We start from the raw sequence: 144,179 nt of genomic DNA on the forward strand, positions 1-144,179 counted from the left end.
CATATCTGCTTTTTAGTGTCCACCATTGCCTTGTAGAAATGGAGGTGTACTCAGATGCACCCTTTAGGACCAGGATTTGTGGACCACTCTCAAGGCATGTACACTTTTTAGAGGGGAAAGCTCTCCAGCTGAGAGCTCACTTAGACTGTGTTTACTTTAACAGGTACAGTGAGACCTGCGTTTGCTGCCCTCATGCTTATCCCAGAGCCAGAAATGCAAAGGATAAAGTATAGGAATCGCTGACACAGCTGGACAGGAGCCAGCACAGGTCTAGCTTCAGCCTAGATGTGTTTGCCTAACATGGGCACAGTGACAATCTCACATAGGCCTCCAACAAAGAGGCTTAAATCTCTGTATTCATCTAAATTACTGTAGTCATATGCTGCCCTAAATTCACCATCTCATTAAAATTAATGCACCATAGTAACACATTTATCTAATACCGGTAGTCTCATGCTGCCAGTGCTGTCATGAGCAGAAGGAAGAAAGCCTGTGGTCAAAAGAAACCCTTTAGAAAGGCATACAAAGGGGATCTTATTTCTTGAACATTATCACCTTGCTTGTTCTAATGGTTGCACTCACATGCCCCTTAATGACAAGAAAAGCAGAACTGGGACAAAACTTCCCCAGAGATACATCTCCAAAGCACTGAGATATATTCTTTAGCACTCTGTGGTTGTGCAGTATACCTGGCTGATGCCTGCGGCGCTCGCAGCGATTCACATGAGCACACGCAAGAGGAGGCATCTCGGGCACTGTTGAGGCTGGTGTCCCCTGCTGCAAAGCCTTCCCAAACCACGTGGCTCTTTTCGGATCTGGCTGATGGGATCCAATTGCCGACCTGCTTTCGAGTTGCTAAAAAGGCTGCAATTCACCCCGAGTGTGTTCACAGGTACTCTCGTAACCTTCCATACTTAATAGACAAAGAGATCTCCTCTCTGGAAAATTCATTTTCGTTGTCTTCCATGCAGCCAGCCAGGTTGGAAGGGTAGTTTAGTTACAGCCTCTCTGGTTTTGGGAAGCTGCTTTAAACAAATTCTGAAATTTCCAGGGCTCTTAGTACCACCACGTGTTCCCTGGCAAAGCTGCCAGGAGCCTTTTGTGACTGCACTTGTCCTCTGTCGTGACCAGTCGAGTGTAAGACCCAGCTAGGTCTAAAGGAATAATGACTAATATTTAAGCAAAGGAGAACTGCACGCCAAGCTCAGCTCTGTCTCTGACTGAAGTAATGAAATTCCTATCCCAGTGTCCTCATCTATGTAACACAGATAGTATCTGCCTGCGTGGTGCTGGTGTGATAGTTACAGTAGCTAACAGAGCCAGTCCTGCCCTGTCAGACTCTGAACAGTTCCATTTGCTTTAGAACTGATGCACCAGATGTGAGTGAAAATGGAAATTGGTTAAGTATTTCCAAACTGTAATAAATACTGAGCAGTAGAATTAAAGAAAGGAGATGGTCATGCCAGACCTCAAAGAGATGATGCTAGAGACAAAGGCCTTTCAAGGGAATATGACTATAGTGGAAAGGAAAGACAAAAACTGAGAGGGGACAAGAAGAAAAGAAATGAAAAAATAACTGAGGAAGGGAAAAGCCAAGAGAAGGAAATCCTTTTGAGAAAGAAGATAATGAATTATACAAAAAAAATCTTGAGGAAAACAACATGCTCAAACAAAAAACGTTTTAACACAAAGGGAAAAGAAGAAATAAAAAAGCTTCCAAAATATTTACATCAGATCTTTCCCATAAAACTACTGTTGATTTTTCCTGTCAACCCTGTCTGTCATTTCCTAAGGTACTTTTAAAATAACAGGACCTAGTTAATCAAATATAGGCATCATCCTTACTAAGCAGCCCAGAAAAAATATCATATTAGGATAGGATTGGACTCCCTCATTACAGTCAGGGACTGGAGAACTAAATTAATATGATTTCAATACATAACAATTTTATTCCTTATTACCAACAACCATCCATTAGAATCCCTAGTTTTAATCTATTTTGTAAGACACCACTCTTAAGAGGTGGCAACACTTGATAAAAGAAGAGATGTATAATATTTAAATAATCACTATGGGATTAATCTCAATATTGAGGTTGTTCTCTGTTATGATTAACAAGGTTAACACTTCCATGGTTCCTCCTCTTTGCTCATATACTGATTGGACTAATGACTGTGACATGACATAGATTTCTTGTCCTACTTTTTACTTTAGATAGTAATTCACTTCTTCCTCTGACAATTAAGATATATCTTGGAAAATTACTACTTTATACAGTACATTGAACATAAGTCAAAACAATTTTCAGCTCAGTTTGCAGGCCCCAGAGGAAACTGCTGGCATGTGCATATTGCACCCTGTATAAATGAATGCATGAATTATACATCAATGTTATATGTCTCAATGCTTTTTAGCTCATGAGTTTTTTTATTAAGATTATACAGAATTTAACATGCAAAGTGACCGAAACTCTGTCTTGCAGAGTGCATAATCAAAGGTACTGAATGATATCTTCAGAGTGCATAGGCCATTCTGCTTACAAAAAGAGAAACAATGTAAAGCTTCAAAAAGCAAAATCCAATGGTGGTGCCTGCAGATCAGAAAGGCTCCTTAGATCTACTGATAATCCAGCAACAGTAAACAGTAAACATAACCATATCATCATAGGCCCTAGGTGCAAAAGTCAGAACTATATTCTTCTATTAAGACATCTAAAAATCTTATCTTTCCATGGAAATCCGTAAACGTTGGCATTAAATGGATGTTCTCCAACTCCATGTTTTGCTGGTCACCAGTCAGAGCTCCTGCAAAGCTTTGAGAAGCCTAAATTACATAGCCTACAATTTTAGGATCCTGAAGCCAAAGATTTTAGGCAGAGGAGAAGTGACCTTTCTGAAGAACTTATCCCAATTAAAGACACAGTGATCATATTTTCTTGGCATAACATGAAAAGATTATTTGCAGAACGTAAACTGCTATATTCCAAGAAGCAAATTTCAAGGACTTCAGAAAGAGCAAGAACATCAAAAAAAGAATCCATGTTAGTAATGTTGGCCAAAGGAGTAAGAGGATTATGAAGAGCTTTACCAAGTACATCTGCAAAAAAGTAGGTCTAGTATCGAGGCAGAAATTAACAATGACTCGAAAATGACTGTGTATTGAACATAGCCACGGTAAGAAAAGACAAGCTTCTAATGTAAGTAAATAAATACTAGTAAAGGCAAACATGAGACTGGTTGCTGTACTGTGAAAAGAGCATTAGATAGTTTTCAGCACTGTTCAATATTTGAGGAGAGCAAGCATTGAAAGAAGGAAACAAAATAAACTCAATAAATGAGAACAATTTTTAAAATTAAGATCTGATGGATGAAGATGCTTTAAAGCTATGATCCCCAAAAGTCTATTTTTAGTCTTAACAAAAAAGAAGGTCTCAGTGGCTGCCACCAACTTAAAAGCATAGTTAAAGTAAATGAATATACTGAACATTAGAAGTGGAAGGTATTTTCAGAGAACAGAAATTTGAGCTCAGTTTTGCTGAACAAAGGCAAAACTGGAAGGAATTACAATCAGGTTGAATTAAGTCAATAATTTTAATGCTCTTTAAATTAAAATACTTTTCATTCCAAAATTACATTTTCATTTCAAGTCAGAATGATACATTTAATGTGGAATCAATCCAAATAATTTTACATCAGATATCTGTGCTTGTCCCACAACAAAATCCATTACTCTTGCTGGCCAGGTAAGTACCTTTCATTAACACCAAAGAAAGGAGTAATTAAATATTTCCATCTATGATGACACCTGAAACACAAACTCCCGCCAAAGGTTAAAGCCAGTATGGTGAGCAGTTAAGCCAGTTAGGTCAATAAGCTTCTCTGATTTCATATTTGATTTGAAGGCAATGAATGGGCTGAGGCATAGATGTTTTTAGCTGTGTGTTATTAGAGGCTGAAACAAAATCAGACGGCTAAAAGAAAACCAGCAGCCAGTACAAGCTGTACTGGCAAGGAGCAAATATGAGGCTTGCCGTGGGACAAGACCAGTTGGAAAGTCAGGCTTGACTATCATAAACAAAGAAGCTGGTTGCGAAAATATAGTGTGTTAGAGTAAGTAAGCAGACAAAGCTGCAACAGATCAATACTCAAGGATGATCCAGTTCTACTACTGAAAGAAAGAAGCTCCAAATATTAGGACAAAGTCTTCAAAAAATACATATGAAAATACATATGCCTTCCAGGGCAATAGGCCCTCACAAGACTCCTCTCTCCTGATGTGTACACCGAAAGGGGAAAAGATGTATCTACATACATAAAAGATATTAATACATGTATATGCACATATAAAATCCTTAATTTTGACCAGGTCTTTGAAAAGAATAACAGGCATTAGCAGTAGCCCTAGCTATTCAGCACTGTTCAGGTTTCTATGCTGTTTTCAGCACCATGCAATCCATACTTTCAAATCATAACACAGCAAGAAAAAATACACCCTGCCTCTGAGACGTATGAAGCCCAACCCATTTTTTCTGAGAAAGGATAGAAGTTGCATATGCATTCATTCATCATCGAGTACATGAGCTTCTAGGTATGAAGGTAGACTTCAAGTTTCTCTTCTACCTGCCATAGAGCATAATGAGACCAGAAGTGTTCTGCAATCCGTCCCCAGGAAAGCTCTGCCTCACGCACTGACATTTCTCTTGTGATAGTGAGACTCATTGCACATGAGCTGACAGCTGCTGTCTTCGCCCCAGATGCATGAATTTCTGTATATTTCCATACGCCATAAAAAAGTCTTTAAGGCCTTATAGATGAGGAAGGTAATCTTGAACATAGTATTAAATTTATTTTGTGGCAAGAAGTAGGATTATAAAGGTAGGACAGGCCAGATATGCTCGTGGAAATTTCTGAACTTGAGATGTATTTGTAACAGCACGGAAAAAGCTGGGAGAGCAACCCAGCTTGCAGGATAAAAGGCCCCACTGTCTGGGGTCAGTCATCAGCAGGGATGGAAAGTACCTCAAGGGCACAAAACACCAAACAGCAGCTGCACTCTTCACTTTCTGCAAGCTCCAGCTCGCAGCCCTAGCAATGGATCTTTCATGACATTATCCTGGCTTTCTTGTTGTGTAACACATAAAGGGTTGGGAAAAGGAAGGCAGAAGAGCTGGAATGCTTCAAACAGAACTTAATATTGCTTCTACCTACATACAGCAGGAAGGAAAGCTTATGATATATTCATAAGTATCTGTTTTCTAGGGAAAAAAAAAAATCTCCTCAAAAGAAACAGGCAGTTCTCGACACTTTGTTCAGCTTTTCAAATGTTCTTTCAACTTTCTTGAAACATGATACTTTTCTAAAGTAAAGACTCTTAAAACCAGTCTTTTTCTTCCCACATTGGATATTTAATAAGAGATAATAATTATTTAGTAACCTCTTAGGTCTAGGAGCACAAGGTTTTACTTGTAATTATCAAATCTTTCAGGTATTTAGTCTCCTCCTACTTCAGAGCAAAACTGGATTATGTTATCAAACAATTTTAACATTTCATCAATTACTAACAATAACATTTTCTTGGTATTAGCCACACAGCTTCTACCTGCACATTAGAACAGCCTCAAAATGTACCTGATATCCTGTTGCTATCTGACATCCACGATGGTGCTATCTACAGAACATGAGCTGGAGCTGCAACAGCAGAAGATCAGACTAATCAAGTACCTATTTTTCCCGGATTAGTGGTAATACAGAGATTACAAAATTCATACACGTACTTGCTATAAAATAATTATGCTTTTGCTTTTTGGCTCATGTTATAATGAGAAATCCATCATTTTTATGCACTGGACTAAAAACACAGTAAAGGAGGAGCTATTGAAAACTTTGAAGCTGTTGGTAGCTACAGCTACTCAAGAGTAATTAGGTATCTCTTAGTTAGCTACCATACTGGTCCGTAATAGCCTACCAGTCTACTAAAACTTGTTTCTAGGCACAATTTTTTAGATAAATCACAAGTATTTTTGAAAGATACACTGATACTTCTATACATGTATGGAAAGAAATATTCTCCATTCACATTAGCTCAGAAGTAACTCAAATACAGTAAAATTCTGCAACGAAAGAATAAGTTGCATTTTTACGATATGATAGAGATTAGCTGATACAGGGGAGTCTGAGGTCTACCATTACCCTGTTTTTGAGGGATCTGATATTTCTTTTCTTTTCTATGAGGAAGGAAAGACCTCACGGTCCTGCACAAATACATTGGGCCATCCTAAAATAGGGCAAATCAACAAAAACTCAAAGCTTAAAAACAAAAGATTAAAATTAAATAGTACGGTAATTGGTTTGATTTCAGGACATTCCCTTTATTTTATACCACCTATTGTTTCACATGACAACCATACAAGGTTGAAGACTTGCTCATAGCCTCATATCTTTTTTTCTAGATTTAAATTCCTTCTTATCTCCATAAGATTGACCCTTGAAAACCTTGGCATTACTGTCACCTGTCTAGGATTCCATCAAATTTTCAGTATCTTTTTAAATCTGCACACATTATTCCCAAGTGCAAGCAAAGCTGCATGAAGCAGAATTATTCTCCTGTCCCTAAAAGTCATACCCTATTTATATATCCAGTACAGTACTCATTTTTTGCAGCTTCATCACATTGTGAACTCTTGTCTCATTTGCTGTCCATCACCCTCAGGTCCTTCTCTGAATCACTGCATTTTAAAACTTGTGATTAGGGAACTGGGCCTTAAGTAAAAATAACTGACTCAATCAGCCCTTACCAGGGTTTTGAGAATTCAGACAACCCAACAGAATATTCCCCTACTTTCCTAACTCCATCTTCCCCAGTCACACTACAAGTAAGCACATTTACTCCCACCACACACTAATCCTATCATAATTACTTCTCAAAAAAGCTTTTTTGTGGGTTGAGAGAAAATTGAGAAGAAAATAAAAACCTGTGCCAGAGACTGCAGTCCTATCACAGAAAGGTAAGTGTTCCTTCCAGCACCGGGTGCAAGTCTACACACTCCTTAAACCTGAGGGTGAGATCAAGTATTGCAGCTTTTTCATAATCACATCTGCTATCATCTTTTCTTTAGAAACACTTCTCTCAAATTATTTCTTTACCATCTCCAGTTTCCCCTCAAAGCTCTACACATTTTGAAAACCCCTGCAGGGTGGCAAGTGGGCATTTTCTGCTGCATGGCAAGGGTCTCTGAACTATTAAATTCAGAATATGTACATATATATATATTCAGAATATTCCTATATGCTGATGTTACATTTTAAATTGTATTTCTGCAACCAAGACCTCTAGAAACTTCTACATAAAGCAAAGCATGATAAAACCCTTAGTTCCCATCATTCTAAAAGTGGATGCTTCAGGAAAATCACAAAAATCATCCATCACGTTACAGCATTGTTTATTTTGCATCTGCAAGGTTAACTGCCACAAAATTAGTTTTGTGAATTTGAAGATAGATTATTCAGTCTCTCTTCTGCTGATGATACTCCCACTAAACAGCAAACTAGTGAAAAAGGAGTAACTCATGTTACACTTCACTTACTGTAAGAGGTTACAGTATCGCCATTCTTGGAGGTTTTCAAGACTTGGCTAGACAAGCCATGGCTGATCTGATTTAATTTTAGCAACAGCTCTGCTTTAAACAAGAGGTTAGGTAGATGATGTACAGAAGTTCCTTCCAGCCAACACTTGTGGGATTTTGCTATCTGTGAAATCAGCAGGAAAGTCAGTTGTATCTCACTGCTTTTTAGATGTCAAGTGCCAAATGAGGAAAAAAGGAGAAAATGTCAAAGCATGCCTTGTTCTTCCTGTCCCTTACAACAGTCACAAGAGCCAGAAGCAGGCAGAAAATACAAAAGATCTTTCTCTCTCCGGCAGCTTGTGTGAGTGCATTGCAGTAAGTAATGAACCCGCTGCATACTGCTGCTGTCAGTGCCTAGAGAAAGGAGAGCAGGTTGAAGAAATTCCAGCATCCTCCAACCTCACAGCTGCTCCGAACTGCAGTAAGCTGACTCTCTTCTTAGACTTTTCTTCCCAGAACTCAGTGTGCTTTTGCATCACATTAACCTTTACATCTACCTACTTCCAGCAAGCAAATTTACGATATATGTTTCTGAACTTCTCCTCTCAATCATCAGCTGAGTTCTGCACCAAAAATTGTGGTTTTACTTGTGACTTCTACTTTGCAAATCAAACTCAGAGGTTAAACAATGGCAGCTTTTTCATGTAGTGAACAGATAACAGAATCTGAAGATGATTTTGTAATTAACTTGTTTTTGTTAGTGACTATATTATATTTTCATGCAAGGTCTGAGGCACTGACGGCATATTTCATTCATTTTATAGAGCCCCATGCATATTCAGAGTGCCATATTAAAAAACAAAAAGCTGCTTATACTCTTTCAGACTCATAGGAAAACAAGTCTTGCAGGAAAAATTGGGTTTTTTGAAACTTCCACCTGTGTTTTGCAGAACCAATGGGTTTCTGTGTCAGCTAGTTGCATTTACATTTATTAAGCTTAAAAAGTTGAGTTCTATTTAATTTGACCTTTAGCTATGGAGACTGAAAGTGTAGATAGCTCAGACAGCACTATACTAGTCTTGCTTTTCCATGTAAATTGATTATTTTTCTCTAGATTTTACACCTACAGGCAATGAACATTATGGCTGTGACATCTGCTGCCACTACAGCTGTGACTCCAGCTGGTTTTCTTCCCTGGGGTAGCCATAACAGCATGATACTTAGATTTTGGGGGGGGGGGGTAAATGTATTGTAGAAAATATCATCTAAATCACCAATCACATCAGTTAGAGTTGAAATGAGTTCTGTTTTGCAAGAAATATGATTTAAGAAGCATTCATAAGATTTTAGCTTGATTAAAGAATGACATATCTGTTTTTTCTTGTCATTATTGCATGCACTGTGTTGTTGCTTACTCCTACGCAAGGCAGAATTATAGTATTTTATGTCTGCTTTATGCAGCTCAAGGCTAAAAAGAAGTATCTCCACTTTGCACATGCTTTATGACTGAAAGTTTTTCCAGCTGATTACAAAAGAAAAACAGGTGACTTTTAATTTAATACCAAATTCAGGGTTGGTGGAAACTATCAGGTTCATATCCTGAGAACAGATCCTTCTCAGCCATATTCTGGAAATGGCTCAGTCAGTGGCAGTGCACTTTCTCCCTTCTTAAGTCTTCTTCCTTCATTTTAAAGAACAAAGCTCTGTTATACTGCAAGACGTATTTGTATTCCATGTTGAAACAGTCCTTCCTAAGAAGTCTCCTCCTATCTTAAGTCTTCTGACCTTCTATTTCAAATCTAGTTGGTTTTTTTTTGGGGGGGGGGTTGTTTGTTTTTTTGTTTTTTTTTGTTTTGTTTTTTTTTTTTTTTGAGTGCAGTAAACTAACTTTTGCAATTGCATGTGAAGCAGGTGATTTGGGCAACCTCTGAAGGGGATATCCCATGTATCATACGATTTCCTGTGATTGTGGTGGACTGCAGCACACACAGTGGCTCCTTCCATTCCTAAAGAAACCTGAAGATGCCATTAGTGATCTAGCTGCCACACAGACATTTGTCCATTAGCAACCATTTCTGCCAGATAGAAGCTACTGAAGAACAGTCATGAGAAATTAATTACATTTAATTCTAATTAGGATAGATTTGAATCTCTGACTTCAGGGTGGAGGAGAATGAATTCTTTGAGTAAATCTCCTACTGCGCTATGTGCTGAGGATAGCTGTAGGAAGGCAACAGTTGTTCTTTTATGACAACCAGTGAATCTCTGTTCAAGGTCATGTAAGGGCAAAATAAGTAAACACAAAAATAATTGTTTAGAGAAAAGAGGAGCAACATTAACACGACTTGGGATTTCAACTGGTACGAAAGGAGGTTATGCTTATCTTGAAAATGTGAATGTTGCTTAGTAAACACGTTTGTCTTCATTTGAGGGTAGAGCCACTGATCTGTTTGTCCTTACTGTGCTGTTTAATTAATTGCTGTTTGATTAACTCAGCAAGTGTGGGTTAGACGAGTGGACAGTGAGGTGGACTGAGAACTGGCTGAAAGGCAGAGCTCGGAGGGTTGTCATCAGTGGTGTGGAGCCCAGTTGGAGGCCTATAGCTAGTGGTGTCCCCCAGGGCTCAGTACTGGGTCCCATCCAACTTATTCATCAACGACCTGGATGAGGGGACAGAGTGCCTCCTCAGCAAGTTTGCTGATGATAACAAGCTGGGAGGAGTGGCTGACACACCTGAGGGCTGTGCTGCCATTCAGAGGGACCTGGACAGGCTGGAGAGCTGGGCAGAGAGCAACCTCATGAGGTTCAACAAGGGCAAGTGCAGGGTCCTGCACCTGGGGAGGAATAACCCTAGGCACCAGTACAAGCTGGGGGCTGACCTGCTGGAGAGCAGCTCTGCAGAGAAGGACCTGCGATTGCTGGTGGATGACAAGTTGACCATGAGCCAGCAATGTGCCCTTGTGGCCAAGAAGGCCAATGGTCTCCTGGGGTGCATTAGGAAGAGTGTTGCCAGCAGGTGGAGGGAGGTGATCCTGCCCCTCTACTCAGCCCTGGGGAGGCCTCATCTCGAGTCCTGTGTCCAGTTTTGGGCTCCCCAGTACACAAGAGACATGGAGCTACTGGAGAGAGTCCAGCATAGGGCTACGAGGATGATCCGAGGGCTGGAGCACCTGCCCTGTGAGGAATGGCTGCGAGAGCTGGGCCTGTTTAGCCTGGGGAAGAGAAGACTGAGGGGGGATCTTCTCAATGTGTATAAGTACCTGAAGGGAGGGTGTCAAGGGGACGGGGCCAAACTGTTTTCAGTTGCCCCGTGTGACAGGACAAGAGGCAATGGGCAGAAACTGAAGCACAGGAAGTTCCACCTGACCGTGAGGGGGAATTTCTTCCCTGTGAGAGTGACGGAGCACTGGCACAGGTTGCTCAGAGAGGTTGTGGAGTCTCCTTCTCTGGAGATCTTCAAGGCCCATCTGGATGCAACCCTGTCTAACATGCTTTAGGTGACCCTGCTGAGCAGGAATGTTGGACTAGATGATCTCCAGAGGTCCCTTCCAACCTTACTGATACTGTAATTGTATGATTGACTGTTGGCTGATTGTACTACAACATGTTCCTAATACATGCCCCTCCTTCGCTTAATCTCTATCCCTTAAATTCTTAGACCATATTAAAAACCTCTCTTTTTCTCACTGCTGACCATATGTACCCTATCCCTTGTTATTTTAAACACATCGGGAATTTTAGAACGATGCTATACGCCTCTATTATGCTTTCTGACTGGTGCATTCACTTTGTCACTTTCTTTTTCCTGTTAATTGGTCCTGCAAGAAATCTACAGGTTTTACTTATTTGCAATTAATACAACTCAGCTTCACAATTATAAAACAAACAATCTTTGAATAACTGCGATTTCATAAATACTATCTTTACTTACTCCATGGAGTAAAAATCAAACTGGTAAAATCTAGGAAGACAGATAGTTAACATCAGTTTCAATTTTTGTTTTTCTTACGTGATTCATACAGTCACCTCTCATCATGTGTAACAAATCTTGTCATTTTTTTAAAAAAAAAATCAATACTTGACTAAATTTACAATTTCAAAGTATACATTCTTCATTTGGGAATGACTATTTTGCAATTAAAATATTGAACTGAGAGCCAGGAACCACTGTGCCATCAAGAACAAAAACCTGACTTACAACCCTGTTCTTCGTTACCTTGCTCCACCTTAAGGGTCTAACTGCAGGCAGTAACATTTTTTCTCATCTGTCCAAAGAAGAAAAGGGCTAGCTCAACACCTGCAGTGCAGGCCAGGCCCCTCTGTTAATTTTGCAGGGTCCCTGGTAATTACAGGACATCTATGATACTCTATTAGAGATCAAAATGGCTGAAAGACAGGAGTGCCTTGGCTTCATGTCCATGCTGAAACCAGCTGGCAAGAGCAACGTGAGAGCTACAACATTCAGGCTTCTGAGAAACTAGGTCTAACACCCTATATAACCCAATGAGTCATTTTATTTTTCTTACAGTGTAATTTGCCCACAAATGATTACTCACAGGGCATGACTTGACAAGACACAGACGTCTCAGTTTTCCTGAGTTAACAAAAGGTGATGTAGCCAGACCCTATTTGCTCTTTGATACCCTAGAAGAAATCACTTTTCTTAAAAGTGGTCTTCTGATCAGGAGTTGCTTGAGGTATAGACGCTACAGACCAACTTACAGTCACACTCACTCAGCTGGCTGTTTCCTCATATTTCCCTCCAACCTTCTCTAGATTTCATGAATCTGCAGCACGGCACTTCCTTTCTGTGCTGGTGACGTATATGCTAGACAGAGCTGAGCAGCCCTGTTTGCTGTGCTGGCACAAGGGCAGTGGAGGCACACAGTAGGATGAGGGAGTCTCCCTTCAAAAATCTCCTATGCAACAACCATCCCCCCCAACATATGATCCAGAATATGGAATCTTGCACGTGAGCTGAGATTTTGAGGTTTGGTAAATGTTTGCATGACAGTTGTCAGCAATGTGGAAAAAGTTCCATAAACGATAAAAAAAGAGTGTATTATGCTACTTTTAATTAATTTATCTGTAAGACTGAAAAATTGGTTCTTTAGCTTCTGGCTTCATTCAACTTACAAATCTCTTCTGATTTCAAACTATTGGGGCATTCTTCTACATAGGACTTTGACCTATGTGCAATTATAAAATTACACAACAACCAGTAAGACATACAACATCACACAACGACCTGAAGTAAGAAAATAATTCCTCTAAACACACTGACTACTATTCTTGCAGCCAGAACTATAGCCAGTTCCAAAATTACCCAGCTATTTTGCTCATTTATCAGTCAAGACTTCCTTGTCCATGTGCCAGATGCCAACATCTGATCTAATGACCAATAATGTTTCTATATAAGAGAAATCAATGGTCATGTTAGTCTGGAGCCAGCTGAGAATTTGTAAAAGCCATTGTAAAGAGAGTATATGTTGAGTAATAGTGATCACAAATCACTTACTAAGCAAGTTGACCCAAGTCTTGCCACAGAGTTTAAGAGATTCAAATTTAGACCTCATAAGCAATTGCTGCCAGAAAGGATACCGACTTATGCCAGTCACCTCTGAGACCCAGAAGGACATGTGAATTCAGTAATACCCAATAGCAAAAGAAATTTCAGATTATAGCAATTTGCCTGTCATCTCCATTTAAGTGCCAGGTTCTATAGGAAAAGAGTCTCAAAAATGCTCACAGATGACCTGGTAGCTTGAAACATCAGAACAGCAAGTATTGTAGTTACTGAGCACATAGCCTAGAGTGGAGAAAATATAGAAGCTAATTTATTTAAAATGAAATTCCCTGAAAGAGTGACTCAGTGAGGATTCAGTATCTCTTCTGGAAATTGCTTATGCCCTATCAATAACATGGGAGTTTTAGGAAGTCTGTCTGTACACAGTTTTAAAAACACAAACAAGTTGCTTAGATTGCAAATAAAAAAGAAACCCTAATCGTTCCAAAGAAGTCTCAGCAATGGAGAACTTTAAAAGCTCACCCTTGTGCTGGTATTTCTCTTATTCAGGATAAAAGGGGAAGTGATGCTGGAGTACAAGTCAAAAAATAACAAGATCAGCCTCTGAATTCTTTCTTGACAGCCCAAGGACTACTTGTCCCCATTACTTTGAGGGTAGAAAAGTCCCTTGTTGGCAATTTCCAGTTCAGCTTCTTCAGGAGGAAATCCAATTCCTGTCCTCCCACGTCAGGATGTGATGTGACTTAAAGAACATCAAGTGCAGGAGATTCCCAGGCAAGGGAGATTCACACTATAAAAATTTTTATGTAGCACTCTTAAATGCTCATGGAGACAGACTCATTTTATTCCCTATAGCAAAAGGTTCCTCCATCAAAACAAAATGGGCCAGGATCCTGTTCGTGTTCACCCACATGAAGAAGTAATTGCAGAACAAGCCAGATGTGAATTTCAAGCCCAATGGCCGTTTTGTCTTGTTTCTCATTGCAAGTGTTGATTCCTCTCTTGGGGCTCTGATCACGGCAGGTGAAACCATGAGGGCTGCAGCAGCAGCTGTTCGCAGCTGGACATGAGCTCCTTGTTCAGAGCTTCTTACCTCCATTATAAGGCTAGTTCAGTTGCTCATGAAGCAGCTCCAGGGCAAATTACACATTAAAATTAAGCAAAACCATCAGGCATAAGAAATGACCAAGAACGTTTCCTTGTCCTAGGTAAACCTAGGTATCCCAAGTCAGGGCCAAAGAGTAAAGGGTTTTGCAGGTAGCCTAAAATCAACCTGTCAACAAGGATACAACAGATGCCTTATATCAGACCTGGGAACAATCTGAATTCTTGTGTGCGCTTGGGAGCTCCTGGCTGAACAGGATTTGAGTGTAACCACAATCCTCACCAACAGGGAAGGGAAAGTTTGTACGCCACACCATTTAGTTTGGGCTGCTTCTCTCAGACACAAGCCTTCACAGATGTCAGAATTCTGGTTGTCTTATCCAACTGGACTTACAGGCAACTTCTTCTAAAATAATGTACTGTATAAAAATAGCTTCATGCATGGACTGCCCTCCAACCATTGTAAAGCCAACTAGATCTTTCTAGTTATCTGTTGGTCTTCAAATTTCAGCCTGAATGGTAAAAGAGTACAGGTAATCTTTTAGCAAAGGGAAGTACAAACTGAAATACTTTCAAACTAGAAACTTTTCCCTACCTTTTCATATAATTTTTAGTACTGTTCAGAACCAAGAGGAAAAAAGTTAATGAAGAGGAAAGCTTAAAAATTATTTTTAAAATACATTTTAGTCATGATTTTACTTCTGATTCAGAGGCCTTTAAGTAATGATGAATAAAATTCACCATTATGAGTATAAATAGGGATTAAAATGTCATGATATGTGTAATAAAATTGGCCATAACTACTTTTTTGGATGCTTCAGAAGTATTTCTGTGTCTTCTAAGAAGAGGCTGTTTCTATCTTTGTAGAAAAGCTTCCACAAGAGAATTCTAGCTTCTAAAAAGTCAAGGACAGGAATGCTTCAAGTACAGACAATTCAGGCCCTAGGACTAGGGTTATGTTGCATTTTGCTGAACATGTAGCAGAGAGAAGTCTTTGATTCTTATGCCCTCCTTATGTCATATTGTACTGGCAAGTAATTTTCCACGTTTTGTACTATGTCTTCATTATGACTTTGAAAAGTATGCCTTGTCCTTAGTGACCAGTGCAGAAAAGCTAGTAGCCTAAATACATATTTTTACTGTAAAACTACTCTTAGTATCACTTTTCTGTAATGAAGTTATCAACTTTTATATGGAATATCTGCACTGTTTTGAAATCTCTGCTTACAAAGAGTATCTACACATGATATGTTTCAAAAAATGTTATCAGTTGAAGTGGCAAATGTGAGCACTTTAACACCTCATTTCTAGCAAAACTGAGCTACTGACAAGCAGAACTGTATTTTCTGGAAGGACACAGATTCTACTTGACAACCATGACTTTGAAGAAATGAAGTATATTCAGTTAGGTCTGAATAGGCCCCTCCTCCTTTTCAAAAATTATTGAAAAAGAAACAGCACCTGTAGAGGTTGAAAAATATTTTGTGGTTGTAATCATTATGCAATTTCTATCACATAGCTGAGATGCTACTAAAGCTTGATGAAGCTGTTGATTGCTGCGTGGCTTGGAAGTGCTTCTTCCACCTCCTGTTAGGATACCAGTGAGATCATCGCCATGCTCTGAAATGTTCTGAAACTGCCCTGGGAGAAATCACAGCATTGCTCTACGTCTCAGACACAAACGTTTATACTAATATGCTGACTATCCTAACTTTAAGTGTGCGTGTGCGTGTGTGTGTGTGTGTTTATCTCCTGCACAGTTTGCTTTCCTGGACACATGAGCCATTCTTATTTTCAGCACTGCCAACTCTTACGACTACAGCAATTTTAACCTTGCCATGAGACAGATGGCAGCCTTTCCTCACATTACCTTACATGTTTTCTCTTCCAGCAAAATATCTGACATCTCCCACTTTGGATAAATGGGCTTACAGCGGTCGTTTCCCCACCAAGCATCTCTGCCCCGAGTGTGAGGCTGCACTTTGTACAAGTGCTGGAGAACTGGGGGCTGCAGGAAGCTGAGGGTGCAGATGTATGGAGAAGATGGAGGGCTGCTGCGATGATGTTCTGGGGAGGGGACCCACGTTAAGAAGACCCTGTTAGGGTCCGGAGCCACAGGGACTCATAAGGCTGCATTCAGCAGTGCAAATGCAATGTAGCCAACCTCTGCGGACAGACTGTGAGGTGTCCAACTGGGGTGCCTGCAGCAAGAAGTCCTTAGTTTCCACAATTAGTTCCACAAATGGCATAAAACTCTGCATATGAGTTCTCACGTGAGAAGCAAAAGGAGATACTGCTGAGGACCCAAGCAGATGAAAAGCCCGAATGGAAATGAAAGGAGGAGTGTTTAAAGATATTTCTATACGTACTTCTTTGTTATCTGGCAATTTTATTTTTAAGTTAATTTTACTGTGATGATTTGGTTTAGATGTAGTTCAGCCACAAATATTTATTTTTAAAATGTTTTGAGTATGTCAGAATTGATTATTTTAGAAAAACTAGAGTTTTCAACCATAATGATAGCACTCAGTAATAGAAGCTTAGCTTAGGCTACATTTTTTCTAGGAGTTAACAACATGATTAATGTCAAAGAATATTCTTACATGTAAAGAAAGGTTATAGAAATTTGTACTGGCAAGAAATCCGAAAGACTTCAAGTCTTAATTAAAATCCGAACATCAATATGAAAGTATGTTTCCATTAATTGCTACAATACCTTTTGGTTTTGATTTCCCCAGATTTTGAATATAATAGTTTATCAGTGTATCCTCAGTCAATTGAAATAGTTATTTAATTTTATCACAGCTCTAAATATCTTTAAATAAGCATTCCAGAACTGCTCTGTTCTTCTCCAGTAAACTAAGACTGTACAGACATTTGGACCTCAGGACAGCTGCTATCAGATCATTCTTAATAGAAGACTAAAAAAAAAAACAAAAAAAAAAAAAACAAAAAAAACAACAGCGTGGAGAATGCTCGCTTCATGCTATTTGTGTCACAGTTGTTTTATTATATGTTCTGGGGGAGAAATACGAAACTATTCTACTAACAGTATATATAGTCTTTGTCTATGGTGCAGGTATGGGAAAACTGTTGTGACCTTTCTGTATTTACTGCCAAAAATTCTCACACAGCATTAATATTTGCAGTTTCATTTAACCGGCGACCATTCCTTAAGTTCCTAAGTCTGGATCCTTCAAACCTATGGACACAGTACTGATCCTTTTAATTTTTTTGATAATATCTTAAACATTAGTGTCACTGAGGCCGGACTCATCCAAACCTAAAACACAAACCGTGTACAAGCCAAGCACAGTGTGTACAGGGTAAGTAGCAACTTTAGCATTCCTTATTCTTCCTGAAATATATTATACTGTCTGAAATATGTTGCCCCAAACAGAGCTCTGTTTGCTGTTGTATAAATAGGGTTTGTTCTTGTTCTCTCATCTTCTTAACCAAAAACTTGATTTGAGCTTGAGTAGAACCCCAAATAAATCACATGTTGGTATTCAAGAGACAGAAGAGATTAAAAGGAATTGGGCAGTCTTTGGGAAGACAAGTGTAGTTTATGGATACTAGAGGTGTATTTCCTTTATAGGTCATATCTAATGATACAGAATCACACACCCTTTCAGGACTTAGAAAGGGAAAGAAACATGGAAATGGAAAGATGCAGCATGCCCTGATCAACCCACAGCATCACAGTACATCATTCTTCAGATTTTTTCTCTAGAATTACTGGCATCTTGAAAACTGTCTCAAAAATTCAAACACAGTTTAGTTTTTCTCTGAGTGCTTTTTATCATCTGCAACTCCAATCAGACTGTGGAGTCACCTTAGTGTATAAGCCAGGCTATCATACCTGAAATACAAGATTACAGGGATACTGCTGTAATTCCCAAGTTGCAAATGAACTAATAATGTGCAGCTACACTGCTATTGAGCTGATGTGGAACTACACACATTTGACCCTTAAAGGAAGATCCTAATTTGAATCTCAAAAACTGACAAAATATCATTGCTCTCAGGTTTCCTAAATAGAGAAATAATCAAACATAAAAGTTTTCCTACTATCACTGAATTTGTCTTAAAGTTACTGTGTTTGAACTGATTACTCAGCACGTTTATGCATAACAGCTGACAGAAACATGAATCAGTGCTAAAACCACATACTATTTTGACTGACATCGAAAGAAAACCAGTTAGACCTGTTGGATGTTTTGACATCTCTTGCTAAATCAAAGTTGTTTGATGAGCTAATCTTACTTGGCAGCAAGAATTCAACTAACAAAAAACTCCATCTAGAAAGAATTGCTAGTTAAGAGTCTTTGTTAAAGCAATCGTTGTATTGACTCCCTTCGTTTAATAATTCATATACTCCAAATAATAGGAGAATGTGCTCAGACTAAAATCAATGAAAAAATGAGATTTTTAAATGAATTTGGGATTGCTTTTCAGTAAGTTATGTTTATATTGAATAGTATTTGTTCACACAGCATTAAGTACGTTTGCAATGTACATGTTGCAAACAAGTTCTACGAAGAAGTACAGTATTTATTCCAAAAAATGCGTTAACTGTTCTCAGTATTAAAGGATCATTTTACTTTTTACAAATACACATAACATTCAAAATATCTGAGGTCTGAAGTACTTTGCTGTATTTTCAGCATACATTTCATGGGTTCCACAGAATTTAATTACCACTGTACTGTTGAACAAGTGACAGACTGACACAATTAAAGAATTCTAAACTTCCTTCCCATCTCCCAGTAAACAGCTACTTTCCATGGATAGACACAGTTGGTCAATCTGTTGGCCACAACAGAGGCAATGAATATATTGTTTATCAGAAATGCTGGCTAGTGTTAAAAATATTCCTGCTTTTTTGCAACAGAAGCTAACAAGCAAAAGATATGACTTCAATAATTAACATTTCCAATGAATATTTAAATCTTGAGAATGCATATTAGACTCCATAGTAAGCCAGTCTCTGTATGCATAAAGGATTTTTCAGCCCTCTTTTCCAAGATTGGCGTCTCTGGGTAACTGAGAAGCAACTTTAATTGGTCTTTAATAGAGGAACCCTTGGTATGTTTTTCAGAAGCAAAATGTTTACTTTAGTAAATACTGAGGCTTTGGATCCAAACTGAAGTCATTATCAAGCCTATTTTTTCTATTTGAAATACACAGGGTACTGAATAATGGAACTGCTGATATAAATTTACTTTTAGAGGTGTCAACCTCCAGGAACAGAATTCAGGATCTACATTATAAAATTATTGTTATGGGGTAGCCGTTTAATCACTATGCAATTTTAATTACTAAATTACTAAAGTGTGCAGTCCAGAGAAATGTAATAATGGACCAGCTCCTAGTAATTGCCTCGGTGCAAATTCAGGGATGCGACTCCCACTTTTTAAATCAAATTAAGTTATTACCATGGCTTATAGGATACTACAATTAATGAATAAGAATCTTATATTCAAACTAAATATGCTGTTGCTGCCTGTTTGTCTTCCCCTTGGGTATACATAGCAGAAACAGTTCCACACCTAACAGAGGAATCTTTTCTCTCTTTTAAATAATAGTGGTATTTCAGTATTCCATTAAAATCATTACATCATTTTGGTAATATTTTTGCAGACTACATTACATTAGAGACATCTTATGATAATGTCATCACACTGGAGAAACAGTGAGGTTTCTTCTCTTTGATGCAATGCCATTTTTTGTTCATTTTCAAACAACGAGTATTGGTAAAATAGAAGGGATGAACACACTGATAAGACTTGATTGCCAAAGCACCACTGAAATAGAGACAGAAGCAGAGCATTACTGATTTGATTTTTATGTTATTTTTCTTCCATGGTTTCCTTAGGGAGAAAGACTGAAAATATGAACTGCTGTCACCCTTTCCTTAGGCAGGAAGGAAGAGCACTTCCACTTTGTGTAATCTTGCAGTAAGAGATGTGGGTTCAGATACCCTCAGGCAGAGCAGGGATGTGAACTAGTTTTCCCACATCCTCAGTGAACGCCCTACCCACTGGACAGAGCAGGGGTAATTTCTCCTCCAGTTCTGCAAATCTAGACATTTGTTTCTAAAGCTATTCGTAAAAAGTGACTGGACCTGAAATATTTCAGAAATGTCAAAAGCAACTGTTCTAGTCTGCTCTATTTTTTTAGAAAGAGGATCATTTTGCCATTTCCTGCATTTGAGCTAGTAAGTCCAGCTTTTCAAAATTACTCCTTCCCAGATGGTGATACTCCATTATCTCTATTGGATCACATGTACCTTGTTGTCTCATTCCCTCCTTATCGCTAGCTCTCCTGTCATGCCTCAGAGGCAGTCATGAGCCTTGTATTCATCTTCATTTATTCTTTGACTCTCCCTGTATTGTGTTCAAGAAATGTACTGAGCCCACGTGTTTTTCTGCACATTGATAGCATACTGGGTCATCAGTTCTAGGCCTGACAGAACCAGTCCTGCTTTAATTACTCATTGGCCACTGTTCTCTGGTATCTTAACCAGAGAAAGCTGGTTTTATGAATGCTTCTCCTTGATGGTTTTGCATTAAGATTCCATTTCTGGAGTCTGATTCTCACCACATATTCTATAGGGAATTTACAGCATGTCTCCACTGTGATTGATAAACTGAGGAGAGTATCGATGCATCTTGAAAGTATAAAACCTCTTTTCCTAATGTTCTTTCTTTTTTGCTGTTCCTGGAAAAAACTTGACATTTCATAAACACAGTTCACTTGCTTATTGAAAACAAACTTTCAATTTACATTTTTTAAGAATTAAGAATATATTTTCTATCTTGATCTATTTTAATCTAGACAATACTACATTAAAGATTTTATACTTCTCTATTCCCTGTTTTCTAATATGAGCTCATGCACCTAGTTCTAGATATGAAACTAGTCTGTATAATAAGAGTTGTATTTTTTGCTTGTTGCCATACTTCTGAAATACCAGATAATAATTAAAATCTTAAAAATAGAAAGCAACATCATTAACTTTTACATTGTACAGCACAAACTCAGTATTAAAGCACAGCTAACATTAATACTGAATGTTTTGAAATAATTTTGGTCAATTAAAGCCATTCTGTTAACTGTAGAAAGAACCCATAAAAAGCAATAGTAATTAAAATAGTAATGTTGTTTATTCTGAGAAAGTATGTTTCACGTAAGTGCTCTGCACTTTTTCCCTGATTTTTTTTCCCAAATTCTACAAGTGTATTTCCAGCTCTCCAGTTCACAGATACATTCACATTTTGACTATGTATCCCAAACTTATGAGTCCAGAAGCACTGGAAGTTTTTCTTAGGTGCCACAGCAGTGCATGTCAGCCATGCTTCCAATGTCTCCATCTCTTCTGTATGTCACTCCCATATTCCTAGTTTTCTGAGAAGGCTTCATCAGAGGTCTTCAAGTACCATGTAACAAACAGAAGACTGGCTGATGCTTTCCCTCTTTATTCTCGGCTTCCCAAAATCCTGCACAACAAAAAAATGGATGGGATATTAACTACCACATGAACCACTTTTGCTAAAGGCTCCCCCTTTAGCAAAAAGTTCCCTAGTACCTATCAACTTAACACCCTCTTTTTACACTGTCTTAATTCTTCTCATGCAGACCTAGTTCCATAAGAAACCAGAAGGATTTCAGAAAGAGATCATAAAGCCCCAGGACTAAGCCTTTTTCCCAATTCAGATGTAGCTTCCTGGATTAGATCTGCAAATCTGAAATATACTAAACAATATGAAAAGATGATTTCTGGCTGTTTCCCAAGTTAAAGTGAAATTACTAACATTGGTATTTGGTGATTTTCTAATTAATATCTGCATTTGTTTTCACAGTTTCAAAATTTAAAGAAATACATAACTAAAATAATAACTAAATCACTACACTTTCCTTTCTTAATGCTGATGTCAGTAGCAAAATTAATTTTCCTTTCATAATGTTCCCATTTTGAGAGAAACAGAATTGAAAAATTCTGACGATACATCATGACAGGCAGATACGGTGATGGAAGGCCCAAACTAGACCGAAGTTTTCTAGGCATTTACTGGAAAGTAACCGAAAAAGCTGGACCTTTACTCATAACGTGCAACCCACATTTAGGGAGAAGGCTACAGTGCGGTATTTGCCTACGCAGCTCAGCGTGAGGTAAAAGAGGGATGCCACTACAGAGAATAATAAAGAGAAGCTTTTATTTGGATGTTTGCTTGGTCTTGATAATTTCACCTTTAAAGACAAGTTTACCGGAGCAGCAGAGCGCTGCCACCAGCGGCGAATAGCGCTGCAGCCCACAGGAAGTGATGTAGGGGGTTGTGACGCTGCCTCGTGACGCATCCGGCTCGCGGAGGCCTCCAGGACTACACTTCCCGGCATACCGAGCGCGGCAGGCCGCGACCGCGCATGCGCGCGGCGGCCACCGCCCGCCGCCGCCGCCCGGGCGCCGGGCGCTCGCGCCTCCCTGCGAGCCGGGCTGCGCGCGGCGCAGCAGCGGTGCCGCCATGGAGGCTGCGCCCCGGCCCGGGCCCGGCGGGGCCGCCGCTCCGCCGCAGCCGCCGGAGCAGGAGCGGAAGCTGGAGCAGGAGAAGCTCTCGGGGGTGGTGAAGAGCGTCCACCGGCGGCTGCGCAGGAAGTACCGGGAAGGTAACCGCGGGCAGCGGCCGCCCCCAGCGGCCGGGGCGGCGGAGCAGCGGCGGGGCCCGGGCCGCCGCCGCCGCCGCCGAGGGGGCGTGACGAGGCGCCGAGCCGCCGGCGGGGCGCCTCCCGCGGCTCCCCCGGCCCGGCCCGGCGGCTTGCGGGGGGCGGAGGAGCGCCGCTCCGCTCCGAGCGGGACCCGCGGCCGCCCCGGGGCCTCCCGGCGGCGGCGGCGCGGTGGGGGCAGCGCCCTGGCCGGCCCTGTGCTCCTGCTGCCTTTCCGGGGATCTTAGTCCAGCCGGGAGCGCTCAGCTGAAGAGCTGGGGGGAAAAGCGGTTATAAAGTAAATTATGCTGCGTTTGCGGCCCTGAAACGCGATCCGGTTTGTCACCAGCGCTAGCGCTGTCCTGAGCGGTCCTCGCAGGTGGTTACTGGAACGCTTGAAACACCCCAGAAATGCCATGAGGTGAATGTTGGAGTTGAGGGTTTTCTTGATGAAATTTGCAGCCTTCGCAGGTGGGTTGTAACGACCTGTCCAACCTGTCGCAGGTGGCAAAAAGTTCACCCCTCAGCCTTTGAGCAAGGCTACAGCTCTCTGCTGAGCCGGTGCGTGGCTCCAGAAGGACATTTGCAGAAGGGAAACTATTCCTGCGCTAGGTGCCCGTTCTTGCCTCTCCTCCGTAGCTGTAAATGGCACTTGTGTAAAATATCCAACATCTTGCCATTTTCTGGGCTTCTGGGGAGTCTGCACAGGTCTTAGGTAGACATTGATCGGGAGACACTGTTTATTTTGGCCTCAATGAACATATAAAACAGAAAGGAGGATCTCCCTTGCTTTTCCTGACATTTGGGTGAAGGAACACGTAATACATTTAAACTTTAAAATACTTGCAAAGCAGCCCAACTTTTAGCAGCTCATATTTCTGTTATTTCAGCCTGTCTGTATATTCAAAATGGCAACATTGCACTGTTGACTTTAAAAATGTTAGAAATTTTTATAACAACTAAATTTTTTTAATCGTCTTTTAGATGAAAGCCTAAGTTATATGGGAGTCTGCGTAAATGTTTTCAGCAAGGAGCAAGTTAGTATGCAAAAGTAATTTGTGTTTTATCTTTAGTTCAGTATGATCAATTAAAAGAAAGAACAAACAGTTCTCTGTTTTACTTTATATGTCCTATGAATTCTGTTAGTGAAAACTTCAGAGCGATTTCTTTTCTAGTCACTTCAAGCTAGCAACATTCTACTGTATTTTATTGGAGAAGGTTAAATATATGTAGATATCACATCTATATAGCTGGGAGAGTTCTGCCCATTACCTACAATCCAGTGGTAGGCAATCTTCAGAAGTTACCAGCAGTATTTTATGTCAGTATTTTAGATTATTTCAGCTTCAGAATTTTATTTTTGGAATGAAGTTCTAGATCTTTCCCCCTATGTTTCTATATGCTTCCAAAAGCAGACTCGAGTCTCCTTCCTAAGTTCCTTAGTGTTATTCTGAAATTGTAATGCTGAGAAATGCTTGACCTCAGAAGAGCTGGAGAGGTTGAATTGTTTTTTATGGGTTTTCTTTTTAATACTCAGTTGCACTGACTGGAAAGTATTTTACCCTGACAAAATCAAAGTTGACAATTTGCTAAAGAGTTTAAGAGAGGAAAAAAAAAGGCAGCAGATTGTACGTAATTTCTCAGTACGATTTTAATTATCACTTGGGTATGAAAAAAACAAAAAAGATAAAGAAAAACCAACAACTTGTCCTTAGTTATACACTTACAGCTAATTACACAAGGGAAGCTTCTTAACTCAGTGCAGTGCACCTAGTCTTAAATGAAAGAGTAACAGGGCTATTTCTATTCTCTCAAAATCTTGTATTGTCTTTCCAGCTGTTTTTAACTCCGTCTCTTTTTGCATTTGACTCTTGTTCTATGAAGCTAGTTTCCATTTAATCTAAATAACTAAAAAAGTGCTAGAATTGCTGTTGCGTAGACTTCAACAGTGCTTTGTCTGTAGATACTGAGAGTTGTTAGTTTTTTCAGTAGAGGAAAAACATGTTGAATATCATTCTGAAAACTCTACAACGATGTTCCTGAGGGTGGATCAAACTAAGAATTCACTTGATACTGTAGTATCTTAAGTTACTGTGCTTTGTTAAAAGTGTTGAAAGGAAAAGGATGAATCCTTAAGACATTGAGATGTTTGTCACGGAAGTCATACAGGCTTGATTTTAATAAACTGATTTCTTTGAGAATTCACTTATTTTGATTATGTTAGCAATGCCTATACTTTAACAGGCAAAAGTAGAAGGCAAGTATTGCCTGATTTCTTTATAACTGGCATTGTTGAGCTCTTTATTTTATATCCACATGATTCCCCTTTTATGAAAATGAGTGAGTGGAAAGGTGACAACTATGTGCTTCAAAACTGCAAGCTAACACATCTCTGAAAAAGTCAGAAGTATTTGACAAAGTGCAAGAGCAATAGTTTTTTTTAACTAGGGATGTATCAAAACATTTTTTTCTAGTTTCTAAGAGATTACTAGGCAAAATTTAGTCAGAATTGTATCATTGAAATATTTGGGCAGGCTTCTTATATAATGAAAACCACTGGGCTCTTAAAATTCCTCAAAGTAGAATCTTGACTTCTTTTTTAATTATTGCATTGCCTGAACCATTTTTACTCTTTTCAGTGTAATGGATGGGTTTTGTATGTACTTCTGTACTTTGTCCTGTGGCTAATGTAATATAGTCCCACAACATACCAGTATACTTAATGACGAGCTTTTGCCATGTTCAAAATGGTTCCACATAAAGTCTTACTAAGTTTGCATAGAAGATCATTTTGTTTCTGTTTTCTTTAATGATTTTAACTTTTGTACTGTATGACCAGTACTTATCTTTTACTGTTTTCAGGATAGCACCAATCTCGTATGATTTCTAGTGTGAATATTGATTTTTCTTTTTCCATTTTCTTTTCTTTTTTCCTTTTCCACTTCTCTCCCCTTCTCTTCATCCTTCCAATGTTATGAGTAAATAAAGAAGGGAAACTTTTAATCATGAATGTTATGGCAGATATAGCATTTTGTGATTGGAGAATAATCAAGCTTATTCATTGTGAATCCTAAGGTGGGGTTAAATGTTGTGTATTTTTATATGCCCTAATGTAGCTTAACCAATGAGTGTCCTAGATGATTGGGCCTTGTCCACAGCGAGTGAATGCATCCACTAAATTAGCTAATCAGTAACAAGTTGTTTCAGGCTACTTTAAGCCAGTGAGTGATAGAGATGGACAAGACTGTCTAGTGGTTCCTAAAAATACGTGGCATTTTACAGGATAGCCTGTAAATATTATCTCAATACTGAGGTGTAAATTTTTCACTTAGGAGTATATCTCATTAGCTTAAAACTAATAATTTTCTCAAGTTTTACTTCTGTTTCCTATCTAAATGGATTAATCTTAATTACATTAGACAGCAGGGTAAAATCCAAATGTTGAAACAACAGTTCTTACATGTGTAGTTAGTTATTCACTTAAACACAGCTTCAGGGTTTTGAATACCTGACACAAGCATTTACAAATTACAAAAACTGGGGGGAGGAGGGGTTCATAAAAATCTGAATTTAGCTGCCTCATACTAGCATCTTATAGCATGGTAATGGGGAAAAAGCAATTTTTTTGATTAGTCTCTTGATTTTGTCACCTGGCATAGTAGGTGACTCAAATTAACAGGATTTTCTGCTTTGCTCCTTTTAGACCTCAGCATCCACTGGCTGGAGTGTGTTGTATTGGTTACAGTGTAAGGATGTTGCATTCAGCCTGGCTTACAGGCAGGCTTGGTGATAAAGCAGATTTGGTGGGTTTAGGGTACTAAACAATATCTACTGAGCTTGTGCAAGGTGAGATTTGTTTGTTTCTATTGCTTATGTTAGCCAGGTAGGGTTATTTTTACTGTGCTATAAGCAATACTTCCTTAATACTGGGGCAGCCTTTTTTTTTTTCTCTCTGAGTAGTTTATTACCTTTCTGATCATGCAGACATATATCAATCAAGTAAATGTTTTCTATGCAATGTGACCCTCAATTATACAGGGTTTATATGTATATATATATAGAGAGAGAGAGAGAGAGGGAGAAAGATAATTTGCAAGAGCCTCTATTTCCCACTGAATACTTCGAGTACAAGTGGAAAATATTCCCTTAGGTATCTGTGAAGGTATTTTATGAAGTATTTTACTGTGTTTTTGCTAAAGTGTTTTGTTTCTCCTTCCTTATGGCTGCTAAGGCTTACAATCACACAGAACTGATATTAGTGCTATTTAATAAATACTATTTACTGCATCATAGAAGCTGATAGAAACATTTTAGGCGTTTAGTTTGATTCCTTAAAGGAAAGAAAGTTTGTTGAAACTTCAAAGGAATGGTTTGTAACTTTATCAATAAGTTTTTCAAATCCAGAAGATCTGAAGAATCCTCTCCCACAGAAGTGGCCTGAACGAGTAAACAGTGGAGACATTTGTGTGAGAAATATTGTGCTGAAGTCAATTGCTCTGTGGTATCTTCCTCTCTCATGTTTTTCATGAAAAACCTTGAAAGGGCTTAAGCTCTTCCTGATGTGAAACAGGAAACATTTTGAAATACTGACAGTTTTCACAGGACAGGAAAACTTTTTACTGAACTCTACATATATTTTTTAACAGTTGTTACTCCTTTTCTTTTTACTGAAAACTTAATTTGTTTCTTTATATAAAGGTATGTTACATGTGTTTTATATACAACATATAAAATCATTCCCATTTGTCTTTTCCCACCTGTATTTATTTCTGGAAAGAGGGGAGTGTTTGCCAATACTAATAGCTACATTTTCAAAAAAAAAAAAAAAAAAAGGTAATTTAAAAAATAAAACTGTTACTATCTTATAATGTAGGCATTAAAATATGGCAGTCCTTATGGCTAAACTGTCCCTGTTTTGCAGTGAAACATTGCAGTTTCATTAAAAAGCCCATAATATGTTACAGTTCGATAGGGAATTCGACTAATGAAATCGTTGGTCTCGTTTTGCTCGCTCTTAGGCTGAAAGAACGTACACAGCTCATGTCCGCTGGCTGGGGCACAGGCCTGCATCCGCTGAACAAACAGCTATATGTAACCTCCTTCCCAGCCCCTTTATCGTGCTGGTGGGAGAACACTGTTCCTCTTTCAGGGTCAGTGGAATGAAATCCATGCCTGTGCCTCAGCTGCTTCAGTTCTTATTACTGTGAACAGATCTACCAAAATCAGTGGGTTTGGGGTAATATTTTTTATCTCTGCATTGGAGAGATTAAGGTGCAGCACATAGTCCCTTACACAAAGTCAGGTTTGGAGAAGAGAAGAGGGATAGTGGTTTCTTAGAGAGTAGATTCAACACCTGGGGGCAGTAATTACTTAAACTATTACAACAAGGCTCCCCAAGTTTGTCTAACAGCCCTCAGACTATTAAAGAGAGGAGAAAAATGGCTCCTTCTTCAGGGCACTGTAAGCAGACTCCTAATAGATGCTTTAAATAGCAGGTGAGTTATACTCTGGAAGCTTCTATTTGGTATAAACAAATAGGACAAAATAAATGGCAAGGTCAAATGTAGAAATCTGCTTTTGGCTAAATGGATCCTTTCCATTAGAGTGGAAGGAATGAACGTTGATATATGAGAGGTTCTTAAACTTTTATTTTTCTCCACATTTAGTCATCCTTTTCAGATTTAATTGTGAAATATTTCAGGTAAATCTTAAGAAATATAAAGCAAAATGCTAAATAGAGAGGAACTAAAAATACTAGCTTTGATTACTCGACCTTTGTATTCAAATGTTTTGTATCTCAACATGTAAAATTAGATTACAGCAAAGCCAAAAATATCTTAACATCTTTCACAAGAAATATTGCATATACTGTATTAGTGAGACAGATGTCCAGTAAGTTTCTGGTTTATCTTGTGTATACTGAAGGTTGCAAATAGCATAATATTAGCTAATATTCCTCATTTAATTAATTCTGTTGATCACTGCTGCAACATCCAGACATCTAGTAGCACAGCTTAGTTTGAACTGAGGAGTTGCTGTTAGATGATGAAACTCTGTCACATGCAGTATTTATAAGAATTTGATTTCAGCTTTACCCTGGTGGACACTGTAGTGTTTCTTTTCCTATTTACTGCAGTTCAGCAAATTGTGCAAACTAATACCCAGTTTCCAGTGAATAAGACAAGAGCCAATCTGAAAAGGCTAAAACCAAGGGGTTTTTTTCATTATTATTTTTCCACAATGCCTTGCTATCAACAATAAAAAAGAAAGCCCAAAGATTTTAGCAGGTGTTGCTACGGCTAGCTGCCTGTCATCAGAAATTATTTGGCATTGTCATGGACACTTGCTAATTGGGAGGATACATTTTCTTTTTACACTAAGCAATTTGAAGAGTTCATTTTATTAGTGCTGTTGTACAAATATGCACGTGTCACTTCTGTTTCTGTTTCTTATTGTTTGTCAATATATTAAGCCCATTTTTTTTCCCATAGCAGCCAGCAAAGGTGTACGCAGGAATGATATATGCTGTTAAATAGCAGTAGTTGAGAAGGGGATATGATCTGATTTTTGCAGTGCCAGTTCCAGCAATTTATACTAACAAGTAGATAGCAATGACTTCAAACCCTCATTTAGACTTTAAAAATTGTATTTTCCCAAAAGAAATAATGCTGCTTGCCCTATTGACTGTTCTAATTCCAGTTTTCCTCAAGTCTTAGAAAAGTTAATGGTTGTTTTTGTTTTGATTGTTTGAAGTCAAAAAACATGCTACATCTCCTGGTGTGTTTTAAAACTTGGATTTTTTTTTTTTTTTAATGCAGTGCTAACTGCCTGAAAGCTAAATGTACAGAGTCAGTTAAATTTTGGGTTGCAAGATCTCCTTTGGTGATGTACAAAGGATCTTGCACTTGTTTTTGAGGTTGTCAGAGATGGCTGCACTGTTTTCCTGTAGAGTGCAGAAGGAATTAAGGAAAATAGCAACTAAAACTTGTTTCTTGGGTACAGATAGTACATTAACTCCATGTGACTTAACTGCATTTTATTAAATGATAAAATAGTTATTCAAATCAATGGTTTGGACTTTTATCCCATTCAAAGATGAGAAATACTCTCTTTGGCAAAACTGGGCTCTGCTCCTCTTATACGTAGAGGGTTGTGCTTTGTTTAAAAGTTGAGCTTGGTAGGATTTGTCCTTTCAGAAATCTTAGTTGAAAAGGGATAATTAAGTTGGACTATTTTTCTGTTTAATTAATAAACACACCTTAAACAAATATCTCATTTAACACTACATAAAGAGATGTCTTTTAAAAATAAACAAATGATGTGGGATTGTCCCACCAGGAATGATAAACCTGGTCATCTTCGAGTGTGGCTGCAGACCTTCTGTGAGATCTTCCAATTAAATATGGAATGGGAGGAGTTCTCTTGGGTCTGTATGATTCTTCCTTATTAACAAATATTTTCAGTTTTTGAAACTTACACTAATGTTAGTTCTCTATTGCTATTGCCCACAATTAAAACTATGTTGTAATTAGTCGTTTAAAAATAACTTATACATGACTGACCTGTTCTTTCAATGAGAGTTCTATAACTGCTGATTACTTTGTGGCTGAGTTTGGCTGAGTTTGGAGGTGTGAATGGCTATTCTCTCTGCCATATTCAAGTGGAAGGAAATTATTTTGGAGGTTTAATCTGTTCTAGGTAAAAAGTATTGAATTTTTTTTAAAATCGTATTAGGAAAAGTTATGCTATGAAGAATCTACCACTTTTTCACTGACTGACAGAATTGCTAGAAAGAGGTGGGGGGGTTGTTTTTAAAGGAATGATTAATTTCAAGTTGAAGAGTAAGTGAATTGTTGGGATTTTTTTTTAGCAGCTATGCATAGAGAGGAGAGCAAACAGTTTTAAAATAGTGTCATTGTAGTGACTCAGTAGGTGTGTGAAAACCCTGTTACGAGCAGTTCCTGCAAAACAGATTTTTCAGCTGGATGTTGGCATAACTGGTTTCTTTATGGAAATTTGAGGTATATAATGATCCCTTCTGAAGAATGAATGCTCAAACAGGTTTTAAATCACAGAGAAGATCTCCCAAGTTCATAGAAAGGGTGTCAGGTAGCCTTAAGCTTTATATTGTGGTATGGTCATGAGTGCTTGAGATGAAAAGTTTAATGCACAAAAGCAAATATTAACTCAGGGGATCTTTGAGATATGATCCAAAGTGTGGGACACCTTTTGATCCTTTAGCCTACCACAATCTTTGATTTAATTTACCACCTTATTGATTGCTTAACAGAGAATGTTATTTATTTTAGTTCTTTAGTAACCATTATTTTTTTCTGCAAAAGCTTCCTGCATATTTTACTACATTGTTTGTCACACAAGCTATGGTTCAGAATACCTCTTTAACTGAGCTAGACCTGATGCTGTGTTTGTATGTGGACTATAACATATTGTATGAAAATTAAATACTTAGTTCCACTGTATTCTGGGTTGCTCTCAGTACCATTTTGAAATCAAATGCTGCAATACCTGTTGTAGCCACTACTTCAAAATCCATCAACTGGCATTATTTGAATTTTCAACCCTGATAGTATTGGAGTGTGCTTCTTCCTTTAAAATTGTAGCTTGGTTGTAACCAATAAAAATAGTCCTACACACTGTGTCACAAATGCATAAGACTTGCACACTTGTCTGCAATTAAAGTTTCTGTAAATCTGAGTAATATGCCTCTGCATGTCTTTCCAAAACTCACATTGAAGAATACAGAACTTACAGGAACAAAAATCCCCACTGCACTGGTGGGGAATCCTCCCTTCACTTAAAGGAAAGTAAGTGGACCTTTTGCTTTTTTAAAAAGTTACTACATGGTGGTAGGCCTTTGTCTGGTGCTATTCTGAAGCTTGCGTAAATAAAATGACGGACAAGAGGGCATCATGTTGAAATCCACTATTGACAATGGGTCAATAGCAGATGCCGAGACAAGAATATAAGTAAAGTGCTGTGGAGTTATCACCCTCTGCTTGCTTATTATTCCATTTTTCAGTGATTTTTGTCATCTGGGAACTCCTGAGTTAGTCACATCTCTGTATTCAAAGTTCTTTGTGACTTTTTTCTTTAGTTTGTCCAGGTGCATGAACTTAAGCTTAATTGTGCGTTTTATGAAAAAACAACCTTACTTTGCTTTGAAGCTGCCCTTTTCTGCTTTCCCTAAATGTTCTCTAGTTCTTTGGGAACAGTGAAAAATTGTTGCATATTTCTGTGTCATTTATGATCTTGTGGGCATCTGTCCTTTTCCTCATTTCACCATCCTTTTCCAGCAGCTATGTATGTATTCATTACACAGAAGCTGTGCTGTATCTACCCTATGTTGCTGTTTTCTGTATCATTCTAATTCTACTGTATTGAAAGGGAAAACAGAACAGAACTGCCCACAGAATTGATTTGATATAGGATGTATGATAGATTTACTTTGTGATGAAGTTTTCTGGGTTTTTTTCTGCGTTTCTTTTTTAATAGCTCTTATCACTCAGTTTTATTTTCCTACTAGCTCGGTGCTGAAAAGCTGTTAGTGCCCTAGACAGTTCTGGTGTAGCCCAGGGTTCGCATCCTGGAGTGCTGGTAGTCAGCTCCAGGCCTGTTGCCATATATTTGAATTTAAGATTCCTTTTCTATGGGCTTCTTCACGCCTCCTTTGGCTTCCAGAATAAGGTGAATATCCTTGTGTTCTTCAGACAGAAATAAAATAATTTCTATGAGAGGAGGATTCAGAGTCAGGATTTGAAGGAGGCATTGCTACTGTGCTGTAAGAAATAACTAACCAGTTAAGTTAAAAACATCTAACCTGTGCATATTTTTCCTTTGCTATCCATTTTATTGGCTAAGCTTTTAGGAAAGTGGTATTTGGAAATGGAATAATATGACTAGTTCTCTAGGAATAGACCGGTCAAAGCAATGAACTAAAGGAAGAGCAATAAACTTGTTATTTTGTATTTGTAAACTTTCTCCTCAGCAAGTGTTCACTTGTTATTTACTTCTTGCCTTTCAATTAGCCCGTATATTCTTCAAACAAAACTTTGGCAACTAATGCTATTCAAGCATTTCCCAGTTTGTCTAGAGCTTGCGGTAAGATTCAGAGTACTGTGGTAGAAAAATCATGAAATATCTAAATTGCATCAGAAAAATCAGCTATGGAATTCCAACAGAAATCTTTGTGGGGATCTGCCTGTGGCTTGCACATTTCTCAAATATGTTCTGCTTTAGTGGTTAGTTGGTGACTATGCTGGCACCTTTTCTTGTAAGGCATACATCTCTGAACTTAGGCCATGTGGGAAATAATGAGGGATACTACTCAAATATAGCATTTATTTTCTTCCAGCTAATAATCATGAGCTTTCTTGCACTTGTGGTGCAGCGAGCAAAAGAGATGATTCTTTGCTTTTCCTCTTGCTTGGTGTCTCTGGTTTGTGTAAAAACTAAATAGTGTCATGGCTACTCCATGATTTTTCCATGTTGAATTTTCTCTTACACAAGGCGATGTAAACACCTAACTTCAAACATGACTCATTTTGTTGATGTTTGTACAAGTGTGCTGACTGTTTTTTGAAGAAATAATTGTCATAATACCCCTAAATCAAACTTGAATAGACATTAACCTGGCTAGTTGACTTAAATTTCAAGTGTGCAAGCATCTGTACTTGTCCATTGTACTCAGTTTGCTCTAATTGCAGGACAAGGGGAAGGGGTTTGCTTGCATACAGAACAAAAGTTGCAAATGTAAGAAAACTATTTTAATTACCAGTAAATAACTAAGCCCATCAAAGGAATTACCATGAGTTTAAAATACTGTCCTATTTATTTTATATAGGACAGGTCATGCTACCATACTTGCTTTAAACTACTTTCAGGTTTTAGCAGGCATTATTGTCAGCTTATGCTTGATATACTTTTTGAATATTTCTTTGTAATAGTTCTAGAATTAATTTTAATATGTTGTGAAAAGTATGTTGTCTGAGCTAAATCTTTACTGGTAGCTGGGCTCTGGAAACTTGCTGTTGGCTATTATCAGCTCTTAGGGTGTAAGAGCAGTAGACACTTTTTCTTCATTTTTTTGTATATTTGTACTAGATGTGTGCACACACTTATAATTAAGAGGCATTAAAGGAATTACTGAAAATCATACCACTTAGCATGTATTTTTCTTTTTGCGGGTAGATAATAAGTCCTTTATTAAGGTGTAGTAAGGGGTTTTGTACTGTGGGAACCATAATGGGAATTGTGGCTAGCCACAACTAGCATTTGTCTGGGTTTTGTTTAGTAGTACGTTGTGTAAAGCAAGCTAGAAGCGATATGTAGCAGCAAAAGAGAGAAAATCATCATCTTTAAGTTTGAAGTGCCAGAACTTAATCTGTAAGACTTCTTTTTTTTTTTTTTTTTTAAAGCAAGATGAGAAACGTGAAAATTAACCAGTCCCTGGAGATCTGCAAGACCTTTCAATCTTTCGTTTCTAAAATGTTTGTTCTGTTTAATGCTCATGCATTAAGCAGAAACCTGAAAGGAAAAGATCTCGATAATTTTAACTTCATAGAACCAGTGAACAAAACCAGTATGATGGGAATATTACTAACTCCCCACATACCCAAGAGTCCCTTTCTCCAAAACCCAGAATTTCCTTTGACTAGAGAAAGGAAACCTTGTTTTGTTTTGTTACATGTAGGTAAAGGATTACTGCATTATGAAACTTCTTTTAATTAAAAGGTGACGATTTTGCCATAGAGATAATTAGAGACTTTGTACTTACTGTGAATTTTTTTTGTTATTGTTTTGTTTAGTGGGAGACTTTGATAAGATCTGGCGTGAGCACTGCGAGGATGAAGAAACTCTGTGTGAATATGCTGTGGCAATGAAAAACCTTGCAGATAATCACTGGGCAAAAACTTGTGAAGGGGAAGGCCGAATTGAATGGTGCTGCAGGTAATTCTTGATGTATTTGAAAGATGCAATTACATATTTTTACTAGCAGTCATTTATAATACAAGGCTTAAGTGTTTTCCTGCCTTTTTGGCCATTTTAAAAAATCTGTTATATAAAATGTCAATGTCTTATTGCTTCCTAAAACATGGCACTTCCTAAAATAAAAGCCTTCCTACTGTTCCAACTGAAAAAGGAAATACAGCATGCATATATATATATATATATATATATATATATATATATGTGTTTGCTTATAGACTGAGACTTTTTTAAAGTATTTTCAACAAATGTCATTTTTTTCCTCAAGTACTGAGACTGTTTGCAAGTAAAATTATGAAGTAATTTCGTATTTTCTTGCCTGAATCTAAACTGAACAAATACAGTGAATGTACCTCAAGTTTAATTTATGGGGTTCTGATTTGGTTTATGTATATAAATATAATAATGTTTGATCTCTAAATACAAATCCCTGTCATTCAATTTTCAAGGCCTAATCACCTGCAATGGACTTTAAACACTGTGAAATTTGTTTAAAATGGAAATTTTTGCATGTCATTTTCACTAGGAAAACCCAGTAAAAATTAGATATTTAAGTCATGAGTTGGGTTCAGTTAAACTATTTTAATCCCTGAGGAAATTAATCTCTAAAACAAGAGAGATGTTGGTCACTCAGAATTCCTACATAGAAGTGGCATCTAAGGCATACCATGGAATCTGTGCAGCAGAATAAAACAAAAGATTGTTAAAATCTAACCTGGAAGAGAACTTACCCCTGAACTGAGCTTTTGAGGTGACTTTAGACCTATGAAGAAGATACTGTAGCCAAGAGTGTGAGAGAAGTAAGAACTTGACAGGTGTAGATGTTTGAAAACTGTTTCATTTTTCCATCATGATCTTATATTCTCAAATAGATTAGATATTAAGAAAGTGATGTTCTCTTCAAGCCTGTTGATCCCTGCAGGTGTCTATAGCAAAATAATGAGCAATGAGGCACTAAGAAAACCAGGCATCTGATCACAAAATTTAAATTTGTTACATTGTGCTAGTGGGCATTATTTCAGTGGCTACTCGAGCTGCTCTGTCCTTCTAGGATTGGAGAAGGTAATAACAAGCTTATTTCCTTTCTCTCTATGATAGAGACCTAAATATTTGAAAACCATTCCCTTTCATATATTTTTTTTAGCTTAAATATAATTATTTCAGTGTTTCCTTTCTAGACCTTATTTTCCTGGTTACAGTTTGTGTATCCCTGTCCCAGATGCAAGAACGGTGAATCAGTTGAAAAGAAATGCAGCCAAAATTGAACACAGTTCCACTGGCCTTGTCAGGGGTATGTGAAATGGAGAAATACTACTGAGGTTGCAGTAAACTTGTGTTTGTGTAGATTTATGCTCACTTGTGATCCACAAGTGTTAATTTCTTTTTTTACAGGCTCCCTCAGTTGCAAGTTGTTTTCTTGCATTTGTGCCATTCGTTACTTCCAATGAAGTCTTGATTTTTGCACTCTTTAATTATATTCTCTTGAATCATTTTGAATTCTAATACAGCAATTTCTTGTAGCATCATTCTCTTCTCTCTGGCTTGGCATCATTCAGAGATCAATTAAGAGGAGACACTGTTCCCAACATTCAAGTTATCTGTGAAAATACTCGTTGTACTAGACCCAGGAACAGATTCCCATGGCACATTGCTTGATATTTTCTTAAAATTTGACTATCAACTAATATGTGTAACTTCTTCAATAGAGTTGTGTGAACTTACTTTAAAGTAATTTCAGCTAACTAGTATTCCTTTATTTTCTGCAGAGACTTGTGTCCTGCTAGGACAGGATAAATATTCCTTCTGTACAGGGGAGTAACTGCTGATGATCAGTATCTTGAAGATTTTTGGTTCTGTGCATCATTTGCTTGTAGTTTGTAGCTTCTACAAGATTTACAAAGTAAATGATTAAATAAGTGTCCAATTTGAACCTTGCAGCATGAACTCATATTAAAAAGAATCTACATGATGAAAGACATTAAAACACCCTATTTTAGCAGAAAGCTTCAGTTAAAGCATGTACCTTTTTAGTTAGCAAAGTCATGGGATCTAAATCTGTAGGAGGAGGCTACTTTTCACTTGTGTGTTTTTTGGATTAAACTGAGGCCTGGATAGTTAGATACCAGGATGCTGTGGATTCATATTATGCAATTTTTCGTTCCTCCTCAGAGGATCAGGAGGTGTGCCAGAGGCATGCCAGGTCCCACTGTCATTACTCCTCCTTGTGTCTGGTTGCTTAGTTGCATGTAAGAGAACTTGCATGAGTCTTCACTGAGAGCTTTTGCCCAGTGCCTCAGCCTTGCATTACCATGAAGGCAGGAACGTAGCTGATGTGTTAAAGTTTGGTTGGAAACTGAAAATACTAGAAAACCACTAGTGTAACCCTGCTGAAGTAAGAATAATTAGTTTGTTTTCCTTCTAAGGAAGATCTTGGACATCCAAAACAGAGAAATGCTTCTTCTAGTAGTTAAAAAAAAGTATGTATTTGTCATTCTTTCCTTTGTTTTTCTTGTATTTCCAGGCATTCTTATAACCAAGCACCTGATAAAGTAAATCAGGTACACCTAGAGAATGCAACGTAACAATTAGAGAAGACATGCGTACTTGTTTTTAGCATCGAGAATGACAGTTTTCCTGCGGAGTCCTTCTTTTTAAAATCTTTCTAGCTATGTAGTTAATGAATCTGGAAAAATCAATACTCTGAAGTTAATTATATGTCATCTGGTTTAAAAACTATCTTTTTACTTCATTAATTACTGATTTTAGAATAGCACATATCCAGCTTTTAGAAACTGTAAAAGGCAGAAAGCAGTGCATGAGAGACTCTGCTGAAGACCATATACTGCTTTGTATAGGGCCATTTTGCTTTTATCTATTGCTTCAGGACAGCTCATTTAATCTTCAGCTGGTGGGGAGGAGTGCTTTAAGCTTTGTCCCATTCCAGATGCAGGTTAGTGATCCCTTGGGCGATGGTGTAAAAAGCTTGAACAACATTCAGCAGTCTTTCGCTTGCTTTCTTTTCTTATCTTTAGAAAATTTAGTACTGAGTAGCAAACTATATATGGAAATTAACACTTCTGTTGCTGTTTCATTTGTTTTATATATTACAGTGCAAAATTTAAACCAATATGGGATAAGATGATGTTTAGCCTGAATAATTACTCTAACTCTTAATTTTTGCTGGCATAGGTAGGCTAGTGAACCTTTGTTTGGACAATGAAAGATGCCCTATTCTGGTTCTAGTTAGAACAAAATAAGCTAGACCAGCAGGTTTGCTTCTTCCTGTTGCTTTTGTGTAAGCGTTAAGACTTCTGGTGACTTAGCTGTTTTTTAAATAACAAAAAACAATCCTGCACTTCTAACTGAAAATAGCTATCATGATAGACAAAATGTTCTCTAGATCTGCAGACTTTAAAAAGTCCTTTGACAGTTCCATGAATGAACTGAAGAAACAAAGTCTTGATGAAGTTCCTGTAGGATGAGTACAGAATTGCATCGAAAAATGTACAGAAAACATGTCAAAAGCTTATCTTAAACGTGATATACTGAGTAGGATTATATAAGTATTTGTTTGCATCTATTACAAATCAATATTTTTCATTAGCAATCTGCTAAAATACAGTCTGTTTATTAAATTTGCAAATGAGACAAAACAGTGAAGAACTGTCACTATGTCTGAGAACAGGATTAGAATTAAGAATGATGTTATGAACCATAACATCAGCTAGTCTAATACAAGGCAGGGAATAAATTGGTTATGTGTCAGTGCCTGTAGAAAAGTGTTTGGATTTTATAGCATATCACAAGCTGAATATGAAACAGTCATGGGATACTTTTGCAATAAAGTCAGACACCATACTGGAGTATACAAATATGAAAATGGTCTGCAAGATATATGAAGTATTCCTTTGACTTTATTTCACATTGGTAAGCTCTTAGCCTTCTCTTCTTTTTAAATGATGCAGTTTGCCTAACAATCTACTTTCTCTTGGGTAAAGAGGAAGAGAGAAATTATTTAAGTTGGAAGTGGACTTAACGCTCTTTGTTCATTTTTGTGTAAGTCTTCATTTTTTTTCTTAAAATTGGCATAACTGTAAATCGCTGAATGCTAGATTAGAATTAGAATAATGATCATATAACTGCTGGCTGTTTCCAAGTTCTTGGAATCTTCCATCGGTGAAGGATACTTTATCCAGAGCTGGTCTGGGGGTGGAAACAACGTCAGAAGAGCATCTGACAGACTTAGTTATACTTCTTAAAAAGAAAATATTAAATATATAATTTTTCCCCATTTTATTTTTTATATATGATACATAGATTTCTAAGTTGAAATTTAACAAAATATAATTAAGATGGTAAACAATTACAGTACTTCAGACTGAGAAACCTGGTATTGTCACATATTGTGAATACAGAATTTCCTCAACCTAAAGCTGCATGTTCATGAGAATAACAAAATGATTTCTGATGCAGGCATGAACTTTTCTGCTCTCCTAGGTATGGTAAATATATACAAGGAAAGTTAAGAATTATACCTACCTTGATATTTATTTTCCTTTAAGGGTAGAAGGGTGAGATGATGGCATCATTAAGGTTTTGTCACTTGAAACCCTTAAGGTAAACCTTTATAGGTAAAATCCACCATAAATTTGATTTTGCCAAAATAGAAGTTAACTAGACTAGTGTTAATTTGGATTTTATTACCTTGTCAAAAAGAACTACCTACTAATTCTTTTTCAGCTTTCAACTTTTTGGATTAACTAGTTGTTACGATGTTACTTTCTCAGTGAAGGATTTGAAACATCAAAAAAAATGTTTTTAATATATATGATCTACAGAAACCCAGGGTTTGGAATTCAATAATAGCTCAGGAGTTTTAAAAAAATGATTTCTCTAATGAATATGTATTCATATCAACTCTTACTGAAACTTTTTAGGAGTATGCAGCCCAAGTATTGGGCAGAAATTGAACCACGGGAAGTTCCGCTTGACGTGAGGGGGAATTTCTTCACTGTGAGAGTGACAGAGCACTGGCACAGGTTGCCCCAAGAGGTTGTGGAGTCTCCTTCTCTGGAGATCTTCAAGGCATGCCTGGATGCAACCCTGTCTACCATGCTCTAGGTGACCCTGCTGAGCAGGGATGTTGGACTAGATGATCTCTAGAGGTCCCTTCCAACCTCAACCATTCTATGATTCTATGATTCTTTTCAACTTGAAGTTGTTTACCATTTGGGATTTTAGGTATGGAAAATAAGTTTCACTGTGCAAATGACAAGAAAAAAGAAAGATATATCTCTGCTTAAAAGAAAAAAAGGACATGATTTGGGCAGTTCACCTGCCTTTCTGCCAACAGGCTTAAATAATTTAGAACTGAAAGGTTTATTTGCCAGGTCATGTAAACAGCAGTAAGTTTTAGCTCAGGTAGCATTTAAATTGTACAACTCTTCAAAAACAAGTATGTTAATTGTAAAACTAATGTTGCATCATCAAAGACTGAAAGTTTAACTGTTTAGTTAAAATATATTCATGTCAGTTCCCAGAATTATAAAATAGATTCCTTAATTTTGTTTCTCTTTGTAAATAATTAAGGGATGTTCTGCTCATTACTTGAGACAACTGTTAAATGTAGAATCTCATAAAACTGCATACTCCAAACCATGTGTGATAAATGACAGGTTTTAGTAGCTGAAAAGCTAAACTTGTTGCCTACATCAACAAGTTAGCCTGAGATAAGGTACTGGGTGGGTTAAGTTTGATTAGCTTCTGTGCAGTAGCTGTCAATGTGCTCACTCTTACCCTGTGGTAAATGCAGAGTAACTTCCACGTGGTGAGTACACAGACATCTCCTGTGAGGCCACAGGAGCCACCAGGGCAACAAACAGTAAATCTGTCACTGTGACTTCAGGAAGACCTACAACAGAGGGAATGCTCAGTGGCTGTGAAGTGCCATGTTGCCAGACTGTTGGGGGTTGAGGGGTGGTTTATTGGGAGTAGGGGGGTGAGTTTGGATGTGGGGATTTGGTATTTTTGGCTTTCTTGTGATAATACTTTGAAATAGAGTGGGGTCTGAACATGAATTTTACCCAGTCTTGAGCCTTCTTCTAACTCTGAAGGCTCAGTGTCTTCCAGTGAAAACTCAGGAGTTAGATGTCTGTCTTCATAGTTGCCTTTGTTAGTATTTTATGTGCAGAGAAGTAGGGTTCTGGTTAGGTTAGTTAAGAAGAATATAGATTTATGAGAACTCAGTTGGCAAGACAGGGAACGAGGACAGAGAAACTACAGATTTGTTGTAGTAACAACAGACAAGGAAGAAATGGTTTCTTCACAGTGGCAGGAGAGCAGATGCCATGTTTCAAAAGTATGTGGTTCTCCTCCTATACAGCAGCATGTTTGGAGTTAAGCTGGACAACATACCAGCTTCTAGTGAGTTCTCAGTTGTTGAGAAGAGAAAACAATACATTTCCCCAAGGCTGTGAACTTTCTAGTATGTTCTGACCTGTATGTCAGTATTGATGGCTGTGTGACGTTATTTAAACTGCCACTGATTCAAAATTCTTTACGAGATATAATGAGAGAAAAGACTTCTAGAATAAAAATTGAGATACTATAAGATGCTAAAGAGGTAATAAGGTGCTGATACACAGTGAGGAAAAGGATTTTTCTTCATTGTTCGTTTTCTTTCAGACTAAATGACACAGAGCTAAATAGCTGTGAAAGACATAATCCCTAAATTGATTATATGCTCATGAACAAATAAGTACCATATACTATAAAATACAACTGCTATACCAGCAATAATTCAGATACTGTTCTGGGATTGAGTTTTGTTTTCTTCTATTTTTTTCTCCTTCTACTGAGCTAAATGTTAGACTCCTACTTCAACTGATTGTTAAATTGTTGTCTTTCACAGACTCTGAGAATGATTGAGGTTGGAAGGGACCTCTAGGGATCATCTAGTCCAACCCTCTGCTCAAGCACCTAGAGCACATTGCCCAGGACCATGTCCAGACATCCTTTGAATGTCTCCAGGGATGGAGACTCCACAGTCTCAGGACAGCCTGTTCCAGTGCTCAATCACCCTCATGGTAAAGAAGTTTTTCCATATGTTCACATGGACCTCCCTGTGTTTCAGTTTGTACCTGTTGCCTCCTGCCCTATCACTAGGCAACACTGAAAAGAGTCTGGCCCCATCCTCTTGACACTCTCCCTTCAGATGTTTATACGCATTGGTAAGATCTCCCCTAAGTCTTCTCTTCCCAGACTGAACAGTCTCAGCTCTCCCAGCCTTTCCTCATATGAGAGATGCTCCAGTCCCTTAATCCAGCCCCTTAGCCAAGTAGCTCCATGTCTCTCTTACCCTGAAAAGACCAGAAATGGACATAGTACTCCAGATGTGGCGTAACTAGGGCTGAGTAATTGTGCTGCCATTCAGAGGGACCTGGACAGGCTGGAGAGCTGGGCAGAGAGGAACCTCATGAGGTTCAACAAGGGCAAGTGCAGGGTCCTGCACCTGGGGAGGAATAACCCTAGGCACCAGTACAGGCTGGGGGCTGACCTTCTGGAGAGCAGCTCTGCAGAGAAGGACCTGGGAGTGCTGGTGGATGACAAGTTGACCGTGAGCCAGCAATGTGCCCTTGTGGCCAGGAAGGCCAATGGTCTCCTGGGGTGCATTAGGAAGAGTGTTGCCAGCAGGTGGAGGGAGATGATCCTGCCCCTCTACTCAGCCCTGGTGAAGCCTCATCTTGAGTCCTGTGTCCAGTTCTGGACTCCCCAGTACAAGAGAGACCTGGAGCTACTGGAGAGAGTCCAGCGTAGGGCTACAAAGATGATCAGAGGGCTGGAGCACCTGCCCTGTGAGGAATGGCTGCAAGAGCTGGGCCTGTTTAGCCTGGGGAAGAGAAGACGGAGGGGGGATCTTCTCGATGTGTATAAGTACCTGAAGGGAGGGTGTCAAGGGGACAGGGACAAACTTTTCAGTTGCCCCGTGTGACAGGACAAGAGGCAATGGGCAGAAATTGAAGCACAGGAAGTCCCGCCTGACTGTGAGGGGGAATTTCTTCCCTGTGAGAGTGGCAGAGCACTGGCACAGGTTTCCCCGAGAGGTTGTGGAGTCTCCTTCTCTGGAAATCTTCAAGGCCCTCCTGGATGCGATCCTGTGTACCATGCTCTAGGTGACCCTACTTGAGCAGGGAGGTTGGACTAGATGATCTCCAGGGGTCCCTTCCAACCTTACTCATTCTGTGAGTAGAAGGGGAGGATCACTTCCCTCAATGTGCTGGCAATACTCTTTCTAATGCAGCCCAGGATACCACTGGCCTTGGCCACAGGGGAACATAGCTGGCTCATGGTCAACTAGTCCACCAGGACTCCCAGATCCTCTGCAGAGCTACTCTTCCCATTTGAGCAATCTCTAGTGGAGTTAGTGTAGTTTCCCAGTGTATACATTTTGGGGTGTTATAGCCTGGGCTAGTATTCAGGCCTCTATATGTGATCTTACTCCACCCTTCAGATGCAGATCTCATATTTTCTCCATTTCACCTAACTTTTCTTTGATCTGAAAATAGCTTTTGTCACTGTAGAATTGTAATATAAAGTTTGTTGATTATGAATATAATCTTGACTGAGTTTTTCTCATATGGCTATGTCTTCTACTCTAAGGTTACTATCTGCATTTAAACTTTTATATTAAGTGTGAGGATGCCTAGGGCCTGCTCGAACGAGTAAAACTTGTTCATGCTTTGAGATTGTTAGACACAGGTCAATTTTTATCTTGAGGCCATATAACTATGTTGTCACAGAAATGTGTCCAAGGTAATTTATTTTTTTTTCCCTCACAGCAAGACTTAATAACCTGAACATAATGTGCTACTGTAGTTATGTTTAATGGTTGAAAGCTGGTCATTTCCTGCCAGCTTGGAATAAAATGGTCTCTATTTGTACCTGTTTGGTTGTATGTTTCTCCATAAGAAGCTTAACTCTGACTCTTTCTTCCCCCCCACCCCCTCCATCTTATATGGAGGAGAAATTGGATATATTTGGTGCCTAGAATATCACCATCCTTTAGATAAGGATTATATATTTCAAGTTGTCATTTCCATTGGTGATTTAAATGCAGTGTTATACCAATGTGCTTTTTTGAATTTAAGTGATGTGAAATACTATTATCTTGATCCTGTTTCATATAAGCCCTTATTAAATTAAACTTAAATTCATATTTTCTGGAACGTAACCTTCAAACCTCTGCAACTTTGTCAGAGGAAAATTGAATGAGTTTTCAAGATGGTATCATAAAATTTGCTGTAATGAAAACAGCATTCAAACAAGTACTGTTTTTGTCAAACTTTTCATGTAAATACTTGCCTGGCACATCTGATTTAAAATGCTGCTCTATACAAGGCTTTTTAATTCCACAGCAACAAAGTATTTCCAGTTCTAGATGTATTTTGTGAACACAATAATTCAGTTATTCTCTGGAACGTAATGATTGGTTCTCATACACTAGTACTGACTGCTGGTTAAAGTATGCATATGCAATTTAACTTTTTTTTTGATAATATTTGTTCTTTTAAACTGGTTAGCCTTTCTGTTAAAATATAACCAAATTATTTTGCTCTGGTTTTATGAACAAAATGAGGAAGAAAAGTTTAATCTTGTACAGTAGTACAGGTACTGCAGAAACTTGTTTAAAAATAAAATAAAAAAGCAAACAATGAAAATTGGAAACCAATACATGTAAACTACACCATGAACCCAGGTTCTATTTCCTTTCTCCAACTCTACATGCTTCCTAAGACATAGATGCTTCATAATCACCTGTGTTTGTAGGGAACTAGTTAATAACTCTCTGCACACATGCAAGTGTGCCTTCAGTAGAGAACTGAGGTGTACACGTGACAGTTCAAGTTTCCTTCTGGTGATGCTATGACAAGACTTCTATTAGAAGTCTATCTGGATAAGCAAACAGATTCAAGTTATTTTTAACTGTGACTTATGGCCAAATTCTTGGCACTAAAGTAACGCTCTTGATTTCAAGTATGTCTTTGGTTGCATCATATCTTTCTTAAACCTGATTTATCAAAGTAAAATTTGGAATAAAATGCAGTAAACTTTTGTTTAAAAGCCGACGGCACTTCATCTTAAATCTGGCTTGTGTCATTATGTCGATGATAATGACAAAAATTGTGTTCTGCTTTTTGGGGAAACTTTCTTTTTCTCTTTTTAGTGTATGCCGTGAATACTTTCAGAATGGTGGAAAAAGAAAAGCACTTGAGAAAGATGAAAAAAGAGCACTTCTTGCTTCTAAGACCACTCCAGCCTTAGATGTTTCCCAGACTCCCAAGACTGAAGAACCCTTACCAACACTGGGCCTGACAAATCATGAAGCTGTAACAGAGGAGTAAGTTATACCTGTTTTTGAGACTTCTTTTTTCTTTTTGCATGATAAAGGTTTTTTTCCACTGATACTAGGACAGCCTGATGCATTTTGAATAGTTAAGAAAGGGTATTTTTGGGGGGATATATATGTGTTTCAAGAAATACTTATGTGGTATTGTATTTTGATGGATGCCATAAAGCTTAGCCTGGGAAGGAAAATTTAGTCATCTTCATTTAACTATTAAAGCAATTTCACTTTTGTATGGCATTGGCATGCAATACAATTTACATAAAAGTTTGAGGTGGAATAAGGGAGATGTTAATTAAGTTAAAATCTAATGATAGTTCAGCATTGTTGAGAAGTTAGTTGCTTATATAAGTACTAAGTACCCAAATGTAAATATCAGAGTACTTATAAGTTTCTTTTCATGAACAATTGCGGAGGAACTCTTGATTCCAATTCTGTACTTCAAAGAGAATCTTGAATTATAACCATTAATTTTTAGATGTGATGATTGACTTTGGTATCCTTGAGGTATTTCATTAACAAAGGTTTTAATTTTGTCTCAAACCTTAGCTCAAATATGAATTTTATTTTTGGTACTCAGGAGTAGCTGCTCTCTCGCTGCCTCTCTCTCTGCCTCTCTCTCGTTTGTCTTTTTTTTTTTTGTTGTTGTTGTTATGGTACCCAACCCTCTTTTTCCTAAATGTCATAGATCACATTTGTAGCATGCTTATGTATGGTGGGAAGAATTTCATACGTTACACGTACAATGGAATAATGAATGCATAAGTGTGTGGTCCTTAAATGCTGCATTTCTGACTTGATTTATACTCTTACAACTGTCTGAATAGTATTTCATTTCTGTGCTGTGAAGAGATTTTCTCGTTACTGTGGCTTGTTTTCTGTGAACAGCACTTACTTCAAGTTAGATGTAGCATTGATTAGGAAAGTGATAAGCATTTGCTAATGCTTATCAGCAAATGCCCTTATAGCCATATCAGGTAGAATAAATTGCAAATGCCATAAAAATCTCAAATGCTTACATAGTTGAATAGTTACAAGTAAAATGAAAACACCCCCCCACCCCCTGTGTGTCGTCCTATTATGGCAAGGCAACAGATGCTTCCAGGATGAAGGTAATAGCTTCTCATAATAAACCTAGCTTTTATTTTTCCTCTTCCCTTTTTTTTCCTTCTTCCTTTCTCTCTCCTCTGTTAGCACTCATATTGCTAATTCAACCCAAGAATGAATATCTGTTTTTTAATGAGGAATTGTCAGGCGCTTTCTCACAGAATGCTGATTATATGTTAATACGTTAGAACATTTAAGTAATGTTAGCATTTATTAACATATAATTCTAACAATAATATAAATAGCAGTTCATTGGTACACATTTGTTTAAATAGGTTTGATCATACGCTACTTCAGATTGATTTATTTTCCAGTTTGAGGCCTTGTCATGATATAACATTAGCTCTCTGTCTGTCTGCATGTGGTTCATCTTCATCCATTGTGCAGAGTTTATAATGGCTACTGCAGAGCCAACTATGCAAGTTTCTGCTTGTTACCTGTAGTCTGTAGCCTTAGCTTTTGATCTAATTAGTGTGTATAGGAAGTCGTTAATACTAAGGGTTTTTTTTTTTTCATAACTTTAGAAGCATTGGATAATTTAGCCAGTGATGGTCTTTATATTCTTTCTCAAACCTGAAAAATACGTATACATCCATAAACACATACCAGATAAATGCAAGTTTCCGGAGACTCACTGAGTAAACAAGAGATAATCGTGTTTTTAGTAGTTGTACAGACATAATAAAAAGGTATAGCTGTTAAATTACTGCCCAGTGAAGCCAAATTTCACACTCTATATTTCATAGAGGAAATCGGAGTTTATCAGTGAAAATGATTTGTGGATTGCACGATGCATACTTACCTTTTGAAATGCTTTCCTTTGGCTAGTGGCATCCCCCAGGGCTCAGTACTACTCCCATCCTGTTCAACTTTTTCATCAGTGGGCTGGATGAGGGGGACAGAGTGCCTCCTCAGAAGGTTTGTGGATGATACCAAGCTGGGAGGAGTGGCTGATACACCAGAGGGCTGTGCTGCCATTCAGAGGGACCTGGACAGGCTGGAGAGCTGGGCAGAGAGGAACCTCATGAGGTTCAACAAGGGCAAGTGCAGGGTCCTGCACCTGGGGAGGAATAACCCTAGGCACCAGTACAAGCTGGGGGCTGACCTTCTGGAGAGCAGCTCTGCAGAGAAGGACCTGGGAGTGCTGGTGGATGACAAGTTGACCGTGAGCCAGCAATGTGCCCTTGTGGCCAGGAAGGCCAATGGTCTCCTGGGGTGCATTAGGAAGAGTGTTGTCAGCAGGTCGAGGGAGATGATCCTGCCCCTCTACTCAGCCCTGGTGAAGCCTCATCTCGAGTCCTGTGTCCAGTTCTGGGCTCCCCAGTACAAGAGAGACCTGGAGCTACTGGAGAGAGTCCAGCGTAGGGCTACAAAGATGATCAGAGGGCTGGAGCACCTGCCCTGTGAGGAATGGCTGCAAGAGCTGGGCCTGTTTAGCCTGGGGAAGAGAAGACGGAGGGGGGATCTTCTCGATGTGTATAAGTACCTGAAGGGAGGGTGTCAAGGGGACGGGGCCAGACTGTTTTCAGTTGTCTTCAAGGCCCGCCTGGTCTACCATGCTGTAGATGACCCTGTTGAGCAGGGAGGTTGAACTAGATGATTTTCCAACCTTACTGATTCTATGATTGTTTTGCACTATGTCTAGTCTGGTGAATGAGTGAAGTATTTGAATCTTGGTGAGATCTTGCAGGGGGAGAAAGGGGCTCCCCTCCATCCTGATTCAAATACTGTCATTCTGTTCTGTTCACGTAATACTGTATGAGAGGAGGTGGGAGGGTTTAGTTTGCGGAATTTTTTTTTTCTGGATGTAGGTATGACCAAGCCTATGACTTTGTGTTTTACCAAGTAAGTGTGAAGATAATGATTTTGTTCTTCCCACATATAAGCCCCTCTCAAATAGCATCAAAAACAGGGCACTTTAACGTAGGAGCTCTTTCTCTGCTTACCTTTACCAGCAAGTCATTGTAGGAGACCATACTTTGCCTGGTAAGCAGCTGAGCTGGCTCAGGAATAAAAGGTTCAAGAAGTGGTGGTGAAGAATCCAGGAAATGCTGAGAGGTGTTCTCAGAGGTGATGAAAGGAAATGTCATGGGAACCAGAGGTACAAAGCTAACTGCAACACAGAAAGTCTAAAACCAGGCCTGTGAGCAAGGAGTCATCTGTAATGGCATTGTATGGAGCGCTTCCTGTGCACTGCTGGGCCTTTTATATTTCTCATCTTTCTGACCTAGTTGCTTTGACTTTTTTCCCTAAAAAAAAAACAAAACAAAAAAAAAAAAACCCCAAAAAAACAAAAATAACCCTTCAGTTTATATTCTAGTAATACTTGTTCTTTATTTAAAAATTTTCTGGTTTTGGAGAGTTTACAGTAAAGAAAAGACTGAGCCATGTACCTGTCAAAACCCTCCACAGCTCAGGTTCCAATTGCACTATTTTAATAGACGTGATAGTTGTACGAGAGAAGGCTGGCGTATCTTGGAATAGTTTTTATTGATATACAGGAGAAGCAGAACATACTAGCATTTTTTAATCCACTGTGTTACTCTTTATATTAAAGCATTTGTGAGATCTTAGGGAGTATGTATGAATACTCTAGAAAAAAAAATCCTTTTTTAGGGCAGAAAAACAAAATAATGTTTCTTATATTTTTAACTTTAGAAATTATGCAGCCTCCCCCAGATGATAATGCCTATATGAATATCTTAATACTAGAATTCTAGACGAGGTGATGAAGCTTTCAGAATGAAAATAGGAAGCCTCTCTTTGCCCTATATCAAATGCCTAAGATCTGTTGCCTCTTGGTATACAAGAGCTGATTTGGGGCTTCTGTTCAGCTTGGAATCCAGAGCTGCAGTTTTCCAGAAGTCTGCTGTAATGCCATCGCAAGTAGTCTGAAGGATGCTTTCACTCAGGAAAAAGCAACGCTGCAGCCAAGAATACAAGTTTAGTAGCAGGAGAACAGTACATTTCCCTGAGTTTGGCTCTGTTTTGTAAGTGAAGTGAATTCTCCTGAAGATGAGAGGTTTCTGGTTTGCATATTTTAATCTGTTCAGGTATTTTATCTAACCCTTTAAACTGAATTTTTAATATTCTCTAGACGCTGCCTCTTTTCTCTGTGAGAAGTTTTCTCTGCAGTAGGCTGTGGAGTCCAGTTCCTGCATGTTTTGTTTTTTTTCTCTGGCCCTATGAATTTTTCATTCTTTTGCTCTAGCTATTGGACTCCTATATAGAAGGCAAGCATATATACAGACATAGATGTTTCTGTTTGAATGAAAAAGAATAAAGTGAGCAGTAACTTTTGCTTTTAGTTTCTGCATCATCTTTTCAGTGACTCAATTCATGTGTTGACTCCATTTATCTGGCATTAGTGTCTGCAATTGCTGGACAAGGAGTACTGTTCTGAGAAAGTCCTGTACCAACTGTGTGTGGAAAGAGATATGACCATATTTGTAATTTATCGTCATTAGCATCTGTATGATCCTTCTATATAATTCAAATTCCTGTTGTACAGGATGCATTGAGATTGGCATCCAAGTTGGGAAAAAAAATCGCTATCACCTTCATTCTGAAATCTCAGTTCTGACTGACTTACTGAACTGTCAAACTTCATGCAGTTTTAACTGAAAATTAGAGGTAATTGCTGAACAGCCTTGGTGTTGCTGGCAGTTTGACAGAAATATCCCGTGGATATCTTATATTCCATGTGGAAGCAAAATCTTTAAAGTTAGTATTGTTATTTTGCTGAATACAAGGGTGGTACTTGCGCTTCTGCAACATCCTTTCCATGGTAGGTCATTGGGAGCTAAGTTGGAGTTTTGCAGAGAAGGCTAGAGAACTAAGATCTCCTTATTGCTTCTTAAAGAAATTGTCTGCTGTATTCTGTGTTTTTACTGCTTTATTGTTGCTATCAGTACAGCCACTGTTCTGTTGGACTCCACTGGCTAGTCGATATATTTCTGAAAGTTTTTTCAGTCATCGTGTCTCTAAGGCTGAATGTTTCCCAGAAAGATGCCAATTCCTGTTTTAGAAGAGCCGGCTGGGTTTTGAGACAGACATTTGAAGCAAAAAGGAACAGCATTTTCTTGATAGAAAGTTATCATTTTCCTCCCTGACAGAGCTGTGAATTTACCTTCAGTGGCCTCCATTAATGGATTTTAGGTATTCCAGGATTTTACCAAATGTGTTTTTCATCTTCCATGATGTTTTTGGACGATATATGAGCATCTCTGCATGATTATGGAACTGACATACAAAAATGTCATAAGCATCTCAACCTTTTTCTATTGGTCTGAACAATAAGTCATGATTTTCCCAAGTTAACCCTTCCCCCCCCCTTTTTTTATTATCATTACCCTTCATTGTTTTTAACATAATTAAGTATTTAGTATTACAGCCATTGGCCTTTTTATCTGTAATTTTCCCCTTGAATAGTATATTTGTCACAATTTGCAGCTAGGGAAATAGATTTTTGATTTTTGATTTCCCAAAATGCTCTCCAGAATTCTTACAGGATGAATCTACATTTTTGAATCAGTTTAGAAGAACTTTGATTAGCTGTTCATAAATCATGTGAAATAGCTATTTTTACTGTTTCTTATTTTAAGTTTCCGATATCTCAAAAGCAAAACTGATTAGATGGCATTGAGCAGATACTTCCAAGTAGTTTTGAGGAAATCCTTCAATTCATCAAGATATTTAGAATAACTTAGCTACAATTTGAACAGCCAGTTCTGAGGCTTTTGAGTTTCTGTGGATCAATCATTATCATTGATTATGGATCAATCATTTTTTGCAGTTTCTATTGAAAATAGAAATGGAGAGAACATCAAGCAGTCATCTATTTTCAGAAAAAGTTAGTTAAACATGGATCTTATGATTAAATGTTGAGCTGTTTACATAATAAAAATATTTTACAGGGAATAATTAAATATTTTCATTTTTAGAGACTTTTGGGGGAGGGTTACTTCAGAATATCATTGTGTGTCCCCTGTCTTTGTTAAATCTGATTGTAACTCTTGACTTCAGATGCCCTTTAAAATGGAACTGACAGATTGGTAGTGTTTTCAATTTATTTTTTTGAACTCCTGAAATTGTAATAGAAGTAGCTTTTATGACTTAAGACATGCTGGTAAATATCACAAAGAGATTAAATGGAGAAAGACAAGATAAACTCTGATCAGCCTGAGTAGCAGACACCTAAATTGCCTTTTAATTTGTTAGTATAGGTTGCACAAGTTGTTATGCTACGGTATTAATAACTCAGGTTTTTCAACCTGAGCACCATCTGCTTTATGAATGGGGCTTGGTTTTGATTTTTGTAGGCAAGTCAGCAATTCAAGCAATACGTTTCTGTTAGTCACTATTGTAGAACACTACAAGATGTTTTGTGTGTTAGTTATCTGAAATTGTAGTTCAGAATATAGTTTCACAAATAACACTTGATAGAATTGAATTCTTTTTGCTTCTTAGATTGCTCCACTCCTTGGGGAAGATCAGATTACTTGATGTTGGTAGCTGTTTTAATCCATTTCTGAAGTTTGAAGAATTTCTGACAGTTGGCATAGATATTGTTCCAGCTGTTGAGGTATGTAATATTTGCTGAATTAATATTTTACTTGATTCTCACATATTTTAGAATACTTTTAAAAAAAATTTAATTTATGTTTAATACTTAAATATATATCCTAAATATCTTTGCTTTGAGTGAACGGTGGTCCTCATACTTTGTCCATTCCCATGAACAAGATTCAAGATTTATTAATAGAGACCTCTAATTGTTCAACAAAAAATGTTTTAAAACAAAATCTATATTTTTTAATGAGTTAAACCTTTATAATGTTATTGTGGATCATAAAGTGTTTGTAGCCATCTTTTAAATGGCATTGCACTAAGTCCTTGTGTCCTAAAAGGCCTATATATAATTTAGGTAGGATTATGCTTAGGCATGAGGGGTTTCTATCTAAGGCTACATTTGCTGACAGAAGGAAATGATCGGTGACTGTACTTGGGGATGGTTTGGGGGGGGGGCAGGATGTTAAGTGTGCTGTTGTGGGGCCTTTCAGTTTATTGCTATATAATAACATATATATATAATTCAATAACAAATCTTACTGAATTTTCTGAGCCCTGAGGGCAAATGTATCAGCTTAGGATGCTCTTTATTTTAAGTACTATGTTTGGCGTAAATTGTTGCATATGCTGTATGTAATAAAGTTCTGAAATGCAGTAATCTTGCTGTAATAATGTTTTCCTTTTGTCTTTCCCTCTTAACATGACTTTTGTGAGACAAAATAGTATTTATTAACAAAGTAAAATGGCAAAGTGGGATGAAGATAAAAATGTGCAGGAAGTGACATATATCTTTCAAAAAAACCAAAAATCTTTGACAATATGCATCTTGACCACTTCTGCTTGATTGAATTTTTATGACAGTCAGATATTAAAATCAGTGGTTTACTGTAACCCTTCTTAGAAAGTAGAGAAATTAGAAGAATTGGATGAGTACAATAACACAGTTAATTTGAAAGTAATTCTGCCCTATAACAAGATACGCTGTTCATCTGCTGTTTCCATTATTTGGTGCACAGCGTGATTTACATGCAAATATGCTTTGTATTTTTTTTGTGGTCACCTGGTTTAGTTTGCTCACGGCTAACTGATATCTTTGTATGCTTGAAGCTAATGAGGGATTCCAGAAAAATCTTTTTTTAATGTAATTCAATGCTAGTTTCAACTAAAACATAAAGAAACTTTGAATGGACTTCATATGCCTAGTTTGAGTACTAGGCATCAGTTGCCCAAACACAATTTCTTGCTACTGCTTAAGATGCCCCAGGACGTCCGAGAAATCTGCATAGATTTGATAGGCATGACACAGGATGCAAAGGAACCCCCTGGTACTGTGGTGCGGCAGCCTAAGGCATCTAAAATGGTAATGTGTGGCAATTAAATTTCCAGCTGAGATGCATATAGATGTCTACATTTGATGAAGGTATCTAGGATACCACTGCAGTCAATGGAAATCTAGTCAAAGTAATCAGTGAAACCTAAACGTCTGAATATCTTCATAAGATGATTACTTCTTGTTCTTATTTATGAAAATAAGCTCAAACTTAGAGCGATCAAAATCATTGTCAGAAAAGTCCCAGCTAGGTTATTTTATGGATGTAATGGAGGATGTGAGTAATCTAGGCTAGATAATAGGAGAGAGAGTAGTCATGTAGCTGCAATTTCTACGTACGAACCAGTTCTTCAGGATCCGTCACGCTAACATGGGACGATAAGGTAATTGGATTCTTGTCGTCTGAAACAGCAGCATAACTTGATGACAGGGATTTACTGGGAGTGCTACTACACAGATCAACACACCATGAAACTTGTCAGGTTCACCAGCTTCTCTTAACTGCTTATCTCTTGGATGCTTTGGTGTGTTCGGGAACTCTTACAACTTAGGTAGCAAGCAGTGGCATGGAGTACAGTGTCTGCACTCAGATCTGCTGGCGCAAGCTTAGGACCAGCTCCAGACCAGCCCTGATGGGTTCATGATAACTATGTTTTCAGGTTTCTCAGCACCATAACGTCCTGAATAAATGTATATCTAGGCCATTAATTGTCTATGCCGATTTCAGAATAGCAGCCAGAGGGGTTCTCATGCTAGTAAATGTCATCTTCTGACCTGAAAATTTGATTCAATAGCTTAGGAGTAGAAGTTGAAAATAATAGAGCATGTAAAATCTTCTAGCTTAGTAGATCATCAAAATACTTTTTGAAGCAAATTGAAGCATGGAGGCTTTTTAGGAAGTCAGTGTGTGGAACAATGCTGAATGGAGGGTTAACTACTTCCTTCTCTACTCACAAATGTAGATTCATCCACTTTGTTCATATAGACATGCTTTAGATACAGAATGAGTAGTTGAGTAAAATACTTGAGCTGACTTGAGGAATTGGAAAGATGTAAAACTGGTGAGGGGGGAACTATAAGAGGAACTGGAGCCTGTTATTAGTGTAAGAGGATACATGTCTTAAGTGTTTAGAATTTATGTGTTTCATATAGAAGAAACTTAAACTGTCAATATATGAATATGGAAATAAGTTTTGGTTTTCTATTTAGAGGAATGAAGAGCTGCACCAAGGAAGGATTGGTGTTCCATTTAGCTAGGTGTTGTTCAATGGCAATTTTCAGTGTCTTGTAAAGTACACAGAACTACAGATTAGGAGGAAGGGAGAGTGAGTGGTGAAAGCAAAACTTCTTCTTGGCCTTGCATTTTTGTTGGCCATTCCTTCAGACATTCTGCTTGTAACGCAGATCTTTCAGAATATAATTAGTAGTGGTTACTGTTTTAACGTAGCTTGATTTGTCTACATTTAAACAAAAAGCAAAATTGGAAGTAAGGGAGAATCTCCACTTTGAGAAGAAGAGTAAGTCCAAATATAATTTCATACTGCTGGGAAAGATGCTGGATATGCACATGTTTTACTGGTATAAATATAGTAGGAGGCAGAAAGGGGCTGAAAGGATATTGAAATTAAAAATGAAGAAAATACAAGTAGGATTGAGGTCTTTAGTTCAGTGCATCCACTGACATTATGACTGCTTGCTGTTTCAGTTTCTACAAGAATTCTGTCTGCTGAAGACTAGTATGTCTAGAGTAGAATTTAGCAGTATGGCAGTGTTCTTGTCATAAAACTGCCTTGCACTATTCAAATTCCACTTGAACATCCTTTAGTCATGAAATTGTTTTAAAATTATTTCTGCATAACTTTTATGAGTATTTTCCATTATTGAGAGATTTGCAGTCTAAACAGCTATTTTTCAAGTGTGTGTGCAACATCTAACTTAAGTTGTTGCTTCTAAGTGAAGTTATCATGTTACCCTGAAAAACTGTATTTCAAAGCACTTCTTTCTTCAAAACTTCTTAGTAAACATCATGAAGCAACAACTGCTAATTTCCTATACTAAGTGTCACAAGGAAGCAGAATGTAGCCCTACAGGTATAGTGGTTGCAATTAAAATTTCTTCATGGGCACATAATGCAACTTTTGATTTTTTTTTTTTTTTTTTTTTTTTTTTTTTGCATACTACTGGCCAAGATAAAGCTAATGAAAAATAAATCACAGATTTTTGGGACACTGATTAATTTTACTAATTTACTGCATATTCTCTGAAGATAAAATGATTTTATATGAATAAAAATAATATTTTCTTCTACTTCCAAGTAGTTGTGTATATAAATTGGTTTATGAATATCTTTACAGTGGTATTACTTTTTTGATTGTTGTTTTGTAAAATAAGCTATAAATATTTTTGTGGTATGAAAGTGCGCCAGATTTAACTTTACCTTTCAGATACACTCCACAGAATATTTTGTTTCTGCTTTCATTTTCACTTAATTTTTTAAAGTCTATCATTCACTGCACATTCTCTAGTCATTTATATCAGTTTGCTGCTAGTGTGTTGAAACTCTGTATCTTAAATACCTTTTTTCATGAGAGAAATCAGTCCCAGGTGTTGGTGAATAGGAAGTGTCAAAGTGAATAGCATAATGTTACTCCTAAATTATATTTTTGAGAATGTTCTATGATTGAGGATGTTGTGAACTAAGTCTTTCGTATGTTATATTGTTGTATCATTTCCTGTCTTTGATGCCTTGGGCACACAGATGAACAGCTGATGAATTTTAAAGCTTTTAATCTTTCTGTGGTAACTGCCAAAAGTGCATATTTTAGCCTTGCTGTAAATATAAAGTATAACAGTGAATGTTCTTACTGCAAAGTAGCTACTGTACTGTAACATCTAATATAGCTTGTCTTGCCATAGTTTCATCGTGTTTCTGCACCACTAAGTAATGACACTTTTTTCCAAGTGACCAAAGTATTAGATTTGATAACAGTGATTAGAAAATAAATTTGATACCTAAATATTTCCACACTTTTTTGAAGAGTCAGGGAAATTTATGAAAAACATAATCTAGACTTTTTTTTTTTTAAGAATTACATTGTTTCATGTTGTTGCCACATTTTAATATGCAACTGTATTAACAAGGATTGGAAAGATAGGGAAATTTAGTAGTTAATATGGGGTGGTTTTAGCTTCCAGCTTCTGGAGAAACAAAAGCAGTGTGGGCCTGTCGTGTGTGTGTGTGTGTTTTTTTTTTTTTTTTTTTTTAATCAGTTGTGAAATAGTTGATTTAACACTAGAAACATTTTGTTAGGGCGAAACTGTTATTTTCTTTTTAAAAAATGAGCAGTTCTTATAGTTATCAAGTCTCTAATAAATTGTTCCTCATCTAAAATTTTTTGTTGCAACTGTGAAAGCTAGCATTGCACACTATTTTTAAGTCAGGATTTAAAGATTGTTTGATCTAAAATTGATTGACTAGAAGGACTTGAAATATCCTCAAGGGAATGATGGGGTCTGTTGATGATAATCCTGTGGGTTTGAATTGTGAATTTTTATTTAAACTAATCTTGATTATTTGTTTGGCTTTTTCTGTTTTCTTTCTCCACTAGACTGTATACAAATGTGACTTCTTAAATCTTCAAATTCAGCAACCTCTCCAACTGGCACAAGATGCTATAGATGCCTTTCTTAAGCAACTGAAAAATCCCATTGATTCTCTACCTGGAGAACTGTTCCATGTCGTTGTTTTTTCACTCCTCCTTTCTTACTTCCCATCACCCTATCAACGATGGATATGTTGCAAGAAGGCACATGAACTTCTCGTATTAAACGGCTTATTGCTCGTAATCACTCCTGACTCATCCCATCAGAATCGCCGTGCAATGATGATGAAAAGCTGGAAAATTGCCATAGAATCCTTGGGTTTTAAACGCTTCAAGTATTCCAAGTTTTCTCACATGCATCTGATGGCATTTAGGAAAACTTCCTTGCAAACAACAAGTGACTTAGTTAGCAGGAACTACCCAGGAATGTTGTATATTCCACAGGATTTCAACAGCATAGAAGATGAGGAGTATTCCAACACTTCTGGCTATGTTCGATCAGATACAGAAGATGAACAGCTAGCTTACGGTTTTATGGAGCTACCTGATGCTCCATATGACTCGGACTCTGGAGAAAGCCAATCTAGTTCAATTCCTTTTTATGAGCTAGAAGATCCTATATTGCTTCTAAGTTAATGTAGTAGTTGAAATGCCCTTTAAGTCAAACCTCTTACTTAACTAATTCTGCTATACTAACACGGGCTCAACACGCAAAAATGGTTTGCATAAAGAAGATGCAAAGGTTTACAGAGTTTGCTATTTTTTTCTACTTTTGAATTTTAAAATTTATTCTTCTATGAAAGTGAAAAATACAAGTTTTATGCAAATGACTCATGTCATAGCATAAATTGCTGTTACTTTCTTTACAATTTGTATCACTATTTTTTTTCCAGAAAGGTACCATTCTTTCCTTTAGTGCTGTGAAGTGTGAATTCTATTTAATTTGCTAAGTGTTGTTTCAATATTTTAACCGTTAATGTTGTTGAGCTTAAGGCACTGGAGTTGGTGGGCTTCTGAGAAGTTTATGTAGGAAGAAATAATTTGCACTTTAATTAAATGTGCAGATAGTTTAAGACACTTGGTTACACATGTCTCTTAATTATGGAACAAAACTTTTTCCCGATACTTGTTTTACTCTGGTTAAGTCTGGGCTGGAGAAACTGTAATACTTGCACATTTGATTTTACTTTCACTGCAGGCCTCCTGAGTTAACAACAAATTGGTATAACACCAAAACATTGGAGTATATTTATCCATAGTTACTCCCACTGTGTAACTTCATTTACATAAATTGCAGGTAGACAGGAGAATGGAGAATGGTGAAGAGGTTATGGAGTGTGGTACATCTACCACAATTATGTCTCACTTCAAGGATGAAAGGTGTTTTTGCAATTTTGTGAGTGTACTAGCACTAACATACATCAGTATTTCCCCAGTGATGGTGTTCTGTATTCTTTCCAGACTGTGGATTTTGAGGGAGGTTGGGAGGGTTTTGTCAAGTTTTAAAGTAAACTATGCATTTTTAAAAAACAAAACTGTTTTCTTTAATTCTCCTTTATTGTAGACCTCCCAAATTATAACTACAGACCAACTTTGTAAAAGCAACCTAATCTTGTAAGTTTTTCAAGGATACATGTTACCTGCTCAAGGAAGTATATTCTGACCACTTATATGAGTGAAGTGAACATACACAATTTTGCTTATTTGGACCCCATTTTCTGTCCGGTTAAATAAAAATTACCTGTCTGAAAATGGCTGCAATGTAACAAGCTGGAGCAGAAGTATTTTACATTTATGATTTTTTTTTTTTTTTTTTACTTGTGAGATAAATATGGGGGGATTGTGTGGGGGAGAGGGAAATTCTGTTCAGAGGTATAAATAGAGGATTCAGTATTTAGCTTAGATTGCTCTCCATTTAGACAGAATGGTGAGAGTTGTCAGGTTGAATGTTTGGATTTTAAATCTGTATGTAAATGCCTAATCATACATGGTTCAAATGAGGTGCCACGTCATGGATTTCAGACCGACTTCGGGAACATGATAGAAAATACTAATAGTTTCACAGATGGTTGTGATGAAATATACCTTAAACCACATTAACCTGCCATCCAGAAGTTACCATGTAAACTGCAGTTTTACTGTGGCTTTTACAGTGGCTACTATAAAAATGAAACTAATGTCTTCCATTGAAGTTTTGCACTGAAGTGTCACAGTTTGACCTGCCTGTTTTCTTACGTACCTTATTTGCTATAAAAAATCCTCCTATATTGGTCGTATTTACGCTAAAACATGAACTGTACTGCAATACTTTATTTTTTACATAAGCGCTTTGTGTCTCTATGTGTATCCCCTAACATCTGATTCAAATTTGTTATTGAATGTGAATGGTATAGTTGTATGCAAGATAAACAATTATATTTTCCTATATTAAAATTAAGATTAGACTCAAAAACAAAGATCATAATTGATCATTTTAATTTTCTACAGAGAATATTCATCTAACGAATTATACTATGGATTTAAAATGAACTATAACTCAGTGTTTGCATCTAATGCTTAAAGTTCCCTTTCACTAAAGTGCTTGTCAGTCAAAACCTTTTCCCCCAGTTAACTACTGACTCCAGCAATGCTCATGTTGAAGCTAAAATATTGATGTTATTAATTCAGTTGTTTACAGAAATTTAATTTGTGCATACTTCTAAATGTGCCTAATATTTTAATTGATACTCCTTTTGAAGTTATTTACCAACTAGCATAAATGTAAGCATTGGTCAATATAATTTGGTTTGTAATTCATACGGAGAAGCAGTGCAGTCCAAGATTTATCATAAAGAACTTAAAATAGATTAACATTTAAAGATATTTGGCAATTTGGTGATACCATTTTATTTGTGCTTTAGGGGCCAGAGATTCATAAAAGCTTGATTCTCTTTCTGCTTATTCTAAATACCTGAAGTGTGTTCTTTGGGGAGTTTTTTGGTATGTTTGTTTTCCCTATTGGGCAGTGGATTGTGGTGGAGGAGGAGAGTGGAATTTGCAAAAAATACTTAAACCTCCCACAACATCAAAGTGCAGTTTTTGAATTTTTGGCTTTGGTGCAAGAAAAAGTAGGCTATGAAGTGTTTCAAAATCATGACTGCTCAGGAGATGAGGAAGATCTCTCATTCTTAAGGTGTTAGAGGAGAAAAGGAAAAATGTATATTTGCATTTCTGTTGTCTTTATATCACTACTTTTTGTGAACAAAGCACATTTATTATAAAAAGGTTTTCATTTTTTTTAACTGTTTGTTTGGGGTGGGAGTATTCTTTTCTTCCCCTTGCAATCAGTTTACACTGAAGTCCAGTAAAATCAATGCACAGCTATTTCCCCTATTTTCAAAAAAAAAAAAAATCGTCGAGTGTATTTCGTAAAGAATAGAATTATAGTATAGATGTTTAATTTGGTATTTCAGTTTCTCTGTTTCAGTATTGGTCTCTGCTTTATGGAAGGGCTTTTGATACAGGATCAACTGGAGGAATTCCACATTTCTTTGCCTATCTACTTAGATTGCCACCATTGACAATGCAGTTCCTCTCTTCTCACTCTTGATGCATCTGCATGCACTCTGAATTTCCCCTCTGCCTTCCTGAAATCTATCTTTGCAGCGCCTGTAGAAAAATACAGCAGTGATTTCAAAGAGCAAACTTTCTATGTGATGATTTTAGGACTGGAGGTGTCAGAAAAGGAAGGCAGTGAGAAAAGCAACTAAGAACTGCAAACACAGGGCTCGTAGTCACATTAAGATTATGAGGACATTAAATTTCAGCAGAACTGAAGTGTGTCTCCAGTGACTCACTTGATACTAAAGATCAGAAAACATGATTTCACAGCTGTTCTTAATATTGCTTCCCTCCTTTCCTGCTTCAGAGGGACTTGCTGACTTGCCTTAAACTGTGATCATTCTCAGTCCTTTTAATCATACCTCCATGTATCAGCCTAGTACCTTTGATTCCTAGTACTTGGGCTATATACATATTCAGATCCTCTCTTTCCTCATTTAAAACTTGTAGTTTTAAACCTGTGTAGTAGTGGGAAGATTTTTAGAAATGCTGTGTTTAGCAAGCTTGCATAAACCTTAGCTGTTTTACAAGTCTTTACTTTATAAAAAGTGCTCTCCAAGAAGATTAAGAAATATTTGCTTCAGGAATATTCTTAAATTATAGTTGAAAAGATACACTATCAACTATATGTGTCCATGATGCTGTTAAGGCAGCTGAAGTAGGTGGTTTTTGCTAAGCAATTCAGATTTTTTCGTTTGTTTGTTCAAGGATAACCTCTTAACTTTTTCTTATCGTGTAACTTTTGAGCCTGTTAGCCAGTTCTGTTTAGATTTGGAAGAGGTAAAGATCTCACAGATAACTGTGGTTCTTGTAAACAATCTGTCTGAGGAATTCAGGCAGGAAAGAAAGACTAGCCAGTTTTAGATGCCTGAGTAGCCAGCTGCTGCTGGTCAGCACTACCGCTTTCTGCCTAGGTAGCAGAGGGGGGTTAGAGCTGGGGTTACTGTGATGAAGGGATTACAGGAACAAAGGAGAAATCCACAGAAAAACAGGCTTCTACTTTTGCAGTTTAGAGACCCACGGTAGCTGTCTAAAATTCAAAGTGAAAGTGTATTGAAGCAATGAAGCTATTAAGATCCAGAAATCAGGCAATTTTGCCCACTTGCCTTCTGTGGCCAAGCCTAAGATTGTTGTCCACTTTTTTTTTTTTTTTTTTTTTTTTAATTCTTCTGGCCTATTTGCCTTGCATGTTTTGTGTGATGGCGCAGCTTCAGCAATGGCAGTGGAGCATCACTCCTGCTTATAATCTATATGTTACTAACTTGGAACGGGCCAGGAGTGGGTTTGAAGTGTCTGCGTGGGAACACGGGGTCCGTGTAGACCCTTCTGCAGGCAGCTGTTCTCATTGCTCTGCCTTGCTCCTTTGCTTCAAATGAGATGTAGGTGGCTTTTCCTCACGAAGTTACTGCAGATCCTGAAAGGAGTAAGTACTCATCGTCTGTCATCTAATTCTGGCTGAGTCTATCTTGCTCTGTGCGTCCCCCACCCCCCTTCACAAGGCTGAGACCGCAGCCTTCTCCCATGCACTGCGCGGGGCCTCTAGGCACCACAGCCCTGAAATGTGGGGGCAGCAGCCGGGGCCCCCGCAGCGCTTCCCTGCCGACCCCGACGCCTGCACCGCTTGAGCGTGGCAGGAGCCAGCCTAAAACCTCCAAAAGCGGAAACTCCTCTGAAGATACACTGAAGATACAAAAAAAAGTTTAGGAAAAAAGTGTGCTCGTGTGTGTGTGTGTGTGTGTGTGTATATATATATATATATATATATATATATATATATATATATATTTACACACACGTGTGCACACACGCGTGCACTCCACTAAGGAGCAGCGCCTCCGCCCGTGGCAGCAGCGGCCACCTCGCGGCCTAGCCCCCGCAGCCCGCCCGCGGGCGCCCTCCCACCGCGGCGGAGCCGGCCCGGCGGCCGCCGAGCAGCCCCGGCGCGGCCCCGAGGCCGCGGCGCTGTTTGAGCCCTCGCGCTGCCCGTAGCCGGGACGGCTTCAGCCTCAACATGGCGGCGGCGGCGCTGCGAGGGGGGTTGGGAAGTTTCCGCGGCGCCTGTTGAGGGTGAGTCTGAGCCGGGGCTGGGGCCGGGGCGGCGGCGGGGCCGGGCCGTCCCCCGCCGGCTGCGGGGCGGCCCGTTGCGGGCAGCGGCCGGAGGGCCCCGGGCGGGGGACGCGCCGCGCTTACCCCGGGCGGCTCTTCCGGCCCCGGCGTGTGAGCGGCGCTGCGCGGGGCCGCGCGGCCTGCGGCGCCCCCGGGGGGCTCCCCGCTCCCCCCCTCCCCGGCTTTCCCAGGCGGCGGCCAAGGCTGCTTTGGGAACGTCACTGGTTTTGCATAGAGAAAAGTTTTAGCGTGCTTTAGCTTCAAAATCTGTATTTAGGCTCCAGTACAGGTTTTGCTTAAAACTATGAATATTTGCAAACTTGATGAGTATTTAAAAATAAACGCACGCGTTCTCTTTATTTTGGATTTAAACGCGGTCTGGTTAGATACGTAACTCAGGCATTGCAGCCTGAAATGTTAAGGACATCGATTTAAGAAAGAAAAAAGAAACGAGTAGTCTTTGTTCAGAGCCTGAACAGAAACAAGCAACAAATTGCACATTCCAAAGAATAAATCAGATATTGAAAGTTCTCATTTAAATTTTCTGTATTAGTGCATTGCACAAATTTGGTAATATTTGTGTGGTATATTAATTGTGAAAATGCAACATTTTCCTATTTTACCAAAAAAGTAGTCATGTGTTTTAGATACAGAAATACATTAGCAGTTATTAGCGTGGCTTACTAATGCATCTTTTTGCCAGTTCAATAGAAAATCAGGAAGAGGAAACTGAATTTTTAGTCCGAGTTGTCATTTTGCATATTTTTAGCCCTTGAGTAGACTTTCTCTTTTGCCGCTATAAACGCACAGGCCCTTGCGTGGACACGTGGGATGTCAGCTGGAGGAGGATTTCTCATGATCTGCCGTAACAAAACTCTGCTTGACCCAAGGTGAAGCAGTCAGAGTCGTTTTCTGTCAGAGCGACTGCTTCCAGGCAGGGGAGTTTGCTAGCATAGTGAGCCTACCAAAAATCTGAGTAATACTGTCAAAACTTCAAGCCAGGCACTAGAGGGAAGCTTCACTTTTTGCATATGAGCCAGTCTGGTGATTTCAGTGAGGCTTTTGTCTAAATAAACATTAGTGTTAGTCCCTTAACTTGGAGGAATTCCAAAAAGGCTCAGTAATTGGGGTTACCGGCCAGTACGGCAGATGTAGTTCAGCGTAGCAGTACTGAGGCATCAGGCGTCAGTACTTTGGATTAGAAAGAAAAGTGAAATCATTGCTGTATATTTGTTTTTAGTTAGTGGTAACTTTGTGGGGAAGCACGGTAAAGATGTAGGAGTTAAATAGCTCAAGCTGTCTCAAAAGTGTTTGTTAATTGTATTAAAAGAAAAATTGAGAAGAGTGTGGACAGCTCTATAATACTGTAAATCATTGATGCATGGTCACCTGGAATATGATAGCTAACTTTTGGTTGTGCTCTCTATACGAAGTAGAAAATTAATGAGATTGCAGTTTGTCACTGGACCAGTTACTTAAGATGGTTTCTCACTGGATGTCAGTCTTCAGAGTAGCGAAAGTTTATAAGGAAATCAATCCTTCACTTTTTTTTTTCCTTCATTGGTTTAAGAACTAAAATTTAAAAATCAAGAATAAGTTCTAAGTTTTGAGTTCCAATTTAGTGTACCATAATGCTTCCCCCCACACTATAAATGAAAGCAGTGAGCCATAATGTAGCTTTTAAATGTTCTTGACACATTGGCTACTCTGTTATGCTGTTACTTCTTTAGAAAGACAGGTGAGCAGGTAATTACTTCAAAAAGCTAGAGGCCTCATGTGCATCTTACTTGCTGGGGACTCTGCCCATACCCTGAATAATCATACTCTTTAGATAAATGTTTTGTTAAAAATTTTATGTATAATTTATGTTTTAAAATGTAAATACTACAGAGGAGTTCAGTAAGTTTTAACTAAGGGGATTTGGAAGCGTGATTTTGGGCCTCTTTTAATTTGTGAAACTTCTTAAGAAAATTTGAGGTGGAAGGGTAATGATATTGATTTTATTCTTTCATTATTTTCTTTTGATCTACCTATTATTTCCCATCTTATTTTCTTTGGGAGTATAGGTTTTGTATTATTTGTTCAGTGATTCCTGGTTTAGAGTTTCAAGGCACAAAAGTAGTAAAAATGAGAAATACATGTGGTTCTCTGGACGTGGAGTGAGGTTCTAAAAAAGTGTGTTCTCTGAATAATTGTTATGAAGGTGGTACTTTAACACGTTTTGCATGCAGAGTGGGGATTTGACTTCAAAATACAAACTTTGTGTGCCTTTAACTAGAGAGCTTTGTACTGTGCCTCCAACAGCTTTAAGAAGATGACTATCAGTAAATACAGTGAAATGTAGATTTTAATGGAAATAGAATTTTCTCGTTAACTTTTTAACTCTAATTGTAGCAATTAATAATACTGGTTAAGCGTAAGCTCGGTAAGATTAAATATTAATAGGGTTACAGCAGTTCTCACATTTCAAGATGCAGTTCAGAGCAGGAAGATACTTATCCAATAAAATAATAACGGTCTCCAGTGAGACCTCGGTATCCACCTTTTCTTTCAAAATTCCTTCTGAAAATATTATTGTCTGTTCCTGTGTTATATTACAAAAAATAACCATGTCAGTTAACTGGGTCTGGTTAGGAGGATCTTATGTTATAAATGTTTATCCTGATGACTTTGTTTTAGTGAAAAATAGTGGCTTGGAGGGTGAACATGTAATACAAAGGCTTTAATTTTACCTTAAGGTCTAGATTTTGTCTCTGAATGTGATGATGGCCAAATCAGTTGATATTCTGTGTGTCCATTCCCATTCTGAGAAATGGAGGTAATGGTAATTTCCTTTTTCATGATTTTTTGTGGGTTTTAAGCTCATGAAGTTCTGATCAGTTTACTCGTCATAAAGTTCTTTTTCTAAACTTTGTAGCTATTTGACTACTGAAAAGAAATCTTGCAAAGCATACTGAAAAGTTTTAATGTAAAGTAAGAATGCAAGGAATTTAACAGTGAGGTTAAACAATGCTTTGAAACAATGTTTAAGTATTTTAGAAGGTGGTAGAAATCATAGTAATGTTTTCAATTCTTATAGATAAATAAATAAATGTTTTTCATGGAGAAACTGCTTTGGCCATCTTTGGTTACATTTTCTTCTTATTCAAACTATGAAATAAGATTTATGAGCAAATCATTTTATAATATTTTTAATAATGGTCTCCAGTTTGCCTGACCTTTAAGAAAATGCTTATTTAATCTTTATTCTATATGTTTTTTAGATTTAAGTGTTAAACTATTTAGGAAAAAAGGATCGCTATGTTGTGTAAGATTAGAAGGAATAATCTGCCACTAACACTTCTTCTAATTCTTCTTCTAGGACCTCAGTGATTCTGGACCATTGTTGTTGAAATGATATTACAGAAACTCACTATTGTATTGTGTTTGTTGGATGAAACCGAGATATCTACTTTCAGTCAAGTGGGTAGAAACCCCTAACTGCAGTTTACATGTGTAGGTCACTGCGTTACTGTGTTAGTCACTGTCTCTATGCAGCAATGACAAGGTTAGAAGAAGCGAACAGAGAAGTGAACATGCATTCATCTGTCAGATATCTTGGCTATCTTGCCAGAATCAACTTATTAGTTGCCATCTGCATGGGCCTTTATGTCAGATGGGAGAAAACTGCAGATGCACTGATTTTGGTAATATTTATCCTGGGGCTTTTTGTTCTTGGAATTGCCAGCATACTCTACTACTATTTTTCAATGGAAGCAGCAAGTTTGAGTCTCTCCAATCTTTGGTTTGGTTTTTTGCTTGGCCTTCTCTGTTTTCTTAATAATTCTGCCTTCAAAAATGATGTGAAAGAAGAAGCTACTAAGTATTTACTCCTTTCCGCCATTGTTTTAAGGATATTATGTGCTTTGGTTGAGAGGATTTGTGGCTGTATCCATCATCGACCGACTCTGCTGACAACAGTTGAATTTTTGGAACTGGTTGGATTTGCAATTGCCAGCACAACTATGCTGGTGGAAAAATCTATGAGTATTATTTTGCTGGTCATGGCTTTGGCCGTGTTGATTATTGACTTGCGTATGAAGTCTTTTTTGGCAATTCCAAATTTGGCAATTTTTGGAGCCATTGCATCCTTGTTGTTTTTTCCTTCACTAAAAATTCCCACAAACCCATTTGCCTTGGCGTGTTTCTTCAGTTGCCTAATTTCAGATCCTCTTCTCGATGTTTACTTCAGTGGACTTTCAGTTACTGAACGGTGGAAGCCCTACTTGTACCGTGGTAAAATTTGCAGAAGGCTTTCTGTCATCTCAGTTGGAGTCATTGAACTTATCTTTTTCATTCTTGCAGCCTTTAAACTAGGTGACTTGGATCTCTGGTATTTTGTGATACCTGGTTTTTCTATTTTTGGAATTTTTTGGATTATCTGTCATATTATTTTTTTTATAACTCTCTGGGGATTTCACACAAAATTAAACGACTGTCACAAAGTATATTATACTCACAGAGCAGAAAACAATAGCCTCGATAGAGTTATGGCATCTAAAGGAATGCGTCACTTCTGCTTGATTTCAGAGCAACTGGTATTTTTCAGCCTTGTTGCAACTGCTGTTTTGGGGGCAGTATGTTGGCAGGTAAATAATAATCTCTTTATCTTGATATCCCTCTTGAAAATGTTCCTGAGAATTGTTGGCTTTTCAAAATTCTTATGATATTTGACAGTGTACTGTGGCTCAGTACTTCAAAGTTTATATTGGAACCTTTGGCTTCAAAAAACATAGTTTAACACTTTGTTCTTTCTTGACTGTGGCCTAGTAAGGCAACTGGAACTTACCAGCTTCCTTATGTGGTCAGAACAAGAACAGTTTATGCTTTCAGTGCAAAAGAAGCATGCAAATTATTTTAAGTTACAAATTTAAGTTATCAATTTATGAAATTATTTTCCTTTTTGAATTAATTGCACCATTATTTTTTTTTTCAAACTAAATCATGGTGTTGCATCGTCATAATGCACGCTATATTGAGGACATTTCTTATGGACTGTTGTGATGGAGTCAAGGCAAACTCATGTTTTTAAGAATACGTTTTCCGAGAACTTCTCTTTGTATTTAACTGTTAATGTTAAGTCAGAGAGAGCTGATAAACTGGAAAACTGTTGCTATAATATTCTCGATGTTCCTGTAATGTTCTTGATGCCTTGCTTTCAAATCTATTTATGCATCACATGATATATTCTCTGAAAGACAAGTTCTTAAAACCATCTGGTCTGCTTATCTTTGAATTTTCTTTCCATTTCTGAATGAAGGCCTATGTCCTTTCTTTAGCAGAAAATACACATTTCCCTCAAAATACTTGTTCAGGCCCCAGACTAAAAGTGCATTGACAATGTTGCAGCAGGGTGGAAGAGACTTTGGTTTTATTTTTTACAAAATTGATCAAAAACTACAAAGTCACTAAAAAAAGAAAAGAAAAGAAATCTAGCAGATCCAGATTTACAGAAATGCCTCTACAGTGGTAAACCATTTGCTGCCAATTCTTGCAGATTTTCTCAATTTAAATAGCCTCGTGGATGAAATGTGTTACAGAACTTGGAGAAGGAAATTGACAGCTATTGAGAGCAGTAAGGTTTAGGGGTTGGGTTTTGGGTGAGAGGGGGGATTATTTGGGGTTTTTGTTTGTTTTCTGCCTTAGGAGCATTCAAGGCTAACATAAGCCTGGCAGGAAGGCTAGGTAGTTTGTACTCATGCTTTGAAAAAAATGTCAGCATGCATTGCTATAGCTTCTAGACTTGCAGAGCGGACAAAAGGAAGAAGGTGAACTGAAAAAAAAAGTAGAAAAGAAAATTCCCCCAAATGTATTTACAGAAAAGAGAAGGTGCTAATACACTGAAAGAAATGAGAAAGTAGTTTGGGGGACAGAAATAGTTAAGCTATAAAATCAGCATATTAATATTGGTAACTTCCATATTTCTGAGATTTATGTGATTTTATCAAACAAAATGCAAATCATTGTTATAAGATGGGTGGCTACTTTTTTTGTAAATGCAAATCTCTTACCATCTCTAGTCTTGCTATTTTTTTCTGTTTTGCCCTACTCCTTTAACATCCTGAAAAGCATTAATTAATATTACACTGTTCAGAAACACTCCACCTGCTTATACCTAGCAAAGCAGTCAGAACAAAGCCAGCATGTGAATTGCCCAGATGGTCCCTGGAGAGAGGCAGGCGCCTTTGCTGGTGCACGGAGCAAGAGTCTGTCTGCTGGGGTTAAACGCCTGGCTTGGGCAGAACCTCCTGGTGTACTCCTCGGAGGAACCAGCCCCTCCTCACTGATTTGTGTAGACAGTACACAGGCACTTTCTTGAGCAGGACTGCTTCATTAGTGCAGTTTAGGTGCCTAAACAAGGTGGATTCATACGCATCTTGTTACTTTTTCCTTTTTACTCGGTAATTCTTTGTATCTTTGTAATTTTCTTTTGTCTCTGCCATATGCCTAAAAATCATTGCAACTGTTATATGTTTGATTATTTTCAGGCATCTCTAATTCTGAAGAAGTGCTGTTGCACTGGCACTGGACAGAGTTTACAAGAAACAAGTAGGCAGCTCACTTGAAATCCTAATACTTGCTGTTGGTTAATTTCAATTTCTAGCGTCTTGTTGTGTAAATAAGATAAGCCGTTCATCATCTCTCTTTGACACATCATGAATTTATTCAGTGGGAAAAGGAATAATTGCAGTGGCAAAAATGAAAGTCATCAAACAAACTACTTTTCCTCCTCAGGAAGTCCATTTTTTGTTATATTCATTTATGGTTTTAGTAGAAAATTATAGTTACATTTCTTTTAACTACACTTTTTTATCATTTGTTTATAATAAAGCAACTAATGAATTAGTTTAAAATTATGAATGCATTTGTCTCCAGCTGGAACCATTTCTACCTCTGAAGTATGATGTTTGCCTTGCAAATCACTCTGTTGCCTATTTCATCTCCTGCCAGAAAATATTTTGTCAAATGTGACTAGAACACAATTTTGTAAATGGATTTACTATATAGTGTAGTGATTGTAAGATGCTGTTTCCTTTTCTGTAGTTTTTCAGATAGTACCAGTTTTCAAAATAATTGTAAATAAAAAAGCAATGGTATATAAGCACACAATTTACACCATTGCATGTCATTTGTTTTTTTCTAAAATAAGGGACATAGTCATTTTGCTTCTTTATAGGGCTAATTCTGGACTTTAAGACAATACTTTAGAATTCTGTGCTGGATTTTTTTACTCTACTGTTTACAGGGGTTTTAAGTAAGCTCAACAGTAATGCAGCAAACAAATTTCTGCAGTGAATAAGTATTTTCATTATGATAATTTATATATTTGTAACATATTTTAACAGTTAAAGAGAGAAATCAAACTGTCAGACACTACAGTCTGCATTTCATTTCAGAAAAGCAGTATTATTACTATACACTTAGTGGAACTGTTGTTTGTCTGAGGTTTTTCTTAGAAATCCTTGCTGCGCAAAAAAGCTAGTGACATCAGTATGTAGTAGAAAATGATCTTAGGGCTATGCTGTGTGCCTTTCTGTGAAAACATCAACTTGATGTTATTAGTGATTTTTAAGAAAAAAAGGCAAATTAAATATTGGGAATTATTAGGAAAGACTAAATACAGCATTTTGTCACTGTATCAATCCATAGTTTCAGTATTTTGAATAATTGCACAATTCTTAATTCCCATCTTACAGATAAGACAGCAGGAGAAGGTTCAGAGAAGGGCAGCATGTAGACATGAAACAGTTTCCATGTAAGGAATAACTAAGCTAGGGCCCTTCAGTCTGGAAAAGGCAATTCGGGGAATATGATGAACGTATAAAATATTCCATGTGATGTGAGAAAAGGTAAACAGTAAGAAATAAATGATCAGATCCAATTCAAAAACTAGGAGGAATCAAGTTGACAGGAAGCAGGTTTGAGACAAACAAATGGCAATAGTTCTTCATACAGTGTCTAGTTAATGCTGGTAATATATGTCACAGGGTGCTGTGGATGCTGAGGGGCTCAAGAGAGAACTGGACAAGTTCATGGAAACAAATTACTGGGAGTTATTTACTCTATAGAAACCATGTCTGGCCCAGGAAGCCCTTGAGCAACCAGTGGGTAGATGTTGGAGTGCTTGGGAAACATCATATGTGCTTGGTGGTTGCCTTTAAAAATTGAGTAATGGCTTTTCAGTGGGATATGTTTCAGCTGTGGCATGGTCTGTGCTGAGAATAATCCCTGCTTTAGCTAAAAAGGAAAGAGACCTTGACTTGTCATTAGAAACTTGGTGACATTTTTCTCACAAAATCCCTAGAAAATATTCGGCACCTGCCTTCACGTTTGTGTGAGTGATTTTAGTGAGATCAGTAGACTCTTTAAGTCCAGTGCACATGTTCATTCCAGCGATTGCCCATGTGGCTTCTGTAGTCAAGCTCCTGCTTGGGACTCGAGCCAGCAGAAATCACGCAAAGGCATTCTTTCTATCAGAGACTAATAAAATGATGAGAAGCCATCTCTGGAAAGTTGTCTTAACCTTGGCAGGACGAGCAGATTCCTAGCTACCAATGTGTACCTCTTTTGCCTAAAAAAAGAGTGTATGAAAGTAGAGTCCATATTAGATGGGTATTTTTGGTAACCTGATTAAGCTCAGGGCGTTCTCCATTACCATAATGTAGTAGGGAATGATTGGTTACATTCCTTCTGTCTGTTTTGGATGTATGTCAGACGGAAATTCAAAAGCAAATAAATGTTCCTTCTCCTCACGTGCTTTGCAAAATGCTGGGAACTCAGCACCACTGTTACTTCGTGATAAAAGAAAAAATATATTGTTACTTTAAAGAAGGTGATTTCTGTGTTAAACTTTGCTGTCAAAGTCTCATTATTTCAGAATTTAAATTTTTGTATTCAAAACTCAAAATTAAATTTAGTGCATTTTTTAATTTGCAACCATTTCCATTTTTGCTCTGTCAGATTCACAAAGGCTGATGGAAGGGCTGTGATTAGAGCAGAAGTCAGAGATTGGCAACATAACAAAGAAAAATCGGTCTGCTAGTGAATGTGAAGACTACTTTCTGCAAAACTTTTTAGATTTTCTCAGTGATGTTCTAGTAGTCAGAATAGAGTTATTTATTGTTCTCCGGAGCGTATTCTTTCATTATTTATTTATAAGGATGTTTCAACTGGTAGTTGATCTACATTGCAACTTTCCTAATTTTACCTCCTTCTTTTTCCCTTGTAATGTGTATTTCTTGTTTTCTTTTGGAATGAGATGCTAGATGCTCACATTTGCTAGATTAGTCATCACATTACCTTTTTTCTCCTTAACTTATTCCTTCATGGAGTGTCTCCTCTTTTATTAGTTTTGTGGAGTTAAACTGCAGATAAGCTAAGCAGAATTGTTTGTGTGTGTGTGTGTGTATAGTGTGTGTGTGTGTGTATATGTATTGTATGTTTTATATAAAAATATGTGTATATAGATATACTATAAAAATAAGGAAATATAATTCAACATGAATAATGGAACGCAAGGCAGAATTGTTCCTTATAAATACCCAAATACATTTTCGTAAGTCTTCGTAAGTTGTGTTGGTCAGTTACTAATCTTAGTTCACATCTGTTTATAAATATATTTCTATTTTAATTAGAAGGGCTTTTCTAAATGTCTTTGTAACTGAATTTCAATTTAAATGAATGCTTTTTAATTCTTTTCTTCCTCCTCATACTTTTCATCTGTCACGTGTTACTTATGCTCTATTATTAAATACTTTTCCACAATCATTTCACTTTCAGCAGTGCTTTTTTTCCTTGGGATTGGAGTTGTCCTCTCCATGAATAATCAACCTTAGATATAAAATACCTGTAAATTCTTCTGTTAACAAAATTACATTTAACAATAAAGTATTGCCTGAAAAACTAAAGAATGTGGAAAGGCAATACTGCTAATAGATCTCACTCATCTTTTATTGTCTGTCATTTTAGTAGCCCAAAGCAATCATTTTTTACCTTTTCCGCCTTGAAAAGAGGACGCAGGAGGTATTACCTAAACATTCATTTAGAAGAAGACAGACAAAGGCAAAACAAACAAACAAAGATGAAGGGAGAAGATGGCTACTCCTGTGTTGAGGAGTATTGCAGAGATGGACCCTGTCTTCTGTGTTTGCTTTCTGAGCAAGGTGCCTGGAATCAGGAGGCACTGAGAGTACAGAGACGTGCTGCAGGCTGAGACTGCCAGTGCAGTCAAAAACAGAATGAAAAATGGGTTGAACAGATGAAAGAACATAAACTCTTCCTAGCTCCACCTATGCATGCATTGCCATCTGTTCCATTAAGAAGCAGTCATCAAATCTTTTGGATTTACTAAAGTACTGACAGTCTCCACCTGGCATATTAGCTGTTATCTTAGAGAGAGACCTGTCTTAAGATTTACAGGAGTTACTAGCTTAATTAGTTACTATTTTGTGCTTTTTCAAATTCTTACAGTTTAGACATAGTAAAATGTCACCGGTCATTATATTTGCAGTGCTGAATTAAAATATTTTGTATTATCTCATTATAGAGTTGTTTTAAACATCATTAATCAATCAGTATTTGTTAGTGAAATATTTCTTCTAAATCAGAACTATTCAAAAAATGTTGACAGTAAATGCCAGCATCTCTTTGCTTGCTTTCCAAATCACTGCCAATTTTGCTAGTTATTAATGTTTGTTTGTTTGTTTTGTTTAACATCAATTCGCTAGTTTTATTAAAATTACATTTTAAGTACAGAGAGTCAGAATCTTTCCTCAGCGTCTGTTTGGCCACTTCTGAAAATCCTTAGAAGACAGAATATTGGGCTGGAGAACTGTATGTGTGTCCATCTGTACCTTGCGAGTTGCTCCTGCTAAAACCAGCACTGTAATTAATACTAGTGAACATTTTTGGAAAACGTAACAGTTGCTTTAACAACTTATTAGTTAAGATACATTTTCAAAGCATTCCCTAATCCTTAATGTGGTTTGGAAAAGGGACCTAGTTTCCAAAGTATTTTAGGCCCAAATCCTTAAAATATTTAGGTGGGTAAATCTAGATAAATGTTAGGGAGATAAATGTTACTCAGGTGTCTCTGAAAAAAGTAACTCTACTGTGCCATTTTAAGGCTTGTGATAAGAGAATTAACTTGTAGTTATGACTATGTTCAACTAAAAAACTATTCAGAGAGCGGCAAAATGGAATAAACTGTTCCTATGTTATTTTCTTATATTAAATACTAAATTTCCAAAAAAAAGTATTGGAAATGCTAAAAAGAATGGTTTAGGGTTTTTTTTTTTTTTTGTTGTTGTTGTTCTAATGTGATAGTGTCTTAATGATATTCTGATTGCTGTAGGTTTTATGGGCAAGTGTTTCAACAAAATACTTAATACATTTACTTTGCTATTTTGGGATATGTTCACTATGATCAAAAGACTATTGCAATATTAAGAGCAGTTTATTACAGTTAGATTCAAGAAACGTGTATATGTGATGGGAAAGCTGAATTTTATAGTTCTGAAAATGTGTTATAATACTTTCCAGTATTGGAAATTATTATAATATAAAAATAATGAAGACATGTCTTCAGTCTTTCCAAGGTTTAGATCATGAATAGGAAGCTTTTCAAGATGAGCTCTTCAGTTTCTGCACAATCAAAGTCATCTTTTTTCTTAATTTAAAGCAACTTTTCTTTCTGGCATCTACAGTTGCAGAAGTCTCCAAATCTTGGAACTAATATAGCCATTAAGCTGCAGTGTTTTGTCAACTTCTCATTTACCAAGCTTCAAGAATGAATACTGAGTTCTAGGTATTCTAAGGAGTAATTTTTCTAAGTTTTTAAATTTCTAAGTTTTTATTTCTGCTACTCTGAGTCTTTTTCGGTTTCAGAGAGTATTTGGAAAACTGAATAACCAAAATGGGTGCTTCCTGCTGATGTATTTTGAGAAAGATATATAAGTGTGTGTGTGTGTGTGTGTGTGTGTGTGTGTGTGTGTGTGTATATCCTTAATGATAGGATTTTTCTACTTATTGACAACAAAACAGTTTGATAATTGTTATATTGTTTTGAGCTTTCCTGTCTTCTTCTGGTGATTTCAGGTAACTGTATATCTTTTTAAGAAATTTGTCTGAAAATCATTATTCTTTGACACAAAACCCAAGAACTAGTATGTGTGTGCTTCTGTGCACTTGTCTTAAACATGTTGCTTCTGCTTCTACTAACTCCTCACCCTCTGAGTATAGACAGACTGGAAAGAGGAAAGAAATATATCTGGAACCATGCAAGATATCTGCTGGGATAGCTAAGAAAGTGATGTACCTAAAAGTGGACTGTGACTCTCCTATAATGTGTGTGTACCTTAACAGATACACCATATTCCTTGTAAATTCAAATTATTAGGCCTAAAGCATCGAACTACATTATACCATGTGAGATCTTATTGCAGTATTTTACACTGGCATTATCACCTGTCATGGACCTGTTACATCGGAACCAGTTCTGTGAGCTTTAATGTTAGCAAAGCAGTTGCCATATTAATTGGACTTTTCCTGATAAGGTGTGCAGAGAAGCTCTCCATCTGCTCAGTGTCATTTCTTCTACTTTATTGTTCAGAACTAGAAACTAAATGAACTCTTTGTAATGCATTTTATAAAGCATAGTGGGATCTGGATATAATTTTATAGTGGTTTCAGATGTTGGAATTTGTGAAGATTGCTCAGTTAACAGATTCTGTTGCTTATTTGCGGTAAAAGTATTGCTCTCAGCATTTCAAGGACATACAGGGGAAGTCCTTCTATTGAAAATATAATGGGACACTTTTCAAGACTGGGACAGTTGGCAGACACAGTATTTCTTCTTACAGCGGGAAGCATATAAAATGGGTAAAGCTGTTCTTTCAGAATAAGTCATCTAATACTATTTCTCTGTTTAAAAACTGAACATAGTTGAGATAGGCTGCCATGTGCCAAGCAGAACTGGTTTTGGTGTAATTTTGCAGTGTGATTTACTTTCCAAATTATAAATAGCTTTGCCTCTATGTTAAGGTGAATTGACAATCCGCACCAGATTACCAAGGGTTTTAAACAGTAAGGCAATGTACAGATTAAAAAAAAAATCATTGACATTGTAGAGTTATTCAAAGAGGGCGTAACATGTAGTTGTAGTGAGAGGTTGCAAGAATCTTCTGATGACAAAAAGCTGTAGCTATCATAGAATCATAGAATGGGTAAAGTTGGAAGGGACCTCTGGAGATCATCTAGTCCAACATCCCTGTCAGCAGGGTCACCTAGAGCATGGTACACAGGGTTGCATCCAGGCAGGCCTTGAAGATCTCCAGAGAAGGAGACTCCACAACCTCTCGGGGCAACCTGGTCCAGTGCTCCGTCACTCTCACAGGGAAGAAATTCCCCCTCACAGTCAGGTGGAACTTCCTGTGCTTCAGTTTCTGCCCATTGCCTCTTGTCCTGTCACACGGGGCAACTGAAAAGAGTTTGTCTCTGTCCCCCTGACATTCTCCCTTCAGGTACTTGTACACATTGATAAGATCCCCCCTCAGTCTTCTCTTCCCCAGGCTAAACAGGCCCAGCTCTCGCAGCCGTTCCTCACAGGGCAGATGCTCCAGCCCTCGGATCATCTTTGTAGCCCTACACTGGACTCTCTCCAGTAGCTCCAGGTCTCTCTTGTACTGGGGAGTCCAGAACTGGACGCAGTACTCGAGATGAGGCCTCCCCAGGGCTGAGCAGAGGGGCAGGATCACCTCCCTCCACCTGCTGGCAACACTCTTCCCAATGCACCCCAGGAGACCATTGGCCTTCCTGGCCACAAGGGCACATTGCTGGCTCATGGTCAACTTGTCATCCACCAGCACTCCCAGGTCCTTCTCCAGCAGGTCAGCCCCCAGCTTGTCCTGGTGCCTAGGGTTATTCCTCCCCAGGTGCAGGACCCTGCACTTGCCCTTGTTGAGCCTCAGGAGGTTCCTCTCCGCCCAACTCTCCAGCCTGTCCAGGTCTCTCTGAATGGCAGCACAGTCCTCAGGTGTGTCAGCCACCCCTCCCAGCTTGGTATCATCAGCAAACTAGCTTGCTTCCTTTACTACGAAACAGAAATGAATATTTAATAACAGTACCATGTATATTAAAGTTCTGGATTAATTATGTATTATAATATTGTTTCTCCCATCCTAAAGCAATTAATGTCTCATTAAACTCAGTCACAAAATATTAAAATAAAATTCATTCTGCCTGAAACCTGGCATTTCAGGATTCCATTTCTATTTTATTGCTACTGGCAGTTGCATCTTAATTTTTAAAATGACCATGCACAACTTTTTTTTCCACAGTTGTTCTTTACTGATTAAGGCTTGATCCTGCAGATATTTACAGATGTGCTTACTTTATGTACGTAAGTAATTCTGTGGAATGTGATTGCTCCGCTCCAATGGTAAAACTAAGTTATGATTGGGGCTTTAAAGCTAAATCCTGTATCAGTGAGAATGTTTTCAAATTCATTCCATTCAGAAGAGTGATGATCCCTGCTTTCAACAGCTACCTTGTGCCCCCCCTCCCAAACTGGCCTTTAATTTGTTTTCAGAGTTCTTCACTGTGTAGTAGGTGTGGAAGAACAGGTACACATTAGGTATAACACGGTAGCTTGCATTTCATGTTTCAGGACCCAATTATATTTGATCAAACACGGAGAATTGTTAGTAAAACCACAGCCAGCAGATAGGAAGGATTCTTCATGCAGTAGATAAGCCTGTATGTTTTCCTTTTAGCCAACCAACGGGATCTTCATGAGCGCGTTTCTCATTGTTTTACCCCTGGAGTCCATGGCTCACGGCCTTTTCCATGAGCTGGGAAACTGCCTGGGAGGAACGTGTGTTGGGTATGCGGTTGTGATTCCCACCAACTTTTGCAGGTATAGTTACCGTGTATTTCGACTTCACAGTAGGGTAAGTGAACTGATACCCAGTAGAGGTAATGCAGTGCTGTTGCCTGCATTTTCCAATAATTAAATGCAAATTAAAATAATGGGCTAATTTTGAATAACCTTTTTCCTTTCCCTTGCCTTTCAAAAATAGTGTTCTGAGTAGCTAACTCTACCATATTATATACATTTGATTTGCTTTTAAAAAGCCAATAAATACTTTAGGCATCAAACATGCATAAGCAATTTCCGTAGTCCTTCCTTATCTTATGCAAAGCAGAATTAGTGCACTTGATTTAATGCAGATATTTTGTAGGAGGAGATTTAAAGAACTAACAGATCAATCCCTGTTCAAAACAACTTTGACCTGTACTAACTGGGATGGGGTCTGCATTTAAAGTACGTTGAAGTTGTATTTGCTATTGGATTGCATACCGAATATTTGTACTGTGATACAGCAGATTTTTTTCCAATATAAATGTTGCCATATGAAAAAATGTTTAGGGGGATTCTGTGCTATTATTACTTGCTCATTTATGTGGTTTTCTTATAAGCTTTAAACTTGAAAAATGCAATTTTAACCATATAATTTGAATGGTACAAATGAGCCTTTTTTTTTTTTTTGTAAAAGGCATGCAAAAGCTATGAAAGTTATCTGAGTTAGTAGAGGGATGGAGTGACATGTTGCAATGAGAGGCTTAAAAATAGAACTACCCAATTTATGAAATCTTTTCAGCTTACTGTATATGTAATGGATTCAATGGATAAGGAGAAAGTTTAAGGGGCAAAAGAAACTGAAGATGCTCATCTTAGATTTTTGTATGCAAGTAGCGTAAAATACACTAAAAACAATTTTCTAAGCTTTCTGAAACTAAAGGCCTTAGCTGTCCACTCTCTTTAAAAAACAAAAAACCCACCCAAAACAGTCAATTCTTGTTAGGGATTAGAAAAATTTACATTACAATAGAGATAATATTTGTATTTTATTTCTCTGGCAGTAATTTAACTCTTGCCTTGTATTATATTATTCTGACTGTGGCAGTTTTCTTTGATTTCTCAGTGGAGGAGACACTCTGGAGAAACTGTTTAGAGCCTGGCAGAGCTACACTTTCTTAGTAGCAAAGCTTGATTGTTTTAATAACAGGCCCAATCTTTACTTGCTTAGATAAATGCTGATGATAATGTATTAAATAAAATTGTTGTAGTGGAACATAAGCCTTTGTGAAGGCACTAAACAGCTAAGGAGATGCAAAATTTAATTAACTAAGCAAAAAAAAAAAAAAAAAAAAAGATTAAACTTTACATACTGACTTGCAGACAAAACACACAAAAATATATATAAGAAATTATATTTTGTATTAGTAGAGTGAGATCTTTCCCTGTTTTCATCCACAAAATCTGTGCATCTCTGTAATCAAGCATGAATCAAGTGGATTTGATACAGCTGTTAGGCCCCTTAGCATTAGCATTACGGCATTGATTGAAAAGTGATGAATGTTTTTCTGAGAATACATCCTGAAGGGGACATCATGATTAATGAATAGTTATGAAGACTTCAGGAAAAAAAAATAGACAGACATGCATTTGGGAATCTAGTGGCTCTTTATGTATGTGTATTTGTGTATATATAGTGTGTGTATCTGTGTATACACATATGTATGTAGTTTGTTCTAAATCCAGTTCATAATTTTCTTAGCACTTTTATTTTCTGAGCTGTGAATACCATTATCTGAAACCTACTTGTTACGCTGAAAGATCAGCATCTGAACAGCACACACAGTCAGAATTACTGTATTTGCATAAGTAACTACCATATTGAATAAAGAGTATTTTGAAACTGAAATATGTGAATTTAAAATATCTAAGTAAAATATTTACTTGGTTTTCTCTTGGTCTGTCATTGAAAACTAGTGTGCATGATCTTTAGTGCAGACCAGTTCTCATTCCGCCGGTACTGCTTCCCAGCTGCGTGTGAACGAGCGCCTCTCGGAAGGCAGTGCTCTCAGTGGGACTTAATGAAATGGCTGAAGCCCAGCGAGTTCACATCACAGCTTGTCTGCACTCAGCAGGCTTAGAGCGCAGGCAGAGCAAGTTTAAGTCTACAGACGTACACACAAATTGAAAGCTGCATGGACAGCACAGGCTTGAGTAAAGACCATGCTTTTGATTTTAAAAGTGTGAAGGAAGGAAGGGGGTGATAATTGGCCCTTGCTCAAATACAGTATTTTTAATTGTTTATAAACTATGTATTTCAAGTGAATTTGAATTTAGCACAGTGCTACTTCATAGTGGAGAAAACATGCCACAGAAAGTTCACCCATTACTATCAGTCCACTAAACGTGAAATCACAAAAATAAATCATGATAATAACTGTTTTTCTTCTTTTTAGTCCTGATGGGCAACCAACTCTTCTTCCACCTGAGCATGTACAAGAGTTAAATCTGAGGTCTACAGGCATGCTTAATGCCATCCAAAGATTTTTTGCTTATCACATGATTGAGACATATGGTTGTGACTACTCTACAAGTGGCCTATCCTTTGATACTCTTCACTCCAAGATCAAATCTTTTCTTGAACTTCGGACTGCAGACGGACCTAGACATGATACCTATATTTTATATTACAGTGGTCACTCACATGGCACTGGAGAATGGGCACTAGCAGGTAATTGCTATTGGACATTTTTATTGATAGTTTTGGTGCTGATAAACTTTCCAAGTCAGTGAATTCTTTCTTATAAAAATTGTACAGTATTGTGAAATTTCAAAGTTTTGGTCACGTTTATTACCTGTCCATAATGGCACAGAAACACAGGCCTCCAGAGAACAGGTTCATACAGGCTGCTGGCAGGGGAGGAAAAGAGGAATGGGTAACATACAGAGCCCAACTGTTAAGATATTCAGGGGCTGGAAGGAGTCACCAAATTTGGCAGTGTTGCAGGCTGAATACCAGTAGAACTAGTGAGACAGTGAGCAAATGCAGTAGATCCCTTTTGTATGCAGTTAACTTGATGTGAAGAAGCTCATTCCTTTGCCTTCCTCTGTATGGCAATCAGATTTGTTACTGTGTGAACTATATGTCGATTTAAAAGATGATTTCTTATTCTCCTTACAATTCAACAAGTTAACTTAAAAGCATACTTTTTTTGGAAAAGTTAAGTGGAGATGATACCTTCCTGTTCTAAAACCAGCTTTCCCCTGTATTTTGAGAAATATTTGTTGATTGTAAGGACTAACTATAATATCTTCTTGTTCCTTACATTACATGGTAGAGCACGAGCACACTTACCTTTGAGCAATTTGTATAGCATTCTGTGTCAATGTGTCAACTAAGTTATCTATGAAGGGCTGCATGGGTGTCTTTAAGATGTGCTGTGTATTTTGTGGAAGATGGAGGTAATAGAAGAAACAGGAAGCAGATATACAATCCACTCTAGGAAAGCAGGCCTTCAAGCACAGAGCAAAGCTTGTATCGTGAAAATAACTATGGTTTTCTGACATCCTGGAGTTCAGGAGTTATTGTAGGTACAGTGTAGCTTCAAGACTGCAGACCCCTATAGTAAAGGGCTGGTTTAATGCTGTGTTGTGTGATTGGGATAGACTTCACTGTTTCTCCCACTCCTGTTCCACCTTTTATTTCTATAATGTGTGGTTCTACTCAAATGTATAAAAATCTTTCTTTGATAAATCTACTCAACCTTTTGAATCCTTGGTAGATTTAGCCTTATTCTCTTGCTGATATGGAACTGGGCTTCTGAGGTTGCTGTGTGCACAAAAATGAATGTTTTAGTAAGTACATTGATAATTTGCGACTTTTTCTCTCTTCCTGGGACAGAATTGCACTTCATGGTTTGCACTCTGCCTGTGAGTTTCTGGTGTTGTCAGTAGTTTCTCTCTGGGCTTGTGTTCTTGAACAGTACACTGAGCTGTTCAGATGCAGGTCAGTTTGATCTGGAGGCTATATACCTGTTTTAGGGCAATTCCATGACTGAACTATAGCATCTGCTGAAGAGCAATGCATATTGTTTCTCACAGACTTCATCTGTACTAATAAAAAAAAAAAAGCCACAGCCATTCTCTGAGCTTAGCGCAAGCAGTGAAACAAAGCATATGCCAGGATGGCTGAATAACCTCTCTGAGAACAGGATGGTCCAGTTCACAGGAGCAGCCCCGTGCCGTTGCTGAGCGTGCCCATGCATTGCATGGAGCAGGCTAACAGTGAAGCCTGCAGCAGAGATGTGGTTAGTTTACCAGGATATATGTAGGCAAATGTTGCTGCACAAATGTGATTAGACAGCCTCTGGACCAGACCTGGCTTATATCTGGCAAGCCTGGAGCATGACAGAGAAGTTCATGTCTCTGCATAACTGTTCAGGTGAATATTTACAAAATTAAACTCTGTCTTCACTTTAGGTTAAGGCCAAGGTAACAATTACCCCCCCCCCCCCCCCCAAAAAAAAAAGAAAAGAAAAAAAGAAAAGAAAAGAAAACTACTATGATAAAAGATACAATGTGTAAATGCTGTGGTTTTCAACTTTCTCACAAAGTTCCTTTTCAGTTCTTCATCCAAGTGCATCTTCACCTCTACTTGGAGATGATGTACAGTCACATAAAGGAAAGGAACAAGCAGTTGGTACTTGCCATGAATCCTGTTTTATGATTAGTTTCCTGTTGGGAGAGTTAGATAAATCACACAGTGTAACTTGATACTCCAGATAACGCTGCTCCTGAATGTAACTGGAATAATAAACTGAAAAGCTGAAGAATATTAGGTTATATAATTGTACCCTGTGAATTGGACAGTGGTGTTTTGTGACAGATGGAACATTTGGCCATTAGCTCCTGTAATCTGTACCATCCTCTGACCTCTGGAGAGGATTATGAGAGATGCCAACAATGAAATGTAACATTCAGATATAAAAGAAAAAAGCAGCATCTTACTGAGGGTTTATGCCAGGATACAGCACAGCAGTAGCTGTGCAGTCTCTGCATGGTAATGACATCTTTTAAAGGAGCTTACTGTATTTATTAGCTCACTAATAATGTTTCTTTATTGTTGGAAGCTGGGTGTAACATGGTGGTGTATAAAATAAACTTTTAACTAGTCATTCATAAAGTATGAGCAGTCAAGCAACCTGGGAGGTCGTGTTCTCCAAGAAAATGCAGAGGCAAGAGCTGGGCTAATGAAGCTTTGTCTCTGTTGCTGAAACTGTCAGCTTAAGTGCCTGTGACCCTGCCAAAGAGTCTGAGGTGGCCAGAGATGCATAGATCTCTTACACAGCCTGGTGCCTAAATCATGTGTTGGCTGATTATTCCATGTGTTTGAGGTTAGTAGGGTTAGAAGTTACTCAATTTGTGTGTGCGTGTATGAAGAATGAAATGGTTTTGTTTGGACAGTTCTATTAATACTATTTTAAATCACCTGCACCCCTGCGTAGTTATGCTAAAATGAAGTTTATTTATAAGCCTTTAAAATGGAAAAAAAAAGAGGGATTTTTTTACAGCTCATTTACACGGAAGGTTTACCTAGAGAAGGGAAATTAGCTTCTATACAAGTCCCTGGTGTAGAGGCATGAACTGCAATAATGTACCAAGATAAGGGGATAATGCACCAAGAAAAATTGTTATGTAGTTTTGTATTTTTTATGATTTCCTTTGATACTAAATTTTACGTGTCTGTACTTGTTTTGGAGATGCTTGTAGCCCTGTAATTTTGCTTTTACTTTAATTGTGGTAGTATGCTCAGAGCTTTAACTCCATATTATTAATTTGCTGCACTTTCTTGTCCACCTTGTAGATAGAAATTTGAGTTCTGAAATGTGCAGCTATTCTATTTTATTTACAGCCACTTGAATGTCACTTGTGCAACATACGTTTCTACTAGCAAGATTTAAAACGCTGATAAATGCTATATTCCACAAATAAAATTGTTATGGAATTAAAATGCAGTTATATTAAATCACATTTTTCTACCTCTGTTGCTAAAGTCTCCTTAAATTATTTTAAAAGTCAACACTTTCAAGCTAGAGGGTCTTTTTGTTTGTTTGGGTTTTTCTTTGGGGGTGGGGGCAGAAATCTGTATCATAGCTCCAACCTGCCAACACTTAGACATATCAGTTCTTCACATTAATAATCAGTCTGGAGAAAATGACGTTTTTCACACGTGTATGAAAGATGCTTTCCTTAGGCAATCAAATTAGTAGTCTGCATTTAAGAGCTACTTAGATCCTGCAGTATACTTTATACTTAGGGGGCAGAAGAAATCACAGCTGTGGGCAACTTGTTTAATTACAATCTGTTCTTTTCAGACATAGCTGGATCATGAGTTGAGGTGGAACATTAAAACTTGTAACTGCTATTTAAAAGTATTGTCTGACCTGATACGAAACAAATATTGTGGAAAATTTCCTGTTAACTCTTCTGTTTTTATGAGTTGTAGATCTGTATAAATTTTAATTTTCTTGAGGCTCTGAAGACAAACATCTGTGGCTATAGAGTGAATCTCAATTTCTGGTCAGATGAATTTTTCAAGCCAAAGAGGTGCTTGTGCCAGTAGGTGCCTTTCTCATTTTGCTTCAGAGCTGTTTGCATGTGTTACATAGGTTCAAAAATCCTCTCTTTCCTTAGAGTTACTAAGAATTGAATACAGAATAAACTCTAGTTCAGGCTTTTTTCCATGTTTAGCTATTTCCATTTTTCTTCATTAGATTTGAATTTCTTTCACTGTAGGAGGAAATTTCTATCTCCTTTTTATCCAGGATGGGTTAATGGTCTTAACTGACACAGCAAGTCAGGTGAAATTATTTCTTATCTCTCTGGAGGTTTCCAGCACCTACTAGCAGGGAAAATCAGTTGAAAATTTATGTCATCTCTAAAATGAAGTTGTTAAAGCAAGGGATTCTTGGAAATGGCAATCAGAATCCTAGAGATTTCTGTTCCTTCACGTTAATCCTAAATATTTTCTTTTTTGGTAGGAGGCGATGCATTACGACTTGACACGCTTCTGGAGTGGTGGCGAGAAAAGAATGGCACTTTCTGTTCGCGACTCATCATCGTTTTAGACTGTGAGAACTCTCAGCCTTGGGTTAAAGAAGTAAGAAAAGTAAATGACCAGTACGTCGCTGTGCAAGGAGCAGAAATGGCTCGAGTTGTAGACATCGAGGAAGCAGATCCTCCACAGCTCGGTGACTTCACCAGGCAGTGGGTTGAATACAACTGTAACCCCGACAATAATATCAGCTGGTCTGAAAAAGGACGTACAGTGAAAGCAGTGTACGGTGTGTCAAAACACTGGAGTGACTACACTTTACATTTGCCAACAGGAAGCGATGTTGCCAAACACTGGATGATATACTTCCCCCGTATTACCTACCCATTAGTACATTTGGCAAACTGGTTTTGTGGTCTCAATCTGTTCTGGGTCTGTAAAGCATGCTTTAGGTGCTTGAAAAGATTAAAAATGAGTTGGTTTCTTCCCACGGTGCTGGACACAGGACAAGGTTTCAAACTTGTTAAATCCTAAGTAGGAACCAAAGAGGAACATAAGTGGGAATTCTGGGAACTTTCTCATTTACAGAACAACTTACAACTTTTTATATGACTATTTTCTTTGAATAAATGTGTTATATCAGGAGCTATGCTCACTTTGTTCAGCTATTTGAGCAGCTACAATATGCAACAGTTAGAAACTGCGATCTTAAACAGAAGAGGGTAGGACTATAATAGTCAAGTTTTATTACTGAACTGTATCTAAATATGTAAAAGACTTATTTGATATGACCTGCATTTTGGAGACAGTTTGCATGTTCATATGTGTTACCTAGAAAGCAGCCTTTCAGAATCACCAGTTTGATGGACAGCAGCTCCTATGAATGTTATGGCATGCATATTTGTCATTTATATCCAGTATAAGGTTCAAATACAGGAAAGGAAGCAAGCTAATATTCAATTCAATTTATATGTCCTTGAAATTGTATGGTGGGGTCAAGGGTATTATGAAATAGCTTTGAGCCAAAATTGTAATAGAAAAATGAAGAGCCATTGTAGGTAAGTACCTACCAAGAATGTTTAGTTTTATTTGCTTTTGCATCTTCAGTCTGTCTCTAAATTAATTCATTCTTCTGCCTGAATGCTATACTGCCATCAGTGGGAACTGGCTGGTAAAAGGAGCTTTTCTCACAACCCTGTAATGTTCTGTTGCTGCCTGCCAGATGAGGGTTTTTCAAATGCAATTTTTAAAACGTGTTACTTTGCAAGATACCTTGCAGTGATCTTTTCTTTGTAAATATTCCCAGTAGTTAATTTATATTTGAAATTAAGAGTGTTGAGAGCTTTTTTTTCCTCAGTTGTCAGGGTAGTGCTTTTTCAGACTTTTGTTAGTTTGTATTTTGAAAAGCTACCCTGAAGAAGGAACTTAACAAAGAAAATGATCCATAAATAAAAAACAGGAGGAATTACACGGGTTGCCTTGCTTCTACATTCACCTGAAGTCTTTACCCAAGAGCTTGATCTTGTACAATGTTGAGTTCATTATCTATTTAAACTAAGCAAAACAGTCTAAATGAAAGAACAGATTATTCCTTTAGGACAGAGTTGAATCCTGAGTATTCCTAAGCTTAATTCTTTCAGTTACAGAATGTTGGAAGAGACTCTGGAAATCCTATCCCACATTTTCTTTTTATCAGAGAAGCTGCATAGCTTTCTAGTCTGTTTGCTGAAGTACCAAAAATCAGGAGTTAAACTGCTAACTGCTAAGTCAGTACACTTTGTGGCATTTTTTGCATACATGTGTGCAATCTAGAAGATCTAGAGTTTGCTTTTTTTCCTGTTTTCATCAGTATTTTAATTAAAATGTTAAGCATTAGTGATATTTGTCTACAATGTAATTTATTGATTTTTTTTTTAATACCTGAAAACATGTTAGGAGCTTTTTAATGCTTTGCCTTCAGTAACTTTTCTAATTTCATTTTAACTTTTTAGACTACTAAATTAGAGAATCTGCTAACACAGCTGTCAATAATTCATGAAAATAAAATGTGCAATTAAATTAAATTAAAAGGTCTGCACAAAGCCAGAATAATTTGCACCCAGCTTCAAAATGGTGGTTTCAGTGGATTTACAAGGAACAGCCACTAAGTTTCTTCATTACTATGTATTACCCATTTTTTTCTTAGTAAGTAATCCCACACACATACCTTTTGCCTTTCTTCATTCCCTTCCATAAAGGGATAAGGAAATGACAGGTCAAATTGTATGTACTACCACAAATCAGTTCCACTGAGCTGCCTCAAAGTAAATGCCTTAGCTGCAACTATGTCACAAATTCCTAAGAGGCAGCTGTTCTCAAGTACAGTGGAGGGTAATCAGACCATCCAACATCAGTTGTCCAACTAAAGTTCTTAATCTAGGAGCCTGAGGTAGGAGTCATCTTACTTAAATTTAGATGGCTGAAAGCTAGACATCTAAATCTGAGCTAGTGACCTGAGGCGCTCCATTTCTCATCAACAAAGAGCAATGGATATCTCCAGAGGATGACTCATGTGATCTATTTTAGGATGAAGTAAATTGTCCTGTGGTTGGGCCCATTAGTTTTGTTTTGTTTTGTTTTTGCTAGGCAGAAATGGAGTCTTGGGTTCAGATGTGGCTATCTAACTTTCAGATGCCAAAGTTCAAGTAGACAAATTCCTTGCTTCCATTTAATGACTTTAGAGCACTTATGTTCTGAGTCATCCTCCCGAGCCTTCCCTGGGTGCATAAGCTCCTCATTCAAGCTCAATACACCGAAACTGTATACTTAAAGTTAGGCTGAACAAGCACCTACTGAGCTCCGTAAAAGAAGCAGGCCCTCCTCAGTAGAAGTCATTTTCAACCATTTCTGAACAGCAAACCTTGAACAGAGAAGAAAGATTGCATGAAGGCAATTGGTTGGTTGGTAAAAGTATTTTGATTGCTCTTTCAGCAAAAATTCATGATTTCAGCACAGACTGTTTCAACTAGAGCAAAAAGACAATTTTTACAACACGAAGTTCCTTTAAAGCAAGTGTATTACTGAATAGTCATGACAAACGTTTGACAGTAAAAAGTTAATTCTTTTTTATTTCAAAATTTTTATTTTCAACCATCACACTTCCCACTAATTATAATGGGTAAATCTTATTCTGTATGTGCTACTGCTACATTTTTATGAACATCATGTGTACATTTTTCTTTGTGTACAACAACAGGAGCAGTAAGTGTGGGATTCCTGACGTGTCCTGGGACAGTGAGTAGACTAATGTGGAATGTCCATACTGTGATTTAGTAATGGTCATGGTTGGGGCAAAACAAATCCAATGGTGCTGATTTTTTGCCTCTGTTTATTAAATAGTTTCCATCTTACCAGACCATTGGATTTTCTCTAGGCTAGACTGGGTGATCTTTAGCAGTTTGTTGAATGAAGAGTCAGCTAAATGTAGGGAAAAGGTTATTGGCAAAACTAATCATGGGTTTGCAGGTTTTTCTCCTGTTTTCTCATTAAAGAATTCTAGTTTTCCAAATTTCAAATAGTTTTAATATAGAGTATTCATAGTTAGATTTTGTTCTTTTCTAAAAAACAGCAAAGGCATGATGAAAATGCTATTTTAAACAAGAAGATGTGTTTACAGCCATACAAACTGAGGCCTTTTTTTTTTTTTTTTTTTTTTTTTTTTTTTTTTTTTGACGGAGACTATCCTTTGCATTTCAAATCCAAACAAAAACTAGGGTGTAGGATGATGAGTCTCAGGAATTCAGTATTAATTCCCTACTTCTGCAGCAACTAGCATCAGAGCATCCTACCATGACGGCCATTCCCCGACGAGGAGCGGGGTGAGGGCAGCGCTCTCTCAGGTCTCGGGCACTCAGGCACTTCCGTGGGTCACTGCTTAGCCCCAGCTCTCACCCATGCACATACCTTTTAGAGGGAACCCACCAGAAGGACCCAACGGCAGCGAGCAGTTGTCCTGCCACTCTTCCCTGTATGAAGATAGGACAAACTTTGAAAGCGTAATATAAATCATCTTCCAAAGAATGCTACATATGCTATCGTTTATGCACAAGTTATTTTTCTTGAGCTGCAACATGCTTAAGAATGAATTGGGTGGATTGAATTAACTTGTGGTCTAAACTTTTTTTAAAAAAAGTTTGTCTCTACTGTATGTTCTAAATTTTGTTATAAAGTTTGTTAAAATTTATGCCACAGCAGTAATTTTTGGCTTGGTTTCATTTACATGTATAGTATCAATCTTGCTGAAACATCCAAATGCACTAAGTTCTACAAATGTAAGTCTTCGAAAGGAAATCAAAGTGCAAATTTATAGTAGTGTTTTTCTCTGAATAAGTGTGTGGGGGGAGGAAAAGCCATTCATCTTCATTTTTGCACTACCAGAGTTACATATTTGCAGTTCATTATTTTTTGTATGTATGTCTTGTGATTGTTGTTGTCTGGCCTTCAGTTAAAGTTTTTCTTAGAAATAATTTCTTCAGCTTTATTAGTTTTCCCTTTATTTTGCAAAGGCAATTAACATTATGGTAGATGTAACCATCTATGTTGCCAGCACCACCAGTGTAACTTGGTTAAAGTTCTTGTTTATAAATACCTTGCATGGGAGGATTTTTACTGGACATACCGATTTTAGATTTGTAAATAGATTTTTGTGTATTTGTGTACTGCTTAAATATATTTTGCTGTTTTGGATGCTCATTGCCATTTCATGTTTTTCTTTATGCCTCAATCATTTCCAAAATTTCTGTATTCACTCTTGATTTACATGGGGAGTTTTTTAGTACAGCTTGTTTCAGAGTATTTTTTAAACAGAAATTGCAACAGAGTTCACTGAAAATATATTAAGGATGATCTGTGGTTTAACACGTTAGTAAAATGAGAAATAATAGCTGAAATGATTAACACAGGAGCCTGTTCACCTTGTCATTTTTATTGCCTTGTCAACGAGCAAATATAAATGTTCCGTTTTGCTTTGCAACATTTTTTATAAACTTAATTGAAGACATTTATCCAAATTTGTTGTCTTCTCCAGTAAGATCCAACTCTGAAGTTAATGGAGGGTTTCTGTCTGAGTTGGATCAAGCCACAGGGAATGAATTGGAAGAAAATTTTGACACCGTAGAAGGCTGAAGAAGTCAAGTCTGCACATTTCTTCCTCTCAAAAACTACTGAGGAGATTCCTGCAGCAGCTGCTTACGGAACAGTCCTAATGTTGCTCTTCACAGGTTGGGACTGAGCAGTGAACCTGGCAGCGCGTAACCGGAATGGAGCCTTCGGCAGAGGATGGATGAGCAGCAGAGCCCTGCGGCGGGAGGAGCGGGAGAAAGGCAGGTCGGGAGCAACCTGGTAGCCAGAACTGCGCAGTGTGCAGCGCTCACTTCTACAGCTCTTAAAAGTAAGATAGTGACTAGCTGTGTACAGTAAAGATGACTGTAAGACAGCTTACGCCTAACCATCTGCTGGAGGTAGGGACTGGCATATAAATTATACAACCAGCTTGCTATTAAACAAGGTAATAGTGGACTGAAATATCACAAGAACTTGCGATATTGTAGATAGTAGAAAATACTACAAAACACTTTAGCCAGATCTGTGTTGTTGTGGCATTGCTAATCACTGGCACTGCTGGACCTGTGTTTTCTCAATTTTGGCGGTAACTCTAGAGCAGCAGAGGTGCACCCTGCGTGCTGTCGCATGGCTACTGTATGCCTCTTGGAAAGGAGCTAGCCAGGTATGTCCGCATGCGCCCATCCATGGCACAGGGCTGGCCTTTTTTATTTCATCCTTCCTTTTTCTTTGCTACACCACCAAAATATTAAAACTGACAAATTTAACCAGTGTAATAAAAACCTTATGAATGTTCAATTAATATTTCTTCTTTGGTGCTGTTACATATTACAGTTGGAAACCAAGTGTAATCTAAGCATAGCATGTATAGAGTATATTCAGGCCCTTATTCTGGTATAAGCAGAAGTTATTTTAAGCAGCTTTTCAAATTCAAATCTCTCTGCAACGATCTTGGTTCTGTTTCCAGAAAAAGCTTCTGTTAGTTGAAATAATGCAGTTGTTGGTTAGGAAAGACAACAAAATATAATAGAATCATAAACGTTTCACTACACTTGACTAGAACACAGGATGAAAAATACATGGAAGGAAACCAAAGATGCCAGTAATTTTGTTGATGTCGTTGCTTTTTTTGTTTTGTTTTGTTTGGTTGGTTTTTTTACTATTAATTAAACCTATCCCACATGCAACACTTTGTATCAGAAAAATTCCAGCATGCTGTTCTGGAATAAGTAGTACATAAAGGCTCGCTGATAAAGCTACTGCTCTATCTATCATCTGCTGCGCTCAGTTGGGTTAACATCAGGTCTTGAATGAGTTGCCCACCACCACTGTCAGGTAAAACATACTATTACCCCCAGATTAAACTGAAAACTTAGAAGTTGGAGCGAATAAAAGATTTCCACATTACTGAGGTCACCTTTAGGTACTCAAGCCTCAGGATGAGGCACCAGCTTACTTTCACAACTAGATACACACCTTACGCATTTGTGAAGGGTCAGCCTTGACAAGGGGAGTCAAACTGTTCAGGACACTGAGGAGGAAGCTATACCAAATAACAAGCAGCTGCTGCTGCTTGCAGCTGATGACACGGAAATTGAAATTTCGCTCCATGACCAAATTGAATTGTTAGTGCACCTTAAAGCTGTATAGAGCAACAAGACATTTTGGGTTCGTACCTCAGATACCTTTCTGGACTGAGCTGGGGAAACGCGAGAGCTGACTCACAACAGTGCTGGAGCTGACAGAGACACAGATCAAGCTCTCTCGATTACAGAAAGTTCTGTAGTTAATAGCTGTTAAAATAAATCAGTGTGAACCTGACTTTTGCCATCCCACAAATAAAAAGCCAGGATACTGTAAAAGATAGTTTGTGTCATGAGTGTAAAACAGGCAACCTGGCAGCCTTTGCAAATCAAAGAGAACAGCCCGATTCAGAGATTGGCAATAGCCAGAGGACAAGAAGAAACTTTGCAGAAAAGGTTTGCTTTATAAATTGTGTATAGGATCCCTAGATACTATGGTGCTGAATTCATTATAAATGTATAAAAGAACCATTAAGAGGAATGGGGGGGGAACACTGACAAATTACATTTATATAGCTGAAAGCCCTAAAGATTTACTCTGCCTTGCAGAAGAGTATAAAGATTTTTATCCTTAGAGAAAGGTTACTTCTTTTCCTAGGAAGAAAAATGCAGAAGAAAAGAAGAAAAAAAAAGTCAAGAGAAAGAAATACTAGCAGATGGGTCAAACTCAGAGCTGCGGCTAGAAGAACAGGATTCACAAACTTAGGTTATTTCTATAATAATAAAAGAAAAAGAAATAAAACAGTTGCAAAGCCTCTCCCTAACGCTATTACACTGTCCTACCCTCCAGAACAGGGTGGCTGCAGACAAACCACCCACGGCCCTGTCCTCTGCTGCCACCAGCTCCCGAGCGTTGCCCCCGAGAGATGCCCATCCCAGGCCAGGGCCGCTGGGGCAAACGCACGGGGCAGATGGCCGGGCTTCCATTCTGGGTTCGTGTCCTAGCACTGTTACATTTACTGTTGTAAAGTAAAAGCTGTACAGGAGCAGCGGGGTTTTTTTGTTGTGTTTTTTATAGTACGATGCTGGCAGTGGCTGTTACGTGCCCTCAGGCATGGTCGCACAGGAGTGGTTGTGCGTGAAACACCTGCAGCGGCACCAAGCAACGTTCGCTGCCTCCTGCCCTCGCTGACGAGGAAGATGCCTCAGACTATTTAAGCCAGGTATTGGCCCCTGTTTCTTTTTTACTCTGTGCCGAGGCCCCGGAGACCTGATGAGCAAAGGCAGTACTTTCTCAGTGAATTTGAAGTAGGTCTCCACTGTATAAAATTACCCAGAGGAATAGGCTGTTTAAAGATCTATCATGTTCTGATAAAAGAGATTTTATGAATGCACAAGATACAAGCCACAGCATACTCTAATGAGGTAGGTAAATTACGGAGTAATTGAAAGCAGACTGGAAGTGCAGCAGGACATACTATTCCTGGCTGCACCCAAGCATACCACAAGAATGGAAGGGTAGAAAGTGAAATATTTTGTAAGATATGCTTGTTTGGCATAATTATATAAAAATAGTAAAACTAGGATACCAGGAAGGAATCAGCTGACTGACACCTCATCTGCAAATGCAATAAACGTGTAACACAGCAGCACTCAGGAGGTGCCACCTATGCGAACGAGCCAGAACAGACTGATCCTGCCTGACGAGAAGCAGCAAGCCTTCACACTAGGCTGGTCTCGATTCACAAGAAAAGTGTATACAAACACCAGAATTAGCTCTTGGAGGCTTGCAAGACACTCACAAAGTCTTCAAGCACCTTCAGTTCCAGGTAAGCAATTCGTCCTACTGGGGACACCAAACTTAAGCCTAGCATGTGCAGTACTCCTGCAAATCTACTCTGAAGTTTGTAATACATATTCCAAAACTGAATTATTCAGAATTATTCAGAGAAGATTTATGTGGGGGCAGGATGGAGGGGGGACAGGAAACATCTGTATAGTCAGTTCCTTCCTAGAATTTGTTGCTGGGCATCAGCTGCCCTGTGGCAACTCTGAGACAACAACAAGAAGAAATTAATGGCAATCTGAAACAGGTATGCACAAGCGCACAGTACACTCTTGCTGCTGAAAAGTTACTACTTGCACTTACCCCAGAGAGGGAAGTTTGCTGGTTGCTGTGTGATGCTAGATATTAAGCTGCAGCTGGAGCGCTCTTACTCTAGTTTATTTTCTAATTCTTTCCTCAGTTCTTCACTGAATAACCTTCATAGGCAGCTAAGCTGTGAGTCCTGCCAGGTGGCGTTGCAGATGCCAAAAGCTTACATAGATTAAAGAAATATAGGACAAACTCAGGAAGGAGAGCTGCACGGAAGGCTCTGAAATACAAAGCTAGTAACCCCAAGGCCAAGACACCTCTCTGCTACAAACCATTTGGCCTGTTCTTACTGCTCTTCCCATTTTAGGCCACTGGCCAAAACACAGCACTGGACCAGATGGGCATCTGAACAGACCTGGTACAGCTGTTCCCATATTAGAGTCTCCTCTCCCTTGAAAAAGCTGCAGCGCACTAGTCCGCATGCTCCTCATACTACTGATAAGTATGAAATGGCCCCAGAGAGCAGAATGCTAATTTGTAGTTGCTGAGTGATGCCTACAGTTTTTGACTCCGTGGCTGAGAGGGCGTTGAAAAGGTTATTAGCTATCTATTTGACAATCCCAGATTCCTTAAGATCCATCAGTAAAATATCTCAGAATCCTAAACTGTGAAATTATTTTCATTTTTAGGCTCATACTAGATTTCTGAACAGTCACTGTGTGACCCTGAGTGCTCACAATTGTACCACTAGGCTGATCCAACCTATAATGTCAGAACTGAAATAAATATCCTCAAAATACCACTTCCATGAAAGAACTGATTCTGTGTTTGCTCCCTCTTCTCCTCCAAGTACAGTTGTTGCTCTTAATATTTTCAGAGATCTTAGGGTGTTTTCAGTTATGTTAGTTACAGTTTTGATGTCTTTAGAATTTAGGAGGCACTCAGCTTTAGACTGTAAAAAGGAAATAAGTCAAAACTGGTCACAAAGCTGTCAGTTCACAGCTCATTCCAGCTCATCCATCTTTCACTTTTTATTTATTTATTTGGTTGCCTTTTCTGCAGCAGAAATCCTGCTTTGCGTGCCTTAGCTCAGATGCAGCTCCTGCTTCAAGCCATTAGGCTTACCCAAAACAACTACTTGGCTGAAGAAGCAACAGAAGGGTAAGAGCCACGGCAGAGCTCGCAGGCAGTGGAGTGGGAGCACTGCGGTGTTCATGCCAGAGAACGTATTCGCTCTGCATCGGCACACCTCAGGACAGCCACACTGGCGCTCCTGCCAAGCCACCTACCCCGTAGTCCCAGTCAGCGGTTTCTTTTCACAAAAGTCAAGCCAAAGGGTAGCCATAACAGACTTTAAAAACTCGGGATTTTCAGCCATAAATAGTAGGATTCAGCCAGCAGCTTTCCACCAAAATCATTCTGTTATATATGCAAAAGCAACAGTTTTAAGCCCTCTATTAAGGTTTCTCAGTGTATAAAAATTGCACCTTCCATTACCTGAGCTCAAACGCATTGCACAAGCCTGTGCCTTCAGGGGTGCTGCAACCGTGGCAAAGTGATTCCCTGTGAGAAACTGGGCTCATGTTCCCCTCTTTTCAACTGGGGGAGGGCAAGCCCAGAGCTGTTACCTGCTTCAGGTGGTCAAGCCCCCACTGCATCACTACAGGCATGCAGTATGAAGTTGAGGCAGTGTCTCGCATCAGAATTTTAAGCCCCAGATATGCGAAGAAAGCAAGCATCCAAGGAGGCCTCCTGAGCCACCACTGAACAAGGAAGATGTTCATACCGAGTCAGGCAGGGAGGACAAAAGCCCAGCCACAAGTGGATGAGCAGCTTGGGACTGCAAAGTCTGTCCTGGAGTTAAATTCTGGAGTCTTGTTCCTCCACAAAAATGTTATTTTAAAAATATATTGAGGGAAATAGAAGAAGGAAAGAAGTTAGCACAACTGGTAGTAAGGCTGTTGACTAGCCCTAAGCCAGCAGTCAGAGCAGTTTGCTGTGAACTGGCCCATGCATGGTTCACATCTCTGAGGGGACTTCTGTGCTTACACCCCGTGTCCAGAGCAGCAGGACCTGAACCCTGCTGGTGCCTGCTGTCAGCATTCTCCCTTCTGCTCGTGTCTGGCCAGAAGCCCTCAGTTCTCAGCTCGCCATGCAGCGAGCCACCTAGCCCAGCCTTATGAGTGCCTTAAAGCCCTTAAATTAGCTTTTCCCCAGATCATCTCCTTGCAGAGTTAGTGATGAGAACAGACCTCCAAACACATGCTCCAACAAAAAACTAGTAAGAGGGGAAAGAGATGTTCCCATTTAGCTAGACGACTGGTTCAAGTTCTCAAAAAGGATGCTGGAGCGTGACAATCCTGAGTCCTGCACACTGCCTTTCGCTGAGCCGGCCCATCACGCCGTGCAGTGTGAAATACTTCTGACATGAAACCTGGAGCAGACGCTCCGCTAAAGACTATATTAACAGCAGGGGGAGGTGCACATCTTACGAAGCCACAGCAGGAAGTAAATTGTGACCACTCACATCATGGGTGAACAGCTCTAAATACCAAGTTATGCGTAAATAAGAAAATTCCTGTCTCCTTGCCAAACACCTGTTGATTTGTGAGGGTGGGGGGGGGGGAGAGGGTTAAGGTGCCAGAAACAGCTTGTCTTTGTGTACAGCAAATTCCATCCTGTACATCCTCGCACTGTAAGCAGGAAAAACAGCACTGAGTATTTACTTACTGTCCTTCATCTCAGGAAACCATGCGTGAATACAAACGCAGGAAGCTGCACTTTAAATGTCAAAATACATTTTAAAAGCTTTGTCTCAATTAAGCTTTTTCAAGCTATAAAAATACAAGAATAATATAAGAAAAAACTAAATTATTTCTGATTTTTTGTTCTCCCTTTCATAAACCACATTCTTCTGAAGTCAGGCACCAATATACTAAAACATTTCCCACTAGTGCTATTCTACACATCAGGAAGAGCTCATAATTTTATTTTGAATTAGCATTTGCACATTCAGTTAGCCAAATTCACTTCATAGTGTGACACAGCTTGTGCCTCACAACTTGGCTTCCTAAGGATATTCATGAATGTTAAAGCACAGCATGCATACAGGAAAGCATATTGCATTCCTGTATGCTCAGACTGGAATAAAATAGCTGTTGTGCTCCATCTTTCTCCATATCTTTCTTCAGAGGACTGGATGATGTCTTTCATCTCAGAGAGAAATATTTGCAAGGAAATATCAAGGAAACTCTTTCCGCTTGTACAGTTTCCAGTTTGGGGCTCATGGAGGGAAATGAGCTGGCCATACCAAGAACGTATCCATTTTCTATTCTACAGAAAAAGAGACACGAACACTGGAGACTGTTTTAGGCTTTTTGTTGTTTTCTTATGTATAGAATTTACTTTAGGAAACAAGCCAAACCTACACTTCGTGAATTGCTCCACAAATTGTGTTGCACAGGTTGTGCAAATATGCACAACTATCTCTGTGGTTTTTTGCCCCATGCAGAGTGTGGGTAGTCAGCCCAATGCTTCATCAAACATTTAGGGAGGCATCACAAGCACACCCACAATCTTCCCATATTTAAAACTTTCTTCCACCTAATCTAGACTTTTCAGACATGTCCTAATTGAAAAGTAAGCCCCTGGCAAGTATGAAATTTTAATGCTAAGCCATCTGAGATGCCCAAGTGAAGAAGCAAAGTTTTTAAAGAAATTGAACCTGAGAAAAAGACAACTGCTGAAATAACCACTGGAGTAACTGAAAAACTTGCCCAAAAAGGACCTAACTGTTGAACACAGGTTTAGAAATTAAGCATTGCTTTAGCATCATTACAATGCATTCTCTACCTGTACATATGTAACATTCTCCGAACATCAGCTGTACACATTTCTCCACTTCTTCTTAATAAGTTTTCTTTTCTTATCCAGATCAACGTTTAAAATTCTAAAATGTTTCGTAATACAAGATAATGTAATTACATTACAAGACAGTTTAATTTGCAAGTTCATTTCTTGCCAGGAGTAGGGCAGCAGAACCCCTAATTCTAAATAAAGCCTATTTTATGCCAAATACCCTTGCCAAAGCCCTCTAATGAGCTGGCACAGAATGGCTTCACAGGAACATCCTACTGTCAGTAGTGCTTTCCAGGCATTGCTGGTATCTCATGACAACTCCTTCCTTTCCATGTGGCTGTCATTTTGTTCTGCTCTATTCCAAACAATAAGCACGAGAATTTCCTCTGTGCACCATGCACATTAAAAAAGCAGGTCACTTCAGTATATTTTACTTCAGCTCTGTCATGTCTGGAAATATTAAACAGCGCTATTAAATATTTATAGCGAAGCAGTTCTGTCGCTGATAGAGAAAGCTGAGCGGTCAGTATTAGTGTCTGCAGCACAAATGGCAATAGTAGATCCTAATTCATACACGGAAAGGAGAAAAGCCATAACAAAGTGTGATTCAATTGCTTTAAGTACTCACATGAATAAGTGAAATACTCCATATCCTGAAGACTTGCTCAGCTGAAACTTGTCCAAATGGTCTCTGCCTGTAGAAAAGCTGAAGGTTTCACTCATTGGCCTATTGGGAGCTGAGGATATTCAACTATTTGAAAGCCTCTCTTGACAAATAAGCATGTTCCTCTCAGGAGGAAAAAAAAAATAGATCACATAGATCCTTCTCTCTATTGATTTCATCATCATGAATCAAATTATAAACTAGCTTCTCATGAGCTCCCATTAAAGGAAACTTCCCTGAAGAAATAACTGAATAAAGCATAGAAGAAATCCCAGTATTTCCTACCACTGTCCAGCAGGTGTAAAACTTTCCTTCAGTGGCAAACCTTATTCTCTGAATACCTTAACATTATGGGTAGAATAATTGGTACTCAGGAGTAGTTACACATAGTAATTGACATACTTTGTTATATACTGCCATCTATAAGCAATGTGGCCAAAGAGCTGAGTAGTGCAAAATATTAAAAAAAAAAAAAAAAAAAAAAAAAAAGAGAGAGAGAGAGAGAGAGAGAAGGAGAAAGAAATCGAGGAGATAATGTTTACCTGAGAGCTTGCTTATACAAGGGTCTAGTGAATACACCTAGCTGTGGAACAAAACGAGGCACAGACTGCTTGTAGGTCACAAAAGCTACTAATAAATCTCCACGATCTCTCTCCTCTTGAGGTAGCCTGTCATCTCCAGAGGTCCCTTCCAACCTCACTGATTGTATGATTCTATGATTATCAGCCTGTGCATCAAACATAGTGAACAATACTGTGAGGGGATAATACCAACATGACCGCATGTATTTGCCAGCCTTAGAGCCCCATCTTTGCTAGTCCACAAAAAGCAGCTTTGTCAACAGCTCCAGAGGATCATAGACAAGGAACCATTTACTAGCTCCCTGTTAATACTTACCCTGGATGCCCTTGATTCAGTGCAAAAATGCTTTGGGCTCGAGGAAGGGAGAAATCTGTTTCTCAGACACAGGGTGACTTGTCCTGACTAAAGAACTTTAGCATGAGAAAGACTGTGTCTCTGGAGATAAGATAAACAACCTGCAAAGCTGTGAGAGCAGCAATGCCTATACCAGACTCTCTAATCTCTTCAAAAGCAAGTCAGCAGCACTATCCTGGAACCTGCTGTCTCCACTCAGGAGTAATCAATTATGTCTAAGTAGGTTATTTACTGCATGGCGGCAAGAGCCTGTGCTCTTCTGATGTAAAGAAAGTACAGCTGGTGTGGGTTGGGAGTGGGGTTGAACAGGGTGGGAGCAATTAAAGAAACTCAGCTATTCCTCTTTGGTATGTGCCTTTCTTTGTTAACACAGTCACTTACTCCAAAGTGCGGTTTATCACAGTGGTACCTTTGCTAGTATTAATGCACTGTGCTGTAAAACATACATTTGTTCCCACAGATTCTGTTATTGGTAGCGTTGACAGTCTCCCCCTGGAGACCAACCTCATCCTGTGCTTCTCTGATCAACAAAGCCTTTTTCTGAAATGACTGTTGAAATACTGTCTAATTAGCTGCGAGGTAAGAAGGAAGTACAAATTTGGGAAACTGAAAGGAATGTTACTATGCTAGAGACTTCTGTGTAATAGCATTCTAGTGTTAAGATTATATATTGCAAGACACAGAGGTAGAAATTATGAGCAACTAGAAAGACCCCTCTCCAGAAGAACATTGGCCCTTGGTCAAGGCTGTCATAGCAATGTTCCTGCTGCTATGAGGGGGCAAATTTATTATTAATTTAAACCAAATTCCAGGGAAGCTGTGGCTGTGCTGCCTTTATGCTTTGTGTAATTTTGATAGGTTTTTTTTTTTTTTTTTTTTTTTTTTTTTTGGTAGCTAACTTATGAATGGCTGGGGAGACTTACTTTGTGAATCTACCAGACATTGCTTGTCTTTCTATAATGACATGCACAAAAAAATGAAGCAAAATGACTTCTCTCTTACATTTAGGAAGGAAATTTACATTCTCATGATTTATTAAGCTTGTGCCCACGATCTTTTTCTTTAATCCTTTAATATTGTATGAACACTGCTATTACACACCATGAATACTGTCATGAAACTTACTGAATATTGTAAAATATGAGGACTGAACAATTCAAGAAATGCAACATGCAATTTTGTGAAAACTGGGCATGTGTTATATTGTCTTTCCAATTTATAACACATTGAACAGAAATTTTGATTATTTTCTTTATACATTATCATTTATAATTCATGAAAACATCAGGGAGTCTTCTCTAAATACCTTAGATGTTTCATGAAAATTACTGAATATGAGAGCAGAACTTCTTTGGCTAGAAGTTGCTCTGTTATAGAACTTTTTTTCCAATTTTTTTCTTCAATTACACAGATGTAAAATACTTATTCTTTTCACAAAATATAAATAGAAGTCACTTTACTGCAATGAACTACCGCAAAGGGGAAAGCTTGTGAACTTAACAATAATAAGTTATGAAATTTTGATGTTGATAGTAAGTACTGTGTGAATTTATCAAAGCCTAAGAGACCTCAAGTTTCCAATTGCTTGCCCTTTTCGTTTGGCTCCATAACTTAAAGGGACAGATGCTGCATCATTTCTTTTAACTCAGTTGCTAATATCATGACAACCACAAGGCTATGTGGGAGAGAGCCCTCACCGGGGTATGTAAGCCTTCAAATCAAACCTTCAGTTGTTAATACCCAGCACTATGGTCTAGGTAGAAAAGAAGCTATTGGCTGTGCTCAAAGAAAAGCCCTTATTTCAGTCTGCTTTTCAGTAAAGTTACGTGCTGCTTTAGCAATCCTCACTTGTCTCTGCTTTCCTACAGTCTTACTGCTTACAGTGAGATTTATAACACGGCCTTTTACTGTTAACTCCTCAACTTTCTGTTTTGAACCCTGAGAAATCGTCTCCAGCCCTGAAACTTGACTTGCGGTCAGCCTTCTTAAACTGCTACACTTTTTTTGACTATTTCCTCCTGTGATTTTTCTCTCCTTCAGCTTTGCAGGAAAGAAGGAAACTGTCCTTGATACCTGCAGTGGCTCCAGTTCCAGCACTGTGTGAAGGAAGACGAGCATGATCATCTTGTTCTTTTTTCAATTGTCATAGCTTAAAAGATGCATTCCCTCACCCTTTTCAGTTCTGAGATGTTTGCCTTTTCCCTAGACTGGAGGCAGGAAATTGTTTTCACCTTGGTTTGCCTGTGTATGACACTGTGTGATTAAGAGTATCCTTTGAATATTCCTGTGATGTTTGAACACTGGATAGGTAGGCAACTGCTTGCTATTGATCAAGAAAAGCTGACAGTGGTTCCCATTACCAAGGTAGGAAAGGGAAGAAGAGCTTTAAATGGTGCCTAGCACCTAGACTACTCCAGCAATTCCTTTCATTGTAAGGTTTTATTACCCAAATCTAGCATGTGCTGCATTAAAAACAGCTCCAAGATAAGCAGGTTGGCTGCTGATGCCAGACTTCTCTTGTGTAGCCTCAGCATCCGAGAAGCCTGGCTTGCACATGACACCTTTCTCTTGTCATGGTCCTAGGAACCCAAATGTGTCCACAGCTTTGGGGGCTTTGCTTTGTTTGCAATGAAGTGAGGCTTGGTGGCGGTGCTCTCTGACAAGATCCTATCTAGGAATATGATTAAAATGCTGCTGGAGGTCTGTATTCTTGCCTAGTTTGCTAAGAAAATGAGGCTAATAATACAATAACTCTGAGTGTGCAATGCTTTTGTTCCTGTTAACTTTCAAACACTGTGGTTAATTTAAATCTAATTTTATACCAAGCTAGAGATTTTAATGTTAGGTTTCTACAAGTTTCATGAAAGTTAGCAGGGGAGATGGAGAGGGACCTTCCATAAGTATCCCTCTTGAAGGAGAGGCTAAACAGTGAACTCACTTCAGCTGCTAGATACTGTACACAGAATCACAGAGCTGTTGAGGTTGGAAGGGACCTCCGGAGATCATCTAGCCCAACCACCCTGCTCAACCAGGGTCATGTTAACACATTAAACAGGATCACGTCCAGGTGGGATTTGAATATCTTCAGAAAAGGACACTCCACAACCTCTCTGGGCAACCTGTTCCAGTGCTCTGTCACCCTCATAGGAAAGAAGTTTTTCCTTATATTCAGATGGTGTTTCCTGTGTTTTGGTTTGTGCCTGTTGCCTCTTGTCCTGTTGCATGGGACAACTGAAAAAAGTCTGGCCCCATCCTCCCTTCAGATACTTACACACATTGATAAGATCCCCTCCCAGTCTTCTTTTCTTCAGGTTAAAGAGATTCAGCTCTCCCAGCATTTCCTCACAGGAGAGATGTTCCAGTCACCTAATCATCTTCATAGCCCTGTGCTAGACTCTCTCCAGTAATGCCATGTCTCTTTTGTACTGGGAAGCCCAGCACTGGACACAGTACCCCAGAGGTGGCCTCAATGGGACCCAGTACTGAGCCCTGGGGGACACTGCTAGCTACAGGCCTCCAACTAAACTGCGCAGCTGATCACAACCCTCTGAACTCTGCCTTTCAGCCAGTTCTCAAACCACCTCACTGTCTACTCATCTAACCCACACTTCCTGAGTTTGTCTAGGAGGGTGTTATTGGAGTGCCAAAAGCCTTGCTTAAGTCACGGTAGACAACATCCACTGCTCTCCCCTCATCAACTCAGCCAGTCATCCCATCATAGAAGGCTATTAGATTGGTTAAACAGGATTTCCTCTTGGTAAATCCATGCTGACTACTCCTGATCACCTTTTTTTTCTTCTACCTGCTTAGAGATGACATCCACCAAGAGCAGTTTCATCAGCTTTGCAAAGATGGAGGTGAGGCTGACTGGCCTGTAGTTTCCTCTGTCCTCCTACTTGCCCTTTTTGAAGACTGGAGTAACATTGGCTTGCTTCCAGTTCTCAGGCACCTCTCCAGTTCTCCATGTCCTTTCAAAGATGATGGAGAGCAGCCTAGCAATAACATCTACCAGCTCCCTCTGCACTCATGAGTGCATTCCATCATGGCCCAGCTGGATTTGTTCATGTCAGACTTGCCTAAATAATCTCTAACCTAACCTTCCTCAACCAAGGGAAAGTCTTCCTTTCTCCAGACTTTAAATATATTCACAGGAGTGTAAATCACAACTACCATCATTAAACACCAGAGAATTCAACTAGCAGATTCAAATCCATAGGTAACTCATTTCCCTTGGTTTGCTGTTCATGCAACTTGCTATTTGTTTTTCTGTTTGTTTGTTTGTTTGTTTTTGGTTGTTTTGTAATTTGCCTTTACTTCCTTGTGGTAATAAAACATTGCATACCAGCCCAAATACATCTTGGTTCATTCCCTCTTTAGTAGATGCTTCAGCCTGCTTTACACCCTTCCTTCTTCCCCAAGGTTGAGAAGATCTAGTGCTGACCTACCACTAGAGTACTAAAGCCATGTTGTGCTGATGCAGAAATGCGCAAGTGTGCCTAACCACAACTTTCTTCACTGCAAGATAAGGCTTAGGGTGACAGGATTACTCAGTCCTTGCATGAAACAAAGCTGAAGGACTGCAGTATATTACAAGCACATCTGAATCTGCACTACTTCCACAAGCATTGAACTTACAGCACCTTCAAAAGAGAGTGAGGAACAAACACTATCTTGGCAGTCAGTACATCCTAATTATTGCACTGCTAATTGCAGCTGCTTCCATAAGCATTAGCTAAGCTTAATGTGAAATAAATACCCTTGTGAAGATATATCTTTGGTTTTAGCGTTGTCATCTCATCCATTCCTGCCATGTCACAGGAAATTAGCTACTTTAAAATTATAATTTAAATGGCTCTTCTGAACATTTCTTCGCTATGCTGCATTCTTGAAGTGTTTTGTAAAGTAATCTTCATGACACTTTTGTGAGGCAGTTAATGGCATCCAGTGAAATGATTCAACCAAAACAAAATGGATATCCTCAGACAGGGAACTTTTCCAGAATGGATAACAGTGCATTAGTTCAAATGTAGGTTAGCGCAGAAGAACCTCCTTAACTTAGCAGCGGATCCCTGCCCTCTGCCCTCCAGCTGGCTGTGCACTGCTGTGCTGAACACCTGCAAAGGAAGCTGGAGCCTGCCAGCATTATTATCATTATAATTATTATGACTGACAAAACAAAAAGTGCCCGGCAAAAGTTGAAACTTACCTTGTGGCATCTAATGCCCTGATTAGCCTGCTCAAGAGGACATCTAGGACAAGAAGATAATTAAAGAGTAAGTGGTTCTCCTAGCCCCTAACTAGCCCCCTATGAGGTACTGCAGAAGGATGGGAATTCTCAAGTCCAGCCTGAGGGATCAGTTCCTCCAAGATCCTAGTACACACAGAGTTGTCTCACCCCTTTCCCCTATAAACCAGTTCCTGCCACTTCTCCACTCTTTTCCCCTCTCCTAAACTATCCTCTCCTGAGTTGCCCCAACACTTCACCTCTTCCCTTCATTTCCCTTTCTCTTTATTTCAGCCTCAAGCTTTTTCCTCCCCAACTCTTCATCCTGTAGTCTCTTCCCCAATAAACATTCATAGATTTTGTCTTTTCTGAAATAGCTGGATTGTAACCCATGTAAAGGACCCTTCTGAATGAAATTATCTATTTTAAGTAAAAAAACAGAAACGTAGAAATGAGTTTCCCACAACAGTAATTTCTGATTTTAACACTGATTTCTGCCAATGATCAGCATGGAATTTACATGACCTGGATGACATTCCAGTGCCTTGGTCACAGCATGTTCCCACCAGGCATTCGCAACAGGTACCTTCATAAGGCCATGCATCTTACTGGCCCAGGAGAACCCCCTCCAGTCTTTTTATAGAGGGCATTAAACTCTCCATACTGGTGTCTCAAAGGTGCTTTGCTCTGGCTGGGATAACTGTTGAGTAACTAAGACTACTTGGGGGATAAACAGATTCATAAGTGGAATTTACTAGCACTAAAAAAGTGCTGTTTTGCAAAATGGAAAAATATTTCCCAGACAGCTTTCTGAATTTGGGTTGTAAGTAAGTACTATTCCATATCACCACAGGACATGCCAGGTATCAAGGTAATCTTGAGCAAATATGTGTAATTTAGACCTCCCAAAGAGCCAATCTTTGGATTTGAAGGGTGTATCAACTTCACTCTAGCAATGTCAGCACCATAATATGATCCCCATAAGAAACAAAGGCTCTAATTTATGAATACAGAAGCTGTTTATTCCCCTCTCTCTTGGAGAATCCTACCCCCACTTCAAGCATCACTTGCTTTTCATGTTACAGCTGCTAAAATGACAAAGATTTACTCTAGTCTTGGACTACTCCTGAACTGCAGTGGTTCAGTTGCAGCAGTAAATGCACTAACACATTCATCTGAGGCTGTGCAAAAATTGGCAGAAGTAGGGTGGAAAACTAGGTGCTGGAATTTCTATTGTCTTAAGTAATTTCATGAACCAAAGATCTCAGATACTCACAGGAGTAAAACAAATAACGGGACATAAAAGTCCCTCAGCTTCCAGGCCTGTTCCTAATTCATTAAAATATATTGCACTATATTTGACAATATTTTAAACTTACAAAGGCTGGCATCTGACACAAAATACAGCCTTGCTGTTACAGCAGAGTACAAAACAATGTCTTTCATAGCTAACTAAAAACAGAGGTATGACAGCTCCTCTGCATTACAAAGGAAAAAGGATGATACTGACCAAAGGAACACACGCATTTCAAAAGCATCTTCTTGTAAGGCTAGCATGGTACACTGAGAGTGATTCTGCTTGACCTTAAAATAGTCTGCAGTTTCTTTTTGTTTCAAGGTACAATTCACTACAGTGAAGTAAATAACACTCAGTTACAAACTCTTCTGGAGTATGCACCACTATCTGGTAAAGCTGATAAGGTAAACTGCACTGCTATTAAGTCTTCAATACCTTGGATTAAAATGAGCTTTTAGTAATTGTACTGAGTCAAAGCTACTCCTGAAGCCATTAGTCACAAGTAGTCTCTTACGCTGTCCTTGCTATGTCAGACTAAATGGGCTTTTGCTGTTCTCTTCTGTCTATACAGTCCTTACAGGAAAGCTCTTTGTTTAAATGGCTGTGAGTAGCTACCAGTAACATCCACTCACAGCCATTTAAACAAGGAACTTTCCTGTAAGGACTCAGTCGTATGTGCATGAGAGCAGGACAAGTCTCCTGTTATGGCTATATAGAGCACCTGTTCAAAAACTTCTTCCCTTTATCGAAGAGGGAAGAAATACTAACGTTATTAGTATTCTTTTAAATTCTCTTCTACATCACAAATGTAATCAGGACTTTCTTAATCAAAAACCAATTGGAGCTGCAGAATCTCTGAAAACTAGGCCCCATGTTTTAGTGTCTAAATTAAAAGATACAGGTACTATTACTTTAATTTAAATTGGCTTATTTAACTTTCTTATACTAAACAAGTCTAATACAGACCTACTGACTTAGGATCACTTTCTCTGTCTTTTTGAAAATGGGCTGATTCAAGGTTCTGTCCAAAAATAGCTCTTATAACTTGAAATAGACCCAGTCCTAACTTCAAGCCCACCTCTAGCACAGCTGAAGCAGAGTAGGACACACGCGTGCACCAGCAGAATACATCCTGGCAGGATACTTTTAGGTGTAAACTGATACTTTTGAAAAGACAGACTACTTGATACTGTAATGCCCTAGACTTCTAAAAGACTTGGGCCTTCCTCCTTCTGAGCTCATCAAATCAGTCTATGATGCATAAAAAGGAAAAAAGACTACCCGTCCATCTCCTTGTTTTATAGATTGAAATAAAAATTAGTCTGCTGTTTTGGTTTTATCCATCCAGTACTGCAGTTGTGTTACCTACAGTGCAATTCAGACAAGCATATATTAAAAGCTATAAAATGTTTATTATGAATTCTTTGAATGCTTGTGATTCTAACATTGTCTTTTTTCTTTTTCTTACTGGTATGCTGCAGATAGGAAATTGGAAAACAGATCTCCTGATGAGACAGTTAGTAATTGAATCAGTTGTGCAGGTAGGTGGGTTTAGAAAAATTGGTTCTCCAGTTGCCTACTGACCATTGCCCAAAGAGATACAGAGGAGGAAAGTGAAGGAGTTGAGGGAAAGAAAACAAGCATCAGAGTTGGATTCTAAACCTCCAGATGAGAAGCTTAAAGGACATATTTCTGAAGTAGAAGGAGCATCTTGACTGTCAAGAGTCCAGGTCTGGATCAAATCCCCCCAAAATGTTCAGAAGGAAACTAGGTACATAAAATCTATTTTTTCGCGTAACACTGGTTGTTCTTTGGGATGTATGTAAGAGCACAGACTAATTCCACAGAAATCTCTCTGCTCATCTTTCTTATTTCTGTTGCCAGAAAGACTTTCTGCACCACAGTGCAGGTACCTAATTAGTTACCAGGTACCTAATTATCATCAGAGAGAAACACACTCAAAATCCCAAGTGAATGGGATGAGAACCTCAACTGAAGGGTGGAAATTCTTCAGACCCATGCGAATTCCCTGCTCTTGCTGGCTAGGCCTGGATAACATATGTGAGCATGAGATTGTTTCAGAAACCAATGCTGAGAACTACAACATTCTAGATTAAGTTTGGGGGGACAAAACGACAAACTCAACCAGTTTGTTGGCACAGAAATCCGTTCTTGGACCTGGGGAAAGTCAAGGCTTCAGACTGCGTATTTTCTGACATGATGCCACAAAATTAAGTACTATAAGGTCCCCTTTATCTTTTGCCTTCTTTTCTTGGGAACATTCAGATGCTGATCATTTTATCAACATTGTCTGGAACATATTTTATACCATGAGATGTATTTGATTCTGGCAGAGTACCTCTTTGTGTTGTCCCCAGTCTTATAACTGGGAAAGAGACCATTTCTAGATCCATGGTCTTCTCTAGTCTGTGAGTTACAAAAACCTTACCCAAGCAGTAGAGACCCACTCTTTCTTACTATATTACTACTATTTTTAGGAACATCCTCAGTGCAAAAGGGCTTTCTATATATTCAGGGAACAGAGGGCAATCCTTAGCACAAAAATCTCATTATCTGAGTAAATTAACAGGACTGTACACAAGTTAAACAAGACATGCTGCAGGGGACATGACTGAAAAGGCTTAAAGGGGCCTCAGAAACTGGAAGATGCAGACGTCTTGTAACTAAACTCAGAGATGTGGAATGTCTGTCAGGCCAATTTAGGTAGAATATCATATTAGCTGTACAAGAAGCTAGCAATCTGGTAAAGCAGGGCAGCAAAGATGGCAGCAAAGAGGCACAGTGGAGAGCCATGAAATCAAATGCAGGGACTAAGATCAGCAGAGTCAGCACAATGCTTCTGTCTCAAGCAATTAGCTTTACTGAGAAGGTTCAGTAATGCAGTGTTACACAATTGCACAAATTGCACAAAACTATGCAGCTGGTCAAATGTTTCTTGCTACTTTTATTCTATTCATCTACTTTCAGACTGATAGTTGGCATGATACTAGTTGGCCTGAGACTTCCATGTGCTTTGTTTGTATAAATAATGAGCTTAGCTTCACCTCAAGAACTTCAGAAACTTCTTAGGCTAATAGATCTGTTAAACTTAGGCTCAGAAGCAACTGCTGCAATCCTGCTTTTCCTGGGCACTACAGCTATCTAGCACTGAGTCATTTATTTAGGAACTTACCTTTAGATAACCACTGTTTTTAAAAAAAATCCCCAAAACCTTGGTAGTAGTATGTCATATCATTAAAAGATAAAAAGCACTTCAACGTAAACTAAAAATGGCTTTTGAGAATGTTTTTAAAATAAAAAATGTGATGCTGCAGTAAGTTGTATTAAAGCCTAAAACTTAATAATAATAATAATAATAAAATAAAAGGCTTCTAATATAAAGTTTTACTGTTACTTAAAACAAGAAGCTAAACATTTAAAATGGAGTGAGATGATACAGTAGATGATACATTCATTTTTTCTGAGGTAATCACAAAAGCCTGAAAAACAGAACTATACCAAAATTCATTTTAATCTATGTTTCTTTTTGCTATTATAGTGTTACTATATAAACAAAACTGGTGCAAGTACTACAGTGAGGAAAACTGTGCAGGTTTCTAATCTGCACACAAAAGACAGCAGGAGCCTTTTAATGCTGAGGGAAGAAACATGTAAGCATAGCTGCAGAGGCTTTTCCACCTCGAGAGTGCAGGCAGTAAGAGAGCTCTCCAGAATAAGCGCATGGAGAGAACAGAAATAGGTCACTGGTCCTTGAGACTTGAAAAAAAGCATCTGTCCCTGGGGGATCCAAAACAGATACTGAGGTAGCCAGTGCATTTATCTGAATTATTTATATTGTGAAAATCAAACTCAAATGCTATGGCAAACTAAAAGATCTATAACTAATTGTTCTTTTTAACAAGCTTAAATGATTGCTGAGCATGTGAAAGGTTGACAAGAAAAATATGACAACATTTACTTCATTTGCACAGCTTTAGTAAATCCATTCCCTTTACGTTACTGGTTTTCTGAAGGCATAGCGGATCACCTCCAGACTTTGCTGCATTAAGGACACAATTATGCCATGGTATCTGCAACAGGGCTTGGATGAAAATGAGCAACTGAGATGGTCTTCTTGTTTAGTATCATCGTAGATGGATGTGCCATCACTGAGACTGCTAAATACAGGAACAATACTTTGTTTTTCTGGTTATAATCTTTCACTCTTTACTGGAAAGTGAAATTTGCAAAGATTCTATTCACTTTTAAAATTATCAGTAATTCTAAGTATTTTCAATAGTGCCACACACAGAGAATTGATCTTCAACTCCTCCAAGTTCAATGAGAATAAAAAGCATTTAGTGCCTCAATGCCCCAATATGTAAGTTGGAGATGCAACACTGTAAAGCACTAGCACCTCCCAGAGGATCATAGAATCAGTAAGGTTGGAAGGGACCTCTGGAGATCATCTAGCCCAACCTCCCTGCTCAGCAGGGATGCTGACTGCTTTTGGTTCTGTAGCACCCCAAACAGCCTTTTCTGTCAGCTAACAGCTTCATTTTCAGGGTGGCAAATGTTGCTACAGATATATGTTTGGAGGCTAAGTTTCTTCCAAATACTATAGAGCAAGCCCCCAAGTGAGGCCCTCACGCAAGTTATGGTCACATTGAATTAGAGCTGGTAAAGAATGTTCCGATGGAAGAGGAACAGGACCTAAGAGCTGCCAAGAGCTGGGGCATTCAGCCTGATCTGGCATCATGAATTTGAAGTAAGACAGTTTCATTTTCTAAACAGAAAGTGCTTTAAAATAAATTCTAAATAGAAAAGAACTCTAGAAGTATAGGTTTCATTTTTAATGGGAACACAAAATTCCTGAAATCTTGGCATTTTTCACTTAACAGAAATTCTGAGTTTTGATTAGGCTATCTAATGCAGGCAGTACTTACTGGTTGTGCAGTTTGGGGCCGCAGTACTGGATTACAGCACATTACAGCAGTGCTCTCTATTCAAGGAAATAACAGGACAGAGGACTGCTGAGCTACATCTTCATTACAGCAGCATATTGATACTTTTGATCTAAAAGCGATCACTTAGTCTCATAAAATCTGACTGACTCTCCATTGAGATTAAAGGAGAAGGGCTTTTGCTGGCTTCAGTAACAGATTGATGTGGTCCCTGTTGTCTATAGAACCATCATTGCCACAGATAAAGTGAAAGTACCACCAGTGGAATTATCAGACCTCCCGTTTTTTATAAGAAAGATTATAATAAAAGATTTCCAGTCCTACAAAAACTAAGGGGAGGAAGAGATTCCAAATCTCTAACAACAACAACAAAAAAAGTTTCCTTAATAAACAGGGAATTTTTTAAAAAAGATATAGAGAGAGAATAAAAAGGTAGTTAACCCAGAATTAGAGAGTATTTTAAAAACTAAAATATTTTGTAAGCTAGTTCCTTAATCAAATAGATTGCATTAGGTCATAAAGAAGAAACATAATTCAGGCATCAATGCCTTAAATGTAAAACAGAAAAGTTGTGCTAAAAAATTAATACATTCCTCCGTTCTACTGTATTTATAAAAACTACACAAGCGGTATAAGGCAACAATATCTTCAAAATCTATTACACAAAGCCTAGTGTCAAATATTTCAAAGTGATTTGAGACAAACCCAATGTTTTGTTGATATTTTAGTGAAAAAATACTGTATTTAGAGAAGCTTGCTGTGATGATAAATGTTCACTGAAGTGTCTTTGGCTTCCTCTGGAATGAATAAATACTGGCACTGACACGCTGATGATTAGATAAGCCTTGACACCAAGAGCTGTGACATAGTTCAGATTAATCTCCAGCAAGGACAACCTATGTGAATGCTGTTGAAATAACACCTACCAGAGACATAAATCTGAGATACCTCATGAAGACACAGGTTGCCGTTTCTCAGACTCCATCTCCAATATGCAGTGCTCCTTCCCCATTACCAGTCTGCTGCTGACTACTCCAGAAAGCATAACTGTCTGAACTTTTGGGCAGACACAAAGATATTCTAAACCACCACACCAGAGAGATAGACAGGCTGCTCCTGAGCTTAATGGAGGGAAGGCATATAGTTCCAACTGTAAACAACAGTTCTTTTTCATTTACTTGGTAAGTAACTAACTATAGCCTAAAGTGAGGAAACCTGGTCTCTCAATACAGGGACATACGCTTGTAATTCCAATGCTGCAAGCTACTGAGTGCCTTCAGAGGAACTTCTGATAATTCAAATCATTTCAGTCCTAGTTATTAGTACAGGCCAAAAAATGCAGACAACTTCTTCTGCAACATCTGAATGAGTTTAGATCCAAGCTTTGAATATTGCATGGTAAAAAACAGAAGGCAGAAGTAAGTATTCTCAAATTTGGAAGATATTAGGCTCATTAAATTTATTTCAAACTGAAATGCGACTAAGCATAAATAATCTAATTTTGGATATAAAACTGATAAATTCTATTACTGAAGGAAACTTGCTTTATTTTCTTATTAATAAGGGACTGAACAGTGAGACAAGAGTAATTTATAATCTGACAATCGTGTTTAGTTCCACAATATCTAATTCTTCATGAAATAATCCATGCCAAAATCTATGAACGATTTCTCAAAAAAGGCTGCAAAACCATCTTATTTCAGCCGACTACTGTGCCTCACATATGTCAACATATTCTGTTCTTCGCCTAATTAGCAAAATGGATCTAAATCAAAACATAGGCTTGATGAGTTTCATAGAGTATTACCTAATACTGAGCCACAGGAAGCATACTCTATGTAAAGATAAGAAAAGACTTCCTGTTAGAAGATGACTCTTCCCCATATTTAAGTCCATTAACTTTTAAATATGTACTTTGAAAAATAGCTTGCAAACCCACCAAAAAAAAAAAACAGTTAAAAGCTCTTGTTCAGGATACCCTTTAATATTTTCTTTAAAGAAATGAATTTATTGTAATTCAAACAAAACATGTGAACTAGTTCTATTCCTATAACCAATCATTTAAATAGAACAGTAAGAAATAAATATTAGGTGTATATATATGCAAAAAATTGTGTGAGTTCACAATAGCTTTCTCAAATTTAAAGTTAGGTAGAGGATGTCTACTCTGTAGAAGACATCTAATGCTGATTAATCAAATCACACACCTGAGTTAAATGGAAAAGTTATTTAAGCTTACAAATAGTCTTAAAGGTCATGCATGCATGCCGGATAGAAACCATCCCTGCATTTAGGTACCTTCACTATGGGCCTTTAGGTGCTTGAGTACAAAATTTAGATTCTAAATCTTACATCAGATGTTGTCTACGTCAGGAAGCAGATAACTACAGGTTCATAAAAGGATGTAGGTGCCAAAAATGGGATTTAGATCAAACATATGTGCCTAAATCCAGCAGTGCGATAGTCAAAACTATAGACTCCTGTATTTTTATCAGTTGGAGATGCATATAATTCATCTTAATATAAAACATTGAAACAGTGAAATGATTGGAGATTATAATCCTTATCACAAATGTTCTTTTTGGTCCAAAGAATATTTAATTTTGCCATTTAGAAGTACAGCAATTTCAACAAGAAAGACTGAGATCACTCTTTCATGGAGCTAAAATGGTCTGCTTTGGGAGGTAAGTCCAATGGGTTCAAATTGTCTTCAAGAAAAGGGAGAAATTGAATCAATTCTCCACCATCCTATGCAAGTGGCCCTAGCCAAGAAGTAAACTATCTGACATTTTCAAGAAGGATTGCTTACTGCATTTCTGAGAGTATTCCCAAAGAAGTAAAATTCACACTTTCAAGGAAAAACACAGTTACAAGCATTTATCAGTGTTCATAATGTAGATTATCTTTCAAGAACTGCTGAAAATTGAATATATTAAGGATAAGTGTGCTTCCCATAGAAATAACAAAGCTATATTCAAATAACAGCCACAGCCTTCATTTTATCGAAGTTCAAAATGCAAAATGAAATGTCATGCTAGTGCAAAAGTTCAATGTGAGTGGTCCAGAGGACCCTACAGAGTTAAATCAACTGACAACAGGTCAAGCAGGCAAAATTAAGTGTTGGCAAATGCAAATGTATGTGGGAAGGAATAATGTGTCAAGTTCTAAACTCTCTCTGACCAAAAAAAAAGCCCTGATATTTGCAGATTAATACCACAGTTCAATGTGCTGTGAATAGACAATAAAGCAAACAAACAGTGCTAGAAACCACAGAGAAGATGAGAAGAGAATAAGAACATATTTCCACATTTTCTATAAATCCTGCAGTACTATTCAGGACTCACCAAGTGAAAGAACATGTAAAGAGCATACGCAAAGACAATCAGAAGACTGATTAGAAAACATTCTGAGAAAGGCATCTGTATGAGAAGAAAATTGGAAGAATATAATACTTCAATTTGGAGAAGAGTAAAAACACCATAGAGGGACAAGAAATAATGACACAGCAAAGGAAAATTGAATACTTCTATCTACCCATTTTTAAAATACAAGAAAAAATGTTCATTTTTGTTTTTTTTTGGTTAGGTGTCATCTGCAAGGCTTCCCCTTCCAGTTTAATGTACCCCAAGTGCTTAACCTCAGATTCTCTTTGGCTTGCAGCAGTCATGGGGACCCTCACCTGAATAGCCTTATGCCTCATTTTGGAGTAGTCTTGTTTCTCTCTCAGTATATAATCCTCCACAGAATTACTAAATGAAGTTGGTCATGGAATCCATATTGATGACAATATTTGAATCATTGTAATTTCTGAAAAGTAGATACCTACTCCTTCTGCTGGTTGCAATATCAGGAGCTATGAAGCTCCTGTCCAGGTCTGGAGATCTGCAGAACAAATCTAAAATTTTGCTTATATTAGCAAATCTAGAGAAGCTAAGTCCTAATGAAATGGGCTCTAGTCCACATAATTAGATCAGTTAGCTGACTCATAACAGTAGCTATTAAAGTAAGATATGCATTTAAATAATCTTTAAATATAACAACATGTAAAGAGCCACAAAGGTGTTCCTGAGCTCTGCCCTGTTCAGGTTGTCTTAAAGATCCCTGATAACATCAGTGGTTTAAAGCTCAGTATCTTCCTTGTTCAGAATGAAGCTTAGGAGGAAGAAAAATGGAAAGTTGATCAATGGTTTAAGTAAAGACTGAAAAATGCCTTTGGTAAGATACAAAAACATGAAACTGGGGAAAAGAATCTGTTTTCTGACTAAAAAGGTCCATTTCTCATAAACTTGTATAATTATCATTGCATATTCTGTCTTTAATTATTTATTAATCGTCTTGTATCAGCATCCCCTATTTTGCCTAAAACCAATGTCAGAGAAATCTTGACTACTCTACAGAACTTTTTTCAACCAATAAGATAATTAGAAGTTAGACATCTAGTAAAAGATATCACTTCTACCTATAAATGTCGATTTTCTTTTATCCTCAGCTATTACAGCTACAATAATATTATTATTAGATGACCCAGTCTCTACAAATGTAGAAATGGAAAAAAAAAGAAATAATGACTCAAATGTACTTTTATCTTTAAAGAATATAAGGTAGGAAAGTCAGAAACACAAAAGGAGGTTGGGCAAGTTAAGATTATACTCTAAGATTTGGAAAGAAAATGCCTAAATATAGAGTGAAAGATGTTGTAACATCTCAGAGATACTGACAGAGTTTCTTTTTTTGCAGAGCTATTCACATTTATTATCATATCTAAGAGTAAAGACAACTCAATTTGAAATGTGTATTTTCCTTAGCTCAGCTATTATATGTTCCTGAGGACGAAGTATAAAATACACAATGCACAAGGCTATAAACCTTTGGGGTAGCTGTGGGACGGACAAGATGGAGCTTCGGAACTGACCTAGCAGAATCAGGTCTGCATTTAAGAGTTGTACAGTTTATCGTAGTTCTTTACTGGCAAGAGAGAGGAGTTTATGTTCAGGAAATGGGTATAAAGCCCACAAAAAGAATACCTGGACAAGTTCAGGAGAGCTGAAAAAAACCACAGATACCCAAGCATTTCATAGAATCATAGAATCAGTAAGTATGGAAGGGACCTCTGGAGATCATCTAGTCCAACATCCCCGCTCAGCAGGGTCACCTAGAGCATGTTAAGACAGGGTTGCATCCAGGTGGGCCTTGAAGATCCGCAGAGAAGGAGACTCCACAACCTCTCGGGGCAGCCTGTGCCAGTGCTCCGTCACTCTCACAGGGAAAAAAATCCCCCTCACTGTCGGGCGGGACTTCCTGTGCTTCAGTTTCTGCCCATTGCCTCTTGTCCTGTCACATGGGACAACTGAAAAGAGTTTGGCCCCGTCCCCTTGACACTCTCCCTTCAGGTACTTGTACACATTGATAAGATCCCCCCTCAGTCTTCTCTTCCCCAGGCTAAACAGGAACAGCTCTCACAGCCGTTCCTCAGAGTGCAGGTGCTCCAGCCCTCGGATCATCCTTGTAGCCCTACACTGGACTCTCTCCAGTAGCTCCATGACTCTTGTGTACTGGGGAGCCCAGAACTGGACACAGGACTCGAGATGAGGCCTCCCCAGGGCTGAGGAGAGGGGCAGGATCACCTCCCTCCACCTGCTGGCAACACTCTTCCTAATGCACCCCAGGAGACCATTGGCCTTCCTGGCCACAAGGGCACATTGCTGGCTCATGGTCAACTTGTCATCCACCAGCACTCCCAGGTCCTTCTCTGCAGAGCTGCTCTCCAGAAGGTCAGCCCCCAGCTTGTACTGGTGCCACGGGTTATTCCTCCCCAGGTGCAGGACTCTACACTTGCCCTTGTTGAACCTCATGAGGTTCCTCTCTGCCCAGCTCTCCAGCCTGTCCAGGTCTCTCTGAATGGCAGCACAGTCCTCAGGTGTGTCAGCCACTCCTCCCAGTTTGGTATCATCCACAAACCTTCTGAGGAGGTACTCCTTCCCCTCATCCAGGTCATTGATGAGTAAGTTGAACAGGATGGGACCCAGTACTGAGCCCTGGGGGATGCCACCAGCCACAGGCCTCCAACTGGACTCCACGCCACCGATGACAACCCTTTGAGCTCTGCCTTTCAGCCAGTTCTCAATACACCTCACTGCCCACTCGTCTAACCCACACTTCCTGAGCTTATCCAGGAGGATGTTATGGGAGACAGCATCAAAAGCCTTGCTGAAGTCAAGGTACACAACGTCCACTGCTCTCCCCTCATCTATCCAGCCAGTCATTCCATCATAGAAGGGTATCAGATTGGTTAAGCAGGATTTTCCCTTGGTGAATCCATGCTGGCTACTCCTGATCACCTTCTTTTCCTCCATATACCTGGAGATGACATCCAGAATGAGCTGTTCCATCGCCTTTCCAGGAATGGAGGTGAGGCTGACCGGCCTATAGCTGCCTGGTTCCTCCTTCTTGCCCTTCTTGAAGACTGGAGTGACACTGGCTTTCTTCCAGTCCTCAGGCACCTCTCCAGTTCTCCAGGACCTCTCAAAGATGATGAGAGCGGCCTGACAACAACATCCGCCAGCTCCCTCAGTACTCAATGGTGCATCCCATCTGGGCCCATGCATTTGTGGATGTCTAGCTTGCCCAGAAGGTCTCTAATCCTATCCTCCTCATCCAAAGGAAAGTCTTCCCTTCTCTGGACTTTCTCCCTCACGTCCAGGCTCTGGGATTCCTGGAGGCTGCCCTTAGCAGTGAAGACTGAAGCAAAGAAGGCATTCAGTAATTCTGCCTTCTCTGTATCCCTTGTCACCAGGGCCCCCGCCCCATTCAGTAGCGGGCCCACATTTTCCCTAGTCCTCCTCTTGCTGCTGATGTATTTGAAGAAGCCCTTCCTGTTGTCCTTGACATCCCCTGCCAGACTCAATTCCAACTGGGCCTTAGCCTTCTTCACAGCATCGCATTTGACCTAACCAAATTTGAGGTGCTATTTTCTATAGTACGTAGGGGTTGTTCCATATGCTATTTAGGTAAACAGACATGGACTAACCTGATTTATGCCTCTTCCATTAATGACTATAGCTAGCCACTACTTCTGGGCTGAGAAAAAAACCTCCTGCCTAAAAAAACAAGAAGTAGTAACAGAAAAATGTTAATTTTTGTCTGAAATACTTTTGTCTTTGGAGATCTTTTGGTACCAGTATGGACCTGATAAGCAGTCTTGGTTGAGATCCATGCTTATAGTACAGAGACATCTGGAAAAGCCACATGCACTGTAACAAACCTAAATTGTCATGACTGATGCTTATATCTAATCAGCCCCACAGATATGACAGGGTAATTCTGCTTGAGTTGTTTACTCTCAGAGCTCTGAATCATGCACGGTGTCAATTATACCAAAGTTCATAAGAAAATATTTAATTTACTAACTGTAGGATCATACAATGAATCAGCCTCTGAAGAAACAGGATTAATTAAAAAAGCAAACAATAATCGCCTGTAATTTTTAGAAGACTAGTAAAACAATACACAATCTAGTTCAGCTTTATTTTCCATATGCAAGTCAGATTATTTAAATTCATGCATAATGGATATATCTCTTTTATGATGTCTTGTTGCTTTCTATAGTATGAAAAGACAAACATTATGCAAATATAATGTCTTAAAAAGTCTCTTGTCAGACAGACATCATTTTCTATTTCTCTGTTGTTAATATAATTGACAAAATACTTGATACTACTGATTATGTTGTTTCTTGTAAACCACTTATTTAATGGGCTTAAACAGCTGTGTTTTTGCCTCTATGAATCTGTGATTTTGTTATGAAGTTGTAACCATGCTGTGAAAGAGCAATAGGCAAAGTCTTAGGCATACTACCAACCAGCTGGCAAACATTTGTTAGTAATAAAGGTACAATTCAATCAACATTGGTACACTTCTAAAAAAGCTAGAAGGTTTATTATATTCCTCCTTCTTCCTCCTTAAGTAGTTGAACTCATATGAAATGAACACAGATTTAACTTGTTAATCTAAATGTAGATATTTTTGATTTATATGGAATTTCTCCATAAAACTGTAGGCATCTGTCACTGTTTACAATTCCAGGTCTGACCCTAGGAGATCTTGAGTCAAGTTAGCTCTCTTTAGAATTTCTTCTAGGAGCTATTGTACTGGCTATAAAATTAGACCACAGGTTATCTCAACTCTAAAGGCTCCAAGATTAGAGAAGAGAAAACAAGATTGTAATTTAGGCAGCAGTCTTGTTCATTCCTGTATTAGACTATCTTTCTGCATATGAAATCTGACTAACTTCTAGGGCAATAAAAGTAATCACAACAAACTGGCAAATTCTGGCTTAAGATTTTTGTTTGGAAATACAAACAATGATTTGCCCTATTTTGCCTTAGAAATGCCTCATGCTTTTCAAGTTTCTAGCTACATTAAGTTAATTCTACAGTCTTAAACACTGAAAAATGTTACTTTCAGTTCAGTAAGACCTTTAGGATCAGGCCAAAAGAAACCTCATGATGTTCAACAAGGAGAAGTGCAAAGTTCAACATCTGGGGGAGAATATTCTGGCACACCAGGACAGACTGTGAACCAACTGGCTGAAGAATAGCCCTGCTTCTGGAATCAGGATGGATGTCAGGTCACACATAAGCCAAACAGTGTGCCCTCATATAATGCAAACCACATGCAAATTAGGAGGAGTACGGCCAGCAAACTTAGGAAGTTCTTATATTCCCTTCTACTTGGCCTGTGTGAGGCAGACGTGGAATAGTGTATCCAGGTTGGTGTCATCTAGTCCAAGCAGAAAATTAAGAAACTGAAGAAAGAACAGGAGAGGGTTATCAGGGGGGCAAGGGCATATAACCTACAAGGAGACACTGAAGGAAGCAAGCTTGCTTAGTTTGGAAAAGAGACTAAGGCTAAGGGGAACTAACTGTAGCCTAGAACTGATTGAAGGGGAATTACAAAGATGATGGTGTCAAAATTCTCTTGACAGTGGAAGACAGTAAAACATGAGACAATGGCCTCGAGTTGTAGCTGTGAGGTTCAGATTGGAAACTAGGAAAACCTTATAAACCAAGAGGGTACTGAGCCCTGGAAAAGGTTACTCAGAGAGGCTGTGGAATCTCCATCCCTGGAGTTGTTCAAGACTTAGCTAGACAAAGCCACAGCTGACATGATTTAATTTTGGCAACAGTTTTGGTACAAGTGGGAAGCTGGACTAGATGACCTACAAAGATCTATTGCAACCCATATTTCTATGATTCTGTGTGAAGAACTGAAAACTAGTTCGTATTCTTAAACATGTTTATTCTTGGATAAATCAGAAGTCTTTTTTTTGTTTCTAAAGAAACCGTATGCAGTTTGCATTACAAAGCAGAAATTCAGTTTAAGCTAATGCCATCTTCATTGTTAATTTTCAGTTTTTCTCAGCTACATAAAAATGAAGTTGCTTCAATGAGAAGAAAACTGAGAACTAAGAATCCTAACTGGAGGCAAGCACCTCTGAGGGATGGAATTCAGACCTTATTTCTCTTCTCCAAATTTATAACTTCTCTACATTTCTCCACTCATCTTTGTGGCTTCTTTGAACTCACTTTTAAGGCACTTTATATCCCCTGATGTGTGTCAGGCACCTTGTTTATTAACAATAACTGGTAAAGGATTGTAACATCTAGGCACTACTTGCCCATGCAGTTTCTGAACTTTGCTGAAAAAGATCACTTGCAGACACAGAGAAGAGGGAGCATTTTTACTTTTAGCTATTCTGTAAATATAAAAAACAATAGGTTGGAATATCCTATGCAATAACGATTCACAGGAGTAACAGGATAGATGGACACATTTCATACACAGGATACTGTAAATCAGCCTCTACCGCAAATGAGCTTTTTCACTAAAGTTAAATAGCCGCAGGACCATCCTGATTTCATTTCCTCTCCTTCTCTACAAGTATATAGCATAGCTAGAAGAAGCTAGTCTCAAGTACAGTGTGTCTGAACATCAGATACTTCAGATCTATCCGAGGAATGAAGAGGGAGAGAGAATCCAGTCCAGAAAATCATAGTAAAAGAACACTAATTTCTTGTCAAAAGCAGTTTCATTCTGCTCTTCTCTCTGAAAATACAGAGCCTCTGTGACAAAATAGCTTAATATGTACAAAACAGATTGATAAATCATAATGAGCAGATCTTTTACAATTAGATAACAGGGGAAAGGAGATAAAAAACTAAGTTTTATACTGATAGATCCTAGAAAATATCAGTCAGACTGACAACATAAAAGAGTCACCAATCTGCAATTACACTAGCAAAGAAACTTTACTTCTTGACTTCGGTTTTGCCTCGGCTTTCTTTGGCTTTGGATTCGTCTCACTAGAGAAACAGAATAGAAAAAAAATGAAGGTCATTTTCATCAGTTTTCCTTTAATTCAGCACTCAGAACATTTATCTTTATATCGAATAGATTTATATTTTTAATATTAAAACTGCAAGAAAGCATTATTCTCTCACTTGAAATCTCACATGTTGAGTATTATTGCTTGGTCTGACTGTTACAATGGAAGACAAAGGATGAGCTTAAAACCAAGAAGCCCTTTTCAATTTCTGGTATCATAATTATTTTTAAAAAGCTCATAACTCAGTTGTGGGTGAGAGCTAAAATCCATTAGTGTTGTTTGTGGCACAAGGACCAATGCTTTTCCATCACTGGTCTGGGTTATGAATTTCAAATGTTTCCTCTATTGGGCTGAGGCTTTTTACTTGCTGATGGAGCAAAATAGTTTTGTCCCTGATCGTGTATGTCCATGTATGTATACTGACCACAGGATGACTTCTAATTGAATGCCTAAGAACCTTAAGACATATCACGAAGGAAAATCAAGCAAAGTTATCTCCTGTGGGGTGCTGAATAAGGTTTTAGTTTTGAGTAAGGTGGAGTTGTAAAAGCCCCTGCACCTCCTCCAACAGAAAATTTTGAAATTCCTCTTGAAAAGAGATTTAATAGGTTGGCATGACTGCAACGTAGAATTTATTTTGAGTGGAAGAAACACACAGACCCTCCATCCACATGTGTTACACCTTTCTGCTCTTAGGAACAGCAGCTATTTCTCTCCAAATCATTATCAATTTTTTAATGCATTGCCAGCATCAACTTTATCCCCCTTAATAACAAAACAAAAAAATTCCAAACTACTCTTTGATACTACCTCTTATCCTATTTCCCCTCAACTAGTAATTCCCACACATTCAAATCCCTAGTTCTGTTTAGTTCTCCAGCTTACTGTCAACACTCTCAATATCCTCCATTCTTCTCCTCCAGAAAGTCCCAGCAACAAATAAATTAATGCTAATTATCTCTGCATAGAAGATGACTAAGCAAGGTTAAGAAAAGGCAAACAACTGGTTAACAGTTTTATAGGATCCAATATTTTCTTTAGTACACAAAGACTGAGCACTTAAAAATAATGCTTCTTTGTGGGCTTTCTTGTAAATTTGAAGGAGCACTGACATCAGGAAATTAATATTCTTTTACTCCTAGAATATGAAATGCCACAAATATGGTCAAATATCTAGCTGAAGAGACTCCTTATCCAGAAAAAATTCTGCAAATCCAGAATTCCATCAGGAGAGGAAAACCTGACATTTCAGTACTTCAAGACTCACTTCGAAGCTCTAGTTAAAGAAATTCAGAAAGAGAATCTGAAGCTGTGCAAGCAACAAATCTAAATCATGACTTTTTCAGTTCCCCAGTTACTGCTTATGGATATGGTCCAATTCTAATGCAGCTTTCAAAATATTTTGTCTTTTTGAGCTAAATAAAAACTTAATGAGAAATTAACAGCAACCCCACCTTTTCATTTCACATTGCCATCTTGTTACTTCTTTTTTTTCTTACTCAATTATTTTCTTCTTGTCAATCCTCATTCATTCACTTTTCACACATACCTCAATTTTAAAGAATATTTAACATTTCTCTAAAATTAATGCTGTAGTGATTACTTATTATCTTAACAATTATCTCTTTAAAGGAATCATTAAAGAGACATTACAACTTTTTATAGTACAGTTTATCAAAATTTAATTGTTTAAATCTTTTATTTTAAATGTTGGCCTGAACACTTACGCCCTCTAGTTATTCACAAACGTACTTATTCTTCAGATTTATTATTTACAAATTATTTTCAAAACAGTCTTACAATAACTTTGGTCAAAAATAAATTGTACTGAATAGTAAAAGGAGCCACTGTCTTCTGCCAAGTTCCTAATGGGTAGATACAGAGTAAGACAAACAGCATTTTGCGTCATTCACGAGGCTTTAGGATTTTTCAGCCTTCCTCCCTCTCATTCACTATAGAAAGAGGGCTGTTTCATATGCTTTCGTTTGTTACTCAAACATCAGGCACACTCTGCTACCCATTTCTGCACTATTTTAAAATTGCTGGCAGAATGAGTTCTCAGGACACCAACAGACTGTAATATAAACTGGGCTACAGTGAACTGACAAAAATTGTTATTCCTTAGTTCAACCTGCCCCAGCTGATGAGAGACTAGAAATGTCAGAAAGAAATTACTATGACATATCTATTTTTCCCCTTAATGCTACTTAAGACTGATAGAGGAGACCTTCTGGTGAAGGAGGGGGAAGGCAACAACAGCTTTTTTTCATCTGACAATTCATTAGCTACTGTCTTCTAAACTTTCTGCAGTGCTTGAACTAGTGTATGCATCTCCCACCTTAACCTGTTGCCCAGAATTTTTTTTCTTGGCCTCATTAGTGTGATCTTGGGCACCCTACTTCACAGTTCTTCCTCATTACCCAAAGACTATTGGATAGCACTGAAGCTACCCTTCCTTCACAGGGTAACTAAAATCTATGTATAAAAAATTCAGAAGGTATAAACTTCTACTATAAGAGGTAACAATTTAACTGATTAGCATTTGTCCCCAGCAAAACATTCACTATGTATTAACTTATAAAAAGAAAGGTAGCAATTTAACTAATCAGTATTTACTTCACAAATCTGTAATTACTGTTTACCATGCAGAAAACTAGTACTTGATGATATTCTACTGCTATTGTCAATAATCCTATTAAAAAAAGGCAAACAACTGGTTAACATTTTTATAGGATCCTATGTTTTCTTTAGTATACGAAGAATGAGCACTTAAAAATAATGCTTGTTCATGGGCTTTCTGGCAAATTTGAAGGAACATTGACTGAAAAATTACCCTGAAAAATTAGTATTTTTTTACTCCTGGAATATGAAATGGAACAAATAAGGTAAAATATCTAGTTGAAGAGACTGCTTATCCAGAAAAAAATCTGGATCACTCTGAAGCAGTCTTCGTGGTTCTTAGAATCCTCTCTGAAAGCTAATTTTCTAAGGAAAATATGGCCAAGTAATTTTATGTTTGAACAAGTTGGTACCTGGATACTTGTTTAGGAATATAATTCAATTTCAACTTCTGCCTTACATTTTCCCATATAATTCTGTATGTTCCAGTGTTGCACTGAATGGAGGTATGTTTCTTATTATAGTTTTCCCAAAACATATTTTTGTGCTAAGTAAAATCCCATTTATGTTTTGTATTTACATATTGTATTCTTAGTCAGTCAAAGTCTAATTACAGTGACATCAACAGCTCCAAAGGTTGTTTGCCTTTGCCATGTAGCTATGGTCTGACAGAAGAGGATCAATGGCAACACAGGTAAGCTAAGGCAATTCTGCATTTTGTATGCATTCTCTACAAAAACCCTAAATCTCTGCAGAACAGTCTCATGGTCTGAAAGACAGACATGGATTACCATGGTCCAAAGTGTCCACAAGCAACATTTCCGTCTTTTTCATATTTCATGATGATAACATTTGGAGGAAACATTGGGAAAATGGCTTGTAAAGCTGCTTATGCCAACACTACTACCCTCTCTTTTGGGCACACTCCACATTCACTACTGCCTAATCATTTGTTTAGATTCATAAAGTCACATATTTGTAGCCTAATGAAAACAAAATACTCTTATTTCCACCTTGATAATAAAATAAAAACAATGAATACAAAGAATTATGGAGAAGCAACAACCAGAAATGATTTCTTATTTGCACTTTAACTAGTTTTAAAATTCTTCCTTGCTGTATTTCACTATTTGATCTAAGCATGTAAATATATTCTCTATTTAAAAAAAAGTCAGTTTCAAACTTTCCTTGTGGGTGTAACATTTTTTTCTTCTGCCCTTAACTAAAAAGTGTGACTACTCTTCAACAACAAAAGGAGTTACTGTTTAATCAATTTGACATCATCAAGGAAAAAAAGGATCTTTACTATCAATTCAAGTCAGGAAGAAGAACCTCCACCCTCCTAAACAGCAACCTAGTTTATCAGTATGGTAAGTATCACTGAAAAGGACTAACTTAGGTGTTTCAAGCAAGAAGAAAAAAATATATGTCTAGGGTTAAAAGCTATAAGCTAGCCACTTGCCTGCAGTTGTGAGTGTGCAGCTATTGCATTTTGCAGATTACTCAGCAAATCTAATCTCCCTATCTATCCTCGAACTCCACCACTGTAAGCCTTTCCTTCTATACCTTCCCATTTCATCCCATCCCATACTGTTAAAAAAAAAAAAAAAAAAAAAAAAAAAAAAAAAAAAAAGCACCCCACACTTTCAGATATAGACTAAGTGGAATTCTGCTTCATGTTCTATGAAAGCCCTAAGTACTTCTGTAATTCCACAGAAATGCTTCTCAATAAAAATAAGGAAACAGAACATTCTAGTAGAAGAGAAATAGGCTTTTGGGACAGATTTGTAGTCCATAAGAACAGATATATTACCACCTTCTGATGTTTCATCCAATTCCTTTTTTGCCTCTGTATCTGTTACCCTCCTTAAAATGGCAGTGCTGTCTGGATATCTAGTTGGAGTGCCAAACCTACATGACTGCACTCTCTGATGTGGAAGTGATGCAGTTGCATGCTCTTTCCTTAATGCTACATTGAAAGAAAACAAGAAAAGAGAAACAATTTCAATATTTTCGTAGAGACAGTTCTATAGACTTAAAACATGCTTCTTGAAAAAGTATGCAATAAAAACTGTCATAAATTCAGAATAAAGGCCTGTACATAAATGACTTTAAAGGTACAGTTGAGAACATATATACATACACATATGGAAAATCTTTATTACTATATATACAATCAGATTTTACACCAGCATTGTTGTAACTCTCCCTCCCTCTAACCCCTTTGGTAAGCTTTCTCCCCGTACCAGTGCTGTCTGTGACCAAGGATCCAAGATTCAGCTCAGTCGTGTAATCTTAGCTCAGACTGCTGAGAAAACTGCAAAGCTAGAAAGAGCAGTGAGTAAAGCTTGGCGATAAAAGATTATTGAGACAGGGACTCTCAGCAGTTCAGGGATTCAAAAGAAAAATACCAACGTAGAAAGGCAAAAAATCTTTCAGGAAAAAAACGGTGTCAGAAGATGAGACAACAATGTGCCCTTGTGGCCAAGAAGGCCAATGGTCTCCTGGGGTGCATTAGAAAGAGTGTTGCCAGCAGGTGGAGGGAGGTGATCCTGCCCCTCTACTCAGCCCTGGGGAGGCCTCATCTTGAGTCCTGTGTCCAGTTCTGGGCTCCCCAGTACACAAGAGACATGGAGCTACTGGAGAGAGTCCAGCACAGGGCTATGAGGATGATCCGAGGGCTGGAGCACCTGCCCTCTGAGGAACTGCTGTGAGAGCTGGGCCTGTTTAGCCTGGGGAAGAGAAGACTGAGGGGGGATCTTATCAATGTCTATAAGTACCTGAAGGGAGGGTGTTAGGGGGATGGGGACCAAACTGTTTTCAGTTGTCCCATGTGACAGGACAAGAGGCAATGGGCAGAAATCGAAGCACAGGAAGTTCCACCTGACCGAGAGGGGGAATTTCTTCCCTGTGAGAGTGACAGAGCACTGGCACAGGTTGCCCCGAGAGGTTGTGGAGTCTCCTTCTCTGGAGATCTTCAAGGCCTGCCTGAATGCAACCCTTTCTACCATGCTCTAGGTGACCCTGCTGAGCAAGGATGTTGGACTAGATGATCTCCAGAGGTCCCTTCCAACCTTACTGATTCTAACACATCATCATCAAGGATCTACTTCAAAAAGGAGCAGAGGTCAGTCCTTCCCCAACTGACTGATATCTGCCTGATCATCAAAGACTCTTCAGCTGCCTTACGGAGGTGGTGAGCATACTAATGCTTAGCTCAGTAGCTCACCAATCCTAGCTTTCTTTTGTGTGTTTTAGCCGATAAAAAAATTGTTTTGTACATGTGACTTGGGAGTAGGCTCACATTCTGCTCTTTGCCCACAGCTAAAGACGCCTGAACAAAGTGACCCCTCTGCAATCAGTTAGTGATCTGAACAACTCACTAATTGTCAAAATGCAGTAGGATAGACAACAGGAAGATAAGCAAGATAGTGCATTAAAATAAACGCTTTCAAAATTCTTACGAAAGGATGATGACTGTGAATTAAATAACTGTCCAGACAAAAAGCTGATTTCCATAATTGTGTGAGATACGCTTAGGGACCACAGGTATCTGAAAAGGAAAAAAGCCACTAAAACTTTTCTTGCTATTATGAGGATTCAGCATACCATTTGTCAAACACCTATTTCTAAACACAATGATTCATTATACTACAGCCCAATTCTTTCTCAGAACATAATTTAGTCTCTTTCTTAAAAAAATAAATGTTTACATTTAAAAACATTCTTAACAAATATTTTTTCTTAGAAAGGAAAATAAAAGGGCTACTGCAAATTAAAAAAATATTGTTGAGATTAATAAATATTTTACTTTTGATATATTCATTCACAGATATGGCTCTGAGAGCATACACTTGCTCTCCCTGCATTTCTTTCTTACCTTTTAAAGGTACTAGCAAGTATCAACCAGAAAAGACAGAATTCTACATATCTCACCTTTTTTATTAGGTGACATTTCTGTTTTCTCAGCTGTTCTATGCCTGATAAACCATAGATCTAAGAAAGGTTTCTAAAATGTATTTGCATGTGCCATATATCTCACACGCTTTCCTGCAGGCAATCTTTGAGTTACTGGTGTGCAGTATGTCATCAACATTATAGTATTTTAGTGACCTTTCTTTAAATAGTTGTTGCCCATTAAAGATGTCCACAACTATTTTAAAATTAAGCAGTATTTGCTTACTACTTTGTTGATAAATTAACTTATTCAATGTAAAACAAGATCAAGCTACCACATACAGACCTATAAACATTTTATGACTCCTTTCCACCAAGAAATTCTATGTCAAATGCTACAGCTCTTCATCCTAAACATTCACTTTAATCAATCTCTCCTACAAGATTCCCCACAAAGAAAATGTTAATATAACAGTAAAAAAGGTTAAGTATATATTTTTAACATATATAGATGGTAGCATGAAGTACTTCCTAAATGTAAAACATCATTTAACAATAGCTGGACTAGCAAACAAACCAGTAGTATAAGGGTTAAAAGTAGGAATCCAGTGGCTAAATAAATACATAAAGACAAAAACAAGTAATGCAAAGTTAAGGTCCCAATTATAAGTCAAATAAGTTGAACACCTGGACATGCACAAAGAGCAGTAACCCATATATTTGTATACTGCCTTCCAGCAGTGCTTGCCTATCTGACTCTCTTAGCTTCTTCAAAGTAACTGTAAATTTTGGAATTCTTTTTTTAAAGATATAAATGTCAAGTATGTAGACTGGCATAAAATGAATCAAATTACACATGAAAACAAATGAGGCCCCTGTAGATATTTTTCACTGGTTAATACCTAAATTATTAGACTCTATATGGCCTGTTGCTGTGTACTTCTTTAGCTACACTCCAAGTAAAAATGTGTCTGAAGCGGATACACCACCACCACCACTAAAGTGGTATCACCAAAATCACAAAGAATATGTCTTGTCTGACAACACATATTGGCACTGCAGTAATGGAAATGCAGTATTTGTTTAATAAGGCACTGCATATTTTTCCTTGTTGCATGTATCTTAATCCAGTACCTGCAAAACCTCAACAGCTGAGACCAATGAGTAAATTTGGTTTTGTTACAGCCAGAAAAGAAGCGAGAATCCCAGGACCAGGTCTTTGTTTCTCATAGCCATTAAATGGAAATTGCTAAGAATGCTCTTTAGAAAACACAGGGGAAACACCCTCAATCTATTCCCTCTACAGTATGAGCAGTCTTTCCACAAAGTCACAGAATCAAGTTTCCTCTTGAAAGCCATCATGACTGGTAAGCATTGCACTTAAATCAAAGTAGATCAAGCAAGAAGTGGTTTGAGTTGACTAATGGCTTTAGACTGAATTAGCCATTCATATTAAATTCAACTGAATTGCTTGGCTATTATTAAATCATAAGGGGTCTTATAGCAGACCTATGTAATCGCTTTCCCAGATCAGAATGCCTCTAACATTTTCAGGCAGCCATACTAAAGCTCTGAGACTTTGAAAACCAAAGTGGAAGACTCATTTGATTTTTTTGCCTCTGGAGCTAGATAATCAATTTGTCTAAGGCTTGGCCTTCTAACATTAAGATATAGAAAATATCTGGGCAATTGGAATCTGCTCCAAGGCCTGAATCCAAAATGACTGGGAGATCTTCAGCAAGTGTTTAGACCCAGTATTCACCGTCGATATCGTAGAGTAAAAATGTGCTATGTGTTAGTCGAAATTCAAGAATAAGAACAGCACTGTCTGAGGTCCTATGCCAACAAATAATGAACATATCATTCCAGGATAACGAGCTTTTCTTAGGAGTTTTATTTCCTACTTGCAGAATACATTTTCTTAATGGAATAAAACATATTTATGCCATAATTATATAAAGAATCCAGTAGTAAGCCAATAGATCAAAACCTGAGTAATACAGATAAGTCAAGTATTGGTATAGCTAAACTGTAAAAAAAAACAACAAAAAAAACCCCACAGTATTTCAGGTTTTGTCATTTACTATATGATGTTTTGCAACTGAGTGAACTGTATTTTAATGATTGTTTTGTTGATTTCAAAATGATCTCTGTGTTGATTTATTTTTAGATAAACATGATTTATAAGTTCTTCTCAAATATGGGGGGAGTAACAAGCATATTTATTTGGATCAACATTATAGCCACAGAATATTCATCCCTAATTTAGCTTTAACTGTTCACAACCTTGTCATACTTTTTAGATTAAATGGTAGCCATAGCAACTACACATCATATATCAGATAGCAAATAGTACCAAATCTCTCCACCATACACAAGAATTCCAGGCTAGAACTAAGGAAAATATAACTGAGGAATATTTGTACATCAAATTTGTCATATTAAGAAGTTGAATTCATACACATTCGCTTGTTAGTTTATGTTTTATGTATAAGGAACTGTTTTAACATGTTACTGTGATGATCAAAATTCAGACCTACAGCAGCTCTCAACAGTAAAAGGTAATAGCTAAAGTAGAGAGCTTTCCTTAACTATAGAGAGACTCAGGACAAAACATCATCTATCTCCACCAAATGACCATTTTACCAAAAGGTATTTTTACTTATGTAAAAGCAGTATGATATGTACAGAAAATAAGATATACTCATTCTACCTCACTGTCACATTATAAAAACCAAAACAAAACAAAACTGATTTTAATTATGTTCTCGATAAACAAGTGCCACAATCTCAATTTCAATGAAATACAACTGTATTTAAGGCCAACACTGCAGCAGATGCAGTTTTACTGTAAACATTCAATTTTCTGGACAGAAACCCTCAGTCACAGGAAGCATGAAAAGAATAGGCAGCTTAAATAGAACAGTTTATTGTCACAGAAGGGCAATATTTTTACCTAGCTTTATAAAAATGACTTGTTATCATTCCCTGGCATGAGTAAAAAGCTGACTGATTCTTAAATCCTTGCTAGTGTAACAGCCTAGCTCTGCTTTTTTAGTAATATCCCATTCCTATGGGAGATCAGAACTATCCATTGTTCCATTGTGCAGCCTTTGCTTATAGCCTTTTAACACAGCAGAGAACTACCAGGCATATTAGCAATTATTCCATTGATGGAATATTCCATTACTGACCTTTCATTTTAGAAGACATGCTTTTAAGTTCCCAATTAAGTAGCTTTTTAGTTGAGGAGCGTGCTCGTTCTCAAAGAAATAAACTCTCTCACAAAGTATTTTTATCCAGTTAACCAGCTACACAAAAACCCTTTCTGAAACAAGAATTGGTGTCTCAGTGACTGAAGAACCAGATCTGATCTGTTACAAGCAAAGAACTGAAGAAGCTGACAGCCTCACTACATTTGTTTGTCATTCAGTGACGATCTAACTGGAATTACTGAAGCAGAGAGAGCAGTGACATTGAAAAAGCAGCAGATTACTAACAGAATAATTTAGTTTTTCTATCCTTCCTTTCTGTGTGCATTTCTAATCACAGCGCACATATGTGATGGAAAATGTTCCTTAGAAAACAGACTAGAACAAACCAATGCACATCTCAATTTAACCATAGTAATTTTTGAAAAGTTTATCACATTAGGTGACAGCAGGGAAGCTAAAAATTAAAGCTCTTAGAATTAAACAACAACAGTTTTTATCATAACATCACAGAGCTTTTTAATCTCTTTCCTGGTTGGAGCATTTATTTTCACATTGCTGGACTCAAACGGGATTATATAGGAACAGTCCTTTTCACAAAGCTTTGGGATTGATATAAAGCTGAAGTTAACTTTATGATTTGACTAACATCAGAGCTGACATTAATCTTTTTCAGAGAGAAGGAAAAACTTGGCAAGTTACTACATGTCAATTCAGCAACAATTAACAGAATTTCCTTTTCCACTTGAGTTGATGACCCAACCATATACAGTTAGGTTTCTATCTCTTACAATTTCTGCTTCAGCATGCTGCTGATATCTGCCCACACTTAGAAGAAATTTTACAGAGCCAGTTTTACAAAAAAATCAGTAAGTTAGTCGTCTTCTGTGTGATCTTGCTTAGTATCACCACTCTATCAACGCAATTTGAAGCCAATTCACCTCATCTAACTCATTAGACACTATCATGAGGGAGCTGACATGCAGGAGAGGAGCAGATCATTATTTCTGAGAGGTAATGTCTAGCCAAAAAAAGTATCTGGCATATGAGTCTCCACATTTTGGGGGTTTTGTCAGAGATCTGTTCAATTAACACAATCTCTTCTCCTATATCCAGGAAGACACCAGCCTCATTCTGCCTCTCAGCACCCTATACTGCAGAAGTTCACAACATAAAGGAAGCTGTATATAAATGAAGAGTGAATTAACTTTTTCAAAAACATCTGAAAATAGTGTATTGCACCTAAATCTCATTTCTCTGTCTCCTCACAGGTATAGTCTTGATTACCCACTGCAGGATCTGCATTGAAGGAAAGTCATGCTGTAAAATTCTGCTTGTAAAGGAGTTATCTACATACAAATAACTATACAAATCTGTGTTTCTACTATAACAACGTAGACTATGACTACTGGCTGTGCCTTCTGATAGGACCACTGAGAAAGAACTGGAATGGCTGGGTCTCTTATTAGCCAAGAGCAAAACCATAATAGATAAAAGCTTGTTCTGATTTAAGTCATTTCTCAGTTAAGTTATTTACTTCTCTCTAAAGCAATCAAATGTGCATAAGTACTCACTTATCATAGAAGTCTGCCATTTTAAGACTAGAAAAGTCCTCCACATCAAAAAACCGCTGATTCTTCTTGGACAGTTTAAAGGCCTGTTGACAAAAAAGTAGTGAAATTTTAACTAGATTATCCACAGTATGGATATAAATGCACAGTGTCACAGCAGTGAACACTTTGATATGTCTGAGCACTTAGAAAAGCTAAAGGTATCAATATTCCAAAAATTACCACTGTAGATTCTTTGAAGGGTCGATATCAAGAAATAGGTGTTTGCATGGCCATTTAATACAAGTCATGTCAGTGGCGATCAAGAATCATCTGCAAAAACTACTTAAACACTTGAGGAAATCAAGATTATAGCTTCAGCCAAGGGGTCCCTAAATTGCAAAACTTGCCAAGATAGCTGACACCTTAAGTCTCAGTAGGCCCACCAAATAACTACAAATGGACCAGAAGTGACACTGATACCCACATCCAGCACCAGACCAAGAAAAAAGCAGGCTGAAAGGTATTTTTGATAAGGCAGTATAGCTGTTCCCTACGCAACACCTCTTCTGTGGAATAGTGGAGGATCCTCTACAAAGTTTCTATCCTTTCATAGATCCTTTCATTAAAGTGTCTAAGTGTAGACTAGTTACTACTACAGTATTTAGAACATGTATTTGAACTGCAAACAGCAGCATATGAAAATTGCAAGCTCTCTAGCAAATGAATTTGAAATACTCTAGGTGTACGTATTAAAGTCCTATTGCAAAAGGTTAGAGCTAAAATATTGGATGCAGAGAGCATGTAATTAGTTTTAAGTCACACCAAACACTTTGAAATTAATTCTGTGCTTAAAATTAAGCATATTCTTCAGCATTGCTGATTCACAGCTTTGTCTTGAGCTATCCAGCTTGCTTAGCAAGATTCCTTGAATCACATCTTCAATTCTCAGCCACTAAGATGACTTTATTGCTTTAGCTTTAAAGAGGGATTACTTACATTATATACTTTCTCATCAGTGGTTATGTTGGTAAGAGAAACAGATGTTTTACCTGGCCAGTGTAGATATTAACACTCTGATTAAAAAAAATTCTCAGGGCAAGTATCTCTCCCCTTGTTGGAATGCTGTGACTGGCCTTCTCAAGGTTTGCTTGTAAGAAATATTCCAGAAAACAATTATTCATATAGTAAAAGAAGTATAACCTTCAGTAAAGCCACCTGAAATCTGCCTAATTTACTTTCAAAATTTTCACTTTGCTTGTTTCATACAGATGCAACTTGAATTTCTCAGCTGCAAAAATCTTCATGCTGTTATAAATCTCGTCCCAAACCAAGTAATTTGCAGCTAATACAAACTGAGCTTGAAAGACCTATGGTTGCTTCTTAAAACACAAAAGAAGGGGAAAAATTAAATAAAGATTGATCCTTATCATTTCAAAAAGCACCTTCTTTACTGCTACCTAGTTGTGTCAGGAGGTGATTAAACTAACCCTGGTCTGATACTTAATTAATCAACTGTTTTACTCTATGAGCTGGAACATGACTTAAAACCGTTACACTTACCAATGTGGGAATGTGCATACCCACTGTTCAGTAACCGTAAGTTCTCATATTTCTTAATATTATTAATTTTAACCTTAATAACAATGTTCTATCTATTCATACTCCTTTTTCTCCTCAAAACCAAACTACCTATATAGTCATACCAACAAAACCAAAATTGACTCCCAGTTCTTCGGTAGTCTCAATCTCTTTGCATCTTACTTTCAAAAAAAAAGGACTCTTTCAATCAACTCTAAAACAACTTTAGAGAACAGTCTGCTGCAGTGGAAGGTAGTATCAGAATGACAGATCTTTTTGGCCTGGAATTCTTTCATTATTGATTAAACTCCCAACTTTTCAGTGTAATCCATTCAAATTTCAATGCCTTGTCTCATCATTACATCTCATCATTACAAGCTTCCTATAGATAATAATCATTCCCTTGGTCTCTCTGGAGGACTACATTCGCTGTAGGATCTTCATTGGTACATTTCCTCTGAAGAATAACTGTGTTCAGAGAATGGCTGTGGCAATGGAAAAGCACTAGTTAACAGGGTAGATTATAGTGAATAAAATGGAGTTCACAAAGCAGATAGTGATGAATAACAGTCACCTAATTCAGTACAGTCCTTCATCATTTGCTATGCCTTTTTTATTGTTGGTTTACTCTATGCAAGTGCTTATACCACATTCATCATAGTAGTATCTGAATGTCTTCCAGTAGTACAAATGGCAATGTGACTAACAACTGTCACATGTTGCTTGTTCCCTCAATTTCTCCTTAGAGGAACTGTATGTGCTAAGGAGTATTTTGCTTTGGTGAGGCTTTTTTTTCTTTTTTTTTCTTTTTTTCTTTTTTTCTTTTTTTTTTTTAATCAAGCACTAGTTACTGCAGGAAGGATGTGGAATCATAACTGAAGAGGGATCCAGGAACAAACCTTTCACTTAAACACTCAACACTATGACAACTTCACTGGTATAGGGAAGAGATTAGGTCACATCAAAACTGAAAACCCAAAAGGATCTGAGGGCAATTTCAGCTTCAGCATAAACAGTGAAAAGATCTTAGAAAAGATCCGCATGTGATCAAACTAAAGCCTAATTTGGTTTCATGTTTTCTTTTTTAAAACACAAGAATGAAAATAAATAAAAATTTCTATTACCTTTTCGTGGTCTTTATTTTTTTCTAAAGGCTGCAGGCTCCCTTTTGGCATAAGATTATTTATGATGGCGCCCCTTATGATTAAAGCACAGACATGAGAAGGATTCAACTTGAGGCTGTAGGTTAAGTCAACAATGGCTCTCTTCTTCTGCTCTACGCTACTCCACACAAGTGCCCTGATACAGTATATATCCTGTAAAACAGAAAGCATAACAGCAGATTTAGTTTGCTCCATCCTGAAGGAAATGATTACTTTGTAGTACCTTTCTGGTGTGCAAACTGAAGATTTAAAGATGTCTGAGAGAGGAGTCTCAAAGAGCACCACCTAGAATCTTGTAGATGAACAGGTGTGAGCAGAGCCATCTTTAATTCAAAACAGTACTTACCTGGCCCGTGTGTTCCAAGAAGCATAGTACCACATTTCTGATATGAACGGAAGTAACTGCTACACCCTTTTTCCTGGAATAGTAATATCCCAGACCACTGCCAGGTGGTTTGTATCTTACACAGTCCTAGTGTTTCCAGCTACAACTGTTTAAGTGGTAATCTTGTTTCCTGTGTGACTGTGACACAAAATTGTCACATGACTGTCACTCAAAGTATGTCTACACCAAAGAGTCTTTTATGACTTTGTACATATATCTATCCAGATATCTCAAGAACCAGAAGAGGTTAAGCTGAGCAACTCAGAGCTCAGTGTAAGCCAATGATCCAAAAGTTTACTGATGTCCTTGGATAAGTTTTAAAGCCTGTGCTACACTCCAGATTTTCACAGATTTTAGCAGTACTCAAACTCAGTAGTTTAAAGGTGGTTTTGACAGATCTACACTACACAGACATGTAGATACATGTAAGTGGAAAAGCCTTCCAATTAACCTCCAACCTCATAATTCTGGATTAAACATAGACCTCCAAGTTCTTTTAAGAATCTCTTACTACAGGTCATAAATGTGTATTTTTTTTCACAAAATGCACATTAACCACAAGAATGGTTCATTATTTGCTATTTGCTATGAGGACATAAAGATAAAAGCTGGAAAGCTGGAAACCACCTCAGCAAAAACAGCGGATATTTTTGAAAAAAAAGAGTATTTGTTTGTACTTGAAACACACATTTGCTGTTTTTTACTTTTCACAGTCCTCAGAATGGAACAAGATAATAATAACGTTACGGTAAGGCAGAGTCATCTTAATAGCATTCATCAAAATTCATTAACCAAGTAACAAATGTTGGAAACAGAAATGGAAAGCTTAACAGTACATTCTTCACAGTATTAATCTCCTGTTTTTCTCAGGACATTTTAGCACAGTAAGAAGCCATATTCCTTATCATGTGAGCAAACTGCGACTATTGCTGATCAGTTAAGAACTACACACTTAAATTCTGAGTTAACCAAAATACCTCACTATTTTGGTTACCCGACCTCTCCCTGTACTGCTTGTCAATTTGTTTCATTCAGGTCAACCTAGGACTTAGGTCAAGTCTTAGGTTTTGACATCAGCTTCACATATACATACTGTGCAGACTTCCACAGCGGGGTCTTGATTTGGTTACAGCCTGTATGTATTTCCACAATGTAAATGTTACATAATGACAGTCTTTCATGAGACCTGCAGACTGGATCTATTGTTATTTTAAGTAAATATGATCTTGTTCCACCTTCATTTTAAAATCTGAACCTGCAAATATTCCTTATCACAATATCATTTCCCCCCCTCTTCAAAACATTTTACAGAATCAATCATTTTACACAAATACATTTAGGCTTATTTTGATTACTATATTGCAACTTAAAAGCTAGTAAATTTAATGCTCTCATATAACATACAGCAGACTAGATAAATGATTTCTAGGAAATCAGTAATAGCTAAATGAATAAAATCAAGCCCTAATTGAAATTAAATGCTAGGGCATACAGTTCATATCACTGTTACTTACAGGGTTTGCAGGGTCCAACTGGACAGCCTTGTTAGCATCATCTATTGCTTTTCTCCACTTTTCTATGACCCATGCAGAATAAAAGAGAGAAGGCAACAAATAAGAAGTTTAGACATTTTTCTTATGATGAGATACATTTCAGAGTGAAATCAAAGCATTTAATACATACGGTATGAGTATGCAGTACTGACATTTTTAACAATAACATCTTTTTGCTAGTATCATCTGGAATTCCTCTTCTAAAATCTTAGCTGAGTTGACTGAATGTCAACTAAGGTTATCTTTTCAGATGGAGAGAGGTATTTGTTCAGGACAATTAGTCTTCCAGAGGGACTGATATGAACGGAAGTAACTGCTACACCCTTTTTCCTGGAATAGTAATATCCCAGACCACTGCCAGGTGGTTTGTATCTTACACAGTCCTAGTGTTTCCAGCTATAACTGTTTAAGTGGTAATCTTGTTTCCTGTGCGACTGTGACACAAAATTGTCACATGACTGTCACTCATGCGGTTCTTCCTCAACCTTCTGGCTTGTTAAGCACCCAGAAGCAAATTCAAGATCATACCAAGGCTATTTCTGTGACACCTGCAGTGCAATACCACAGAACTGCCATGCTGGCCCTGCAGTCCAAAACTATGAGACTACAGAACGGTATTCTAGATTCAATTTTTATGAAAAAATGGTAATCTTTCAGTAATTAAATCCCAAGTAACTCATAGGAAGTCTTTTTGTCTAAAATCTTAGGCTTTTAAAGGCACTTTGGTAAGTAAGCTTTTTCTTTGTATTGAATAACGGGTTTTTTAAGGTCTGAATGGAATATCAGCCTTCAAAATTGCCATTAACAAGATCAAGAACACACTTGAGGAGCTAAAAGCAAAGAACTGAGAACCAGAATTTCTAAAGTTGTTGTGTGACTCAAACACTATTCAAGACGCCTTACAAGAAAGGCTTGTGGCTTACAAGCGCAACTCAAAATATGTTAGCATAAGAGGTTTGTGAAGAGAGAAATCTTGTTATACCAAAATTTCCTAATTATAGACATGAGGTCGATAGGTACTTCTCTTAGCAGAGAAATTGTCTGTTGCAGAAGAGAACACTAGTGAGTTTGTATGCAAAGGCAGTGAGCATAAATGGCCATTTTCAGAAATGTAGGTATTCTGATATAACTGCACAATTAGGTGTAAGCTGAAGCTGTAACTTCAGTTATTCCACATCAGTAACCTATGATGTACTTAACAGGCTACCATAAATGGATAAAACGCATAATTCCTAGGTGAATAGGTACAAATATCTTGTCAAACATCCTCTGAATTCTTCAATTCAGCACTCAGGAAGTTACTTCTGTTCAAAAAAGGCAGTAGTCTGAAAAGAAGTTATACAAGAAAGAAAAGAAACAGGGCTTGGGATGAAAAACAGCATTTATCGAAGTCCACAATACTGCTATGGAACAGAACACAAGGGTTTTTTGGAAGAAATGCTCACACAGCTACACAGTGTTTACTGTTACTTTGGTATAGCACATCTACCTAAATTTAGCACTTCTGTTTAACTGAATAAGCTGAACTTTTACAGGTTATAGCATAATATTTAACAAAACTCAACAGCAAATACATCTACTTTCTCATATTCTTCTTACTTTTTCACACAACATAGCTCTATGACATGTAACATTTCACAGAAACTCTGTTCTGGCAGAAAACACTACTACTGAACAGTATTTCAAAGCTAGACAGGCAGTAGTATTTAGAATACCAGTCTCCTTCAGATTGCAGGAACTTTTAGGAAGAGTGTTACACCACTCACAATATTTAAAATTTATACTGCCTGCTCCTACAGAATTAAAAATATCTGGCAAACACTTAAGTACTGGCAAGTGATACCCTAAGACATAAGACTTTCTCGGAGTAAATCTGCACCTACTCACGTGTGCATACCTAACAGCATCTCTTTTAATACTGTGATAGGCAGAGATGCATTGCAACTGGAAAAGGATTTTGAATAGCATTTTCTTTTAACCACTTGTCAGCAGGAACTACATGAAGTGAAGCAGAAAAATCTCTGTGAGGGGAGGCTTACAAACACTGACATTCCGGAGCATCCTTTTCTGCTTTTTCTATTCAAGGAAATAAGCCATGGAATGCTCTGATGTATGGTACCAAGAGTATGGACAAAGTCAAAACTGATTAAGTAACTGCAGCTTATTTTACTGTCCATCAGTTGAGCTGCAGTAATTGACAGTGTACGCACTCCTTGCCAATCTCAATTATGAATAAAATGTTCATGAATATGAAGTTATATTACTTTGTAAATGTAACGGAGCAAATCATGATCAGTAATCAGTTAATAGGGCTCCTTTTACAGTGACAATTTTTTAGTCCATAGTAACGCATTCCTTTCTGATCATATGTCCTCATTCAAGCATGAACTTTTATAATATAGTTCAAATGTCTTAACAACCTGCTGCTACCAAAAACTGAAGCTCCATTCCTATCAGATCTTCCCATTCCTATGTCTGGTTTGCAAATGACTTCTCTTGTAATTGTCTAATTTTTTAATCAAAGTACATCAAGTCTGCTAAGTGAATTAAAACCTAGTAAGATAACAGGAGACCATAGCTTGTGTCTTGTTAGGTAACAAAAAATCCACACAGAAGCGTAGCTTTGGATTAAAGACAGATTTCATGGTGTGCAACTCTGAGTGCAACTTCTGTTGAAGCTGGGGTATTCATGTCATTCTGTTATGCAAATTATTTCACGTCTAACAAAGTTTAAGCACATATTGCCACTTTTTCCCTTCAGATAGTCCCTCTAACTCCACCCTCTATTTGTATGAAATCTGTGGAAATTTAGTATCTTTGAGACTCCTATGCTTTTACACTTGGCTGAAATTGGCCATCAGGACCTGGGTTGGGACTAACTATCCTAGTGCAACTGCGTAAGCCTCTTCTCCTTTCAGAATCAAGCTACACAGACTCTGGAAGAAGACAAGAGAACAAATGAACCACAAGTGAGAAGTGTTAGTCACGCTGCCTTCCACAATACTGGTGACAGCTTAGTTACAATAGTAACAGGACAGTACAGAGTAGAATTTGTACATAGTAGAACAGAAGATGCCTAGTTTTCACAGGTAGCCATAGGATAGAGAGCTACCAGGCATACTGTGATTCCAACAGGATGGCTTTATACACGTTTGCGGCAAATTTTTACTGAATTCAAATCTCCAAGAATAATTCCCAGACAATACTCATGATGGTTTTTCTCACTGCAAAGTAAAATCCAGAAGTAAAAGATCAGGTGTGTTTGAGCCAAAAGTGTAACTTGCATTCTCTGAATGAGCTGCAACCTCCAGCCATCACTATGGTTGAATGAAGGTATCAATAAATGTCTTGCTCTACTGCATCAGAAACACAGGAAAAAAAACACACAATAGAAGGACAGACTGTTCTTACTACTAAAATTTACAATTCCAAGAGACAAAATAGACATTTGGAAGGAAAGCAAAAGATGCAGAAAAGTGAAGCAAAATCTTCAAGGTCACAAAATAAATTGATGGAGAGCCTGGCACAGAATTTATGACCCCAAGGTTGAATTCAGTAGAAACAAGGACAGCTGGTGTTGTAGGGCAGCATTTTTACCAACATCTTTTTGTCCCTGGCCACCTAGCTAGCTATTGATACCTTTCTGAAAAGGCGAGTAATTCCTTCACCCCACTGCACCCTCTACATTCCTACAGTGACTTAGAGAGGCAAAATATACAACAAATCCCATCACCATGGTTCTAGAGAGGCATCATTACTGTTCCTATGTTTTAAAAATACATTTCATAAAAACACAGATAGATTCGTAAAATTAAATTTCCATTTAATTAAAATGGAACCAGAAAGGCATGCTGCATATCTTTAGAAAATATAAAATCATGAAAAATGAAGAGAATAAAATCTAAGAACTTGTATATAAATATATGTAATCATAAATAATACAGTTGTAAAATATATATTTGATTATGAAACAGTATGAAACAAATATCTGAAAGAGCCATTTTTAAGAAATAATTTGTATAATTTAGTTTAAAAGTTACGTAATGCTTTTTCTGAAATGGACAAGCACTTGCAGAAAATACAAATACATGAACACTGATGGACTCTTCACCATTTTAAGAGAAAAGGCTTTGTGGATGACACAAAACACTTCACTTGCATCAACTTACTTGATCTAAACAATCCTGCAAATTCTTATCTGGATCCAGCCAATAAATATACTTAACTACCAGCTAATAAACGTACTTAACAAGACTAGCTGTGATTAAAAATATTATTTTTGTTTTGATACCTACAGTTCTGAATACTAAGAGCACAAGTAGAAATGACTATCATATGCATGCACTCCTGCATTGCTTAGGTACCCAAGTATTTAAAGTTGAGACTTTTAAAATCCATCTCAGCTTGATCTGGCCACTTGATCTTGGTCCAGCCCATTAAAGAAGGTTGAAAACAGTATGCCAAAATCAAATCTATAGCACTGTCTGCACCCTGAATGAGATAGATACTCTTCGCTTCAACATTTGAAAATTAAATTGTATTTAATACTCATGTATTCAGTATGAGGAACAGAATCACCCAAAATCTGAAGTAGAATTTAGAAAAAAACAATTTGCCATTTGTCACAATTTTTGATATTGCAATGACTGTCTTTATGAATGAGAAAAAAATGGCATGCAAACTGGTTACAACCAGTAACCATGTTTTCCACAGAAAAGCTGCTACATTCACGTACAGTAACACATGTAGTTATCTACAATGGAGCAATAGGACAGAGAAATAGTTTGTCTTTTCTGAGGACTTGTTTTATTTCTTTAATTCCCTTATATAATCAATTACTAAAATTTTAAATCACAGCACATAAAAAGGTTTGTTCAACAAGCTTTTGTATAAACTACTTTAAAGTGCTATTGTTATTTAAAAAAAGAAACACAATTAAGCAAAAGTTAAGACTTTTGTTTCAAAGGAAAACATGCCAACTTTACTTATGTGAGCTACACTGAAGTCCCTGATGTCAGAAGCATTTCTGTCATACACAACCTTTTAGCCTCCTGCTGACAGCACTCGTATCACTAAATGTAGTGTCATATCTACGCTTGCAACACATAGATCTGTGTTATAGATTACACAAGCTCAAGTCTTGCTAAAGACTGGTTCAGAAATTATTTGAAAATCATATCATCAAATTTTCACACGTGCTCTAAAATTTGTGCTTGCAATTATGCAGTGAATATTTTGCATTTATTTTTTGCATAAACACAGCATGCTTTCAACTGTGCAAGCTGCTTTACACACATGTGGCCAGCATCCTCAAAAGAAAACTTGTGGACAATCAGTTTCTACTTTAAGGATGCATTTTATTAAATCAGTTTTCAATTTTATTATGCTTCTATATGTAAGATATTAGAGCTTGTTGAATTTATTCTGGAGAGATGTATTTTCTACAAGAAAATCATATTTTTGAAGTATTTTTCTATTTTTAATTTTTGTACACGTTAAAAGCATAAAGATTGACAAAAATCCCTAAAGCAGATCTTTTTCAGATCAGTTGTTTTCATTTTGTATCTTAAATTCATATCTTAATTCCCCTGTAAGTCAGCAGAAGAACAATAGTTTGAAGCATCAACAATAATTAGGTAGCTACTGCAGGAGCAGTATGAGGCAGGAAGCCAACTGCTAGACTGCCCAACTGTCAAATTCACACTCTGCTCCCAGTGCAAAGCGATACAACTGAGCCCTGTCGGACCTAAACAACAACACTGCTGTAAGTGGATGAACATCAAATGGAAGTATTTTTATTACCTAATCTCCCTACTGTTTCAAACACCCTGACTATGCTATGAAACAGGTAATGTAGAATAAAAACATCCCCACTGTGTACTTCTGTACCTGGAAATTCAGTACTTGTTTACTAAATTTGTTAAACAGAGTTCCAGAGAATCTTACCACATTTCACATGCGCATATGCTCTTCTACAAAGCGCTGGTGTTTGGAGGATAGATGTGGAAACACAGCCAACTTTACATACTCTCTGAAGAAAAAGGGACAGATCATGAACTATAAAGTTATGATTTAAACAGCGGCATTATACTACATGCAGTATCATTACACCAAATAAACACTGTCATTACAAACTTAATGATGTTCTTGAGACATCCACATTAGCACCATTGGTCTTTTATTTATTTCAAATTACTGTTCTTATTTACCTCAGCAGGATTCTATAAGATTACTCCCTAGACTGCTCAGACTCCTATGGGGATGATTTATGCTGTCATTCCAGTATAATGTTTCCCATAATTGTACTGTGTTTAAAAAACATTAGAACCCAAAGGGCTAGACAAGGACTTACAACATTAACAGCATGCTCATATAAATCAATTTACTCCCTCGGAGGGAAAAAATGAAAAAAGAAGTTAATAAGATTACATAAGAACTGCAAAGCCAATGCAAATATACCACTGTGTATTTAATAAATAAGTATAAATGCATCACAGAAATTCTGGAAATTAAAATATAAGTAGGCATCCACTTCAATATGTGTATTATTACGTGTTATTGACATTAGCAGTCTAATTACAAAAATTAGGAAAACTGTTATTTTTATTGAAAAGACTTAATACTAGAAAGTGGTGAGCACCCCAAAAGCTGTAAATGCACAGTATATTATAAGAATTTTCAGACTCTTGTAAGATCAACATGATATTAATGGTGGATATGATTTCATAATTAGAAATTTTAAAGATTTCAAATATATGCAGGGATCAAGAAGCAATCCACAATTTCAGAAACACTGACCATTAAAGATAAAATCTAATGATAGGGGTAATACGAGCAGAAAAATGGAGAATTTCAGCTTCTCCTTTCCATTACCTAATAAAGTATCTCATTTTATTCAAACACATCTCACAAGTCAATTTTTAATATGCTTAATGCAATGTGCAAGCATAAGATAACCTAATATATTCAGAAGATGGATTATTTGCAGCTCAGTCTGATCGGAGCCTGTAATGTCGTATTGTTTATTATATTCAATGATCTCATTTTGCAGTACAGTAGTTATAATTCTAAGTTATAAATCTATGACACAGCTGTCAATCACTTTAGGATAAATTTACAGTAATAAACAATTGTAAGACTGAAACAGGACAATGTATATTAAAACACACTATTTTGATATACCGCCTGACTGAAAACTTAGCTGCTCTCTAAACCTACAATATTCTTCTCCCGAAAAAAGTAGGTTATTATGCAACATACACATCACAAATTCCACTGCAGATTTACCTTAGGGATAGATGAAACTTCTATTGCTTTAGTGAGTTCATCCACAGCCTCTTTATGCTGATTCTGTTTTTGCAAGGCTACAGCTAAATGATAGTAAGTTTCGAATAACTGAAACATATGATCAGAATCACAAATTCATTTTTGCATACTTTTACTGTTTCTCCTCCACAGTCATTATTCCAAGTATTTGTCTACTTCAAGTGCATCCCCTAAGATACTCCTCTATTTCAGGACAGATTTTTAGCTTCTGTAAAGCAGTCTGCTCTTCAGCAGTGAAAACATGCCACTTTACATTACATGACGATCTAACCCTTCAGT

At 38.0% G+C, this 144,179-nt stretch overlaps 2 protein-coding genes across 2 annotated transcripts; both read left to right on the top strand.

Moving 5' to 3' along the window:
- The first annotated feature begins 22,703 nt into the window (after positions 1-22,703).
- Positions 22,704-59,320, top strand: BMT2 (base methyltransferase of 25S rRNA 2 homolog). Its single transcript, XM_062583552.1, has 5 exons — positions 22,704-22,859; positions 34,721-34,862; positions 45,124-45,297; positions 51,880-51,994; positions 56,920-59,320. The coding sequence occupies exons 1-5, from the start codon at positions 22,718-22,720 to the stop codon at positions 57,547-57,549; spliced, it is 1,203 nt and encodes a 400-aa protein (XP_062439536.1). The 5' UTR covers positions 22,704-22,717; the 3' UTR covers positions 57,550-59,320.
- A 3,184-nt stretch (positions 59,321-62,504) lies between these two features.
- On the top strand, positions 62,505-86,433 carry TMEM168 (transmembrane protein 168). Its single transcript, XM_062567000.1, has 5 exons — positions 62,505-62,580; positions 65,981-67,247; positions 77,430-77,572; positions 79,972-80,246; positions 84,556-86,433. The coding sequence occupies exons 2-5, from the start codon at positions 66,111-66,113 to the stop codon at positions 85,101-85,103; spliced, it is 2,103 nt and encodes a 700-aa protein (XP_062422984.1). The 5' UTR covers positions 62,505-62,580; positions 65,981-66,110; the 3' UTR covers positions 85,104-86,433.
- The last annotated feature ends 57,746 nt before the right edge of the window (positions 86,434-144,179 follow it).

The sequence above is a fragment of the Rhea pennata genome, chromosome 1 (genome assembly GCF_028389875.1).
Source record: "Rhea pennata isolate bPtePen1 chromosome 1, bPtePen1.pri, whole genome shotgun sequence".
NCBI lineage: Eukaryota > Metazoa > Chordata > Aves > Rheiformes > Rheidae > Rhea > Rhea pennata.

Excerpts from the sequence above, each read along its gene's own strand:
- TMEM168 (XM_062567000.1), top strand. The coding sequence starts at position 66,111 with ATGTGTAGGTCACTGCGTTACTGTGTTAGTCACTGTCTCTATGCAGCA. Across the intron at positions 67,248-77,429 it reads TGGGGGCAGTATGTTGGCAG|CCAACCAACGGGATCTTCAT; the intron begins GTAAATAATAAT and ends TTTTCCTTTTAG. Across the intron at positions 77,573-79,971 it reads ATTCCCACCAACTTTTGCAG|TCCTGATGGGCAACCAACTC; the intron begins GTATAGTTACCG and ends TCTTCTTTTTAG.
- BMT2 (XM_062583552.1), top strand. The coding sequence starts at position 22,718 with ATGGAGGCTGCGCCCCGGCCCGGGCCCGGCGGGGCCGCCGCTCCGCCG. Across the intron at positions 22,860-34,720 it reads GCGCAGGAAGTACCGGGAAG|TGGGAGACTTTGATAAGATC; the intron begins GTAACCGCGGGC and ends TGTTTTGTTTAG. Across the intron at positions 34,863-45,123 it reads CGAATTGAATGGTGCTGCAG|TGTATGCCGTGAATACTTTC; the intron begins GTAATTCTTGAT and ends TTCTCTTTTTAG.